General features: G+C 36.1%; 10 long non-coding RNA genes across 10 annotated transcripts; 7 read left to right on the forward strand and 3 right to left on the reverse strand.

Annotated features, from left to right (window-relative positions):
* Positions 1-16159: 16159 nt before the first annotated feature.
* On the reverse strand, positions 16160-18897 carry LOC115447457. Its single transcript, XR_003939015.2, has 3 exons — positions 18639-18897; positions 17423-17530; positions 16160-17299 (listed from the first exon to the last, which is right to left on the reverse strand). It is a non-coding gene; the product is annotated as an uncharacterized LOC115447457 (long non-coding RNA).
* Positions 18898-46653: 27756 nt separating this feature from the next.
* On the forward strand, positions 46654-48314 carry LOC115447458. Its single transcript, XR_003939016.2, has 2 exons — positions 46654-46893; positions 47322-48314. It is a non-coding gene; the product is annotated as an uncharacterized LOC115447458 (long non-coding RNA).
* Positions 48315-50908: 2594 nt separating this feature from the next.
* On the reverse strand, positions 50909-52628 carry LOC115447436. The gene is made up of 3 exons (XR_003939008.2): positions 52457-52628; positions 52016-52120; positions 50909-51602 (listed from the first exon to the last, which is right to left on the reverse strand). It is a non-coding gene; the product is annotated as an uncharacterized LOC115447436 (long non-coding RNA).
* A 2287-nt stretch (positions 52629-54915) lies between these two features.
* Positions 54916-58923, reverse strand: LOC115447453. The gene is made up of 2 exons (XR_003939012.2): positions 58802-58923; positions 54916-56839 (listed from the first exon to the last, which is right to left on the reverse strand). It is a non-coding gene; the product is annotated as an uncharacterized LOC115447453 (long non-coding RNA).
* Positions 58924-64678: 5755 nt separating this feature from the next.
* On the forward strand, positions 64679-66160 carry LOC115447455. Its single transcript, XR_003939014.2, has 2 exons — positions 64679-64952; positions 65229-66160. It is a non-coding gene; the product is annotated as an uncharacterized LOC115447455 (long non-coding RNA).
* Positions 66161-72731: 6571 nt separating this feature from the next.
* LOC115447451 lies at positions 72732-75746 on the forward strand. Its single transcript, XR_003939010.2, has 2 exons — positions 72732-72852; positions 73821-75746. It is a non-coding gene; the product is annotated as an uncharacterized LOC115447451 (long non-coding RNA).
* Positions 75747-77238: 1492 nt separating this feature from the next.
* LOC119190861 lies at positions 77239-81051 on the forward strand. Its single transcript, XR_005113236.1, has 2 exons — positions 77239-77393; positions 79161-81051. It is a non-coding gene; the product is annotated as an uncharacterized LOC119190861 (long non-coding RNA).
* Positions 81052-83735: 2684 nt separating this feature from the next.
* Positions 83736-87569, forward strand: LOC115447452. The gene is made up of 2 exons (XR_003939011.2): positions 83736-83882; positions 85642-87569. It is a non-coding gene; the product is annotated as an uncharacterized LOC115447452 (long non-coding RNA).
* Positions 87570-93017: 5448 nt separating this feature from the next.
* Positions 93018-96088, forward strand: LOC115447439. The gene is made up of 2 exons (XR_003939009.2): positions 93018-93186; positions 93496-96088. It is a non-coding gene; the product is annotated as an uncharacterized LOC115447439 (long non-coding RNA).
* Positions 96089-105737: 9649 nt separating this feature from the next.
* Positions 105738-107376, forward strand: LOC115451161. The gene is made up of 2 exons (XR_003939346.2): positions 105738-105905; positions 106318-107376. It is a non-coding gene; the product is annotated as an uncharacterized LOC115451161 (long non-coding RNA).
* The last annotated feature ends 36803 nt before the right edge of the window (positions 107377-144179 follow it).

A 144179-nucleotide genomic window follows, 5' to 3' on the forward strand; every position in this document is an offset into this window, starting at 1 on the left:
TAGAATTATTATTTAAATTTGAAAATCGTGTTATTAAGGTTGTATTTAAACTTTAGTTGATGTGGATATTATAAAAATCATGATTTTAATGGCTGTTTTCTTATTTTGCGACAAAAAATTAAATGACCCGGCATAATGTACTAAATGGCGTAGTGTACGTCTACCTTAAGACAAGAGTTTAAACATGGTGTTTAGAACTAAACACTATTTAGCTAAAAACGTGTTTAAACTATGTCTAAAGTATTTTTTGTAATAGCACGGTTTATGTCTAAATATAAAATTGATACAAAGATAAAAATGAGGGAAATAAAACTACGGTGTGGTCCACGACATTTATTACATAAAGACGATTGAATTCTTACATTTATACCTAATTCTTATTACGAGTAATTGAATTGTTTTTGAAACATTTATTAATATTGACAGAGAGACACACATTGTGAAATACAATTAAAATTAGTCATGATTTTCTTAATTCACCTAAAATGCCATAATCGTTAAACATAATGACATTTTCTGTTAGGTCGATATTTTAGTGCCTGGTATATGTTGGCCGCTATAGTACAATGTACTGCTTATACATAATTATTATCATATTATTATTAAAATCCATCACATAACATGTAGATTACATGTATTATTAAAATGTAATATTAAAATTAGTTTGACTTTCTGATGTAAATGTGCTGTTGGTTATCACACCATTTCGTATACTATAGTTTACATGTCGTCATTTTTGTCATCATCATTATTGTTGTTGTTGTTGTCAATGAAAGCCGACAAATCTGGAAACACCGGCATCGGGATGGGGTCGGGATGGCAAACTTGTATCTGGAAGTGACTGCCGGGACGGATCTTGCTGGCGACGAGTTCCAGGCTCATCAGGTCCATCAGGAGTTGTTCGTCAGAGTCTGAGGGCAAATCAATTTTAACATTTATTTGTCTGAGGGCAAATGACGATTTTTTTCATTTACATTTGTGTTGCCAACCGCTCTTTCAGTTAGCTCTGTTGTATTAAACAATTAAATCTGCAGTTCCCAATTTAAACTATTGAGATATTACTGCATTGTTTATGAGATATAAGAAGTCATCGAAAGACACTCATCTCTGCCTTATTAAAATTTAAAATTGGAAACAACAGCTACAGCATGTTTCAAATGCACAAGAAAATCTATTTCGTTGAAGAGCGGTTTGCAACTCTACGAGGCTAGTAACACAATCTTACCCATAGCGTCGTAACTGAACATGACATCATCTTCCTCGATACACGGAGGTCCAGATTTACTGCGATATGTCTCGGCAGACGGGCCGGCGGATGTGCTTGCAGATGTGCCTGCAGATGTGCCTGCAGATGTGCCCGGATGTATGTCGGCCGATGTGCTCGGATGTGCGTCGGCCGATGTGCTTGGGCGCATGTCGCCTGATGTGCTTGGGCGCATGTCGGCTGATGTGCTTGGGCGCATGTCGGTTGATGTGTTCGGGCGCATGTCGGCTGATGTGCACGGGCGCATGTCGGCCGATGTGCCTGGACGTACGTAGGCCGATGTGCTGACTGATTTGCTCGCATATGCTCCTCCAAACATGCTCGCATATACGTCTCCAAACGTGCCCTGAGGTACGCCTTCATACGTGCTCGGAGGAACGCCTCCAGCCGCGCTTGAATATATGCCGCCAGATGTACTCGGATATGCGTCGTCAGACGTGCCCAGATCCATGTCAGCTGATGTGCCAGGGCACGCGCTCTGATATATGCCAGAAGTAATTGTAGATGGTTTGCTAGTAGATGTGCCGGGCATCGCTGTGTTCACCAACTTAGCCATTTTCGCCGCCGGTGGGGCCCCTTCATCCACGCTTCCTGAAAAAGAAAATATTTCATTTACAAGGTGCCCTTCAAGAGCTTACTAAGCGGTCGTATGCTCACGTAATCCTTTTCTAACAGACATTAACTTTAAACAATTTTTTTTTCGTGCGAGGCAATTACGTGAGCCGGACCTGGGGATTCGTTTCATTTAGTTTGTATTATTCCATAGGCAGGTGGACCAGTAGTTCTATTACTTGCCGAATAATCGGCTTGGGGAAAGCTACCTCCTCGCATCGTTTTCATGTATCGCATATATTATAGTCCAACTTGTGGCCACCAGAAGTTGTAATTTCCTGAAAAAGTGACATTGTTTAGTAACTCCTGCAGCTTAAAGGATTACTTTTTGGGACGATACAACTTCTATTTCACCATACTTACCGTACATCCGGAAAGCATATGAAAGAAATACATAGTACAGTTTACAAAAAAATTATACAACATGCCGATTTACAATATATCGACTTACAATATCCTGTTTTAAAATATATCGACTTTTAACATGCCGATTTATAATATGTGGACTTATAAATGACGATTTACAAACCTATTTACTATACTAAGTTTAGTCTTAAATATTAAAGGAGATAAGACAAACACATTGGAGTATATATCTCTTTAATGGACACATTGGTACATTGTTTTGTAGGAATTGGGGTTTTGGGAACATCGAGATATTTGATATCCAGCGTTATTCTGTATAGTTACACACTCGGCCATAAGAGTATACTTACGAAGGGAAAATGTCAGCGTAGGCAGGCAGCGTCATGGCCTATCAATAGTTCATAATATGTCACCTACTCTTTTTGTATACTTACGATAAGGTCTGCTTTGATTGAATACTGTGCGTTCCGAGTATCTTTTCAACGTTACTTAGAATTAAAGGGAAAAGCACAACACCGATTGACAACAATATGAATCAGTTATCAAATTCAGATTAGACCAATGAATAAAAACAGACACAAAATAACGTAATATGTGAATATTTCTCAAGATGTACGTAACGCAATAGTTTTTAAGAAGTCTTATTACGATGTTTTCTCTCATCTGTTTTTTTTTTATTTGAGAAATACTCACATATATTAAGACCTTAATTATATCCGTTCGTAACCAATGGCAGCGTGGGCAGGCGTTTTATCGTCAGGGATGACTTACTGGTCTCTCTTAGTCGTGTTCAGTACGCAGTTACAGTTAATTATGAACCTTCCTTGCATCTGAAAGACAAACAGTGGAGCTATTTGGAGTTCATGATACATAGTACATATTTACGTGGTGTGTTGAAGGATGTTCGGCGGCTCGATGTCTGCGCTGATCTTTGTGCTGCTTTGCTCTTCTTCGCGTCTGGTTTCCGGATATACATCTTCGGCTCCCACTTCTGCCTGTCTCCTATGGATTGCAACAGATGACTTGTTGTGACGTTTTTCTCGTAAAAAAATCCTAATTCAATGAGTTGAATGTATGTAAATTCTATAAGCTTGTGACTAACCCCAAAAATATTTAAGACGGTAATCAGTAACTGGCAATCTTAATGGACATGTCAACTTAATTTTATGCGACAAATCATAAGCTTTTTGCTTATTGTATTAAATCGTGTAAAAACTGTTATTATAAAAGGAAATATACAAGTAGTTTACCTAAGCTTATGCTTACCTTTGGAATGTCTACGGGCGTTGCGCAGCGAGGGTAGTCTCGCTTCCCGCAGCTGACGCGCCTGTACCCTGCACGTCGCTTGAGTCCAGCAAGCCCGCGACCTTTGAAATTTTGAATACTGTAGATAGTCACCAATCAGTCCTAATGCAGCTACTGGTAACTTCGCGCAACACAAAAGGAACGATCAACAATAAAATCACAAAAAGCACATCTGTTGAATAAACACCGGTTTTAATTTTTCATGTCTATTTTGTTCTTTAGTTAGTGATACAGGTTGCATATTTTTAATCGCGAAAGGGAATACCACATATAACGAAAACCGCGCGAAGCCACGAGCAAATTATTGTTTATGATTTATTTATAAAGCGCGCGAAGTTTAAAATAAATATATTAAAAAATACAGAAAGCTTAGCTTGGCACCACTGTCACAAAACTCGATAAGAAAATTAACATGGGATAAAAAACTAAAACCTCATCATCAGTACTATCGACTTCAGTTTTTTCAAACCGATTTATACAAGTAAAACATTGCACTTGAAACTTTAAAACTCATCATAATTTCAAAATTAAATACAATTTTATTCACTGTCAAATTTCTGTCTGGCAAAACTCCGGATCAAAGAACTATGAAAACGAAATAAAAATTCAAACTGACTCACTTTTCTAACGAACTAGATGTAGTACTTGATGGAAATTTAGCAAACAGTTAATTAAGTAACTAAAGGTGGACCGACACGAGAGCACAGCGCGAGGCTACAGAGCGAATGCATAGGGAGCCTGGGCATTTACCCGCCTTTGATATATTGATCTAGGTTCCATTTGCTAGAGCGCCATCTGTGCCTAGGGTTTGCAGGCCGGCCACGCCCAATTCTCGGAACTCAACGTCGAGTTACTAATAGACATACAGTTGCTATTGCAGAATATAATAAACAATTAACATGATTTTTTAAAAATATAGAAATATAATGGTTAAAAGAACCTATAATAAGTAATTGTTTTTCATTTAATTCAGCGACGACATCAAACGCGACATCTTAATTCGTATTCGAATAATCGCTTGCTTCACCACGAATGTTGGCAACATTTTTCTCAATATAACTGAATAATGATATTGGAAATGTAATCTATACGGGAGGTAGGAGATAAGAGGTCCAATGTGGTCAACATTCTCCATGCCAAATGTCTCCAAGATGCGGGAATCAAACACGCACCTCGCCGTTTCTCCTCAACACTGTGACGGAGGTTGTGCGTAGTGGCTTTCCTTCGTGCAGTATAGCTGCCGTGCTGGATTTAACAAGGTTTCTTACACACTCGTTTCTGTGCAAGAGTATGAAATTGGTTTATAGCCATACTTATTATAAAAGCATACAAGCAAAAAAAACTTGCTTCTATTTAAGTAACGTTATCTACTTCCGTCAGTAATATATTTGTACGTTTAAATTAATAATATTAATCGGAAAAAGTAACATAACTCTAAGAAAATTAATATTTATATAATTTACTTACTCTAAATTCGACGACGAACCAAATCTACGTTACCTATCAAAGGTACAAAGCAATACTTGCTTAAAGTTTGAGCGTTACGATTCATATTCGCGTGAATTTAAAGTATGATACAATTGACGTCAACGTTTATAAGGCCAGAGTTTGATGCACATCAAACCGGAGCGATATCGCAGAGAAGATCAGTAGTTTCGTCCGATGCATTTATGAGCCATCTTCAATAACAAAAGCAATACATCTCTAAACATGCTTTCGGCTCAAAACCTTATAATTTTGTTAATCATTGACTCAACGTAAATTATGTTTCCCAATAATTATTTGATTAATCGAAGAGACAAAACGTTAAATATGATATGAATTTACATATTCAAAATATCTATGCGTTTGGTGTGAGTTATTAAATATCTTAGTTCGTAGGTAATACTTATGTGTACCAGACCCAAGGGCTATAATGCCATGTTTTCAGTAACTTTTATTTAACATCGTATTATATTAATAGGGCCGCAGAACCCTGTAACTTCGCTCCACAGATATGCTTTTATCCAACGCCGTATTATTAAGAAATCTAAAAAGGTAATATTATGTATATTTTCTTTATTATCAACTTAAGCTACAAAATCCGAATATATTTGTAGGTATAGTACATTATAAATATGCTATAATGTATTAGGCGCTTGCAATGGGCGTTCAAATTTGGTGATTTGATTTGCAAGCCAAAATTTGCGTGGAAAGACACACATACTTACGACAATTATCGAAGGAGCAAGCACAGGTGCATCCACATTTCTTCGTGAGTATCTCGTCCCATGACATGGCAAGGGGCGAGCCTATCGCCATATTGTATGAAAATTCCAAACTCCGAACTGAGTAAATGAACAGAGTATCATTTTGGTTTACACAGGGATCGAACCCGAGACTTCAACACTGCAATTGTACCGGGATACAACTACGCCACTGAGGAAGGCATAAAACAAATTTGCATTTCCAACCATACGAATCCATAACAATTTATATATTTCAAGTAGATTTCGTTATAGTAAAATAATTATTAAAAATTTTATTCATAAAACACAGATAATGTTTCATTTTTAAGCCAACATTTTTTTTTAAATGGCTTGGTGCATTTAAATTTTCTCTGGATAGCAGTAGGAAGTATATTGTTTATGGTCAAATGACGCACCATCTAAAAATTACCGAATTACTAATATTTTCTTGGACTGTTTTTGGGGAAAAGCTTACCCCTTAAACACTATGCAATATGCATACCTTAGTAAAATATGTTTGTTTTAATTACATACTCTTTTATCTTGATATTTCCCGAGACCCGACATTTAACGTCAAGGAACCAAATCAAAACCTAGACTGTTGCATACAGCATTAATTAGTACGCAGGCCCATTTATTTCTATGAGGGCAAAACAATACTTTACTGGTGGTAGGTTCTCATATGTGCGAGTCTGCCTGGGTAGGTACCACCGCAATGTCTATTTCTGCCGCCAAGCAGCAGTGTGTAATCACTGTTGTGTTCCGGTTTGAAGGACATTGTAGCTAGTGTAACTACTGGACATAATAAGACTTAACATCTCATGCCTTAGGATGGCGAGCGCAGTGGAATTAGTGTTGCCCAAATGCAAGAACAAGACGAGACTTAGCCAGTCTTGGTCTTGGTCTTGCGCCAATACACCTGATCTTGGTCTTGGTCTTGGTCTTGCGCTCCCAGTCTTGGTCTTGGTCTTGGTCTTGCAGCAAGAGTCTTGCAAGTCTTGCAATTACCTATTAGTCTATTACTATTTATTAAAGTTTACTTTAAATCTTAGAAAAACGTATTAGAATTGGAACATTGTGAGCTTGAATTAACATAGCCATAGTAAAGATCAAGCAGATTAATAAATAACTGAAGATTTGATAAGAAATTCGAAAAATCAACTGACCTATATGTCGTTTTCCATGGAAGTAACTGTTTCTTAATAAACATTTATGATTTATAAGCTTACATTTGCTAAAACATGTAAAAAAAACAAATTAATTACAATAACTTGACTGTATTTTAAAGAACAATACTTATCTGTCTAGAAAGAGATTGAACCTTCAACTTATAAGAAATTTAATAAAAGAGTTTTACGATTTATCATTTATTTGAATAAAAAATAAAATACAACACTAATCAACAGCTTTATCATTAGGTTATGATACTTTATATCAATTTTTTTGACCAAGAATTAATACAAAGTAACCATCTGGCTGACTCATCACTTAACCTATTTCTATGTTTTCTAATTACTAATGATGCTTTAGAAAATAACCTCTCAGCAGGTACTGAAGTTGCAGGTATTGAGAGAAAATCACGGGCCATTTTCGATAAAATCGGATACTCTGTCTCATGCGTCCTCCACCAATCTAAAATGTCTTCCGAGCTGGCCGTTCTTGGTTTTCTCAGGTACTCCTCCAACTCGTCTATCACTAAGCCTTGAAGACAAGATCCAGATGACGTCGAGGGACATTCATAGAGTTTATCAAAGTCTATTACGTCTTCATCTTCATCACATACTTGATTTTTCTTTTTCTGGTAATTCCAGAGATTTGTTCACTGAGTGTAGACTTTTATATTCTTCATAAAGTTCATTGAACTTGCGCAGACTTTCTGTTTTAAGTTGCTTCCCCCACATTGTCAGGTCAAAAGTCTGAGCCTTATGCCTTGGGTCTAAAATTAAAGAAGTATCAATAAAGTATCAAATAAAGCGACGAATGTAATATTCCCGCTTGGACCAGTGGTAACGTGAACGACTGATGATCAAGAGGACCCGAGTTCGAGCCCAACTGACGACAAGGATGCATTCAACCAATAGTTCACTTTCTAATCGAAATATAAAGTTATAGTACCATCAGAGTCCGTAATTCAAAATTATTTTTGATTTTTGAAATTTTAGATTTTTTATAAATTTAGATTGGGATCTGATGGGGATTTTCCCAATTGGGCCCCATTTGGGATTTCCCAATGGGGGCCCATTTGGGATTTCCCAATGGGGGCCCAAGAGGGCTTTGCGTGACATCCCAAAGTGGGCCCCAAGAGGGAAGCCCAAGAGGGGCCCCATTGGTCGCACTTTTAAATTTCTAGTCGGGCTATCCTTACCATTTTATCCCAATCATAATACTACTTGCGTGATCAGTATAATGTATTCATTTTCATTCTAAGCATTCTGAAACTTATTTATTCTTTGGAACACCTGTAGGTACTCTTAAAATTCGAAATTATTTTGCATGAGTATACCTACGCCCTATGGCGGCAATCAAATAGTGTCAAATGTTATGATTTCGGCGTGGCGGCAACGATTGTTTTAGATTTCAAAAGAAGCCGCCGGCGCGTGTATCATAACCATGTACTTCCGAAAAGCGGCAAATTTCTTTGAGAAGTAAGTACAAAACCTTTGATGCCGCATTATCAAAGTGCCGATGGTTAAAACATAGCTATGCATGCACTCAGTTTGATTGTAATAGATATTTTTTATTCGCTATGTTTATGGTATTAGTCGTAATGCGCATAGGTCCAGTTTTTCATATTCTTTGATACAGTTTTTGCGTCTCATAGAATTCCTAAGCGTACCTACCTATACACCGAACTGTTACACCTAACTACTCAGTGAAATAGCGCTAAGTCCTAGCTGCAAGACGCAAGAGTCTTGCAGGCTATGTCTTGTTCTTGCTCAAGTCTTGCACGGTCAGTCTTGGTCTTGGTCTTGCTAAAAATACGCGGTCTTGTTCTTGGTCTTGGTCTTGCAAAAACGCAAGAACAAGACCAAGACTGAATTTGGGCAACACTAAGTGGAATACCAAACAATACTTTATAATTCATGGTGTTGGATGGTGTTTCTGCTGTTTATGGGCGGTCGTATCGCTAACCATCAGGCGAACGGCAAGCTCGTCTCGTCATACAAAGAAATAAAAAAATAGAACCCCCAAGTACCATAGTTAAATTTGACTTAACATTCACATTGGCCGAAATCGATAAGGAGATATTATGGTTTAGTTCTTATTATTGTAGGAGGAAAATATATGTGGCTGGTTATACATCGCAACTGCTGCGAACCGTATCTCAAAATCAGTGTGCGCCATACCTTATTATTTATTATACGGATTTAGAATTCTCACACAGAAATTTTTATGTTGTTAAGACGAATCAAAATTTATTCTAGATGCTTCGCCACAGGTTTCTTTGCTTGCACTATAAATTTTATGCTACACTTAAAATCAGAAGTCTAGAAACCTAAATCGTGGTTTAGTATTCAGGGGATGAAATGCATACTTACCACATTTAATACTTACGTTTAAAGGGCAACCATCAAATAGTTAATAATCATAATATTTGTATAAAACGAGCCACAAAGCTACTCGCAAACCCATCGAAAATTTAAATTGTCGAAGGCTTAAAATGTTACATGGGGCACATCACCTCTACTCCGTCTCGATATTGCTAGATATCCGCCTCTATCAGATGCATCGGGAATGAAAAAGACAGTGTATCGGATGACCGATGCCGTATTGATTTATAGGATCCCTAGCAACCGCCCAGACTGCCTAGCAACCCTCACCTCGATCTAAAAATAGATTCCCTTCATGTACCTGCGTTTGTTTTGGTATTCACTTATTTATTTCTGTTATTTTGGTTTTGTCGGACCTTTTCTAATCTCAAGATGCCTAATTTGTAATATGCATACAATAACAAGTTAAGTAGTTTGTTTAACTAAGTTTTGAAAGGAGATTTTAGATGCATGTTAAAGGGTCAATTAAGATTACGTAATAGCGTAATAGAACCAAAGGGAATGGAATAGTTAAGGTACATAGCTTTACGAGAAATTTAAATGTTAAGTTTCTTAGCCTGTGTCACAGCCTGAAGGAAGATTTCGTTTTAAAAACTCTACGAAAATAAACCTGAATACGTTATGTTTTTTTAATAGACATCCGAGTTAGAATTCAAAATATGAGGGTAAATTATGAAATAAAAGATTGTTTGAAAAATTATAATTTTGAAGGTATCTAGTGGTTTACTCGCAGCGTACTTAGCTTGTTAATCGTAGCGTTCTACGTTCGATTCCCAGGCTGGCAATAAGATGTGTGAGATTTTGATTTCGTAAACTAATACATGTATTTGGAATTTTTTACGATTGCAATTTCTTTCTGATTTTATGACAGTCGTCTTCTATCATGCATTGGATATAAGATCGGCGAAAACGCGCTCGCTTACCTTTGTTCAGACAGCTACAAAACTCACTTAACATATTAAAACTTTAAAACTTTTCTACACATTAACTTTAATCAAATTATTTTTGATCTAAAATAAAGTAAACTCTAGGGAGTTTATTTTAGTGTAAACGATTGTTAATACGGAGACAAAAGGCTAAGCATATTTTATGGCTCAGATAAGATTACATTTTATTTTAAAATTATATAATGAAAATAGGGGTTGACTTTCGATATGATAATATTATAATGAAACTTATTTAATAAGTAATTTTCTGGAACAGTGGGAATTGTACAATCTAAGTACCTTATTTTATCTCAGTATGAAAAGGCGAATTGGATCACTCAAAATAACTTAAAATCTACCGTAAATTTCTTCCATATGGCTAGGTCAACTGTAAGCTAAGGAGACTAAGCCTCTAAGGAGGCGCCGGTTAGACGACCGACAACCGCCACGTGCTCTATAGCTCGAGAGTACCTAGTCTTGCCATAAATATTGTAATAAAGAAAAAAGAAAATTGTTAACTGCAAATAACATTTATTACTTTTACAGTGTGTCAGTTTAATACATAAATATAAAACAATTAAAAATATAAAAAGCTTATTCGAAGTGGTCTCCATTGGCTGCAATACAGTCCTTTAAACGATGAGGCCAGTTATCAATAGAAGCACGCACTCTTTCCATGGGAAAATTCTTCACTGCCAATCGTATAGATTGTTTTAGGGACTCCAAATTATCATGGCGTTTAGAGCAAGCTGTACTCTCTAAAACTGACCACAAATCATAATCCAGCGGATTAAGATCGGGACTAGACGACGGCCAGTCTTCAGCTCTGATGAAGTCCGAAACGTTCGATTCCAACCAAGACTGCGTGGACCGAGCTTTATGACCCGGCGCCGAGTCTTGCTGGAAGGACCATACTTGGTTATTGAACATGGTGATGTTAAGGGGCTTAACTACCTTCTCAAGAATGGTATCTTGATACACTTGTGCCGATGTTTTGATACCTTTTTCACAAAAATATGGCTCAGTCACTCCTTCATAGCTAACACCCCACCAAACCATCACTGAAGTCGGATAATGTCCACGTTGCACTCTGTCGACTAATTGGGAAGCTTCCTTAGAGCTTTGAGCATAAATACGGTCATTTTGTTTGTTAAAATGTTGCTCAATTGTAAAAATTTTCTCATCCGTAAACAAAATTTTTCTGTGACCTCCCTTTGCGTACCGCTTCAGTAGTTGTTTCGATTTTACCACCCTATTCTTCTTTAAATTATCAGTTAAGAAATGGCCAGTGCGTCTCTTATAGGCTGCAAGTCCTAAGTCATCTTTTAAAATACGCGACATGGTTCTAGGTGCTATCTTCATTTCCCGAGATAAAATCTTTTGCTTTCGGACAGGATTTCTTCGAATTCTTTCCCTTACTGCTTTGACCACCTTTTTCGTACGAACACTACGTGGACGGCCAGATCTTTTCTGTCACAAACAGAGGAGGTCTCATTGTACCTATTAATAGCCCGGTACACAAACATTTTACTAATACCAAGTGTATGGAGAGTTTTAAAAATTGCATTTGGCTCCATACCTACTTTGTGTAATGCTATCACAGCGATTCGGTTCTCTTTATCACCCCACACCATTTTAATATCGCAAAATATTTTACAATGTATTGGCGCCAAAATGAGAAAACACAATGAACAATCGTATAAAAATGACAGATTCGAAATTCAAATGTAATATTTTTTTATAATTAAGTGTAACAGTATTTATGGCCAGACTAAGTATTTAGAGAATTCCGTCACGGTAACCCCTGCTAGTCGTAAGACGTTTAACAGGTGGCTTGCCGGTCTCTTCATAAGGTGAAAAATATCACTAGAGAACCATCACACATTTTAAAAATAGAACAACTTATAAGTTATGATTAAAAAGGTTTAATGCCAAAATGCTTGATTGTTCCACGCTTGTACAAATTTATAATAAAATTTGTAAAAAACCTCCGAATGTATTTAGTAGAAAGACTAAGTCAGTAAGTATTTAATGCTTCAAACTAGGACTCCATACCTCGTGTACCTGTTAAACTCAAGGACATTATTAAAATAAAACAATTATTCAGATTTTATCAAAAAATACTTTTATTTTAATATCTAACAAACAATAGAAATCGTGGATGGAATTTATAATTATAATCGATGAAAGACTTTGTTCAAATTTTTGGACTTGTCATATTAAAAAACTCAAATTTGTCTGTGTACACTGTACCCGGGTCTAATGAAAGGGATCGGCACCCTAATATTCGACGGATTAAATCTCCCCAAATTGATTGTACGTACTATCTTCCCCTAAGGTCGTCAGTTTATGAAGTCCTTGAATGTTTTGATACTTTATTATAATCTAAATGGCAACAGCAAATTGCAGTAGAGTGTAAAAGTATTTGTTTTACCTAAATAATAAAAAAAATACTATCTGTATTATACACTGTCCCACTGCTGGATACTTCCTGCTGAGCCTTAATCCACCACGCCGGCCAGTGCATATTGTCACACTTCACATACATTTGTAATTCTTATGGAGAACTTCACAGATATGCAGGTTTTCCTGCAATGTCTTTCCTGCAGTTATAGCAAGCTATAATTCACAAAAAACACACATCAGTTTTTAGAAAAGCCAGAGGTGCGAGCCATTAGGTTTTGGACCTGCAGATATTTGTCTCGTAGGCCGTTCTACTCCCAACTAGGCTCCCAGCTAACTTAGATGTGGTAAAATCCACTGGGGTAATAATACAAATGAGACGGAAGTATTTGCTTCTCAAAACATGCGTGCTATATACTTACCTCCTAGAGATAGTTGTGAACGCTACCTCAAAACACTAAAACTTCTCTTCTCAGCTTTATATTTTTATGAGGTAGCAGCGTTATAAAACCCAACCCAATTTACTTGAAATGAGACTTCCAATTGATCCAAAGTTACGAGTGAGAGGTTCTACCTGTATAGGAAGGTGCTGTGGCGAAAATGACATCTTTCGAAAGAGAACTCGGTGCAAAATATAGGTATATACATAAACGCGATCTGTAAATCATTTCCTAATAATTAGATTCCACATAAATTCTACACAAAAGGAAGCCAGGAATCGAGTTATATAGACTCTTCGTCACTGGGAAGAAGTTATACAGCGCTCTAAGGAAAGCATTTATCGATACCAGCTATACAACAAACTTAGTTAAGATATTAAAGATGTAGATAATATTGAGTAAATGAATTAAGACGGGAAAGCAAAATGAATGTGTTGTAGTATTCATTCACGTTTTAATTATGCAAGGAAATATTGAAGAAATTAATGTTACTTACACTCCTTGTGTCTCAGGAATCACATGTGAAGTTAATAAAGCGATTTTTTTTCCTTATAATGTTATTTCTACGTAAAGTATAAAAATAAAAGTAGGTAACACAAAACAGACCGTCTTTCATTCGCCGAAAAAAAAGAAATATTTTTTTGCTAAAGGTTTTCCTTTTCAGTAGTATTCAATTTATGTTCTAATACGGGAACAACAGTTACACACTTAGGAGACAATCAGAAACACCAGAGACAAATTGAGTTAATACTGCCCAAAAATTTACAAATATGTGTTTATACCAGATAATACTATAAAATCACTCACTTTTCACAACTAGAATTAGCTTCTTTGATTTTTTTACAAAGACCCGATGTCCAGCCATTCGTCAACATAATTTTCCGCCAGTAACATACTTACCGTTTGAAGTTACACACGTGTTAATGCATTCGCATAATACGATGCAACTGTATTTTTCGCGTGACATACGCTTGTATTAGACCTTGTTTTTGATGATTGTCAAGTTGTTATTATATACACTCCTGGAGAATATGCAGAAATACATTTACAGCTCGGGTGACGAGAACCGTAAGCGAGCCCTTCGTACTCGAAGAGCGATAACGTAAACACTCTTGTTATGTTGATCACTTACCTGATACATAGTTACGTGTAATTAACGACTGATGAGAAAGCCGAGTTTGTAGGGCTGGAAATTATGAAATAAGACCTAGACAGTCGACCGCGTCAGGTACTGGCTGAAATCGCCAAAATGTTCCCACCAGAAGTGTTCGCCGTATTTCCATGTGCTGTACATATTAAAGGAAATTATTTATAGCCATATCTCGTACAAAGATCAAGATCAATTACATGACAATTATCATTGGCAGGTAGCGACCAAGATACATTATTTTTAAAGGGGTTGTAGCATTACTTAAGAATGGTGCGTGATTATTTGAATAAGACATTCATGAACTGCTGGATGCGATGCGGACTGACTAGGTTCATAAACCTTCCTAATAATTATTAATCTTCTTATTGATAATTTATCTTCTTTACTCTTTAACTTGATTTGGGTTACACCACACATTTTCTAACATTCGGCTTGGTTTCTGCAGATTGCCTGCCTGGCATCATGGTTTATATCCACATAACTCTTGTTTGCCTTATCTGCACATCACATTTGTCGTTAAAAATACTTACCAAAGATATAAGATAAAAATACAGGTCTTTTGAAAATCTATTTTATAATTTAATTTGACTTAGCAAGTCCATTTCGTTAACAATGCTATGCGACTCACTTAAAAAGATCGACTTGCATGTTTTTTCTTTTTTTAACGATCCATCGTAGCCCAATCCTTCGCATTTCTTTCAATTCTTGAATGACTTTATTATTTTAAGCATCTTGCGAATTCGCTTTTATTTTGTCACGGACAAAGGTCTCTTCATTAGTTAATGTTTGAAGGAGTAAAAGGTAAAGTGGGTCATTATAGGAATGCAGCATACTGCACCTCCTATGGTTGGGTATTTGCCCAAGACCTTGCGTGATGTTATTTCTTTATAACATTAAACAATAAAACGAAAGAGATAGTGAAAAAATGGGAATCTAAATATGAGATTGCAAAGGCCTTCAAAATTGGCCAGTATAATATGAACTCCGTAAAATTTTAAATAAAATGCTACGTTTATATTGTGTCATCCTTAGATCAAATACTTGCAATATTTGAGTTAGATGTAAAATGTAATAACATTTTGACTATACCATAGTACGGTGCAAGGGGCCATTACAATATTTGATAGGGTATTTGACTTATTTTTATTCATTAATTTCATAAAATCTATATATCGTATAAATTCTAAAACGGAAGGAATCATTGAAATCTGGTGAAAAATATCCAAGTTATAAGTCATTGACACTTTGTAGAAGAGGTGAGTGTCAAAAACCAGAAAAGGGACACAATACTTGCATGTGACGTCATCGGGAATTAGGATGCGCACGAAACGCCACTCCTACGCGTAGCAATATTTGAAATATTATTTCCTGATTTCTTATCGAATTTTAATGCTGTTTTCACAGGAGTTCTTTATTGTACTATTTGCTGTTACATATTAAAAAATGCATAAAATCAAACATAGACAAATACCCTATTATTCGGCAACGTTGTAATATTTATGGCTCACAGATGTGGTTGAAACTGATTTAAAGATATTGCACGGTGAGCTACATCTTCCTGACACACGTGTTGACGGAAGCCAATCGCCTGTTATTACTTATCTGGCGCAAATAATTTTGTATCAGCTCATTTTGGCATAGCGCGATTTGCGAGACGGTGTTACATGACGTTGGTTTGTTCATTTTGACAAGTATATGATCTAAGAAGACTAGATTCTCAGCAAACGTTTAGAATGTTAGACTTCAGTGATGAAAAACATGGTATGTTAAAGGTGTGATAAAAGTGGGAGCCAAGCGAGCAGGCTGTGATGAGCACTTGATCCTTACAAGCTCTTTAAGCATTTAAAAAAATAATTAGCGTCAGTAGGCGGCAGAGTGAACAACGTGGGAATGTTATGAAATAATAGTCACTGGTCATAAACGGTACCGCTTTTATTGATGCTTCTTTAAGTTGATTATATATTTCATTATAATAATATTGATATAGGTTCCATGATCGAGATAAACAGGTATTTTTATGTTGAGTAAATAGACACATAACATTTATATAGAAATATCTACTATCAAGACATGTGATTAATAAAAAGCCGGCATATTGCCAGGGCAAAATATGATAGAATAATTATTGTTGTTGTTGTTAGCTCGCTCCAACATGTCATCCTCAGGACTACGGTTACAATAACAAGATGCCCTAGTCTCTGGGGTATAAGCGCGGACCTCGGGGTGAGATCAGGGAGGAAATGACCTCCTCCCGTCGGCGGATCTTAACCTCATCCAGATCCCTTTTTGTCCTCTTTGGGGTCGTACGACGGTCGAGGGTGACCCTCGCCGAGCCCAAAGGTCCAAAATTGGCAGACGAATCAGGGCGATCTAGGGCGTCGCCTCAGTCATCGCCTGTCAGCGGGAAATCCTCCACAAGATCTGGCTCTGAAGCTCCCTTCCTGGCATATAGAGAAATCGAGGAAGAAGGCTACAGATCGCCAAGCCGATTCTTCCTTCAGCGTCATCACGTGATGCCGAAGGAGACAAGGTCCACTAGGCCTCGACCAAGGCCCGCCGCCTCACTCCCATGCAGAACATTTATTAAGAGTGAGCACTGCGAAGTCCTGGTCGCGCCGTTACAAACGTGACAGCTGGCTGCCGTGTCAAATCCGGTGGAACGCTCGTGATAACCTTACGATCCCATCAGTATCACGAGAGTTTTGTGTGCTAGCCATTTTAGTTCGCTGTGCTGATGATATGGTTGGATTAGCATCGACAAAATAGCGCACAAAAATGGAAATTCGTCACAATCGGGTACATAACAAGTTTGTTTTTATTGTTGGCACGTCACGAACAACGATAATACTCAAGATAAATAATGTCTGCATAGCAAGCACGAAAGCATTTGAACTGATTAGCGTTCCAGTTGTAATGCACGAGTTAATGATGACTGCGAACCGCTGAGGATGCTCACTCTGCAGAAACGGCGGAGACACCACTAGGAGGTAAGCATGGTGTCCGACGTCCTCTCTGCGAGGTCTTTGTGACCTCTGAGTTGATCGGTGTCGGCATCTGTAATTAAATAATTGTCATGATACTAAGTACTTGTTATGATGCAGACTAAATTATTTCTGTAATTTTTGCAAAATTGCATAGATTAACCAAAATGAAACGCTGTGAAAATAGATGCCATACCTGTAAAAGTGACTACACTATGCTTAGTGTGTTACAAGGTGCAGCAGAGCAGCGGTGACGTAGGTTCGTGCTGCTCACGTGTTCAGCGGCGGGGGTTGGGGGGCAAGTCTGAAACAAGAATACCTACCATGTAAACTCATTCATTTCCAACACTAGCATTTTATAAGTTTTGGTTATCGCATAATCACAATTTCTTTGCGAGGTCAGATCAGGCGTAATTCATTAATGCAAGTTAATAAATCCCTATAACATTTACGTAGAAATATAAAGCGTTATAAAGCACGATTATTAGTTGAGATAACTTATAAAATATTCGCCACGAAGATTTTGTGATTCTACCCATTTACCATCGGAATGTTTGCCGGCAAACATAACAGATACATGACAGTTACATGACATTACGCGTGTCACGAAAAAATAACCTTATTATAAAATAAATAATATTATATTCCCGTGATACGCGTAATGTCATGTAACTGTCCTGTTTGCCAGCCAACATTCCGATGGTAAATGGGTTAAATGTTAATAAATTCGCAGTTTGCCGTTGCATAGCGCACGTCATTCCGCGCAGGTTGCGTCATGCACGCTAGGCATGCGCACCAGGACCGTCGCGTTGTCCGATGTACTTTGTTTAAGTTAAAGACGCAATCACATTTATACCGAATTGTGGAGACTAAGAAACCAAGTAAATGTAAATCATAATTTAAAGGAATATGGAAAACTTAAGTTTGTTTGTTAATTTCTGTTCGCTGAGGTGCGATGCAAGCCATTTGGTACATGTTGCATCGTCCGCCATTTTGTAGTGCAGCGCATATAGTTTGGCCCTTTGACATTTAAACAGATATAACCCGGCTGTACCAATGGAAGTATTTAAAATAAAGGTAATTAATATTATTTGTTATATCTTATTTCTCTTCGCTTTAGCGCGGTGCAGGCTATTTTGTGCAAATTGCGCCGCTGCACTTGCACATGCGCAGAACGAGCGTCGCCCGCCATTTTGACACGTACCGAATATTGATCGACGCAATGACATTTAGAAACACCAAAATAATATTATTAATTTGGCAACGTAATAACGGAATAGTATACAAATATAACAAAACATTCGCAATATAAGTATGGAACTTAACAAAAAAAAAATATATAGAAAAAAAAAATACCAAAAATATTGCAATAAAAATGAAAACATAAAAATGACATGATGAACTTGTCTTACCTTCATTAACTCCATTCGGCTGCGTAGCTGCTTCAGTGTTATCGCTGTGGGTGACGGCCCCGCCGCCCTTACTTGGGCCTCATCTTGCCATCAGTTTCCACGCACACGATTTATCGCGTCAGTTCATTAATTGTTAAATTTTCGTCATGAACTGATTACAATTCATGGCGAAAATTTAACAATTTCTTCACAAATATTATCGTTAGTGAGACGACCGACTTTCGCGCGGGCTCCTGGGAAACAGATCGAGGGAGTCTGTGCATCACCGCGAATCGTGATTTTATTGATCTAGGTTTCAAGTGGAACTAGCGACATCTGCTTCTAGACCAATCGGTCCGGGGCCCGCCCTATCACTGTTCATGCGAATATCGACTTTATATCATTTAATATAAGTCTTACTTCGCTACTAGAACACAATTGGTTGATAGGTTTGTTCACACATATGTGTATGAAGGCCTACTCGTGACGCGGCAGTGCGCTCTCAGGGAGTTCGACGGATCATTTCAATTGACCAGAGATTTTCATCTTACATATAAATTTAAGAATTTAGATGAGGACCCAGTTTGGTTGTGTTGATATAAAACGCATGCAAGGGTCTATTTGTTTGTTTTCCTGACAGTGCACGTTACGGGCACCTCTCCATGTTTCCGTGTGTTTGTGACTCGACCTATTCTCCGTACCCAATTATTTTTGTGGTGTAGTGGGGTTTAGAGACGAGAAGTTAAAGGTTAAACGGAGGGGCTTGCATTTTTGGAGACATCAGAACATTATATAAGTATGGCGCGATTATATATTTTTTGGTTTTAATTGGTTATTGATAAAATCTTTTATTATTTGCAATATTTTGGTTTTCGGTGAGATAGGAAATTTTAAAAGTCGATAAATATTTTATGGAGGCTAGTACAAGGATGTATTCAACATTTCCCTCGTAAAAGTTTCGGATGTCAGTCACTTCAATATAAATTATTTATTTCAATGTACGGCTATCATATTCTAGAGTTTTCTAGTTGTGGTCCAGATAGCATAGCAAGTAATTTTATACCTTATCACAAAACAGTAAGGTTCATATTAGAATACTATTTTATATTATGTAAGACTGGGTGTGAGTTGACTGCCTCGGTGGCGTTATTGTACGCGGTACGAGAAGTGAGTACAAATACCGCGTTGTGGCTCTGGGATCGAATCGCGGGTCGGACCAAAATAAACATGACTGATTTTCCATCCTAAAAATTACTTAGTCGCAGCTCGGAGTCAGAAAATTGACTGTGTGAGGCCCCCGTTCCTCGAGAAGCACGTAAAGCCGTTGTCTTGCGCCTGATCTCTCTCCGGGCATGTCGGATCGCCGTCTCACTGGACTATGAGAGTGAAGGAACAGAGAGAACAACTATGTGTTGCGCACTATAATATCTCCTGCGTACTTGGCTGACCTCCTGTGAGATTGGTCGCCGTGGCCTAAATTCGGTTAGGAAGAAATCAATCAATCATATTATGTACAGTTCGTTTCTAAAATTGGTAAAATTTCTTTCCTAGTAGCTGCGGATAAAATATAACATCGCAGCTAAAATCAAACCTACGCTAACTTCGCGTTTATTAAAAACAAACTTGTTTTTAAACTCTCAATGCATAGCTCTAGCATCAACTTTAGTAAAAAGCTAATAATACTTTGATTAGAAATTATTATAGTATTTCTCAGTATTTTTGTATTTAGAACGGCGATTCGCAGGATTTTTTCCGGCTTTGACTATGTTTCTATCATCAGTGTTATGCTGGGCTATATAGGTATTTAATTAGCGGTTTCGCCTGCGTGGAGTTGTGTTCAGTTTCCAGTCGATAAGATTATATTACAATTGTAAGTTTAGGAAATGTTTATTGTTAAGTCTGTTAACAATAAACATTTAGAGTTATAACCGCAAGATTGAAAAAAAAAGTATTAAACAACAATATCATACAAACAAGTTCATAATATTATAATATTGTTCTTTTATTTTTATTGCGTATGTATATGTTCTTAATATCTACATACGGGATAAAAAGATCTTCACGTAAGTAGATCCGCATGCTTATCTGCGTGCGATCCATGTGTGCGGCCGCGCGTGCGTGCATATGTGTGTGTGTATGTGTGCATAGCGCAGACATTTCTTAAACACTGCTTTCACACTTTTACTTATATCAAATTCTGTTTTCATGCTATTTCAGAGCGCAACAGCCGCATCTCTCCCGTCAGTTTATGTAGGGGAGAAGCCGAATATTTGAACGTTGTATCTGTGTACATTCGAATAGGGGTCTCAATATCAGCACATTTTTTTTTCGTAAGGCATGCACTTTCGGGGGTATCCATGCTGTTTTGATCTCGCTGTTTACATTTCAGGTGTTGACACAGAGGGGATGATGTCTTTTGTTGCAGTTTGTCTTGATTGGCGTCATTATATTTGCACATGCCACGCATCCGTTATTTTGCTTTGAAGTTACTTCAAGTTAAATGTCAACATACCAAATAGCTAATAATTGACAACATTTCATTTTTTCAACCTACTCAAATGTTTATATTTAATGAAACTAGATCTAAAATTATGAGACCGATATTTTTTCTTTTATCAAAACACAGATATTTTCATTCACTTTGAATTTTGTTTTATTCTAAAACGACGTAAGCACAAAATGACGTCACATATACGACTCAAAACGCAATGACTTTTGCTTTACAGTAAAACTGAGCAGTAAAATAAAAGTGAAGTGACAGTTTTTTTGGTCTCTCTTTCTTTTTGAAAGTGACAGTTGTGACGTATTTATTGTAATATTGACATTTGACATTGACAAATGACGATGTCCTAGTTTTTTAAAATAAATAGTAAGGAGGACTAAGGAACTATTACATTCCACTGTATGTGTGATGTCATAAAGCATTTTCGGTTTCTAATTTTTTTCCTCGAAATTAAGTAAGTATTAAAAAATATTAAAAATTCATAATCGAACTCAGAGTAGAAAAATTAAGAAACGGAATTTTTGTTTTAGGCACGTTTACATTTTGAAATGTTGTCAATTCTCCAATAGCGTTAAGAAAGGCTCAATAAAATCTGGCAACGTCGCACAGAGAAGTTAAGGGCAGTTAGGCGATAGAAATGTACAGTTCGGCAACGTGGCATTGAATTTGGCAACACGCGCGACGCCTCGACAACACGAGTTGTCGTAGGTCAGGAAATTAATTATTTAGAACCTTTATTCTTTTGTATCAACGATATAGAAAACAGTGTTTTCACTACTAATTTTATATTTTTTTATTTAAAGTTTATAAGCTATGATTTAATAAGTATAAAAACTCAGGGTTATTGATTTTTTCCACTATTTTAACAATAAAATTACGAAGCGTTTGGAAATAGATGTGCTAGCTTTGATGGTTCACTTTCAATTTTGTATTATATAGACATTATAACTTGAGTTCTGAACCTTCAACAATTATGTTTAAACGAGTGTAAGGCGGTGAGTTTCCCTATATCGACGTATACTACGGAATGTAGAGACGGATACAGCCACTTACGACTCATATTCATTTATAACTGAAACCGCACGAAATCTGTATAAGGTGCGTTCTGGTAAGATCGGATATAGGGTAAGATCGTATAATAAAAATACTATGAAACTATGGTTATTTTTTAGTTTAAGCTACATAGGCGGCGACGCTGTTTCTCTTTGCCCCGCCCTATATACCAAAGTTGATGCTACGACCAAGAACAGGTGTGCTGTGTGCAGTGACCAAAAAAGGTGGACTTTGCTCTTCTTACACTGATCGGGAATTCTATTTGATTTTGTGGACCTTATCATACTAGCATTAGAAGCGTTATTTGAACAAAGTCCGAACTTACCCCGCGAACGTCCGGTCTTTTCTAAAGGTTTTAAATTTCTATACAGATATCACCTATTTTTAAGTTTACAAGGAGATAATTGGAAGATGATTATCACAAAAGTAACATATATCAACTCTCTATTTATATATATAAAAATGAATCCTTATTTCCCTTGGTCACGCCATCACGCGTGAACGGCTGGACCGGATTCACATTTTTTTGTTGTTATGTCTGTGTCAGGAAAAAGTTCTTATGAAAGAAAAAATTCAAAAAATTGCGCGGAAAATTAGAAAATTTAAGAGAACTTAACGACACTATTAACTCTACACAACTGTCAGTGGTTTGAAATAACTGTCAGCGATTGACAGAATGCGCGCTGCAAATTCATAGTTAAGACGGGACAACGTTTGTCGGGTCAACTAGTATGAATATAAGACTGACTGTTGTTGTACTGTTCTACATCTGGACACGGGCCTCTTCCACTGAGAATATTTGACAGTCCACCCTGACCCAGCGTGGATTTGCGGACTTGACATACCTTTAAAATTATTTATGGATATGGTTCTGAAGTTGCAAAAGTCTTGATCTCTGATTTTTTTCTGAAAAGTATTTAACGATGTAGAAATATTTATTTTGTAAGTAATTACCTCTTATAGTTATGTTTTTCTTGAAAAGTGTAATTTTTTGATAAAAACATATTTTTTGTTCATTACTTTGAAATATCCTAATAAAACGATGTCACGTGACTTTTTCAGCAATGACAACATATTCCAATCAACTTTTACTTTCCGGCTCAAAAAACATTAAAATAGACTTTATTTCATGCATATTAAGGTTGCAATTAACTATGACGTTTTAAAACTTAGGAACACATTTGAGAAATTATTATTATTTTTTTACTGGTATTGTAAAATGCCAACTTAAGACGTTTACCGCGCCTATGCGTGAACTATTCAGTATTCTAAAAAATGTTTATACAAGTTTATAAATGTGTAAAATGTCATAAGAAATAGGAGCAGTTTGCACGCCGAGACTCCGCGTGCAGTCGAGCGCCGGACGCTACCAATAGATTTGAAATAATCTATATTAAATGTATATTACACGCCAGTCGTCCCGTATTTCCCGGAGCGTCCCGTATTTTAGGCACAGTTTAAGATGTCCCAGCGGGACAGACTGTCCTGTAAATCGATCAGTCTACGATTGACAAGTACTCACGCACGCAATGTTCGGATTTTTGCATACAATATATCAATACGACTCGGTTTTATATATCAACACAACTCAGTTTTATGTATCAATACGACTCGGTTTTTATTAAATTTAATAAAAAGCGAGTTAATACCTGTTTTTAATTACCATTATAATTGTATTTATTGTTACAAATATGTTAAAACTGATTCGATCCTGGCAAAAATGTAAAAAAAATAAAAAAATGTCACAAAAAAATTTTGCTTCTTATTTGTCCCGGATAAAAATTGAAATCCCATATTTATTGCCCATTATAGGCTGAAAAAAGAATTTGGCAACCTTTAATTTGGCAATTACACGGAAGTTATGCATTTCGAAACTCGGCTGTGCAGTGCAAAATGTATGGATAAAGAAATTCTTGACCTTAAAAGTAATCAAACCTTTAATAGTCCCATAGACTTTCGATCCCTACAATCAACACGATCGATTGCCATATTTTTTTTTGCATAAATTGCCCATTTTCTAGCTGCTTTAATTTTTTTTCAAAATCTGTGATTGCAGATCTTGATGTTTTCAAAAATGTTAACAGCCTCTTAAGAAAGTTTTCTTGTACCTACAGCGGTTAAGGTAGCTGCCCTCGCTGCCTCATCTCACAAATCCGCTTGTATAAATACTGTTTATTTATTAATATGTTTTTGCAACATTTACATATTGGGAAATACAGACACGCTAGACAGCCACCGGCTCGCCGTGATCGATCGGCCAAACAAACCGCAGACTTATGAAGAAAAGCAGACCAGGCATTATTTTCACAAGATGAGAATTAATAAAATCTAAAAATCTTTCCATCCAACAAAAAAAAATCTTCTTGTCCCTTTTAATTTTATTATCAAGACACTAACACACACATGTAGTTAAAATGATTATAAAGCAAACCGACATAGCAACAACAGACGGATAAGCGACACATCGGACAAATTATAAGCGTGTTGAATATTTCTCTTTAGTCTTAAACATTTATTGGAGTCAAATTCGTTTCGAATTATAAAATAATATGGCCACTTGTATGTTCATCGATGTGTTTCATACATAAGAACGCCTGAAATAACTTTACAGGTTTATATGTGCCATACAAACTGATGTATTGGATTTTGGTTTTCTTGTGACATAGATGACCGTTTAGATTTCTGTATCAACAAATTTCATTAATATATAAAGAAAAAAAAATTGGTTGATGTTTGTTTAAAATATATATTGTTATTCAGTAATTCAAATCATGTTTGAGGTTGTTTTTAATGTGTGCCTGCGACTTGTATGTAGGTCTGACCGGCAAGCTTTTTAATATAGTGTTAGGTCTACTACTCTTCATAGGTCTGTGGTACCTGCACAGACACGGTATTAACTTTATAACGTCAGCGCCGAGCAGTAGGCAGTAACAGCAGAGACGAGAGATTAAATTAATTTGGACCCTATATCATTGTAACTGACTTGAGTTTCATTTTTTAGTATAAATAATTACATACCCGTATTCCTATTGTAGACCACATGAGTGAGGTAAAAAATGCTAATTGCAGGGAAAGCAATTAGCATTTTGAAAAAAATGTTCAAAAAAGAAAGAAGTGTTCCAATATATTCAAAAATAAACCAGGCACCACAATTTTTTGGAAATTAATTCTAAGAGTCCAGTTTTTTTTATTTAATGATAGATGAATCCGAATTATATTTTTTTTTCAGGATGGCGAGCGCCGTGGAGTATCAAACAATACTTTGTAATTTAAGATGTTGGATGGTTTTTCTTCTGTTTATGAGCGATTGTATCGTTTACCATCAGGCGAACGGCAAGCTCGTCTCGTTATTCAAAGCTACAAAAGAGAAACAACCAAAGTAAAGATAACACATTATAGGAATATAATGTGTATTTATGTCTCTATATTTATAACAAATTTTGAATATACAGCTTCTGAAAATACGGTAAGCTCATCGTTTTACCTGGAACCCTTAATGGGGATTCCAACGGATAATGATTCCATTGTGACGTGACTTTAAAAATTTTATAAAATAAAAAGAGATCTGTCGAATCTAATTCCAGTACGAGGTGTAAAATAATAATGGATCTAATGTGAAATAATCCACATATTCAATTCACTGTTTATTTAATAATGCATACATACATAGTATGACGCTTCTATCTCATAGGGTAGGCAGAGATCATTTAATAAATGAGTTTGTCAGTTGGGAGAGTTCATTTAATAAATGAGGTGAAATAATAGATTGCTGATTGTTATAGATAACAGATTGAGGTTATTGTTATAGAGGATTTTTCTCAGTACTTTTGGCATGTCTACCTGCGCAGTGCGTGGGCATATAATAGATTGGTTAGTGTCGAGATACGACTATACTTCACAGGCCGTAGCCAAGATCCTTCTCTTTTTTTATTGCTTTGAATGACGAGACGAGATTCCGTTCGATACAACCGCCCATAAACAGTAGAAACACCATCCAACACTTTAAATTACAGATTATTGTTTTGCGCTCGCCATCCTGAGACATGAGATGTTAAGTCTTATTATGTCCATTAGTTACACTTGCTACAATGTCCTTCAAACCAGAACACAACAGTGACTACACTGCTGCTTAACGGCAGATATAGACATTGGTGGCAACTGCCCAGGCGGACTCTCATATATGAGAGAGTTAACTTAAACTACTTAAAATCTTAAACCGTATTATTTAATTAACATGAAGCTATTACCATGTTTTAACTTTAAATGGATTATATTAAGTTACATTTTAGCCTGATAAAGGACTTTTGAAATGAAATGAAATCGTTTATTGAAAAAAAGACTTGCATAGACTTAATTCTACTTAAAATAAATTTATATAAACCTATAAGATTCTTAACACTAGAATTGTCTGGGGAACCCAAACCAGGCAAGGGTTTTATCTTGGGCTACGACAGAGTTTAACTAAACTGAGACTTAAGGAAGAAAGGAAATAAAAAAAACAACAGACTCTTAATACAATGTACGAACTTATTGTGCATACACTTAAACTGTAATCACTAAATAGAACAGAAATTTAAATCAGTTTCTAAATAGTAGGTATTTTTATAACCATGGAGCTCAGGAAATGTTAAAATAAAAGAAAAGAAAAAAAAAGAAAGAAAGTTACGTAATATATGAATCGTTCAAAATACCTTAACGTGAAACAAAGGAAAATATGATATTGGATATAAATAATTATAACCTGTAAAGATAATTATAATTTCATTTGCTTATTAGGTTATGTGGTTTTATGGATATTATCAACTGGTATCGCAAATTCTATGTCCAAGTAATTGACAAAGTAACCCGGAGTCAATGACAAAATGAAAACATAACAAATGTTTCAGTGACCTGACCTTTATATAAATTTATTTTATATAATGCTTTAAAAATTTGGATTAAAGTTAAGACTTCTTTCATACGCTATCGTTAAGGCCAAAGGTGATAAAATTTCAATATTTCAACACATTACACAACTCAATTTATATGTGAACTGGACATGCGCAGAACAACAAACTTATTGCATCCCTATATTCTATAAATAGAAACTGTGCAAAATCACAACCCGGAAAATTCCACAGTCTCGTCAAAATTTCAACCAATCACGAACGTTGCATCAGATCATTTTGCACAGTTTATCTGGGCAACGATTGTGATTGGTTTAATATTCCCCAGTTGTTTCATTGGTTATTCACGGACCAATCAGAAGCTTCGGTGCAAGTATTGATTTTGTCTCGAAATAGCCGGCGTCTGTGTAATTTGAGTGAATTAAGTTTTGAAATCAAATACTGTTATGAAAATACTAAAAAATATAAATATCCAGATATTGTAAAATTTATATTTATTATCGTTTCCTAATAGTTATGCATACATAGCGACTTTTATTCTCGAAGTATTAGGCCAAGTTGCACCCAGACCACCTACTTTTCGTCATATTTGTTTCGTCCCATGATGTGATAGCGGGAACAAATTTTGAGCCCCCAAAACCAACTCTGGTGATACAAACCCAGAATCTCAGAGCCGTGGTCATTACGCGTATGCAATAAATCTGCGTTACCGAAGCAGCCAAACTGGTCAGGTTTTCATCATATAAATACTACATATGATTGTACTACATATGTGACAAATTTACACCCCATCTATCGACCTTGCAGGGCCCACATGTCTACAATATTGAGCCCACATATTGACCATACAGAGCCCACATATCGACCATACAGAGCCCACATATCCACTATACAGAGCCCCCATATCGACCATACAGAGCCCACATATCCATTATACAGAGCCCACATATCGACCATACAGAGCCCACATATCCATTATACAGAGCCCACATATCGACCATACAGAGCCCACATATCGACCATACAGAGCCCACATATCAACTATACAGAGCCCACATATCCACTATACAGAGCCCACATATCCACTATACAGACCCCACATATCCACTATACAGAGCCCACATATCCACTATACTGACCCCACATATCGACCATACAGAGCCCACATATCCACTATACGGAGCCCACATATCCACTATAGAGAGCCCACATATCCACTATACAGAGCCCACATATCCACTATACAGAGCCCACATATCGACCATACAGAGCCCACATATCGACCATACAGAGCCCACATATCCACTATACAGAGCCCCCATATCGACCATACAGAGCCCACATATCCATTATACAGAGCCCACATATCGACCATACAGAGCCCACATATCCATTATACAGAGCCCACATATCGACCATACAGAGCCCACATATCGACCATACAGAGCCCACATATCAACTATACAGAGCCCACATATCCACTATACAGAGCCCACATATCCACTATACAGACCCCACATATCCACTATACAGAGCCCACATATCCACTATACTGACCCCACATATCGACCATACAGAGCCCACATATCCACTATACGGAGCCCACATATCCACTATAGAGAGTCCACATATCCACTATACAGAGCCCACATATCCACTATACAGAGCCCACATATCGACCATACAGAGCCCACATATCGACCATACAGAGCCCACATATCCACTATAGAGAGCCCACATATCCACTATACAGAGCCCACATATCCACTATACAGAGCCCACATGTCGACCATACAGAGCCCACATATCCACTATACAGAGCCCACATATCGACCATATAGAGCCCACATATCGACCATACAGAGCCCACATATCAACTATACAGAGCCCACATATCTACTATACAGAGCCCACATATACACTATACAGACCCCACATATCCACTATACAGAGCCCACATATCCACTATACAGAACCCACATATCCCCTATACAGAGCCCACATATCGACCATACAGAGCCCACATATCGACCATACAGAGTGCCCACATATCCACTATACAGAGCCCACATATCCACTATATAGAGCCCACATATCCACTATACAGAACCCACATATCCACTATTCAGAGCCCACATATCCACTATACAGAGCCCACATATCGACCATACCGAGCCCACATATCCACTATACAGAGCCCACATATCGATCATACAGGGCCCACATATCGACCATACAAAACCCACATATCGACCATACCGAGCCCACATATCCACTATACAGAGCCCACATATCGACCATACAGAGCCCACATATCCACTATACAGAGCCCACATATCGACTATACAGAGCCCACATATCGACCATACGGAGCCCACATATCGACCATACGAAGCCCACATATCCACTATACAGAGCCCACATATCCACTATACAGAGCCCACATATCCACTATACAGAGCTCACATATCCACTATACAGAGCTCACATATCTCGACCATACAGAGCCCACATATCCACTATACAGACCCCACATATCGACTATACAGAGCCCACATATCGACCATACAGAGCCCACTTATAGACCAAACGGTAGACATATATCTCTAATCATTCTTTTTACCATTTGTTTGGCTAATGATCTAGTTGTTCATGCACTGATCTTTTTCATCCCAAATCCACAATTACGTTATCTCCGACCACGAAATGGGCCCTTATTTTACTTACCACCATCTAAAACTAAGTCACCTCTTTACGGATCCTTTTTATATTTAAATGCCATAGCACTGAACCTGATTTCATTGCCTTGGCCGGCATTTGGAACACAAATCCACTCCCCGTTCTATACTGTAGTTAGTTATTGTCTGTACTATATTGATAAGTTATTGTTCATTAGTTAAGTAGTTTAAATGTTTGGTTTAACTGACAATGTAGGTGAATTTATAAATAAATAAATATAGGCCATACAGATACTACATTGGACATAATATATAGATATGAAGGTATGTATGTGGCTGATATGTAGTGTGCATTTCATTATTTGTTTCGGGTGTGCAATATCTTTTATGTCCATTGATTTCTGTTAAATATAATTGTAATCAGATTTTTTTTCTTAGGTACCAAAACCGTTAAATTAGGAAAATCGGTATTTTTTAGAAAGCTCTGAGCAATGTTTTCTTAAGCTTTAGTGAATAAAGTCACACTACAATTACATCGTTTATCCCTCAAGAACGGCTGAATAGATTTTAATGATCTTTAATTTGTTGGATTTGTTTCCGTCTCGAATAATACAATAACTATCAAAACATTGAAAAATTTAAATAAAATTATGAAGAAAATCCATATTCTCATATACAGCAAATTCATGTACAACGCCATCTCTGATAAACGACAAAAGCATAACATGGACAATTAAAAACACGTTGTATAGGGAATGTGAACGAATTATAGATGGCAGCACAAAACTGAGATAAACAGTGTTGAACAAATTTTTTGACGTTCGTGTATATCGTAGAGGGAGGAAAGGAAAATGTTTTTTTTAAAGCTACACATTTCATAAAATATAGCTTCCAGCCGATTACTATTGATAGACAACCTAGCCAGAATTTCTATACTTAAATGGCGGCCAGTTATTTGGATGTTATTACAACAAGAGTATGAGGTTATGCTCACTTCAATACAGATTTGTTTGTATTGAATATTAACCACAGAACACATGTTTTTAATAAAAATTGCTTTATGAGACATGTCTAAATGCTTTTGTAAGTTAGCATGTTATTTATAAAGTTGATTAATTTTTAGGACTTTTCATATAACCATGACATAAAAGAAGGTACTATTCTTGGGAACGTTATTGAATTTTTCACTATTTGATTTATTTATTTTTGTGTGTTTGATCATTCAGATTATAGTATATCTAACTTCATTTCTTTACTAACAAATTGAATATTATTAAACTTCTTTACGACAATGTCATGTATTGCAAGAGTAAAAGATTCAAATTGCGCCTCTTGATAGCATAGCTTTCGCCGTGCATTTTCTATGTACGGATAAAAAAAATTGCTAGTAGTATTTTCGAACGTATATGCGACTGAAGAACATGTATGGAATATGCAAACCTATTTAAGAAGAGCGGTGAGTTGCACAGATTAAACTATTGTTCAAATTATTCGTTCATTTGGCTAAGTCCAAAAATTCTTTTGCACCTTCGTGGACTTGGAAAAGGTTTATAATCAAGGCCCAAGGAGGCAACATGAACAATGGTTAATGTTGTTTTTAAAAATATGGGATTGAGGGCTGTGTGGTGTAATCTTCGTATGAGAACTCAAAAGCTTGTTCCAGGGTAAATGGAGTTTATTCAGACTGGTTTAACATTACGAGGGATGTTAGACAGGTATATGTGCTGAAGAAAGAAGAAAATCAATTTTCTCAAACACAAATTTGTATACAACGCCCTCTTTCTGATACACGACAAAAGCAAAACATGGGCAATAATGAACATGGCGTTGTATAGGGAACGGGCATGAATTATAGATGGTAGCACCAAACCGTCACAAGACCCACAGTGTGGAACAACAAAGAAAATTTTTCGACGTATAGTTAATATCGTAGAGGGTCGAAAAGTAGTTTATAATATATTTTTTTAATGCTACACAAATTATAAAATATAGGTACTAACTACCCAGCCGATTATTACGGGATATGAATGAACAGTACTCAATAATGTGTAGTCTTTTTCTTTTGCGTAGGTAGAGTATTAGATGGTGTCTGAAAGGGCAAGAATGGCTATACACAATGGTGGTGCGCCTATGCATAGAAGTGTTTGCGGCGTTTGGTAGAAGAAGCACGAAAGTAGAGTAAATGCGGTGGAGATGCGTCCCTACGGGGTACCTATATGTGGAGTCACCTTTACTGGGCCCTTATTCTCTATCCCGCACGTTATTTTGACAGTGTGTAACAAGCACGTAACACAACGCATCATGTTTAGGACTATAGAAATTTGGCTTACAGAATACCATTTCATGCACATTTCTCGAAGATAACATGACACGGCCGCGTTATGCGTTTACACTATCATACAGAATAAGGGCCCTGGTGTTATGGGGAATAGTAAGCTGTAAGATAAAAGATCATTGTAAGTTAAATAATGTTGGGGTGACTAAGTCTGAAAGAAGTATGCTACGATTATTTGGACACGTGGAGAGAATGGATGAAAGACCGGAACGAAAAGTATTTTAACGGCGATTGTAGATGGTACGGTTGTAAGGCGCTTTAAGAGAACGTATATCGTTCAAATAAATTATTTTTGAAGAAGGCAACTCAAGCTCATAGGACACTCATAGGAGTATCCTAAAGGGAAAGGTATAAAGGGCGAGAGTGTGTATGTGTAGTTTATTCATTTGAATTTCATACATTTATTGAAATTTATTCATTTTAAGTATTAATTTTGTCTAATAGAATACGTACTGAATTGAATTCAGCTTTAGTTACATACATACATAACATCACGCATTTATCCCCGAAGGGGTATGCAGAGGCGCAACTAAGGCACCCACTGTTCGCCAAGTATGTTCCGTCCCATGATGTGATAGGGGGCGAGCCTATCGCCATATCGGGCACAAATCCAGACTCCGGGCTGATACTGAGCCGAAAAACCCAAATATCACTTTGCCCGACCCGGGATTCGAACCCAGGACCTCAGAGCGCTATTGTACCGGGCATGAAATACAACTACGCCACCGAGGCAGTCTTTTAGTCTTAGCCTTAGTCTCAGCTTTAGTTAACACAACATTTATTGACTCAGAGCAGGCACGAAGTTCATCGGATCAGTTTGTATATAATAAGTTGATAGATCTTGCAGACCCGAAGAATTTCGAATTATATATTTCAAAATGTATTTCGTACTGTCAAAATCCTCTTTAAATAAAAAGTAGGTCCATCAAAGACTACGCAGCTGCTAAATACTTAAAATTTTGTTTACAGCTGCGCAATTACAAAAGAAATGAAAGGCAATTCGCAACGCCTACATAATAAGAAACAATATCAGAAGTGGCGCTGGAGCGTCTAGACGGAGAGGATGTTACGCCACCCACCGAGAGATAATTATAGAGTTTCTTTACGCCATTACCGTATTTTTTTTGTTAGTCTCTGTAGTTAGTTAGTCTAGTAGTTGTTATTGTTTCGTATGTACCTCGAATCGATTAGTCGATTTTCAATAAGGCGATCTGGAAATCTTTGGGGGAGGCCCATGTTCAGCAGTGAACATCCTGCAGCTGATGATGATGATGTACCTAAAGTTATTCTTATGTTACGGAGTGGATGTTTGTTACCATACTCCTCAATTAAGCTCTTCTATCCAACGTTAAAATATTAGATTATTTAATGCAAAGTATATGATGACTGGCATACGACCTGCGTAAAAATCTGAATCAAGAACAACAGTGAGTTTGTAATTATCAAATCAACCGTTATCTTGCTTTTCTCAAGTTTGGATTGAATATTCTATCATATAATCATTTGATGGAAGATTTTCTATAGAGGAAATGTTGTTCCGACTACTGAAATGATTCTAGCAGAATTACGCGATAGAATGAATTTCCCTTGTAGTGTAACCAGTTTTAAAGACATCTCCTTATAGTGGTATCATCATTATCATCATCATTTCAGGCAGGAATCGTCCACTGCTGGACATAGGCCTCCTCCATTGAGCGGACCATCCATCGGACTTCGGCTTATAGTGGTATAAGGGTCATAAATTTTGACAAACACAAAATATACTGTTATGGCTCATTGTTTAACTAGGCAAAACATGGATAGACAATTCAATTTATAAACATTGTAACTTCGAGTAGATTCATGTTAGTCAATGGGGGATTGTGAGGTCACTTTATGGACGGAGTGGAACTGATATTTCAGCTGGTACAGCCGCCGGAGCTATCGTAGGCAGATGGATAGCGGTAGTTTCGAGAAATGAACAAACAAAATATTATTTTCTGATCTACTTGTAAACAGGATTATCCGCATGGATAATTCCACCTACTCTCCACCTCCTACGCTCAAAACAATACTGCGCCTTTAAAATCTAAGAACGTTACGCTTTTAAACCAAAAGAGATGCAGGCAGAAGGCCGATGTACAATCGGGCTCCCATTTTGCGCCTGATTTCCGTCCCATAATGTTATAGGGGTCGAGCCTAACGCCATATCGGGTACAAATTCCTGACTTCGCAGATACTAACCAAACCATTATCACTGTCCGACCCAGCATTCGAACCCGGTACTTCAGAGCCGTGTCCGTCTGTATTCGTATAAACAACGTGTAGACGTAACACAATACATAACAGAGGCATTTCTTTCAAATCCAGTACAAAACAAAACTTTTTGATTTGGTTCACAAGAATAATGTACAGTCTAATATTAGCATGAAGAAAGTTGACTTACATAACTTAGTTCAGCTACATAAGGCTTCTGAAAAAATATTTAAAATTGACGAACTTGTATAAAGCTATGATCACAATATACTAATATTGCCGCTTCATATGTAGATGAAATCTAATATAGGACATTTTGAAAAAAATCAAAGGGATTGTAAAACAACTTAACATTAATTCTGACGTTTCGCTAGCCTTAGGGCCTCTTGCCAAGGTATGGTATAGAATACCCGATTGTACATATTGGTGATAACGATAAAAGCGATAGCTTGATGAAGCTAACAATTTTCACATTTTAACCAAGAGTTAGAGTTATAACACTCCAACTATGAGGGGTTTGATAAAAAAAAAATAACTTATGGTTCAGAGTAAGAAACAAATAATCACTTACCACTATGTTATAGAAATAATTCAGTAACTTACAAAGGGACTTAAAGAAATAACCGAACAAATTATGACTCAAGTCGTGGAAAACACTATCTAAGAATTAGAAGAAAGTTACTGGCAAAGAGACGGCCCTGTGGATACTGACTCCTTTATGGAATTACATAATGAGAATGACGGTGGTGCATCAAACTCATCTACTATAGATACTGCAAGATATTTTCTGGCCAAATGAGAATACCTATTTACGAGGACATCTCCCTAAAACTGTATGGAGCGTCATCTTAAAGAAACCCAATGAAGCATTTATGACCAATCGTGTCGTTACTGATTGGAACAAACTTCCAGAAACTTTTGTTACGGCACCTTCACTGAATTCTTTTAAAAATAGACTGGATATTAATATTAATCTGTAAGACACACATACATCAGTAATATAGCTGCCAGTGTGCTTACTTTATAATATCTCTGTTTGTGACAGTAAGTCGCTTAAGTACACATCTATACTATTATATAAAGCTGAAGAGTTTGTTTGTTTGTTTGTTTGTTTGTTTGTTTGTTTGTTTGTTTGTTTGTTTGTTTGTTTGAACGCGCTAATCTCAGGAACTACCGGTCCAAACTGAAAAATTCTTTTTGCGTTGGATAGCCCTTTGTTCGTGGAGTGCTATAGGCTATATATCATCACGCTATACCCAATAGGAGCGGGGCAGTAATGGCTAATCTCAGGAACTACCGGTCCAAACTGAAAAATTCTTTTTGCGTTGGATAGCCCTTTGTTCGTGGAGTGCTATAGGCTATATATCATCACGCTATACCCAATAGGAGCGGGGCAGTAATGGCTAATCTCAGGAACTACCGGTCCAAACTGAAAAATTCTTTTTACGTTGGATAGCCCTTTGTTCGTGGAGTGCTATAGGCTATATATCATCACGCTATACCCAATAGGAGCGGGGCAGTAATGGCTAATCTCAGGAACTACCGGTCCAAACTGAAAAATTCTTTTTACGTTGGATAGCCCTTTGTTCGTAGAGTGCTATAGGCTATATATCATCACGCTATATTCAATAGGAGCGGAGCAGTAATGTCTAATCTTAGGAACTACCGATTCAAACTGAAAAAATATTTTTGTGTTGAATAGTCCTTTGTTTGTGGAGTGGTTAAGTTATATATCATCACGCTATGACCAATAGGAACGGAGCAGTAATGAAACATGTTGCAAAAACGGGGAAAATTATGAGTTTTGAGAGCTTCCGTTGCCTGCGCTGCGTAAACGGTTAAAGTTATGCAACAATGATGTATGACGGGAATGTCTCACTTAAAAAGTTCTAAAAAATATATTATAAAACAAAAGTCCCCCGCTGCATCTGTCTGCCTGAACGTATTAAACTCCAAAACTACCCAACGTATTAAGATGAAATTTGGTATGGAGACAGTTTGAGACCCTGGGAAGAACATAGGCTCCCGGGAAAGTACTACTTTTATAACGGAAAACTTTAGCCTGAAAAACTTTATAACGCGGGCGGAGCCGCGGGCAAAAGCTAGTATATATATATAACGTCTATGAATCTAAGCAAATCATCATTCCCGTAGTTCAAAATAGAGGATGCCTGCAACTAGCAGTAGGATATAGGTAATACATAATTGACCACTATAATCTATACTATTATATAAAGCTGAAGAGTTTGTTTGTTTGTTTGTTTGTTTGTTTGTTTGTTTGTTTGAACGCGCTAATCTCAGGAACTACCGGGTCAATCTGAAAAATTCTTTTTGTGTTGGATAGCCCTTTGTTCGTGGAGTGCTATAGGCTATATATCATCACGCTATACCCAATAGGAGCAGAGCAGTAATGGCTAATCTCAGGAACTACCGGGTCAATCTGAAAAATTCTTTTTGTGTTGGATAGCCCTTTGTTCGTGGAGTGCTATAGGCTATATATCATCACGCTATACCCAATAGGAGCAGAGCAGTAATGGCTAATCTCAGGAACTACCGGGTCAATCTGAAAAAATATTTTTGTGTTGGATAGCCCTTTGTTCGTTGAGTGCTATAGATTATACTTAGTCTGGCCATAAATACTGTTACACTTAATTATAAAAAAATATTACATTTGAATTTCGAATCTGTCATTTTTATACGATTGTTCATTGTGTTTTCTCATTTTGGCGCCAATACATTGTAAAATATTTTGCGATATTAAAATGGTGTGGGGTGATAAAGAGAACCGAATCGCTGTGATAGCATTACACAAAGTAGGTATGGAGCCAAATGCAATTTTTAAAACTCTCCATACACTTGGTATTAGTAAAATGTTTGTGTACCGGGCTATTAATAGGTACAATGAGACCTCCTCTGTTTGTGACAGAAAAAGATCTGGCCGTCCACGTAGTGTTCGTACGAAAAAGGTGGTCAAAGCAGTAAGGGAAAGAATTCGAAGAAATCCTGTCCGAAAGCAAAAGATTTTATCTCGGGAAATGAAGATAGCACCTAGAACCATGTCGCGTATTTTAAAAGATGACTTAGGACTTGCAGCCTATAAGAGACGCACTGGCCATTTCTTAACTGATAATTTAAAGAAGAATAGGGTGGTAAAATCGAAACAACTACTGAAGCGGTACGCAAAGGGAGGTCACAGAAAAATTTTGTTTACGGATGAGAAAATTTTTACAATTGAGCAACATTTTAACAAACAAAATGACCGTATTTATGCTCAAAGCTCTAAGGAAGCTTCCCAATTAGTCGACAGAGTGCAACGTGGACATTATCCGACTTCAGTGATGGTTTGGTGGGGTGTTAGCTATGAAGGAGTGACTGAGCCATATTTTTGTGAAAAAGGTATCAAAACATCGGCACAAGTGTATCAAGATACCATTCTTGAGAAGGTAGTTAAGCCCCTTAACATCACCATGTTCAATAACCAAGTATGGTCCTTCCAGCAAGACTCGGCGCCGGGTCATAAAGCTCGGTCCACGCAGTCTTGGTTGGAATCGAACGTTTCGGACTTCATCAGAGCTGAAGACTGGCCGTCGTCTAGTCCCGATCTTAATCCGCTGGATTATGATTTGTGGTCAGTTTTAGAGAGTACAGCTTGCTCTAAACGCCATGATAATTTGGAGTCCCTAAAACAATCTATACGATTGGCAGTGAAGAATTTTCCCATGGAAAGAGTGCGTGCTTCTATTGATAACTGGCCTCATCGTTTAAAGGACTGTATTGCAGCCAATGGAGACCACTTCGAATAAGCTTTTTATATTTTTAATTGTTTTATATTTATGTATTAAACTGACACACTGTAAAAGTAATAAATGTTATTTGCAGTTAACAATTTTCTTTTTTCTTTATTACAATATTTATGGCAAGACTAGGTATATCATCACGCTATACCCAATAGGAGCGGAGCAGTAATAGCTAATCTCAGGAATTACCGGTTCAAACTAAAAAAATATTTTTGTGTTGGATAGCCCTTTGTTCGTGGAGTGCTGTAGACTATATATCATCACGCTATGACCAATAGGAGCGGAGCAGTAATGAAACATGTTACAAAAACGGGGAAAATTTATTAGTTATGAGAACTTCCGTTGCGTTCGCTGCGTAAACGGTCAAAGTTATACAACAATGATGAATGAGTATGACGGGATTGTTCCTCTTAAAAAGTTCTATAATAATATATTATAAAACAAAATCCCCGCTGCATCTGGCTGCCTGAACGTGTTAAACTCAAAAACTACCCAACGTATTCAGATGAAATTTGGTATGGAGACAGTTTGAGACCCAGGGAAGAATATAGGCTCCCGGGAAAATATAAGCGTGACTTTTATAACGGTAAACTTGAGCCCGAAAAACTTTATAACGCGGGCGGAGCCGCGAGCAAAAGCTAGTTTATAAATAATTACATTTAGATTATGATGCAAACTGTAACTTTATAACCGTCGTCAACTCTCTTCATATAATAATAGTTCGTCATCAGCTACACGTACTCCACTGTTGTACACAGGCGACCCCTGAAGATATTTCTTTTGTTCTAGGTATTTATAAATTTCGAATAAACAACTTTTAATACGGCTAGCGCGCCATTTATGTGGGTGTAACGGCGGAGCAAAGTTGTAGGAAAAACAACTTGTTTATCTAAAATTCAATATAAGCTTACAATGAAAATACGTAAAAGAGCTTTTAAGATGATAAAATTATTATTGCAATATGAATGGCGTATAACATTAAACCGTTGTAGGTACAGTCCACTATAGTTCGTATAATTCAGAAACAGGTACACAGTCGACATGTCGGCACCCAATCTGTTCTCTAACAATGAGTTTATCCAAGTGATTGCCTTAGCGGTTGGACTACTGGTGCTCGTGCCTTCACATGCAGGAATGTGAGGAGATGATGCCTCCTTCACCTCGTAGTCCGCATGTAATCTTCTGAAAGTACAAGCGTATGTCTTCTTGCACGGATAGACTTTTTGTTCACGGCAAGTAATGCATAATTAGGACTGATTTACACCTACGTTCCAAAGTATCATTATCAACTAATCGTGACAAAAACATCGGAGCTGTAATACTTACTACTGGTGGTAGGTCTTTCATATGTGAGAATCGGCCTGGGTAGGTACCACCGTAATGTCTATTTCTGCCGCCAAAGAACAGTGTGAAGTCACTGTTGTGTTCCGGTTTGAAGAACATTGTAACCAGTGTAACTGCTGGACATAAGAGGACATCTCATGTCTCAGGACGGCGAGCGCAGTGGAATACCAAACAAGGCTTTATATATAATTCAAGATTTTGGATGGTGTTTCTACTGTTTATGGGCGGTCGTATAGCTTATCATCAGACGAAAGGCAAGATCGTCTTGTCATTTAAAGCAATAAAAAAATTGCAAATAGCATTAGATTTTATAACAAAATTCCCTCCGAAATAATCAATCTGCCTGGAGAAAAATACTAGTGCTACGTAATATCTAACGGGTATTATAATGTAAAAGATTATCTCGACGGTTTGAAAAAACAGTCCTGCACACCCTGTCCAACCCTATGTTAATGCCAATATTAGAAATTAAATACATAAAACGTCTGACGTGTACCTTTCTACAATATTCATATTATAATGATTTTAAATCTTAATATGACATTTATATATTTATTTGCTTACTAAGCGTATAATGATTGCTGTTGTTATATTTTATGTTCTTATGGCTTCGTAGTCCTTTTCAGACATTTCAAATTACATTTATATTTTACAACCATTATCCGCTTATTGATTTATTAATTTGTTAAGGATGACTGGCCGATCATTTTATTGCACTAACCTGTAAATTTATATTTTAAATTACAGTGTCCGAGAATTATGACAAAATGTGAAAAAATAAAACAACAGTATTATGTTTGTGTATGTATACAGCAGGCGCATGCACGCTGTATGTTTTCACAGTTATTTATAGATGTTCTACTATTGTTATTATTATTTTTTCTTTTTTATTAATTGTTTAGTATTTGTTAAATCCTCTTAGTTGGATTTCTTCCCACTTTAACGGTGATGTGCATTAGCTTATATAAGTAATCTGACATTGTATACAAAAGACTTGGATTGTTTTTTACATCAGTTTCAATGGACAATTGATGATAAAACAAATGCCCGGAGTTTCTTTCTGATTTTCTTCTTCGGGTGATCATCGTTTAGGTAACTAGTGAAGGGCTGGTAGGTTAGCTAGGTTCTAACCTAGCTAACCTGTCTATGATAAAGGCTCTTCCCTTTATCGTCCTCACCGGTGAGAATTGCGACGCGTTTCTTCTATTATATACATCTTTTTTATTTCTTCTTTCCTGCCAGCCCGAGTTGGCTTCTTCGTCTACTTTGTACTCTCATCTGTTTTATGTCTAATATAAAATGTCTGTTGTTCGATATGCAATTTAATTGGAGGAATTATTATTATAAAATTATAATTAAATATTCTCATGTACTTTGACTTGTCTAGTATGTATGTATGCCTACGTGATGAATAAAGCTTTTTATTTTATTTTATAATACTAATAAAATGTCAATTAATATGAAAATAATACGTAATTTATGAGGCGAAAATTATATACTTTTAAATTATAAAAGCGGCGATAGCCTAGTTGGGTGTGGAACGGACTGCCGTGACGAATGTCCGCAGGTTCAAATCCCAAGGGCACACACCTCTGACTTTTCTAAAATCATGTGTGTATTCTTTGTAAATTTATCGTTCGCTTTAACGGTGAAGGAAAACATCGTGAGGAAACCTGCACATCTAAGAAGTTCTTTATAGGAATTTCGAAGGTGTGTGAAGTCGACCAATCCGCACTAGGCCAGCGTGGTGGACTAAGGGCTAATCCCTCTCAGTAGTAGAGGAGGCCCGTGCTCAGCAGTGGGCAAGTATATAATACAGGGCTGATTTATTGTTTATTATTTATAAATTATAACAACGCAATTTTAAACAATGTCTTGTTATTCAGAATAAAAAAAAATAGACAATTATAATATCACATTGTTAGTGCTTCAAACTTATATTGTTAGAAAAAATTTGTGGTGAAAATTTCTGTTTTGTTATTCATTATATAATCTACTAGCTTTTGCCCGCGGCTCCGCCCGCGTTATAAAGTTTTTCAGGCTAATGTTTTCCGTTATAAAAGTCACGCTATATATTTTCCCGGGAGCCTATGTTCTTCCCAGGGTCTCAAACTGTCTCCATACCAAATTTTATCCTAATACGTTGGTTAGTTTTTGAGTTTAACACGTTCGGGCAGACCGATGCAGCGGGGGACTTTGTTTTATGATATATTTTTGTAGAACTTTTTAAGAGGAACAATCCCGTCATACATTATTGTTGCATAACTTTAACCGTTTATGCAGCGCACGCAACAGAAGCTCTCAAAACTAATAAATTGTCCCCGTTTTTGCATCATGTTTCATTACTGCTCCGCTCCTATTGGTCATAGCGTGACGATATATAACCTATAGCACTCCAGGAACAAAGGGCTATCCAACACAAAAATATTTTTTCAGTTCGAACCGGTAGTTCCTGAGATTAGCCATTACTGCTCCGCTCCTATTGGGTATAGCGTGATGATATATATAGCCTATAGCGTTCCAGGAACAAAGGGCTATCCAACACAAAAAGAATTATTCAGTTCAAACTCCTAGTTTCTGAGATTAGCCATTACTGCTCTGCTCCTTTTGGTCATAGCGTGATGATATATAGCCTATAGCACTCCACGAACAAAGGGCTATCCACATACAAAATGATTTTTTTAGTTCGAACCGGTAGTTCCTGAGATTAGCCATTACTGCTCTGCTCCTATTGGGTATAGCGTGATGATATATAGCCTATAGCACCCCACGAACAAAAGGCTATCCAACGCAAAAAGAATTTTTCAGTTTGGACCGGTAGTTCCTGAGATTAGCTATTACTGCTCCGCTCCTATTGGGTATAGCGTGATGATATATAGCCTATAGCACTCCACGAACATAGGGCTATCCAACGCAAAAAGAATTTTTCAGTTCAGACCGGTAGTTCCTGAGATTAGGCATTACTGCTCCGCTCCTATTGGGTATAGCGTGATGATATATAACCTATAGCACTCCACGAACATAGGGCTATCCAATGCAAAAAGAATTTTTTAGTTCGTACCGGTAGTTCCTGAGATTAGGCATTACTGCTCCGCTCCTATTGGGTATAGCGTGATGATATATAGCCTATAGCACTCCACGAACATAGGGCTATCCAACGCAAAAAGAATTTTTCAGTTTGGACCGGTAGTTCCTGAGATTAGCGCGTTCAAACAAACAAACAAACAAACAAACTCTTCAGCTTTATATAATAGTATAGATGAAAGGAAAATAGTCAATGTAATATCACATTGTTAGTACTTCAACCTCATATCAAGGAAAATTGAGTTGTGATTTTTTTTTACTTACATTATACTTACGTTTAAGTGCCTCGGTGTCTTGGGCAATACAAGGGCGAATTGTCATCGCTCTGAAGTTATAGGTTCGAATACCGAGTTGGGTAGTGATATATTTTTCTACTCAAATGAGATCTATGATTAATTTATGAAATATATAATATGTAATGATTTTTTATTAAATATAAAACTATTAAATAATAACTTTCTAAATGAAAATAATTAAAAATGATTAGTTCAACTTTTACATGCTACTTGCTAGGTTACGTGTGTCCTTCGGTATATTTCGATATAAACCCTGTCCGTGAGAGATAATTGTACTATTGCGCCTTAGAAGAAGGCACCAAGAAACATTTATATCTTGCTTGTTCTGCAGTGTCTCTTCGTGCTTACCCTGAGCGCTTTTTTGTTATGGTATTACAACTCTTTGACACAAATATAAATGTTTTTGCAGGCTGTTCATTATTTCATTACTATATTTTAGCTCCTTTAATGCTGTATTTTATTCTTGTACGGTTTCGCCATTTGAATGATGTGGGAGTGCGTAAAAATCACCCAAGATGGAATATGTATATTTAGACTATCTAAACGTAAAAATATAATAAAATTGTAACAGGCCGATAAATATTGAAGCAAAACTAATACAAAGATATTTATCAGAGCAACAGAAACTAAAATAATAGTTTTTAGAATTTTGGTCATGCATTCCTCAATAACTATTGAATACTAATTTGCAGTTTTCCCCGATATTGCTAGAGGTCTAACCTAAAACAAAGGCCCCATTTTATCCTGGGAAAATATAAAGCGGGACTTTTATCCCGGAGTTTTTCGGCGGTCCGAAGCTAGTGATATTATATAGTTAATTAACAGGATTGCCCCTTACACGATACGTAGCTGAGGTGATGTGGAAGTGATAATTTTCCTACACATAAAAAAATAAATTGTGATGCTATCTAAAATGCAATTCTGACCGCGTAGCCGACGTTTTGTATCACATGTTTGAAGCAACAGGTTCTCAACGTCAGGACGATAGTTTAATGTTACGAAGAACAACTTACGTAACAAAGCTTTTATAACACTTGAAAATTTGAATTTTGTCTGGGCAGGCTAGGTTCAAGGGGTAATAAGCCCCAATCGATAGTGCGATGGCCCAGGGGGGCGCTCATCCTTCTCCACCCTTCCACCCGTGAATGCGCATGCGTCATCCTTGTAAGCAACAAGGCCACTAAGTTGTTACATCTTGGTATTAAATAATATTTTAAACGTCATCGCTAGACGTTTGTAGTGGCCGAATTCATTAACAAAACGGACAGTGAGCAGGTATTTGATGTGGTGGGAGTGGTAGTTTGGATGGTAGCGGAGGTAATCCACTTTGGAGCAGCTGGATATGATGACAAGCGTGAGTGCGGATATCTTGCTAAATATTGTACAATTAGTAATTATATCACTGGGCAACGAAACATTTGCCCAAATAATATACATTTGTGGTTTCCACATATAGTATTAAAGTATAGGTATCACATAGCGGCGATAGCCTAGTTGGGTGTGGCACGGACTGCCGAGACGAATGTCCGCAGGTTCAAATCCCAAGGGCACACACCTCTGACTTTTCTAAAATCATGTGTGTATTCTTTGTAAATTTATCTTTCGCTTTAACGGTGAAGGAAAACATCGTGAAGAAACCTGCACATCTGAGAAGTTCTCTATAGAAATTTCGAAGGTGTGCGAAGTCTACCAATCCGCACTAGGCCAGCGTGGTGGACTAAGGCCTAATCCCTCTCAGTAGTAGAGGAGGCCCGTGCTCAGCAGTGGGCAAGTATATAATACAGGGCTGATATTATTAACCTTTTTTCAAACTGTAATAGGAAAGTTCCAAAGAAATGGTCCTAAGGATATTATGATGAAGTTAAAACTGATTTATATTGCAAAGGGGCATTTTAGGCCTATTGCTATCAGCAGAAAATAAAATGCATCGATGGTTTGAGGAAGAGGCCTTCTGTGCGCATGTGCAATGTCCTATCACGCCACCCCAATACAGTGCGGAATTAGGATCGGTGAAAATATTATAATAAAGTGCCATAGAAATTTCAAAGGGCCATACAACTGAACTATAATGGGCGATTCTGATTGATGGACATAAGCTCGGTTGACATTATGGGACAAAACACATATGATGAAAAATTTGATGGTCTAGGTGCATTTCTGGCTACTCTTACAGGGAAAAAGATGTGTATGTAGAGGTAACTCGTAATGATCGCCAATCATACCGAACTTCTGCAAATTACACTTAAGGTTATACCTTAAGCTATAACCATAAAGGACCTAATATTTTTGGTAATATTGCGAAGAATCTCTTCTTATGAAATGAAATGAAATGATTTATTTGAATCTGTAAAATGTTAACATTATTTAGATTCCGTCAATATTAACTCTACCACCAGTTCGGAAAGCAGTTTTCACCAGAGAAGAATGGGCAAGAAACTCTGGTGTTGCTCTTTTCAATCAGTTTAGGGTAATTGGATTGGCTTATTGGACGGATATGTAATTTGGTAATTGTGATGAGATTTACCAAACGGTATTTTCAAAATTGTTGTATACACTTGAACTCCTAAGATGCAGCACATAACTCAAAATTGAAGAGGATGAAAATAATCCATTTTGTATTAGGTACAATTAGAACGATTTTTAGCTAAGAAAAAAAGTAAAAAATAAAACCTTTTTAACGTAAAATAGAAACGACTTCAGAAATCACTATAAAAGTGAAAAGCAAAATAGAATTTTACTTGATATGGACATATAAAAATAATTTATTAGTCAAAAAACCGTGTAGAGTACATTAAATAACTTGGCTTATGTGAATTTATGTACACTTAACGAATATTTAGAAGCAAGTATCATTGAATAATATAACGAAATCTATATCTTACACAATGGAGCCAGTGTTGTGGCTCTTAATGAATTGGAGTGGAAAGGTTGATTAGGATTAATTATCGCTGATCGAATTCCATAATCAAATAAATTGTAGGTACGTGATACGAAGTTCACATTAGAAGCCACACTAAACTGAAGCATAACCAGTGTCACCATATTTGATCAAACATTGGACTTATATTATACAAATATTATCGCAAATACGTAAATCACCGTAAATTCATTGAATAGACAACTTTGAAGTTACAGAACTTTAAATTAATCTAGGAAAAGCAACGTATCACCTAAATGAATAAGTTTTCCGGCGCGTTTCTGAGTTTGATATTATTCGAAGAGTGACGGTCAAAATTACTTTAGTAAAAAGCGACACAGAAATGTGTATGACGAGGCGGCCATGTTGATTAGACTCGATTATATTTTTGTGATTTTTTCCGACTTTTTAACGTTACTATGGTACTTGGAGCACTTCTAACAAAGTTGCATGTTTACACTAACATAATCGCGTTAAAATTTCCTCGAAATTGAATTAACATTTGGCACAACACATTATGTTTATTGTGATAACGCGTGTTGGTCGTGCCATTGAATATAGCTTAGTGTGGCCCCGGCATTACGTGTATAAAACAAAGCTATAACCATTTGTCACCGTCTTGACATACAATAAATAACAGCGCAGTTGCCTTTTTTATGCTCCCTTCGCTTGTGAATCCGCCCGTATTCAATCCTTAATAATAAATATTTCACTGTACTTTTCTAGGCTTAAAAGTGAGTCTATATTTCCATACAGCCTACCTGTGTGACAAATTTAATCCAAATTCATTCAACAATTGATGTGTTTACTTAGTTACAGCCAACCTTTTATCGTCACAGAATAATAATTATCTACTACATCTCGCCTCGATCCGGCCCGGTAATGCAGTACAAAATTCCGCGAAACAGGGCGTGGTTGGAGCAGGCAGCATACGCGCAGATGACGCTAGATAAAATAGGAGCCTAGATCAATACGGAACGGGAGGGAGGTACGTGTACCGCGGCCAGGACTCGCCGGCGTTTGCGTCGGGACTCCGTGGTGGACGCACCTCCGACATGTCCAGCGGGAATCCAGATTTTTGCTAGACATATCGGACGTACTTTTTTTGTCTTCTGGTGAAGAATCATGCTTCGTATTACTTAGCAATGGTTAGTCTGTTTCAAGTGAAGTTGTGTTAGTATTTCGCGTTAAATGATGTGTTAAGTGAATATAGTGTAGTAGTGTAATAGTGGTGCTGTAGGGTGCTCTTGATATAGCCCTCGTAGACAAAGGCATGGGATATATTTGGTTCTGGAATGTGGTCCGTCTGATGGTAAGCGATCACCAACGCCTAAACGTCTATGAACGCCAATAGGTGAAATGTGCAATGAAAATAAAGAAAGAATACTGCCAACAGTATACCAGACATACTTTGTGTTTAGAATAAACCTAAGAAATTTATAAATTTACCGTTTCCCAAGAATTTAGAATTGGAAATATTAATTTTAATAAGTTATAATAAAGATTGTGACCTCACCCACAACGAAGCTCAACATTCATGATCCAAATTCATATGTAAATTATAATATCTTTGCAGGTTTGGATCCACTGGACTGTATGTTTAGTTCAAGAAACCAGAAACCAGCGAATCAAGGCGGGCGAGAGTGACTTCTAGAAATATGTTCATCAGTTTAACACTACATCATCTCACTTATTTTGAATAAGAAGAGAAACTTCTCATGGCTTTGCCGGTTGTGGAGGTTGACTTCCTGTACAAGAGTGTTAGAGATGATTTTAAGCGCTACGTGAAAACGTAAGTGCATCGGACTTTGCAGAATATGGTCAGAAGCCACACCCAGTGGGGCACGCTAGCAGATAAGACTTTTGCACGGCGATCACCGGAGCGGCATATCCATCGGAGCATCTCTTCTGGCTTCATAATAAGTTCACTTCTGTATTTATAACATTCACCAACCATTTGTATACTTTGTTTTTGCAATTAGGCCAAAATTTGTGGAGAACAATAACTAGCTACGCACCCTGTTTGCTCAAGCGATCTTCGTCCTTTATTAAATCTATGCGTAGCGAATAATTGCCGTGTTCAATTTCTCAATGTACTATTTACATTTTGATACTGTTTTATACTATTAATTGGTCAATTTCTCTAAATTCTTCATCAAATTCGCGGTTGCAGCTTGTTGGTCTTCAGGGCATCAAAATTGTTACTCATCCCATCATATTTATCTCTCCTGTCCTGTATACTTTAACAGAATCCTTCTTCTTTTTTCCTTTCGTATCCTTACATTTAGAGTAGTCCAGATCCCGAACCTTGAATATAACCATCACTGCCACTGCGTATTTAAACATTTTTTATCTCCTTATCAGGGAGCTACCCCGGATCGCAGGGATTATTGTGTGAGTAACACTTGTCCTGGGGTTATTGTGGTGTGTACTAGTCAATGACTTGATAATACGCAGCTAGTTTTAATCTTATCATTTAATTAAATATAGTTGGCAAGGTTACGTAAATATATAATTTACTGAGAGTTGGTTTAACATCACGGTGGAAATAAATGGAATGTAGAAAAAATGGTGTTTTATTTACCCTTAAATATGAGTCTCGTGCCATGACTTGAACTTATTATAAACATATTTTTATCCATTCCTATCAGTTAGTTCCGAATCGATAAGGCTGGTATAAGATTGGCTCGAGACCTAAATCAAATATGGTTCTTAAAAAGTGATGATAGCCTAGTTGAGAATGGAACGGACTGGCGAGACGAATGTCTGTAGATTCAAAACCAAAGGGTACACACCTCTGACTTTTCTAAGGTTATGTGTGTATTCTTTATGAATTCTCGCTTGCTTTAACGGTGAAGGAAAACGTTGTGAGGAAACCAGCACATTTAAGAAGTTTTCTATAGGAATTTTGAGGGTATGTAAAGTCTATTAATCCACACTATGTCATATTGTGGTCTAATTAATCCCTTTTAGTAGTAAAAGAAGCCTGTACCCAGCAGTTGGACTGTATATAATACAGGGCAGATATTATATTTATTTATTGTATGGACCTTCCTAATAAAATCGATCCATACCTGAGTTATACTTATAACTATACCTGCATAATTAACATAGCAATTAGCCAAAGATTAGTCTAAATGAACCATAAACGCGTATAACGTTCAGAAATGAGTAGAAAGACCACTATAGTCCATTTAATGTAAAGTTTGATTAGATTTGAGTTTTAGGTGGACACATTTTTTTATTTATTTATTTAATATTTGAAACAAACAGAAAATATCAAATATAAATAATTAAAGAATCTGTTACAAAATGCAGTGAAGTCTCCAGTAATAAACAAAAAAAACACAGGTATAAAAAGAGTGAAAAAGAAGATTAATTTAAAAACAATGAAATAAAAATAGCAAAAATAAAATAAAATCATATTCTAAAGAAAACAAATTATTAAATAGAGTTTGGTATTCAACTACGCTTGCCATCATAAGACATGAGAAGTTAAGTCTTATTATATCCAGTTATACAGGCTATAATTTTCTTTAAACCGGAACATAACAGTGACTACTTACTGCTGCTTGCCGGCAGAAATAGACAACGCCTGAGTAGGTACCACCATACCTACTCAGGCGGACTCTGACATGTGAGAGACCTACCACCAGTAATATGTGTAATAATAAATAGTAATACCTTTCATTTTCGTTAAAACATTTCTTAGACGACGAGACACACTCCTATAATTTGACTGTTACTTGCTTGTTTAATTCGCGCCTTTGTACCTTACGTAGAGAAAATGTTAGCACATTATATTCATATTTTCGCGGACTTAAAAATAGTGTATGGAAGTTTTGATAGTCTGTGAAAATAAATTGAGTCAGTCCAGCCGCATTGAAAATGATTGGAAAGAAATAGTGACACAAAAATTTCCACGAACGATGGCTTTTGGATAAATAATTTATAAATTAATGATAAAGCATTACGTAATATTTTTTAATATATTTTTTGTTTGTGTTTGTTTTACCAAAACTTAATTCAATTAATTGGATTTTTTTTATTTCAAAACATATATTTACTTCCAGATTGGTCTCTTAGAAATACTTTAAAATCAGTTCAGAAGTTTTGATTTAAACCGAATTAGTTGGAATAAGTATGTCGTCCAAGAAAATGAATTTACGTAATTCGCTTTCCCATAACTTTATGTGGTGTTTTTGTCTTAGGTCCATTTCTTATTCTGAAAGAAAATTCAAATTTTATTTGTGTTAATTTGACAAGGAAGACAATAATAATAAATTAATGTACAAAAATAGATATTATTATCTATCTGGTTTTAACAGGCTACTTCATTGTTTTAAACACAATTTAATTACGTTTTATTACAATAAAAACAAAAACTTCCCTTTCTTCATCATCACAATGTGAGCTATATGTTAATAGTCTCTACTCGTAATGAGGTTCTCTAACCTTATTTATTCTCTTGAACAACAAATAATTTTACATATTTGACTAATATTTTTTATTCAAATCCAGGTTTTCACTTAGACTCGAGTTCTTATATGATGAGCACCAGTCCGTACACAACTACAAGCTGTCAATATTGACAATACTAGAGTCAGTTTGAATGGATATCAGTTCAAATCAGATGAACACAGTGAATGTTGGGAACTCCAATCTAATACGTAGTACATATATATCGACGGTGTTAGGACGTTTGATCTGTTTAATGAAATAGAACTGTCGCATGAACTATACCTTACCTCTAAGATGGCCTCTGTGTCGTTGGTATCGACTAGGCGACTTACTCCAGATTTAGACCTTTAATTATTTCTATTTTGTTAAGTAGACCAATATATATTTAATTCTTCGAATATATTTTTATTATCCAATATTTTAACTTTATGTTTGGTAATTTCAAATAAGGAGCATTATTAATCATGATTGAAAATATTACTAGAAATTTGATTAAATTACATTAAAGAAACCGCAGGAATATAATCTATTATAGGCATTTACAAGGAAGTTAAACATATAGAATCTCCTTTTGTAATAACTATGTAAGTATAGAAAAAGTTAGACATGGGTAGAAAAAAAATGTGTAAATCGCCGCTTTATTAAAGAGTAATTATGATTCTTCAGGTGAAACCATCATTTTAATAGATGTTTAAATAAAACTCAATGTACATTAACATTTATTGAAGAACGATTAATATGTTAAACTGAATACATTTACTACACAATACACTTTGACAAGAATTGAATACAATCACACGATACACTGAACATCACAACTACTAGACACCATAGGTATTGCTGAGACAACATTTAACCTTTCATTCAACATTTAGGAGAAGGTTGAAGATACAGATTACATGAAGAGGAACACACACAAACATCAAAAAGTTTAGAATGTGAGAAAGAGGACATTCAAGGAAATACACACGTTAGGGAAGAAGGACATATAAGATTTAAAAACACCGAGATTACAAATACCACGTTTAGGAAAACGACACGGAAGGACAGAGAAGGAAGGACAGTAAGCTACCACGAAAGCGAAGGACAACACCAAGGAGTTAACAGGGAACTGGAAATTACCATACACTCTCTTGTCCATACATTTAAGTACACTGAAGGTACACATCAAGAAATTGCAAATAGCAAGGGAACATTTAGTAGAAGGAAATCACGCACGACATAAAACAGGGGTAGAAGAAATGTCTATGCTAGGAAAGAGAAGAGAGGTCCTGGTGAGGGAAGGGAGCTTCAGAAGATGATTCATCGGCGTTGAGTTCTTTAGTTGTTCGTCGTGTTTGAACCGGAATCCATACCCAATCCTTGCACAGCGTCCCGCGTGTAGTTTAGCTCATGTCTGTAAAACAAAAGAGTTTAATTAATATAACAGACACTAGCCGTTTAAGAAGTTATTAATTCTAAAGATTTTTTTCATTGTCTTATCGCTAAACAAAAGACTCTCTTCACTGTGCCTTGTAATTTAAAGGAGGGGCGTAGCTACCGCTCTTTGGTTACTGGTGTAATTCGGGTTTGGGGGTAAACTATTGATTGCCATTTAAAGACATAAATGTAGTTGTGCTGGAGTAAAACAATTAATACTAATTTAATTTAGGTCTGTCAAATTATATTGACCTTTACTAATAAATGCTGGTACATCTTTCATAGTTATAAGACGTTTTGTATGTCTTCTGTCGTCATAACTACCTGATACATTTACAAAATTTAGTAAAAGGGATAGAATTAAATATCAGAATATCATTTTTCGCTTACCTAAACTCTATCTGCGCTTCCTTTTCAAATGATTTCTTTGGTGGACCCGGATATAGAAGACGGTTTTCCAGAAGATAGCAGGTCAGCAACTCAGCAACGATGAATCTGAAAACACGATACCCTTAATATAATCTCACATTCAAAATATTCTTACACCTTAGTTTGAAACAAATCTAACTGGAAGCTAACTAAGAAGTTGTTAGACCAAAATTCAAGAGATAGCTTCATAATTAAAACGGCCTTCTGGTTGCAATGAGTACTTGAAATCTTTCTACACCAACTTAATCTTTATAAATAGGATCTGACCCTTCTAAAGAAAGGAAATAGTATTGTAGAACACTGATAGCACAAATTTATTGCGGTTTCCTACGCGCATGCGTGGTTGAAATTTATCTCAAAAACGATTATATTCACAATAATTAGAATTAAAAGTGCACTCACCTCTTCCATAAAGGTTTGCTGCTACGGAAGAATTATAAACTTCATCCCAAACTGTACAACAGCCGTCAGTATTCACTGCCGTTGAACATTTTGGGAGGCGTCCGACAGCCGAGCGGGTCAGGCGACAAAGAACTGTGGAGCCGGTGCACTGCCGCTCCCTACAGTATTGATCTAGGTTCTAAGTGCAACTGGCGCCCTCTGCAATCCGTTTTCATTTGGGTGTGGCAAGGGTACTTCATGTGGACCAATGTTGGGACGTAGGGTTCCGTAGTTAATTCATTTATTTTAATGTCGGAAGTACACTTATAGTCGGAGGTTAATGGCAATGGCGTTAAAAGGAGCTAGACATTGATGACTTTTGGATTAAATATTCCCGAAAGTATTTCATTCAGATGAGAGAATAACGTTGGAGATTTAGAATAATAACTGCAGTTCAAAAAGAGAACGCAGTTCAAACGTAAAATATATCTTAAAATTACGTCTCCAATTATATGGAATCAGGGAAAATAGTAAAGGGTATATGTAACGTATATTCGACTTTCTACATTCACGAATGCGAATTTTTAATTGAGCACCAAAACATTATTAACTGAAATTTGCTGATAATATATATTTATTCATTTATTCTGAGATTTGTTGCTTAGCGATTATATTGCCTAATAAAATAACTCATATATACAAGGACCATTTTAAAACTACCTTATATATTGCATTAGCTCTATCGGGCAATAGATCCACGAGAATAGTATCACTTAGTTTCAGCTTAAGTATATAAACACATATTATTTGTTGAGCTACGTAAGTCGATTACAACAGAAACTTTTGTTTAGTTTTTATAAAGTGATATTACAATATGAATATTCACTATATAATAAAAAGTGTATAGATGAGTTAATGAATAAGCATATTAACAAGGCACTGTGAGCTCATGCTGCGTAGATCAGACCACCAACAGCTAAAATTTTAAGAGTTGTATAATTGTTGAATGTAGATAGGTACTTGTAATTTTGCCTTTGCGGATGACCAAACCTCAGTCCCGCCGTCGCCGAAACGTCGCGAGAAAAGTCAAATATTAAAACCGCGATAAAATCCGAAAAATAGTTTAATTGTAGTGTCTTACATTCGCGTAAACATGAGAATAATTATCCAATAAATGCTTATATTATCGTGAGTTATGAAATTGAAAGGGTTGGTCGTAGAGACTATGGAACCTTAAAAGGAGTCAAGCTGTCTCCTTCCGTTGCATGTGGCGCGAGCAGGGGGGCTCGTGTAATATAGCACTTATACTTCTCACCAGCATCCTATTACATGGTTTTATGTTATATGTGACGTTCAAATTGATATATTACTATCACATGATTATTAGTCTTTTTCAGTAAAAATTTCAAGTCTCGAAAGATGTAGTAAATTGGGAACAATCAATTGTCCTTACTAAATTTAATTTTTTTTTTAGTAATAAATATGAATTTACCCTGTAATAGTGAGCCATCAATATTGCAACGAAGTATCAGTTTTGTAATCGTTTTTTCCTCATACTCAGAAGTTTAAACGTAAGAGATTGCTTGATTCGGGAAATAAATAAATGCTCTATCTAAGAAATAATTAATCATAATTCTATAGCATCATGCACATGTGGATATTCCTTTGTCCCATATGCTTAATGGCTTGATGCTTTATGTGCTTGACTAAAGAGAGTAACACCATACGGGACACAAAGTAAAAACGCTATATTATTCAACCAGGTTACCTTTGCCAGATATATGCAGATATATTTTAAAAAAATTCAAAGAAAATGACCTCCTTTATTTTGCAGTATATCATTACTTTCCAGAATAAGATTTTTATTAGTGACACTATTGAATGGTGTAATGATACATTATGTTGCCATTTTAATGTAATACACATCGGATTCGATTCCTGGCTAGGAATGTTAGTTTCTTTTCATCCGAAAAATCTAGTAAATGCGGGGTGAAACCGTGAAATGCTAACTTTATAAGCAACACGTCATTATAGAGAAGATCGAATGCGTTTCTGAAATCGAAATATGCATGCGTATATGCGTCGGTTTGTCCATCACTGTCAACTACAGGTATTATCTCTGTCATATAATTTATATAATTATCCATCCTGGGCGACTGATAACAGCACTAAATTGTGTGAATTTGCAGATTTAAAAACCTTAAGCGAAATAGTTAACACAGGTTTCGCTCTATGTATGTGGTTTGTGGCTCGACAAAAATCACCGAGTACAATTGTAAATAACTTATTGATTTTACCAGATTTTATTAATTCTTTCCATGCTGGAGTTAATGTGACATTTTTTGATAAAAATATAAAAGCATTTGTTAAATAACTTATTGATTTCTATTCAATTTTATTGTGATGACCATTTTAGTGATTTTACTAAATAGAAACTGCAATCTCAGTTCGACGAAGGGATAGTAAAATAAAGCACAACATTAGGGTGATACCGATGTAATTACGTTCAGTTCAACATGTAGCACATTTTTAGAAGAACTGTTCACCAGATAATGTAAGGGATAAAATTAATACATCTAACACGAAAATAATTACAAATTATATGTACACAATACGTGGACGCTGAAATTAATAATTACAACAAGAAATGAATACAACCATTGAACTAAATACAGATTTACGCGAATAAACTGATGGAAATTAATATTCACATTAAACAAAATCAACACATTGATAAAAACTGAACACAACTTATACATGACACATACTGAAAATTAATAGTGAAAAAGTAAGTATATCGTAATTACAAAATTAATTAATGATCTTCACAGAGGGTCCGACTTCTCCGTGAAAATCAGAAATATAATTCACAATAAATCGATATAAATTACTAAATACAGGGCCCCCATAAAATAAAACATCTCTTAAACTAAATACAATCATACAGAATACAACAATAAATCAAAAATTTACACCATTAAAATTAAATACAGTTTAATACATCCACGAAAACTGAATACAAAATACAAAGTTTGAGAGCTGATTGACATTCTGGGGAAGTTGTTTGAAGCAACGTAGAACATTGTTAAATAGTTTTCTAGTTAAACCTGAATACCATAATGCAGAGAGTCAGGGAAATGCGACCTGACGTAAGGTAGCAGGCCTTAGGCGACTCATCAATTTAAAATAAGCTTTGTTTTTTGCTAAAATGTTCATGAAGCATTTTAAAATTTTAATATCATAGAATTTAGTATTTAAAATATTAAAAATAAAAGCGCCAGACCATTTATCCGGAGTCCCAAACTGTGTCAGATGTTTGCAAAGATATATTTTTAAAAAATCGAAGAAAAAGCCTTTTTTAGTCTGCCATATGTCTGGGAAGCGATGACATGTGACAAACTAAAAAAAGGGGATCTTCAATATTTAAACGATATGTCTTTGCAAATATCTCGCAATGTCTGAGATGCTGTTAAATGATCTGGCGTTTTTTTTGCTTCTAAATACTAAATTCTAAGATAACTATTAAAACATTCAAAATGCTTCACGATCATTTTTGGAAAAAAATTAGGTTTTTTTAATTTAATGGTCGCTTAAGACCTGCAACCCTTAGGAATGGTCTGCAATATCCTATTCAGGTTTAACTAGAATAATATTTTAACAATGTTCTACGCTGCCTCAGACATTGTACCCAAAATGTCCATCAGCTCTCGATCTAAAATGAAAAGCTCCGTCCGATACAAGATTCCCCAAATAAAATCAATAAAGCTGGGTACTCACTCAGTCCAGTATGTGTAAATAAAGCTAGTAAAAGTACATCATACCGGCCAAAAATTATTACAAATAAATACACCAAACCGCTAGAACATCGCAAAACAGATCATACTATACTATTGTTTCTTGTATAAAGCAGGCTCTTGTTATACAAATAACAATAATACTGAATGTCTGTTTATCCTATCCTCCCCCATATGACAATGCCACGACAACCTGTGGTATCATAGTGTCATCTAGCCTAGGACACCACATACCGCGTTACCCCCCTAAACAGGCCCACATATTCACGGCAACCACCTAGAGGCCGCCGCCTCTCGATGGCCACCATTTTCTGTGGTCTGTCTGTGCGTCATTCCTGTGCCAAATACACGATGAAATAAATAGGATTAGCAACCAAATATAAGTAGGGTTTCTTTGCCTCCGCATGTAGTGGTCGCGTTGAAACGAAGCACCCCTGATCCACGCGGCCAAGTCCATGCTCCGGCCAGGTTGCGTTAACGGAGCATGGTTTGGCTGCAGCGCGACCTGTCCGCTCTTATTGCTCTCCGTCTTCCTAGGTGTAATCGGAAGTCGGAAGCCCCCATTGGCACCATTCTTAAACACGGACAGCGTGTACTAGATGGTCTGCACCTGAAACAAGCATTTCAGAAATATAAATCAAAATATTGTGATCCATAAAATTAGTTGGTCTAAATCCTTCTTTACTAAAAAGGACATTTGATTGATGAGTACATAAAAAATCAAATAAGATGACTTTAGGTGCATCAGCGCCCTGTGTCCAGTTCTGCTTGGACCTCCGGAAATTCATACAAGACTATAATTGTTATCTCACGTCCGGTTTTGAGAGTTTACTACCGTTGGATTCAAGTCGGTATAAATATACGAGAGTCAAGTCATGGCTGCTGTACCGGTTGTTTGCGCAACAGGCGGTACCGCGCGGCGCAGGGCATCGGGCAGATGGCGCCTCTGTCCATTGCACATGCGCAATACTACGATCCGCCATTTTATGTGGGATGGAGTGTTATGAACTGGTAAAGTTATATTATACAAAATTCGAACATAACGAGTTACTATAGTCTGGTAATGTGTTTCGCTAATTTGTATACAGGTGGATTTTTGAGATGGAGGGGCAAGGTCAGATACCTTAACCGCTGTAGGTATAAGAAATAGAAAACTCTCCATCTCTTTTGAAGACATTAAGATTTACAATGCTTGAAATAATGTAGTCACCAAGAAAATGGGCCAAAGTTTGCAAAAACTTTTTGGATGTCTTTGCCATTAATTTATGGCAAGATGAAATGAGACGTGAGATGGTAATTGTTCTGATTTATTCTATGTACAAATGGTGCTTATATAATATACTAAAGTGGCACGTGACGTACTACGTGAGTTAACACTCATCCAAGCATCTACGTGATACTATGTGCGACGCTGTCGCAACAATGTCAATCAATCTTCTTGCCTATAAGGTTCAAAAGACTAAACGACCATTTGAGGTTTAAAGTTTAAACTGTAAAAAACTTTATGTAGGAAATGCGACGCCAATTCACTTTTGAATATTAGAAATTTGTATTAAGAGTCGTTTGATTTACAAGTACCAATGGAAAAGCATTCAGGAATTCTCTAGTTGCCCTTGGTGCCTCGTCTCAAAAATTAAATCTGTATAACTCGGTTATGAAGAATAGGATTTTAAATTAACAAAAAAAGTAGCAGCCCTGACTAATTCACATGGCACAAGGCATAGCACGCGGAGAGAATGTCAGCGGCTATTTTAAATTGCATCGCCGCCATTTTGGATTGAAATAAGCATTCATAGATGCGCACTAAGTGTCGAATATACCTGCGAGATGGGTACTGGGTAGGTACAGTAAAGCAATAACAATAATTATTGATCCAAGATTCTACAAGTTTATAATAATCCGAACACAATCATTAAAGAAAACAGTGAAAAGTGCGCTGCGCTGCGTATAGGTGCGCTACTAGTTCTTTGTTCTGTATCGCGCCCGGGCGTGGTAGGTACCTCGGGTGTCTCTGCACATGCGCAAAGTATCGATCCGCCATTTTATGTGAGAAATTATTACAACGACATATAATTTTGGCGAGAATATGATAAATTCGAAAACAGCAAGTTTATTAAGTAGTGGTAGTTACAATGTCATTTGTTATCTCACTATCCTTGGCATATCGTGAACTGATAAATTAAAAAGCCTTTATCATTAGTTGAACATCCGCCATTTTGAATTGGGCAAATATGGAAAAACGCACATTTTTAGTTTTAGCAATTGACATTTTATATACCTAAGAGCAAAATGTCGCAAAATGGGCATATTTACCGGGCAACGTTTAACCGAGCTATGATAACTTATTCATAATGATATTTCATAACGGTAATACATGGATGTGTTTAGTAAAGTATTTAACAAAAGATCGCCTTGCATAATCAAAACAAAATAAGCAGAAGAAATCATCAAGTGCTGCAACATCTCACATTACAATTCCCTATTTCTCTATCAGTACAATCGCTGCTAGTGGCTGTCCCTTATTTCTCAATACGCTGCGCGTAAACTAATTGAAACAAATGCTAAAACTGACCTGCGGCTGAGGATCACGCCCCAGTGGTCCGGCGCCTCCGTGTAGACCTTCACGGGTTACATCCTGCGACACGTCCGCTACACGCGCTGGCCTCGGAGCGAGAGACCGACGCAGCATCCGAACTTCCCATCTAGTGTGGCTAACAATCATTTTAAAATTCCGTCAGCTTAAATAAGAAATTCCGTCAAAAATATGTCGAGCAATCAAGTAATCAAAAAAATCCAGTATAACTATCAAAATACTACTTGTTTATATATTAAAACTGATCATTCTGTTTTTGTAATTCACACAGTTTACATTACATTGCGTATAAATTAATTCTAAAAGTACAATTTGATCAAATAAACGTTATTATATTATATAGATACTCAGATATTTTTTGCACCATAAATTTGTATTTATATCAATTGTAATATAAATCTGTCAGCCGTCAGTACATATTGTTTCCTATATTCCATATGTCCATCCCGCCATAACTTGCGGGAAATCTATTAAACTGGCAACGCAGCTCCGATCCCGCGAGAGCAGTGGTCGGCAACCTTTTCGCAGGCAGGTGCACATAGTGACGTGAAGTAGAGATGGTCCGCATTTTTTCTTAATGTTTGTAATAAGTACTTTATTTTGTTTCAAAGGGAAGTGCATCCACACGAAGGCGCAGGGGGAGGGGGCGGTCTGCTTGGACGTTTACATTCGCGTCATCGGTCTTACCTGGAGAGATGGAAAACATCGAGCTGAGTCCCAAACACTGTTATACAGTGCAAACGCGATATAACGAAACTGAAGGGATCTAGAAATTATTCATTACACCAAGTAATTCGTTACCATTAGGTTTGTTATATAGAGGTTAGGTTCCACTCCATTATGATTTATCAATGTAAGAAAACTTGTTTGGTAACTTCAACACTACGCATATACTTGTCTGTTTACCTTGTTTAAGCGGACGATTTCTACTAATGATAGAGAACACACTTTAATGATAACACAGTATTATTTATTTGAAAATTGTTTACACAAATTTCTGTGAAAATATAAATCACAATCAATAAACTATACTCGCATATTTAGAAAATCATAAATGTTATTAGTTTTGCGGTACATAAATTAGTCTCGATTTTTATTTACTTGAATAGAGAAAAAGTCGTAAATTCTAGTCTACTCACCAATAGTGTTAACTATTATATCCAAAGCATAATACAATTCCATGAAGGAATTCAGTACATCGCAATCTAACCAACTTTTTGAGACACATTTTCTTACAACTAGAGCTTTACGAGCATCTTTTATTTCGAAATCACTTTGAAATTTTTCGAAATCACGATGTGCCCGATATATGCCCGAGTCTATCACCAGATAGGCTCGCTCCGTACCATCATCCCATTGGGGAAAAAGATCTTTTATGATTAAAGTTTTAAGGGAATTTCTCATCTTATTGACTTCTATTACATTTTATTGTGATGAGTTTCTATATAGAAACTGCAATCTCAGTTCGACGAAGGGATAGTAAAATAAAGCACAATATTTGGGTGATACCGATTTAATAAAGTTCAGTTCAACATGTAGCACATTTTTAGAAGAACTGTTCACCAGATAATGTAAGGGATAAAATTATTACACCTAACACGAAAATAATTACAAATTATATGTAAACAATACGTGGACGCTGAAATTAATAATTACAACAAGAAATGAATACAACCGTTGAACTAAACACAGATTTACGCGAATAAACTTATAGAAAGTAATATTTACATTAAACAAAATCAACACATTGATAAAAACTGAACACAACTTATACATGACATATACTGAAAATCAATAGTGAAGAAGTAAGTATATCGTAATTATAAAATTAATTAATGATCTTCACAGAGGGTCCGACTTCTCCGTGAAAATCAGAAATATAATTCACATTAAATCGATATAAATTACTAAATACAGGGCCCCCATAAAATAAAACATCTTTTAAACTAAATACAATCATACAGAATACAACAATAAATCAATAATTTACACCATTAAAATTAAATACAGTTTAATACATCCACGAAAACTGAATACAAAATACATAGTCTGAGCGCTGATTGACATTCTCAGGAAGGTGTTGGAGGCAACGTAGAACATTGTTAAATTGTTTCTGGTTAAACCTGAATACCATAATGCAGAGAGTCAGGGAAATGCGACCTGACGTAAAGTAGCAGGCCTTAGGCGACTCATCAATTTAAAATAAGCTTTGTTTTTTGCTAAAATGTTCATGAAGCATTTTAAAATTTTAATATCATAGAATTTAGTATTTAAAATATTAAAAATAAAAGCGCCAGACCATTTATCCGGAGTTCGAAACTGTGTCAGATCTTTGCAAAGATATATTTTAAAAAATCGAAGTAAAGCTCCTTTTTAGTCCGCCATATGTCTGGGAAGCGATGACATGTGACAAACTAAAAAAAGGGGATCTTCAATATTTAAACGATATGTCTTTGCAAATATCTGGCAATGTCTGAGATGCTGTTAAATGATCTGGCGTTTGTTTTCGCCTCTAAATACTAAATTCTAAGATAACTATTAAAACATTCAAAATGCTTCGCGATCATTTTTGGAAAAAAATAAGGTTTTTTTAATTTAATGGTCGCTTAAGACCTGCAACCCTTAGGAATGGTCTGCAATATCTTATTCAGGTTTAACTAGAAAAATATTTTAACAATGTTCTACGTTGCCTCAGACATTGTACCCAAAATGTCCATCAGCTCTCGATCTAAAATGAAAAGCTCCGTCCGATACAAGATTCCCCAAATAAAATCAATAAAGCTGGGTACTCACTCAGTCCAGTACGTGTAAATAAAACTAGCAAAAGTACATCATACCGGCCAAAAATTATTACAAATAAATACATCAAACCTCTAAAACATCGCAAAACAGATCATACTATACTATTGTTTCTTGTATAAAGCAGGCTCTTGTTATACAAATAACAATAATACTGAATGTCTGTTTATCCTATCCTCCCCCATATGACAATGCCACGACAGCCTGTGGTATCATAGTGTCATCTAGCCTAGGACACCACATACCGCGTTACCCCCCTAAACAGGCCCACATATTCACGGCAACCAGCCAGAGGCCGCCGCCTCTCGATGGCCACCATTTTCTGTGGTCTGTCTTTGCGTCATTCCTGCACCAAATTCACGATGAAATAAATAGGATTAGCAACCAAATGTAAGTAGGGTTTCTTTGCCTCCGCATGTAGTGGTCGTGTTGAAGCGAGGGCACTCCCTGATCCATTCGCAGCCAAGTCCATGCTCCGGCCACGTTGCGTTAACGGAGCATGGTTTGGCTGCAGCGCGACGTGTCCGCTCTTATTGCTCTCCGCCTTCCTAGGTGTAATCGGAAGTCGGAAGCCCCCATTGGCACCATTCTTAAACACGGACAGCGTTTACTAGATGGTCTGCACCTGAAACAAGCATTTCAGGAATATAAAAATAAAATCAAAATATTCTGATCTACAAAAGTAGTTGATCTAATTCCTTCTTTAATTTAAAGGACATTTATTTAATAAGGAAATAATTGCAAGGCAAACACACCAGCAGGCGCTTGATTGATGAGTACATAAAAAAATCAAATAAGATGACTTTAGGTGCATCAGCGCCCTCTGAAGGCAGTTCTGCTTGGACCTCCGGAAATTCAAACAAGACTATAATTGTTATCTCACGTCCGGTTTTGAGAGTTTATTACCATTGGATTCAAGTCGGCATAAATATACGAGAGTCAAGTCATGGCTGCTGTACCGGTTGTTTGCGGAACAGGCGGTACCGCGCGGCGTAGGGCATCGGGCAGATGGCGCCTCTGTCCATTGCACATGCGCAATACCGCAGTTGCAAACCGCCATTTTGTTTCGCAACGAGTTTTACGCTAACCGACCTTTTAGGCGACATTATTTTTTTTGGGGTATTCAGGGAGCTTACAGAAAATTTTACAACATTCAGGCATAACAAGTTTCCATAACGTGGATTTTTTGGTTGATTTTTATGATGGAGTGGCTGCAGCTAGCTACCTAAATCGCTGTACTACGAAAAACTTTCTTAGTAGGCTGTCAACGTTTTTTGAAAAATTACTATATTTGAAAAAAAAATGTAGAGACCACAAAAGATGGTCAAAGTATGCATAATCTTTTTTGCATTGTGTTGCTTAGAAGGATCATAAGACTAAAGGATTACTAGAGGTTTAAGAACTTGTAAGAAGGTCATTTGATTTAAAAGTATACAAATGCATTCAGGAATTCTCTAGCTGCCTTCGCTGCCTCGTCTCCAAAATCCAACCTGTATAACTCGGCTACGAACAATAATATTTTAAGTAAACAAATTGAAAAAAAGAAACGTTGGCTAATTCACATGGCAAATGGCATGGCACGCGGAGAAAATGTCAGCGGTTATTATTGCATCGCCGCCATTTTGAATTGAAATGAGCATTAATAGATGCGCACTAAATGTTGAGTACCTACACGTGCGAGATGGATAGGTGTAGGACGATATTTATTGATCCAAGAATTTACAAGTTTATAATAATCTGAACTTCAATATTAAAGAAAACAGTGAAAAGTGTATAGCTGCGCTACTAGTTCTTTGTTCTGTATCCTCTGTACCTCGGGTGTCTCTGCACATGCGCAAAGTATCGATCCACCATTTTTTGTAAGAAATTATTACAACGACGTATAATTTTGGCGAAAATATGATAAATTCGGAAAAGACGAGTTTATTAAGTAGTCATTTGTAACCTCAGTATTCTGGGTATATCATGACCACAAATATTAAAAAGTCCCTGTCACGAGTTAAACATCCGCCATTTTGAATTGGGCAAATATGGAAAAATGCACAATATTAGGTTATAGCAATGCACATTTTATATGTAAAGTAGTTAATAAAAAATCGCATAATGTAATCACAATAACCAGAAGAAACTTTTGTGCTGCAAAATCTCACATTACAATTCCCTATTTCTCTATCAGTACAATCGCTGCTAGTGGCTGTCCCTTATATCTCAATACGCTGCGCGTAAACTAATTGAAACAAATGCTAAAACTGACCTGCGGCTGAGGATCACGCCCCAGTGGTCCGGCGCCTCCGTGTAGACCTTCACGGGTTACATCCTGCGACACGTCCGCTACACGCGCTGGCCTCGGAGCGAGAGACCGACGCAGCATCCGAACTTCCCATCCAGTATAGTATTGATCTAGGTTTCAAAATTATAATTGCGCCATCTAGGTGTAGATTTCTTGATTTGAGTTTGTCCCTAAATGTCTTTAATACGAACTTTTAAGAGCCTTATTTTCCATGAGCTATGCTTTTCTAATAGCCTGTAGTGTTTTAAAACTAACTCCTATAGTTTACAAATACGTCTCAAAAAGATAAGCGAATTGGGTGTGGTTCAATTTTACAATTACAGATTTAGATGGCGTTAGTGACGTTTAACTTGAAACCTAGATGTACAGTCAGCCAATAAAGTCGCTTAACAAAAAGTCACAGAAAAGGCAAACACCTTAAGCATCAAATGTCGTTGATCAGTTATCGTTAAATATTTTATTTAACACCACCAATCACAAATGTTACATAGCATGAAATAAAGGCTGAATCCGCTTATAGTTTAAATATAAGTGAACAGTATAGACACAGAATATCATACAATAAAATTCGACAAACTTTTGTAAAATATGAATTATAATCATTGCTGTCTAGGTTAATTACCGCAACCTAAAATAACCGAAAAATATAGTAATTTTAAGGTGTTCAGTAAAATATCTAGCGAAAACTGATCAACGACATTTAACACTTAAAATCTTTAGCTTGTGGTTGAGTTTTACTAAGCGACTTTCATGACCGACTGTACATGAAGGATCAGGGGGAGGGCACAGACTGGCCCGTCCTATTCCTAGAGGCAGCTCACCGAAGCCAGACGTGTCTCTGGAATGTCCAGCAACAATTTGTGTCCGCATGGATTGTTGCTGGACATTTCTTAATAAATACCCAAAAAATTAACCCACATGCCGCACTATAATTTAAAGTTGAGTTTGTGTGTTTATTTCAAGTAACAATAAACTCGAGGTGTGAGTGGTGGTGCAACCATCTGCAGGGGTGGGTCGAGTTAGCTGAATGTGGTGACGCAGGTGAGTGGTGGAAGTAGAAAAGTGGTTATATTACATTAGTTACTATTGTCGTGGCATTCAGAAGATGGTACGAGGCAGCCGTCATTGTCGTGGTCCCGCGATCGATACTGCGCCCTAAGAGAGCAGCGGATAATCATAGTGCGCATGTCCGCAGCCGCAGAAAATGAAAAACGACGCCTAGAGGGCTCCGGAGGCAAAAGTTCATATGGACACACCTTAGAAAATGGACTTATGTAATTATAATGTTTTCTTACGTGATTTTTGATATTGTTGCAGGTTACGATCAACGTTAACAGTACTCAGCATTCTTCAAGAATTCATGAACGCGATGTGATGACACCTGCAAAGAGATCAATCTAGCAGCAAAGCGCAAGTGATCCCAGTAGACCAGTGCAAAAATACTCGTCCTCGAGTAATCAACGCGTTCTACTAGGAAACGATCGGAACGCCTACTGCCGATTTATTGTTTAGAATCGGTTCAAAATACTTCTGATATTACGGATTTCTTTATATTATAATGATTCTTCATGAATTAATGTATTTGAGGAAATCTTGTATAGTTCATATTGTTATTATGTTAGACATAATTTGAACTTTATTGTTTCGTTCATTTTATATTTTAATTTGTGCCGCGTCAACACTATTGGCGTCGTGTACTCTTGTCATAGTTATTTTATTCCCCGGACTGCAGGAACATTCCGATGGTAACACTAGTTCTGGGAGTTGGCCTTTAGGAATGAGACACTAATGAATGCAAATTAAGTCACATTTTAATTATTGTGTATCGGTGTTTAGTGTTCGATGTATCGTGTTACTGTAGGGATTTATTGTAATTAGATATATCAATATGTACTCACGCTGTCTGTCGTGAACTAGCATTGTGGGGTGTTGGTCGGTACTACAACTTTATTTACAATTAATACTATTGCTGAATTGAGATTCAAAGCATTACACACATACTTACAATCTTAGGAATAGGGGGAATAAAATACAGAGGATTAAATATCTTATAGCCTGTCGTCTGGTTAATATTAACTTATGAGGTATCATAATCATTTTATTAACATATTAACCTTTTGAACTTCTCGATGTTTGTGTATTAGTATTTAATCATGTATTCACACGCCACTCTCAATTACAGATCAAAATATAAGATTACATAGGAATTTTAGCACGGTGTTTAATGGATTAAAATAGTAGAAGCGGAATTTGTTTCATTTTTAAAACCTCTTAAATTGGTTTAAGAAAAATAATAAAGAGCAAAAAACTGTATATAGATGAGCGTATAAGCGCCCTTAAATCTCTTTAAAAATAGTCAAACACGTCACATGGTCACAACATGCCCTTAAAATATATGTATTGATGATTTTGTAAAAAAAATAATTGCGCAATCTTTTATGTCAATATCAATAAACTTTAAAAAAATGACTTCATTACGTCCCTAAAGAAGATCTGGTTATCTTTTAAATTATTAGACTTGTACCTAGCCCTATTTTTTGATAACTTGAATGGTCTTACCAGTCAGGCTGTATGCACTGGCTCACAGAAACACGACGCGATAGCGTCCTGTCGTGTTTCTTATTTAGTTAAATTTTATCGAGAAGTCTGAAAAACTCCTCATAGTAATCAACAGTCCCAAGAAGTTTACTTTGCAGTACACCTATATAAGGTATAGTACACTAAACCGCTATTCTTAAACCATTTATTTCCCTTGAAGTTATTAGTGCATATGCACTATTCTTTTGGAAAATTCTGTTAATGAGCAGTGGTCTTCACCTTGTTTTTTTGTGTATCGGACCCCGCTGTCAACACTGGAGCAAAAGTGCGAATGGAATACTGGAATCCCCTGGCGTAGTAACTGCAGGGTCTTGCAGGAAAGTTGGGGGGATATCTGGGGAAGAAAGAGTGGGGGAAGGAGAAAGATCCCTCTTAGAATAGAAGGAAGGGTGAAGAAAGGCTAAGAAATGTTCTCGAGTCTTCATAGGCGTCAACACCCAAGGCCACAGCACCCAAGTTAGATACAACTCCCACATCGTTTGCCTTACCTAAGCCAATATATTTTATTATGAATATTTTTTGTAACTAAATGACATGTACGTGTCACCTAATTTGGATAAGTTGTATCCATTTCTATTTGGATTCTGACTAGTCATTTGATCCACTGTACTTTAGATTATTATTTTCAGTAATCTGTTTAGTGTGTCTTTATAAATAAATAAAAAATATAAATGTGAATTGGGAACCAAGCGGTATACATACTTACATAACTGTGTGCCTAGAGCCGCGACAAATGTCACGCATTGTACATTCGGTTTGGAAACTGAGCGCACAAGAATTACCTCGAAAATGGACGCTTTTATAATTTCTTCTTTTAAAGGTACTGAGAACCAAGATATTGATATTAAACTATTTTTTTGGATCTTATCGCGGTTATAATTATTTTAGTTTTCTCCCGACGTTTCGAATATAATTATTTTAGTTTTCTCCCGACGTTTCGAAGACTTTGCAGCTTTCATGGTAATGAGAATCATGTGAACCAAGATATTTTAGAACCAAAGGATAAGTATTTTAATATCCCGGATCACCATAAAAACGAAATTAAATTCGTACTCCTTGTTATGTCTAGGCGCTTATATAAATATATTCCGTTCACATTTAGTTTATGTGTAGCTGTAAAGTTGGCTAACCTGAGTTCTACGTAGCCGGGTAAAATTTTGTCTACTACCTTTATGTAGTATGGTATTTGCATTATAAAAAAATAGGTTTTCTTCACGATTCCTCGTTTAACCACAGATGTGATTGAGTCGGTCTTTTTCATAAAAAAGAACGATGTCCAACAGAATGTTTTATTTTGAAAAACAGTTCATTACAATACAATAATAAACACTATGGGTCTGTTAGTGGTACATTTCGTTGCCGACGAGTTCGTAACGAGTGGTGACGCTGCCGGCTTTTTGCAGATGTACCTGAAATTAAAAAAGACACTTTTACGATACATAATAAATAATAAGCTGTAATTATGAAAATTATAGCTTCCTCCGGAGAATTAAATTGAAATTACAACATATTTCGGCCAAGGGACTTAATAAGAGGAAATAATTATAAGCATAATAAAAAAAAACATGATTCCTGAGGGTTGTGCAGTGTGCACTCATATGAAAATTTTAATTGATTTATTCCTTATTTTACGAGCATATATACGAACTGCTCTAAACAATAATAAAAATCAATTGTATTTTTTTTTGCTCCTCTCTTTATCATGTACTGTAAGTCTTTATCTTAAACTGATTTTGAAAAGAGCAACACCAGAGTTACTTGCCCGTTCTTCTCTGGTGAGAACTGCTTTGCGAACTGGTGGTAGAGTTAATATTAATGGAATCTAAATAACGTATAGCATTTTATGGATCAAATGAAACATTTCATTTAAATACTACCCGTAACACCTACAACACCCGCAACAATGTAATCTCTTAATATTTACACGAACTGTGTAAATTTTAAGAGATTTTAATAATACCACTGAAGGAGGATCCGATATAGACTTATGTACGAACTATGACAAGACCTTTATCAGACGCAAAAATCAGAATATAAAAGCTTAGAATTTATGTCAAAACCGAGTCTATAAAAAAAAGATTGAACAGCTTTTGGATTTACTAAAGAATACATGCTCAGCCGTATGTTTGAGGACTGACATATTCATGGCATTACTTGGGTTTGATGAGCAATCTAGAAAAACAGCTCAGTCAGGAGGCTTCCTTCCCCTCTGTCAGAACTGTCTTCAGGTACTTATCTTTACTATAATAATGTAACAGCTAAAAAAATTTATAATTGTTAAATGTAGGTTGATATTGTACCTTTGACTTGCAGATGAACACAATCCGCCCGGAGACCATGAAGGCAGCAAAGTCTTCGAAATGTCGGGAGAAAATTATAATATAAAAACCGCGGAAAAATCTATTATTACAAACGAATTTACTATTACAAACTTATTTTTTGCGGTAATAGAGTAACCGTGTCTAGGGATCGAACGGCAAAGTAAAGTTAGTGGAGTTTGAACTTATGTATTTAAATACATTACCCACAAGTTTGTGCGGAACCGTTATCCAACTCGCTCTTGTCCTGTTTTTTAACCAACTTAAAAAAAAGAAGGTTCTTAATTTGATAGAATTTTTATGTTTGTTACCTCAGAACTTTTGCCTGGGAGAACCGATTTTGATGATTCTTTTTTTTATTTGATAGCTAGTGCTTTCTGTGGGGCCCATATACATTTCATTGTTGTTGGACCCTTGCTTCGGAGATACATCAGGAAACACTTAAAATGATGTCGTTAACTATGATGTTTTTTACGTATATGGATTTTTATTAACACAAAAAAGCAAAAAACAAAACCTTTTTAACAAAAATTATACCGCCTTCAAAAAAGTTACATTGTCGTAAATTTGTTCATGTATTTATCTAGCTTAACTACCAATTTTAATTAGTCACCGACTCCAGAATTGGTAACCAGTACATGGGTTATGTAAATTTTTTGGTTAAGTTGTTTTTGAAGGCGATATTTTTTTTAAGTTTTTATAGTTTTATAGCAAGACGTTGACGTTATATTTTATCTGTCTTAAAGCGCCTTTGGGTTACTTACTTCAGGTTGCAATTGTTTATGTCATATCTATACCATTTAAATAATCATTGAGCATGTAATAGAATCCATATACTTTAAGGCACCGACTTTTCAGAATTTAAAACGAAATGTATAAGGTGCTAAAGGCCATCCAAAACTATATATATTGTCACATCCCGATAATATCTGTAATCATTTGTAAATCTCAAATCTTATATTGAACTATAGTTAATATAACTTAAAAGCATATTTTGAAAATCTGGTTATTTTATTATTAAAAAAATATGCATATTCTGCAGGAAAACTGATATGTGGAAAATAACATTTGTGATTTGCAAACTATAATTACATACGCCATGGTTAACAAAATTCGAGACAGCTTTGACACAAATTTTGAACCATTTTAATTAATATTGACTTTGCGTTACTAAATGAAACCACATACTTACCTACTTCGAAATAACGCTTTATAATAAGTTATTTGAGCCATAGATGTAAAATAAAAAAGTGTAAGTTTCGAACAAAATAAATTTTAATAAAAAGTCATTTTCAATTTTCACGCCCTAATGCCAGTACTACTCCTCTAAGAGAATTCGTTGCAGTGGCAACAACATACTTTCAGTCAGAAATAAATTCACGCACACCGCCATATTCGCATTAAACTACAAAATGATAAAAAATCTGAAAACTAAAACCAGACTTTTTGATGAAAATATTTGTTATTAATGGATGAATTTTGGCACAATGTCAGCAAAGGTGAAGACGCGTATGTGGTTTTATTTTGTAACGCAATGTTAAAATGACCTTGTATATCATGAAAACACGTATTTTAAACTAAACAAATCATTACCGTCCGTAATACGTCAAACATTAGCAATGTAACTGAATTTAGTTCTTGTGACATATCGTACAATTTAATCATCTTTAAATGACGGATGTGAATAATTATAATTATTATAGGAGGGAGGTTTAAAACATTATTATTAGAAATTCATATCTAGAAAAACAAGGCTTTTAAAATATGTTAGTTTTATAGACATTAAGGTACAAACTCAAACGAAGTCTACACCTAGATGGCGCAATTATCATTTTGAAACCTAGATCAATACTCTATCTAACGCAGCAGTCACAAACACTCGGTCCGTCACTTTTATTACAAACTAGCTTTTGCAACATGTTTCATTACTGCTCCGCTCCTATTGGTCATAGCGTGATGATATATAGCCTATAGCACTCCAGGTTCAAAGGGCTATCCAACACAAAAATATTTCTTCAGTTCAAACCGGTAGATTCTGAGATTAGCCATTACTGCTCCGCTCCTATTGGCCATAGCGTGATGATATATAGCCTATAGCGCTCCACAAATAAAGGGCTATCCAACACAAAACGAATTTTTCAGTTCAAACTGGTAGTTCCTGAGATTATCCATTACTGCTCCGCTCCTAATGGTCATAGCGTGATGATATATAACTTTGAGCACTCCACAAACAAAGGACTATTCAACACAAAAATATTTTTTCAGTTTGGACCGGTAGTTCCTGAGATTTGCTATTACTGCTCCGCTCCTATTGGGTATAGCGTGATGATATATAGCCTATAGCACTCCACGAATAAAGGGCTATCCAACGCAAAAAAGATTTTTTAAATTTGGACCGGTAGTTCCTGAGATTAGTCATTACTGCTCCGCTCCTATTGGGTATATCGTGATGATATATAGCCTATAGTACTCCACGAACAAAGGGCTATCCAACGCAAAAAGAATTTTTCAGTTTGGACTGGTAGTTCCTGAGATTAGCGCGTTCAAACAAACAAACAAACTCTTCAGCTTTATATAATAGTATAGATAAAAGTTCCTATAATAGGTACCTACATTAATAAAATAATTACGCACTCACTGAATTTAAGCAAGCCAGCATTTAATGCGGCATTTTTTTTTAAGCTGGTTTGTGGCCCGGGTTGTGGCGGTTACAATGTTACCGCTGCCTAGAGCGCGGATTCGTCCATGACTAGTGTCATCGGTGCAGTAAGCCGAACTGAACGGACCCCGAACCGGGGGATGGCGTGTCCCGTCTCCCGCCGCACCCATCGACGCGTACGCGCATGTCCTTTCACCGCTGTAGCTACGACCCAGCCACATCAGACTGGCCCAGTATAGGGCGAGATAGAGACAGAGGTAATCGCCCAGCGATGATGGACTTCAAGCTCTCAAGGCGAACATCGACCAATGCTCTCGCGCCCTTGACCTATTGTCTCAAAGCCTGGCGCAGAGATCGCCACGCCGTTATTTGTCCCATCCAAATATAACATGACTCGGTTTTAGACCCTCTTCACTAGAACCTCGGGTTTGACTGTGACACTGACGACACGTTGGTGATCAAACGGACTTCCTTCCGTAGAACTGCCGAGCGGCATTTTGAGCTAGAGTCCTCGTCAGCAGGGCTCAGAGCTATGACGGCAGTGCATCTAGTTATATCTATTTAGTTAACGTTTCATTTAACACAGATGCTTATCTATTGGTTCGGTGACTACCTGTATAGGGTGTTGTGTAGTGTTAGGGATACGGTCCGACGTGTTTGATCTCTCCGGGCGTCTCAACGTCGGGTCGTAAGACCGATGATATCAACATAGCTGACCAGGCCACCCCCTCCTTCTTGAGGGTCCACTTCCCCGCGAAAACAAAAATAGGTACCATTATTCACATTAAGAAAAATGCGGCCCCCCGCCTTTAGTTCATTTTGGAAATTGTAGACTTGCCTATGAAAAGGTTGCTGACCTCTGTTCTTGCGGGATGAGAAGAGCGTTGCCAGCTTAACAAATTTCCCGCCAGTTATTGCGGGATGGAAAAATTGAATATGGAAGTCACTATGTATTATGACTGATATCAATAAAAAATTAAGTTGCAAAAAGAAATAAAGTATTACCTAAACAATATAATATTTATTTCATCTAATTGTACTTTTTAAATTAATTTATACGCAATGAAATGTAAACTGTGTGAATTACAAAAACAGAATGATCATTCTTAATATGTAAACAAGTAGTATTTTGATAGTTATACTGAATTTTTTTGATTACTTGATTGCTAGACAGATTTGTGACGAAATTTCTTATTTAAGCTGACGGAATTTTAAAATGATTGTTAGCCATACTAGATGGGAAGTTCGGACGCTGCGTCGGTCTCTCGCTCCGAGGCCAGCGCGTGTAGCGGACGTGTCGCAGGATGTAACCCGTGAAGGTCTACACGGAGGCGCCGGACCACTGGGGCGTGATCCTCAGCCGCAGGTCAGTTTTAGCATTTGTTCCAATTAGTTTACGCGCAGCGTATTGAGAAATATGGGACAGCCACTTCTAGTGATTATAATATTTACGCGATGATGGGGTCACGGTCTGACGACGATACAGCAATAGGTAGCTCTAATGCGAGATGTTGCAGAAAATCATTTCTTCTGCTAATTTTGATTTGATTGTGCACTGCGATTTTTGGTTAACTACTTTACTAAATATATCCATGTATTATCGTTGTTAGAATAAGTTATCATGGCAGGCTAAACCTTTTTAATTTGCCCTCCTTGCGATTTATTCCGTTTACTTTTATATAAAATGTGAATTACCAATAGCAGTACCATTTGCAACCATTTCATGTTCGCCCAACTCAAAATGGCGGATTATCGTCTCGCGGTAAAGTGGTTTTTAATATTTAAAATCACGATCGGCCCAGGATAATGACATGATAAATGACATTGTTACTTCCACCTTTTAATTATCTAGTCTCTTCCGAATTTATCACATTCTAGTGAAAATTATTAATACATTTCTTAAAATGGCGGATCGATATTTTGCGCATGTGCAATTAACAGTAGCGCTAACTGCCCGAAACACTGTGCCGCGCCGTGCTGACTGTTGCACTAAGTACCAATAGATCAGCCATGACTTGACTCCCGTGTATTTATGTCGGTTTGAAACCAATGGCAGTAAACTCTCAAAAACAGACTCGAGATAACAATTATAGACTTGTTTAAATTTTCGGTGGTTCAAGTAGAACTGCCCTCATGGGTCGCTAATACACCTAAAGTCATCTTATTTCATTTTTTTTATGTACTCATCAATCAAGCGCCTGCTGGTGTGTTTGCCTTGCAATTATTTCCTTATTAAATAAATGTCCTTTTTAGTAAAGAAGGAATTAGACCAACTACTTTTGTAGATCAGAATATTTTGATTTTATTTTTATATTCCTGAAATGCTTGTTTCAGGTGCAGACCATCTAGTACACGCTGTTCGTGTTTAAGAATGGTGCCAATGGGGGCTTCCGACTTCCGATTACACCTAGGAAGACGGAGAGCAATAAGAGCGGACACGTCGCGCTGCAGCCAAACCATGCTCCGTTAACGCAACGTGGCCGGAGCATGGATTTGGCCGCGTGGATCAGGGGTGCCTCGCTTCAACACGACCACTACATGCGGAGCCAAAAAAACCCTACTTATATTTGGTTGCTAATCCTATTTATTTTATCGTGTATTTGGCACGGGAATGACGCAAAGACAGACCACAGAAAATGGTGGCCATCGAGAGGCGGCGGCCTCTGGGTGGTTGCCGTGAATATGTAGGCCTGTTTAGGGGGGTAACGCGGTATGTGGTGTCCTAGGCTAGATGACACTATGATACCACAGGCTGTCGTGGCATTGTCATATGGGGGAGGATAGGATAAACAGACATTCAGTATTATTGTTATTTGTATAACAAGAGCCTGCTTTATACAAGTAACAATATTTATAGTATGATCTGTTTTGCGATGTTCTAGAGGTTTGATGTATTTATTTATAATATTTTTTGGCCGGTATGATGTACTTTTGCTAGTTTTATTTACACATACTGGACTGAGTGAGTACCTAGCTTTGTTTTTTTATATTTGGAGTCTTGTATCGGACGGAGCTTTTCATTTTAGATCGAGAGCTGATGGACATTTTGGGTACAATGTCTGGCAGCGTAGAACATTGTTAAAATACTTTTCTAGTTAAACCTGAATAAGATATTGCAGACCATTCCTAAGGGTTGCAGGTCTTAAGCGACCATTAAATTAAAAAAGTTATTTTTTTTTCAAAAATGATCCCAAAGCATTTTGAACATTTTAATAGTTATCTTAGAATTTAGTATTTAGAGGCGAAAACAAACGCCAGATCATTTAACAGCATCTCAGACATTGCCAGATATTTGCAAAGACATATCGTTTAAATATTGAAGATCCCCTTTTTTTAGTTTGTCACATGTCATCGCTTCCCAGACATATGGCGGACTAAAAAAAGGGCTTTTTTTTCTTCGATTTTTTAAAATATATCTTTGCAAAGATCTGACACAGTTTCGAACTCCGGATAAATGGTCTGGCGCTTTTATTTTTAATACTTTTAATACTAAATTCTATGATATTAAAATTTTAAAATGCTTCATGAACATTTTAGCAAAAAACAAAGCTTATTTTAAATTGATGAGTCGCCTAAGTCCTGCTACTTTACGTCAGGTCGCATTTCCCTGACTCTCTGCATTATGGTATTCAGGTTTAACCAGAAACAATTTAACAATGTTCTACGTTGCCTCCAACACCTTCCTCAGAATGTCAATCAGCGCTCAGACTATGTATTTTGTATTCAGTTTTCGTGGATGTATTAAAACTGTATTTAATTTTAATGTTGTATTTTTTTTATCTATTGGTGAATTCTGTATGATTGTATTTAGTTTAAAAGATGTATTATTTTATGGGGGCCCTGTATTTAGTAATTTATATCGATTTATTGTGAATTATATTTCTGATTTTCACGGAGAAGTCGGACCCTCTGTGAAGATCATTAATTAATTTTATAATTACGATATACTTACTTTTTCACTATTGGTTTTCAGTATATGTCATGTATAAGTTGTGTTCAGTTTTTATCAATGTGTTGATTTTGTTTAATGTAAATATTACTTTCTATAAGTTTATTCGCGTAAATCTGTGTTTAGTTCAACGGTTGTATTCATTTCTTGTTGTAATTATTAATTTCAGCGTCCACGTATTGTGTACATATAATTTGTATTTAGTTTCGTGTTAGATGTATTAATTTTATCCCTTACATTATCTGGTGAACAGTTCTTCTAAAAATGTGCTACATGTTGAACTGAACGTAATTACATCGGTATCACCCAAATATTGTGCTTTATTTTACTATCCCTTCGTCGAATTGAGATTGCAGTTTCTATTTAGTATCTCATCACAATAAAATCGAATAAAAGTCCATAAGATATTTGACAAATTCCTTTATAACTTTAATCATAAAAGATCTTTTTCCCCGATGGGATGATGGTACGGAGCACTCGGGCATATACCGGGCACATCATGGGACGGAACACACACTGCAGAAGTAAGGGAGCAACAGTTGGGCCTCTGTCTACCCCTTCCGGGATAAAAGGCATTTGTGTTTTGCTCTCTCTCTGCGTGTGTGTGTAGGTATATCATGAAAATAAGTATTTAAAAAAAATTATTAGCCCACAATGCGTCAGACACATTAGTAATCCAACAAAATTCTGTTATAAAAGTGAGATTTAAAACAATACATTGTGTTGCAAGGGCATATCTCTTGGAAACTAATACTCTTAAAAGTTAGTTTTGAAATGTTAAGGTAACAAAGTCAACCCAAGAAGTCTACACCTAGATGGCGCCATAATCATTTTGAAACCTAGATCAATACTCTAGCAGCACACAGCGGTCGCCAACACTCGGCTCATGGCCTTTTGATAAATTGAAGTCTAATATATGTGTCTAAATAAATGAAAAAGTTATGCACGCGCTGAATCCAAGCGAGTTTGCTTTTAATGCGGTATTTTTTGCCATGTTGGATTGTGGCGCCCTTGAGTTGCACACGTGTCACCGTTACCGACACATTGAACATATCGTACGTCATGTGACATCGCAATGCTTCAAGAAAAAACAAATTTTAAGTTCCGTGTGATGCTGTGAATGCTGACTTGCCACTCGCAGAACTTGCTTATACCTTGCAAAAATTTCAAGAAGTCCAGCTTTGAGAAATGAAGTTCGAAGAGTTTTTTTACCTTTGATGAAGATTGATGATGATTAAAACGAATCAGAGTTGAACCTAATCTTTATATCATAAACCTCATTGTAACGAATTACTTGGTGTCATAAATATTTATTAATTCCCTTCAGCTTACTTATAATATGAAGGGTGCACTATATATGTGTACATAGTTAGGAACTCAGCCCGACGTTTTGCACCTGCCTGCAAAAAGGTTGCCGACCACTGCTCTCGCGGGATAAGAGCTGCGTTGCCAGTTTCCCGCACAATAGATTTCCCGCATGTTATGGCGGGATAGACAAACAAAACATAGGAAACAATATGTTCTGACAATTGACAGATTTATATTATATTTGATGTAAATACAAAATTAAGTTGCAAAAAATAACTAAGTATGTACCTATATAATATACTAACATTAATCTAATCTAATTGTACTTGTCGAATTAATTTATACACAATGAAATGTAAACTGTGTGAATTAAAAAACAGAACGATCAGTTTTAATATTAGAACAAGTAGTATTTTGATAGTTATACTGGATTTTTTTGATTACTTATTATTTTGAGGATTTTTGACGGAAAATCTTATTTAAGCTGACGGAATTTTAAAATGATTGTTAGCCACACTAGATGGGAAGTTCGGATGCTGCGTCGGTCTCTCGCTCCGAGGCCAGCGCGTGTAGCGGACGTGTCGCAGGATGTAACCCGTGAAGGTCTACACGGAGGCGCCGGACCACTGGGGCGTGATCCTCAGCCGCAGGTCAGTTTTAGCATTTGTTTCAATTAGTTTACGCGCAGCGTATTGAGAAATATGGGACAGCCACTAGCAGCGATTGTACTGATAGAGAAATAGGGAATTGTAATGTGAGATGTTGCAGCACAAAAGTTTCTTCTGGTTATTGTGATTACATTATGCGATTTTTTATTAACTTCTTTACATATTAAATGTGCATTGCTAAAACCAATATTGTGCATTTTTCCATATTTGTCCATTTCAAAATGGCGGATGTCCAACTAATGATAGAGGCTTTTTAATTTTTAAGCTCACGATATGCCAAGGATAGTGAAATAACAAATGACATTGTAACTACCACCACTTAATAAACTCGCTGTTTTCGAATTTATCACATTCTCGCCAAAATTATACGTCGTTTTAATAATTTCTAACATAAAATGGCGGATCGATACTTTGCGCATGTGCAGTCACCCGAGGTACCTACCACGCCCGGGCGCGGTACAGAACAAAGATCTGGTAGCGCAGCTATACACTTTTCACTGTTTTCTTTAATGATAGAGTTCGGATTATTATAAACTTGTAGATTCTTGGATCAATAAATATCGTTGTTTCCTTACGTTATTGCTTTACTGCACCTCCCCATCTCGCACGTGTAGGTACTCAACATTTAGTGCGCATCTCTTAATGCTTATTTCAATTCAAAATGGCGGCGATGCAATAATAACCGCTGACATTCTCTCCGCGTGCTGTGGCATGTGCCATGGGATATTTCCCCATGACTAATGTCAGCGCTGTTTGTTTTTATTTGTTTATTTAAAATGCTATTGTTCACAACCGAGTGATACAGGTTTAATTTTCGAGATGAGGCACCAAAGGCAGCTATAGAAATCCAGATATAGAATGTAAAATAAATTCATTTGATTTGAATGCATTTCCATTGGTACCTGTAAATCAAATAACCCTTAGTACAAATTTTAATATGTTTAAAAGTGAATTGGCGTCGCGTTTCCTACATGAAGTTTTTTGTAATTTGGTATTCAAAGTTCTTAAACCTCAAGTAGTCGTTTAGAATCTTTAATCACCATTAGCGACAGAATTGATTGCCACAAAAAAGTTTTTGCAAACTTTGCCCATTTTCTTGGTGACTACATTTTTTTCAAGCATTGTAAATCTTAATGTCTTCAATAAAGATGGACATTCTACTAAGAAAGTTTTCTTGTACCTACAGCGGTTAAGGTATCTGACCTTGCTCCTCCATCTCAAAAATCCGTCCTGTATATAAATGAGCGAAATACATTACCAGACTATAGTAACTCGTTATGTCCGAATTTTGTATAATATAACTTCAGTCCGTAACACTCCTTACCAAATAAAATGGCGGATCGTGATATTGCGCATGTGCAATGGACAAAGGCGCCATCTGCCCGATGCCCTGCGCCGCACGGTACCGCATGTTGCGCAAACAACCGGTACAGCAGCCATGACTTGACTCTCGTATATTTATGTCAGTTTGAATCCAATGCTATTAACTCTGCAAAAAAAACGTGAGATAACAATTATAGTCTTGTGTGAATTTACGGCAGTTCAAGTAGAACTGCCCTCAAAGGTCGCTAATCCACCTAGTCATATTATTTGTTTTTTTATGTACTCATCAGTCAAGCGCGTGGTGGTGTGTTTGCAATTATTTTTTTATTAAATACATTTTCTTTTTAGAAAAGGAATTAGACCATTTACTTTTGCAGATCAGAATATTTCGATTTTATTTTTATTTTTATGAAATCCTTGTTTCAGGTGCAGACCATCTAGAAAACGCTGTCCGTGTTTAAGAATGGTGCCAATGGGGGCTTCCGACTTCCGATTACACCTAGGAAGGCGGAGAGCAATAAGAGCAGACACGTCGCGCTGCAGCCAAACCATGCTCCGTTAACGCAACGTGGCCGGAGCATGGACTTGGTCGCGTGGATCAGGGGTGCCTCGCTTCAACACGACCACTACATGCGGAGCCAAAAAAACCCTACTTATATTTGGTTGCTAATCCTATTTATTTCATCGTGTATTTGGCACAGGAATGACGCACAGACAGACCACAGAAAATGGTGGCCATCGAGAGGCGGCGGCCTCTGGGTGGTTGCCGTGAATATGTGGGCCTGTTTAGGGGGGTAACGCGGTATGTGGTGTCCTAGGCTAGATGACACTATGATACCACAGGCTGTCGTGGCATTGTCATATGGGGGAGGATAGGATAAACAGACATTCAGTATTATTGTCATTTGTATAACAAGAGCCTGCTTTATACAAGAAACAATAGTGTAGTATGATCTGTTTTGCGATGTTCTAGAGGTTTGATGTATTTATTTGTAATAATTTTTGGCCGGTATGATGTACTTTTGCTAGTTTTATTTACACCTACTGGACTGAGTGAGTACCCAGCTTTATTGATTTTATTTGGGAAATCTCGTATCGGGCGGAGCTTTTCATTTTAGATCGAGAGCTGATGGACATTTTGGGTACAATGTCTGAGGCAGCGTAGAACATTGTTAAAATATTTTTCTAGTTAAACCTAAGGTCTTAAGCGACCATTAAATTAAAAACAACTATTTTTTTTCAAGAATGATCTCGAAGCATTTTGAACGTTTTAATAGTTATCTTAGAATTTAGTATTTAGAGGCGAAAACAAACGCCAGATCATTTAACAGCATCTCAGACATTGCCAGATATTTGCAAAGACATATCGTTTAAATATTGAAGATCCCCTTTTTTTAGTTTGTCACATGTCATCGCTTCCCAGACATATGGCGGACTAAAAAAAGGGCTTTTTTCTTCGATTTTTTAAAATATATCTTTGCAAACATCTGACACAGTTTCGGACTCCGGTTAAATGGTCTGGCGCTTTTATTTTTAATACTTTAAATACTAAATTCTATGATATTAAAATTTTAAAATACTTCATAAACATTTTAGCAAAAAACAAAGCTTATTTTAAATTAATGAGTCTCCTAAGGCCTGCTACCTTACGTCAGGTCGCATTTCCCTGACTCTCTGCAATATGGTATTCAGGTTTAACTAGAAACTATTTAACAATGTTCTACGTTGCTTCAAACAACTTCCCCAGAATGTCAATCAGCTCTCAGACTATGTATTTTGTATTCAGTTTTCGTGGATGTATTAAATGTATTTAATTTTAATGGTGTAAATTTTTGATTTATTGTTGTATTCTGTATGATTGTATTTAGTTTTAAAGATGTTTTATTTTATGGGGGCCCTGTATTTAGTAATTTATATCGATTTATTGTGAATTATATTTCTGATTTTCACGGAGAAGTCGGACCCTCTGTGAAGATCATTAATTAATTTTATAATTACGATATACTTACTTTTTCACTATTAATTTTCAGTATGTGTCATGTATAAGTTGTGTTCAGTTTTTATCAATGTGTTGATTTTGTTTAATGTGAATATTAATTTCTATCATTTTATTCGCGTAAATCTGTATTTAGTTCAATGGTTGTATTCATTTCTTGTTGTAATTATTAATTTCAGCGTCCACGTATTGTGTACATATAATTTGTATTTAGTTTCGTGTTAGATGTATTAATTTTATCCCTTACATTATCTGGTGAACAGTTCTTCTAAAAATGTGCTACATGTTGAACTGAACGTAATTACATCGGTATCACCCAAATATTGTGCTTTATTTTACTATCCCTTCGTCGAATTGAGATTGCAGTTTCTATTTAGTATCTCATCACAATAAAATCGAATAGAAGTCCATAAGATATTTGACAAATTTCTTTATAACTTTTATGAAAATACGTCACATTATATCTATTATCTAACATGGAAAGAATTAACACGTTAGGTAAAATCAATAAATTATTTACAATTGTTCTACTAGGCTCGGTGGTTTTTGTGGTGCCACAAACCACACAACGGGTGTTTTTTTAGGGGTTTGGTTTTTAAATTGGCTAAAACAATGGCTAGCGATATTTTTTTGACAGACTTGACACAGATTTGTGATTAATATATTTTTCCTTAACGGATAGACTTATTCGAGACAACGCTTGCAAATCGTGCAACATGATTTTTTATGTTTACGCGAATGTTAAACATTAAATTAAACAATTTTTCGGATTTTATTGCGGTTTTAATAATTTACATTTCTCCCAACGTTTCAAAGACTTTGTAGCCTTCATGATCACGCGGGGGGGGGGGGGGGGTTGGGTTGAGGTCTTGCTCACCCGAAAAGTCAAGTTTAATTTTAGCTGTTGGTGGTCCGATCTACGCAGAATGCGCTCACAGTATCTTCAAGTCTGGCAGCCCGTCGTTTGGGTTCCGATTTAATTAAATATAGAACTAGATCCCAGGCTTGTGTAACCTTCCAACCATCCACCCTATTGAAATTAGGATGTTTTTCATTTCAATAGCCTCGCGAATCATTCTAGGTAAGAATCGGTGTTTTTGGCAAGGATTTGTGGCTATTCTAGTCGCAGATAATGGTTGGCACCTCCTTCAGAATGTTCAGCGACTGCAGACTTCGTAGAGCATCGGTGTTTCACGTCAGCTATATATTCTTTTACGCGGGTCTTTGGGTTTTATAAGGAGATTAAATTATTTTATGCCACCTAAGAAAATTCATATTTTACCACACATCAAGTGTCATAAACCTCTACAAGAACCGGCAGTATACAAAATAGATTGCAACGGTGACCTGAGAAAGGTAAATAAAACGATCATGGCTTGCATCAACACACATAATTAACATATTTCTATCACGAAATATCTGAATTTAAATGAGACTGAAAGAAATAATATTACTGTATTATTATTTTTTATATTATAAGACTTATTAGGCCAAATATTTCTTGCCTCACCAAGAGAAAGGGAGTATTTTTAACCAAATAAATCATTTGCCCGCCATGCGTCAGATACATTAGCAATCCACAAAATTTTACTTATAGGAGATAAGTAGCTTTAAATTATTAGGTTACGTAAAGACATATCTCTTGGAAAATAATACTCTTAAAAGTTAGTTTTAAGACGTTAAGGTACAAAGTCAACCCAAGAAGTCTACATCTAGATGGCGCAATAATCATTTTGAAACCTAGATCAATACTCTAGCAGGCACACCGCGGTCACCAACACTCGGCTTGTAGCGTTTTGATAAATAAAAGTCTAACATATGTGTCTCAATAAATAAAAATGTTATGCACGCGCTGAATCCAAGCGCGCGTGCATTTAATGCGGTATTTTTTGTACCATGTTGGATTGTGGCTCATGTGTGTACTTGTGTTACACACGTGACACCGTCACAGACGCCTTCAACGTATCCACGTGCGTCATGTGTCACCGCAATGCTCTAAGAAAAATGTAATTTTAAGTTCCACGTGAGGCAGCGTAGGCAGGCCCCCCACGAGATGGACCGACGACCTAGTGAGGGTCACCGGAGTCCGATAGATGAGGGCGACCCAGAACCGGTTCCTACGGTGCTCATGGAGGGAGGCCTCTGTCCAACAGTGGACGATTCCTGGCTGAAATGATGATGAAGTTCCGTGTGATGACGTGAATGATGACTTGCCAGTCGCAGACCTTGTTACTGCCTTGAAAAAGAAAGAGAGAGAGAGAGAGATTGTTACCTTTAATGATTATTGATGATGACTAAAACGAATCGTAGTCCAACCTAACTTCTATATAACAAAAGTCATTGTAACGAATAAATTGGTGTAAAGAATATTTTCTAATTAGTTAGCTTCGCTATATGGAGTTTGCACTATATATGTGTACAGTGGACTCGGCCCGACGTTTTGCATCCGGGTAAGATCGGTGACCCGAATATAACCGTCCTGTCAGGGCTACCCTTCCTTCGGATGCACTGCCCTTTGAAACAAAATGAGGTACTTATTATTAACATTAAGAAAAAAACGCGGACCGCCTCTATTTAATTTTGCCACTATGTCCACCTGACTGCGAAAAGGTTGCCGACCACTGCTCTCGCAGGATGGGAGCTGCGTTGCCAGCTTAACGGATTTCCCGCCAATTTTAGTGGGATGTACAAATTGAATATGGGAAACAATATTTTCTGACGGCTGGCAGATTTATAATATAATTAATAACAATAAATAAATTATGTGGCAAAACATAACAAAGTATGTACCTATATAATATAATAACATTAATCTGACCTAATTGTATTTTTCGAATTAATTTATATACAATGAAATGTAAACTGTGTGAATTAAAAAACAGAACGATCAGTTTTAATATTAAAACAATTAGTATTTTGATAGTTATACTGGATTTTTTTGATTACTTATTATTTTACGGATTTTTGAAGGAAAATCTTAATTAAGCTGACGGATTTTTAAAATGATTGTTAGCCACACTAGATTGGAAGTACGGATGCTGCGTCGGTCTCTCGCTCCGAGGCCAGCGCGTGTAGCGGACGTGTCGCAGGATGTAACCCGTGAAGGTCTAAACGGAGGCGCCGGACCACTGGGGCGTGATCCTCAGCCGCAGGTCAGTTTTAGCATTTGTTTTAATTAGTTTAAGCGCAGCGTATTGAGAAATATGAGACAGCCACTAGCAGCGATTGTACTGATAGAGAAATAGGGAATTGTAATGCGAGATGTCGCAGTACAATCATTTCTTCTGCTTATTGTGATTACATTATGCACTGCGATTTTTTATTAACTACTTTACTAAATATGTATTAACATTATGAATCAGTTATCATAGTTCGGTAAAACGTTTTAATATGCCCATTTTACGACATTTTTCGTTTACTTGCATATAAAAAGTGCGTTGCTAAAACCAAAGTTGTGCATTTTCCATATTTGCCCAATTCAAAATGGCGGATAGTTAGCTCGTGACAAGGACTTTTTAATATTTGAGGTCCCGATATGCCAAGAATAGTGAGTTAACAAATAACATTGTAACAACTACAACTTAATAAACTCACTGTTTTCGAATTTATCACATTCTCGCCATAATTATACGTCGTTTTAATAATTTCTAACATAAAATGGTGGATCGATATTTTGCGCATGTGCAGTCACCACTACCATGCCCGGGCGCGATACAGAACAAAGAACTAGTAGCGCAGCTATACACTTTTCACTGTTTTCTTTAATGATAGAGTTCGGATTATTATAAACTTGTAGATTCTTGGATCAATAAATATTGTTATTGCTTTACTGTACCTATCCATCTCGCACGTGTAGGTACTCAACATTTAGTGCGCATCTATTAATGCGCATTTCAATTCAAAATGGCGGCGATGCAATAATAACCGCTGACATTTTCTCCACGTGCCATGCCATGTGCCATGTGAATTAGCCAGCGCTTCTTTTTTTTCAATTTGTTTACTTAAAATATTATTGTTCGTAGCCGAGTTATACAGGTTGGATTTTGAAGACGAGGCAACAAGGGTAGTTAGAGAACTCCTGAATGCATTTGTATATTTGTAAATCAAACGACCCTTTTAAAAGTTCTCAAAGCTCTAGTAATCTTTTAGAGTCTTTTGATTCTTCTAGGCAACATAATGTTTTTTGATGCCAATCAATTGATTGGCATGAAAAATGATTTCGCGTACTTTGATCATTTTTGTGGGCTGTACTTTTTTTTTAATATTATAAATTTTCAAAATTAGTGGACAGCCTACTAAGAAAGTATTAAAGCCACACCATCATAAAAATCCGTCAAACAATCCACGTTATGGAAATTTGTTATACCTAAATGTTGTAAAATTATCCCCCCAAATACCCTAAAAAAATAATGTCGCCTAAAAGGTCGGTTAGCGTAACACTCGTTGCGAAACAAAATGGCGGCTTGCAATTGAAATTGCGGTATTGCGCATGTGCAATAGACAGAGGCGCCATCTGCCCGATACCCTGCGCCGCGCGGTACCGCCTGTTGCCCAAACAACCAGTACAGCAGCCATGACTTGACTCTCGTATATTTATGCCGGTTTGAACCCAACGGTATTAAACTCTTCAAAACCGACGCGAGATATTAATATAAGATAATAATTACAGTCTCGTTTGGATTTATCGAGGTCCAAGTAGAACTGACCTCACGTCGCTAATGTAGGTCGCTAATGCGCCTAAAGTCATTTTATTTGTTTTTTTATTTAGTCGAGCGCCTGCTAGTGTGTTTGCCTTGCAAATATTTTCGTATTAAAAAAAAACCTTGTTTATAAAGAAGGAATTGGACCATTTACTTTCGGAGATCAAAATATTTTGATTTTATTTTTATTTTAATGTAATGCTTGTTTCAGGTGCAGACCATCTAGTACACGCTGTCCGTGTTTAAGAATGGTGCCAATGGGGGCTTCCGACTTCCGATTACACCTAGGAAGGCGGAGAGCAATAAGAGCGGACACGTCGCGCTGCAGCCAAACCATGCTCCGTTAACGCAACGTGGCCGGAGCATGGACTTGGCCGCGTGGATCAGGGGTGCCTCGCTTCAACACGACCACTACATGCGGAGGCAAAGAAACCCTACTTACATTTGGTTGCTAATCCTATTTATTTCATCGTGAATTTGGTGCAGGAATGACGCAAAGACAGACCACAGAAAATGGTGGCCATCGAGAGGCGGCGGCCTCTGGCTGGTTGCCGTGAATATGTGGGCCTGTTTAGGGGGGTAACGCGGTATGTGGTGTCCTAGGCTAGATGAGACTATGATACCACAGGCTGTCGTGGCATTGTCATATGGGGGAGGATAGGATAAACAGACATTCAGTATTATTGTTATTTGTATAAACAAGAGCCTGCTTTATACAAGAAACAATAGTATAGTATAATCTGTTTTGCGATGTTCTAGAGGTTTGATGTATTTATTTGTAATAATTTTTTGCCGGTATGATGTACTTTTGCTAGTTTTATTTACACATACTGGACTGAGTGAGTACCCAGCTTTATTGATTTTATTTGGGGAATCTCGTATCGGGCGGAGCTTTTCATTTTAGATCGAGAGCTGATGGACATTTTGGGTACAATGTCTGAGGCAGCGTAGAACATTGTTAAAATACTTTTCTAGTTAAACCTGAATAGGATATTGCAGACCATTCCTAAGGGTTGCAGGTCTTAAGCGACCATTAAATTAAATAAAGCTTATTTTTTTCCAAAAATGATCGCGAAGCATTTTGAATGTTTTAATAGTTATCTTAGAATTTAGTATTTAGAGGCGAAAACAAATGCCAGATCATTTAACAGCATCTCAGACATTGCGAGATATTTGCAAAGACATATCGTTTAAATATTGAAGATCCCCCTTTTTTTAGTTTGTCACATGTCATCGCTTCCCAGACATATGGCGGACTAAAAAAGGGCTTTTTTTTCTTCGATTTTTTAAAAATATATCTTTGCAAACACCTGACACAGTTTGGGACTCCGGGTAAATGGTCTGGCGCTTTTATTTTTAATACTTTAAATACTAAATTCTATGATATTAAAATTTTAAAATACTTCATAAACATTTTAGCAAAAAACAAAGCTTATTTTAAATTAATGAGTCTCCTAAGGCTTGCTACCTTACGTCAGGTCGCATTTCCCTGACTCTCTGCAATATGGTATTCAGGTTTAACTAGAAACTATTTAACAATGTTCTACGTTGCTTCAAACAACTTCCCCAGAATGTCAATCAGCTCTCAGACTATGTATTTTGTATTCAGTTTTCGTGGATGTATTAAATGTATTTAATTTTAATGGTGTAAATTTTTGATTTATTGTTGTATTCTGTATGATTGTATTTAGTTTATAAGATGTTTTATTTTATGGGGGCCCTGTATTTAGTAATTTATATCGATTTATTGTGAATTATATTTCTGATTTTCACGGAGAAGTCGGACCCTCTGTGAAGATCATTAATTAATTTTATAATTACGATATACTTACTTTTCACTATTAATTTTCAGTATGTGTCATGTATAAGTTGTGTTCAGTTTTTATCAATGTGTTGATTTTGTTTAATGTGAATATTAATTTCTATCATTTTATTCGCGTAAATCTGTATTTAGTTCAACGGTTGTATTCATTTCTTGTTGTAATTATTAATTTCAGCGTCCACGTATTGTGTACATATAATTTGTATTTATTTTCGTGTTAGATGTATTAATTTTATCCCTTACATTATCTGGTGAACAGTTCATCTAAAAATGTGCTACATGTTGAACTGAACGTAATTACATCGGTATCACCCAAATATTGTGCTTTATTTTACTATCCCTTCGTCGAACTGAGATTGCAGTTTCTATTTAGTATCTCATCACAATAAAATCGAATAGAAGTCAATAAGATATTTGACAAATTTCTTTATAACTTTTATGATAAAACGGTCACATTATATCTATTATCTAACATGTCAAGAATTAAGAAAATCTGGTAAAATCAATAACTTATTTACAATTATACTACTGGGCGCGGTGGTTTTTGTAGTGCCACATTACATACGGCAAATTTTATGTTAACTATTTTACTTTTTTTTAAATTTCGACAACAGCACCGCCTATCGGGTTTAAGATTTAATTAATCTTATGAATATTTATCACGTAGGCGAGCAAAATTGCACTTATGATTCGTCAAAACATTGTATAATAATAATTATTCTTATTTTTAAATAGCAATTAAAATCACTTAGATAGCCATGGATAACTTAAATTAAGGATAAAATTTATAAGGAATACAAGTTACAAACCAAAATAGCCTGCTCGGGCTAGCAAGTTGGGGGCATAAGGATAACGTGTTGCGATCTGAACCGGCGAGGACTTGAGCCCTAGCTTAGCTAACCTACAACAGCCTCTCCCTAGTTACCTAAGTGATGACTTCCCGAAGAAGGAAGGCGGAAAGAAAATCCTGGTTATATTGTGTCATAAATTGTCCATTGAATCAAAACCTTTTGTAATTTTAATCTAAGTTTTATACTGCGATAATGGCGCCATACTAAGCAGGACGAATATTAATAAAAATTCACGCACCATTCAACCTGAGCCGTTACAATCTCCAAGGATTACTGATTGTGCTTTGAGCAGACAAGAGCTAGTGGCAGTAATGAGGCTCCGCTCTGGGCACATCCCAACAAATATGTTTAAGCAACTTATGCGGGCTTCAGGCTCACCAAACTGCCCTGACTGTGGAGTAAAAGATGACGTAAATCATGTTTTGTCGGAGTGCGTGCGGAGTGGGCCTCATACTTGGAGCTATAATGTGAGCAGCATAAATAGTTTATTGTCGGATCTGTATCAGAAGAGGCTAAGGCTTTATCAAAAAAATATTTTGATTTCATCAAAAGTTAGTAGGCACGGGTAAAAGTGGAGGTACGGAGCGACATAGTCGTGAAATAACTAACGGCCAAGCTCATTAAATAAAGATTTAAAAAAAATGGGATAACATCAGTAAAGACACAGCTCGTCATTACAAAATGACACATAGAATGGAATAATTACGGCATAGCGACAATAGGTTTTCAGATTAGAACATAAAAACGCAGTACATGTCGCAGATTTTTAAATTCTGGAACCATCGTAAATTTATTTTCATGCAGAGGAGTGTAGCACTAAATTTTGATAGGGTTTGAGGCAACGTCATATGTGTAGTTGGGAAAAAAAATACCAAGACTCCATAACTATCAAAGAGAGAAAACGTAGATCGGTATGTACTGCGCATGTCCAAATGGGCTAGTTAACATTGCGAGGCAACGCCCTTGTGCGCAGTTGGAAAATTCTGTACCAGGACTCCATTACTATTAAAGGGTGCAAATATGCAATGCGCATGTGAAAGGAAATTTCTTTACAGCGCGGGGCTGAGGCAAGCTTTTGACATTTACTGTCAGTTGAGACTCAACTCCTCAGAACAAGTCACAAGACTCAACTCATATAACTAGAGACGTGACATATGATAATATTAAATCTCCATTTTTTTTTTAAATATTAACCTTTTAGGATATTTTAGTATAGATAAAATTAAATTAAGGTTGTCACGGAGATGTAAGCTTGCATACAGCGATGCAAACCTGCCTGTGCCACTCCTTCGTCAGACCCTCATAGTTTTTGTATGTATTTACGATTACACGTCATGAATCTACTCGCCCGTGGACAGTATAGTAGGCCTAAATTTAACCCGAAGCGTTTTTGTATTGGCTTATTACAAAAGATAAAAAGAAATTATATATGACATTAAAAAAAATATATATAATATTTGTGAACGCGAAAGTGAAAAAATATCGAACTTTTTCAAAACAGGAAATATTTAAAAAACTAGCATTCTTTGACAAAATAAGACTTTTTCTTTATAGTGAGTTTTTTTTTGTTTAGCATACAGAAATAAATGGTCTAAAAATAAAATCAGTACGCGTTCATTAATACTTATGTAGATACCTACTAGATTGTTATTAGCACCAATTTTAATCAAAATATATTGATACGCATTTGCAGTTCTGAATTTGTATCTTGGCAATTTTTAATTCTGACATCCTCATGGTTCTGCGCATGCTTAAAATTATTTCTGACATTATTTGACATTACCAGGCAACGCCCGTGAGTGAGGTCTGAAAAATCTGTACCAGGACACCATAACTACCTTGGAGTAAAAATATGAAAGGCGCGCATTGCGCATGCTTGAGTTTTCGCCACTCTTTTATGGATAGTATAGTACAGACAATGTACATTAAAATACACACGGACTTCAAAATAAAGAAACGACGTTTCGTTTTATCTTCTTGACATGGACACCTATCTGGTAAATCTGGTAACCAGACCTTTGTGGAACTTTTTCTCTTTGGTATTGTGCAATAGAATTTTTCGTAGTAAGAATTTCTCTTACTTTTCATTTCTTTTATTCTATCGCACTTCTGATATATATACTATTATGTAAAGCTGAAGAGTTTGTTTCTTTGTTTGAACGCGCTAATCTCAGGAATTGTAGGTTCGAAATAAAATGTTGCAAAAACGGGGAAAATGTATTCCTCTTGAGAGCCTTATGCGTGTCTGATGCGTTAAACTAAAAACTACTAAATCAATGGATTTAGATGAAATTTGGTAAGGATATAGTTTAAGACCCTGAGAAAAATATTGACAACTTTCTATCCCGGGAAACATGTAGCGTGACGTTTATAAAAGAAAAGTTTAGTTCGGAATATCTTTATCGCGCAGGTGGAGCCACGGGCAAAACCTAGTGTACATAAGTTCGCAATGAAACAGGCAAATACGGAGCCCTACATACACTTGATCGATTTTTCATTTTGTTTTCATTATTATTACTAATTCGAACATGCAAACGACTTACCCCCTTATTCATAAACGTTTTTTATCTAAGGACGGAGTAAAGCTGTGATAACAAGTCTGTTTTTCAGTGCCCAACGGCACTAAGAAACAGACATAGGGCCTTTGTGATTGGCTAATATTGTTGTATCTCAATATTAGCCAATCACAACGGCCCTATGTCTACGCACTGAGAAGACTGCCATGCCGTCAGCACTGAGAAACAGACTTGTTATCACTGCTTTACTTGGTCGTTCGATAAAAAACGTCTATGAATAAGGGGGTTTGTTGAAACATATAGAATTTTAACCAGGCATATTATGATAGATGTAAAATCGTTAACGTGTAACAAATAATAATCATTATTGTATTATTATACAAACATTTGGTAGGGCTGGACCACATACGTGGCTTCGTGACTAAGGTAGGAAAATTTTGTACCAAGATATAATAACTACAAGGAGATAAAGTGCATGCGCTTGATATATGGGGAGAGTCTCTAGGAATTGTGCAAGTTCGTGGCAACGCCTAATAGTGCGGTGTGCAAAATCTGTACCAAGACATCATAACGACAAGGAGATAAAGCGCATGCGCTTTATGTATGTAGAGTCCAGAAATCGTTCGAGTTTGTGGCAACGCCTAATAGTGCGGTGTGCAAAATCTGTACCAAGACATCATAACGACAAGGAGATAAAGCGCATGCGCTAATAATGTATGAGAGAAGACCAGGAGGTAATGAGAACATTCAATAAGTCCGAAGCAATGCCCGTGAGTACGGTAGGATAATCTGTACCAACACATCATAAGTGTAAGGAGATAAAGCGCATGCGCTAATGTATTCGACTGGAATAGCGTATTTGAATGGAAAACTTGAGGCAACGCCCGTGAGTGAGGCTGGAAAAATTTGTACCAAGACATTATAACTTCAAGGAGATACAGCGCATGCGCTAATGTAACTGAAATGGCGTATGTATGAAAAGTCTTGAGGCAACGCCCGTGAGTGAGGATGGAAAAATCTGTACCAAGAGATCATAACTACAACGAGATATAGCGCATGCGTTAAAAAGTAAATTTGGCATTAATATTCGGTAACGGCCATACATGAGCTCGGAAAATTCTTACCAAGACATCATAACTATCATCATGAGGGTTCGATATTATGCATAATGTGCAAAAAATAAACTTAGTTAACATTACAACTAGCTTTTGCTCGCGGTTCCTTTCGCGTGGTAAAGTGTATACCGAAATTAAAGTTGCACTAAATATTTTGTCGGCGTAAATACATATATGTCCTTCCCAGGGACTCAAACTAACACTATTTAAATTTCATCGAAATCGGTTTAGTGCTTCAACCGTAAAAGTGAAATAGACGGATAGAGTTATTATAGTATTTAAATATTATAAAACTATGAATATCTTTTTTACACCGATTGATTTGATATTTGTGGGCCGATTTCCATAATTACCTTTTTATTTGAGAAGTAGTTTCGCGAAATGGTAATAATAATAATAATATCTTTGTATTGGGCTCATCATTATTATTATCAGGAAGTATAAAAATTTGCAAGGTTGTTTGGGACTAATACTGGATAATAAAGAGTAAAAAGGTTTAACGAAGAATCTATTTATATTAAAAACTCATAAATCTTGGGACACAGTTTTGTGTCATATTACTAGTACAAATTAATCAGACAATTTATTTATTTATTCTTTAGACTATTAAACTCGAAATACGGTAAATATGATCTTTTGAGCCTGCAGACTGAACGTATCAAGATAAGCATGGGCCAGGATTTTAACATGTACATATATGTGTTCTAGACATCCATACAAGTATTATATTTTACTAAAGGAATTTAATCTTGTCAATGTAATATAATAAATATAATGTAATTATATAATAACTCATGTAATGTAATACTTCTGTCCTTATATTTGATAATTATTCTCGGCGAGAAAATAAAATGCACACCCAGTTAGGGTAGAATATGGCGCGACTTTTCATTTTTATATAACACCTATAAATGTATGTACATGTACTGTATTCAGCAAATCAATTATTTGAATTTGAATTTGAAGGTAAGGAATGTCCAACTCCTGATTTAATAGAGCATTAATCACTGTAACATAATGGAGCGTTTAGAGATCTTAGGAAAGGATTGTACTCGTGGGAAGTTTTCATTACAAGCTCTAAAGTATTTATAGAATAAAAAATATTTCAAAATAATTATACAATGGCTTATTTGTTTATAATATGTTACGTTTTTGAAAATTAGATTGTAATACTCTTTAAAGAAACCATAGTTCTATATATGGTGGGTACTTGTTTGCGCATATATCACGTCCAAACTGCGCAGCTACGCCTTAAGTCTAGATCAATAGTTTAACGCATCAAGACTCTCTCGATCTTTCTCTCGGAGCCGCGCGCCTGAATCAGACGTGTCGCCGGAATGTTCAGCAACAATTTGTGCAAGTCTGCATAAATTGTTGCTGAACACTTCCTATTAATTGAGATTACTCTAAAATATCCTCCAATTGCCGCGCTTTCATTACAACGTTCAGTTCGTAAGTTTATTTCAATTAACAGTGAACAAGATACGTGTTGTAGGAGTGCTGGGATAGCCGCCTCCAGCGGTGGGACTTGAGTATTTATTTATAGTGTCAGATGTGCGTAAAAAGTGCCGTGACGTACGGATAATGCCAGATTAGTCGTACACTTACTAGATAGGTATAGAAGGCGGACAAATATGTCGAGTCCCATCGATCGATACAACGCCTCAACATGGCGGCAAACACCAGTGATGTAAATGTGCGACGTGCAGCCACGCCTGGTGTAGGCACAACAAGCTCATTAAGTTCGTGATATTGTTACAGGTTATTTTCAACCTTACAAGCTGTACCCAACTTTCGCCTGGAACACACAAGTTCTTCCAGCAGCCAGTAGAGACGCAGTGAAGAAATACTCGTCTTCGAGTAACCAACGCACTCTACTGGGAAATGATCTGGCGAGAGGAATATCAGCTGTTGAGGATCTACTGCTGATTTATTATAGTTTTTTTAATCGGTTCTCTACATGTTGTGGAAATTTTAGTTAATTTTAGAATCATTCTAATTAATTTTTAATAGTTTTGAGCTATGTTTCTATATTCTATTCATATTGTGATTGTACTAAGAGAGCAAACCTACCACTGAAACTTATGACCTGTATTCTATAATTTAATATTTTCATTTATATTTGTGACTCGTAAATATTATTCGTGTACTTTCTATTATAATTTGGTTTGTGCCCCGGATTGCAGGAATATTCTGCTGAAAATACTAATCCTGGGACTTGGGCTAAAGGAATGGGAGACCACTTAATGCGAATGTAGTCACATTTTAATCATTGTATATCGATGTTAGTGTTTTAGTGATTATGTATTTGTGTCTAGTATATTGTTATGTGGTGACTGGTCGCTGCCTGCGCCGCTACCATCGAGGCGGTCAGAACTGCAAGGTTACTTTATGTTAGTGTGTGGACAGGATTATTCTAATATTACAAGCAGGTATACTCATCTCTATATAGTGTTTTTCGGCTTCTATACTTAATAATAGCCTAATAATAGTAATGTAATCGATTTATATACTACTTTCTGCCAACATTGTACAGGTCGTGGCGCGGCGAAAACAGCATTGTGGTGGAGGCTGAAGACCTCCCCTACGGTGGTAACGTCGAGTTTGAAGCAAATATTTGCACGACCTTTTAAAGGTGTACCCCAGTATGTTGCGAGGGTCCACTTTATAAATCGATATCACAGAATTGCGTCTGTCCAACATTAACAAATGCAATTTGATCATTTTCTCATTTTTATAAAGGTAATTTGTCTAAGACTGTCATTCAGTTGATGAGATGCAGTGGGTCGTTTTTACAATTCGATATCAGTTTCTGTATAGTTAATTTGTTTTATATTCTTTATGTATAAAATACTATTCTTATTATTTTGTTATCCATTATTAAAGTTTCTTCGAAATATTGTCATTATACTGTTAAGTAGTTGATGTTATAATTGGATACAAATTAGATCAGGCGAACTTTCATAGGAACATAAATTTAAAATACTTACTGTTCTTTAAATGATTTATATAATTATTAAATTATTCGACTTTAGTGTTGATGTGTTTGAGAGTGATGCTTCTAGATTATTTTCAGATTGTTATTCTGTTTAGGGAGCCAACTTACAAAAACAATAGAAGCATCGCGTGACCTTTATACGTTACAGATAATTTAATGCGCTATATTCTTTATTAATTTTAAATTTTTATTTGTGTTTGTGATGAGTTAGCAACTGTATTCTTGTATTCTATTCGTCTTGTTATTCAGTTCATTCCCCGGACTGCAGGAAAATTCCGATGATAACACTAGTCCTGGGAGTTTGCCTATTGGAATGAGACAACGCTGAATGCAAAAGGAGGCATATTTTAACTGTTTTGTATCGGTGTTAGTATTTTAAATATCATGAATGTCTATATATTCATTTATATGTTCCCACACCATCTGTCACGAAATAGCGTACATGGGTGTTGAAAGGAACTTTAGGACTCTATGTCAGTCATTGGAAAATAGTATAATAATATGTATTAATCTTATTTAACTAGCCTCTGATGAAGAGGTCCGGACAGTAATTTTACCACAGGAGGCTGCTGCAGCGTGATCGGTCGCCATCGCCTCATCAGATGTTCAGCAGGGTGCACCACGCGCCGGTGAAGTCGGCTTAGCATTCAAAATAGTAATACAGACTGCCCATACCTTATAAAATTTGTGGAATTTAAAATTAGCAAAACATGCGAACTATGTGTCTGTATTTTCAATAGTGTCTGTCGGACTGTTGTGGTTTGAGTAGTATCATGATTAATGTATGCGCAAAGTGCGAGATTTTTTTGTACTCGCTACTTATCTATCTTGTTAGTGTGTAAGCAATGTAACAATGTAACAGTAACATGTTTAGTGGTGTATTGTAGCAAACGCGAAAACGCGAACATTGTGGATTATTTCTCATCCAGATAATCTCTTTAAATTACACATTTTTTGAATATTAGATACATAAACTAATTATGTATCATAAGTGAAATAATCATGTCTTAAGGATTGGATCTTGGCCCACCCCGCAAGGTTCGTGGTCGGTGGGTCGCCACGCCTCGCATACGGATCGGCAGGGTGCACCACGCGGCGCTGAGGGTGGCTTGGCTTTGGAAACATATTTAGAGGAACTTTTTAACCCATAATGGATGTAATTTCATATTAGCAAATCATGCGATCTTTGTGTCTGTACTTTTGATGTTTAAGTGTCTGACTATCAATATTTCAGTAGTAATTTAATCATTCATATCCGCGCAAAGGACGAGGCTCTTCTGTATTGTAATCTAACTTGTTAGTTTGTAAGCAGTGTAACAATATTTAAAGGATTAAAAAATAAAGGCTCCAAGCGAATTTTCTCGTATCATTTTCACCATAATTATGTACATACTCACGTCATTAAATAAATTACTTCAAAATAGGTTATAAATACATTCATTCATCCTCCAGCCTGGTTCACAAGTTCAAAAAGGCATTAATTATCGCTACTGCGAATGCAACTATGTGCTATATTATATCATAAAACAAATTCATATACTACACGTACACTTGAATAATTGCAAAAGTTATAAACAATGAAAAAATAGAAAGGTCGTCTATTTTCCTTCACGTTGCTCAAAACCTATTAACGTTAGAGTTTTAATTTTTCATTAACGAGCTGTGTATAATTTGTGCCATAGATATTGCATTTTTGTCACAAAATAACCGATTAATTTATTCATAACTTTTTGTTTTGGTGGACGTAGCCTATTTTAAACCCTCCGGTAAACCTCCTCATAACACAGGAAAGACGCGCCGTGGCGGTGCAGATTTGTATTTAGTAACAGCTTGGTAACTATAAAAAAAAGATCTTTTGTTTGGATATATTTGATGGGATAAACACTATATGTTACTCATAATATGCCTTCATATTTTTGAGTAAATTGATTTTGAATACAATGAGTGGCTTAGATACAAAAATGTCATAAATTGTCGTTCTAAGTTATATTACGTATACCTTGCGCCTCCCAATTATTATTATTTTAATAACAAGCTGAACCCGGCTTGCGTTGCATGCCACTTAAAGTATAAAGAAATATACAGTGTAAAATGCAAAGTATTATAAATGAATACTATCAAAGCATACTGCAAACTGCAAAGTGTGTCATTAAAAAAATCATTTACTTGTAGATTTTTGAGCCAGGAGCGCGTGTGGGTGTCCAAAGGGTACCTTACCAAAGTTACATTATAGTCTAATCAATGGTTTTGGAATGCCTAGAGGACAAACATGCAAACATTGTTTTTTATTTACATAGATTAATGTATTAGATAGGAAAATTACGGTATCATTCTATATTTGGATAATGTAAAATATTATGTGATTCTCCTTTATATTCAAAAGCTTTACTTTTACGTTTTATGGACGCTTCATGACAACTATCCCAATTCCTGATTCCTATACCTATTATGTTTGTATTATAAATGCAAGAGTTAGTGACGTTTAGATGTTTCAATCTTATCAGAAGTAAGACTAGATACCGGAGAAAAAAAAAATTGGCATGAACACAGACTAAAAGCCGTATTAAGACGTGCAACTCAATTGCCCACTGAAGTGGTATACCCGCGGAGACGTTGTCTAGTTAAAGTCAGCATCTTGAGATTGTTGCTATTAAGTATCGAGGCAAAAGCCGGAAGAACCTTTATTTATTTGAAAGCTAGTGTTCGACTTGGTTCGCAGCTTTAATTTATGATATTCAAGCGTTTGAAGATCATCAGCTCATTTTCTACATTTACAGGTCCTATTGATTTGAAATATGTACTGTTACATCGGTGGTATTTCTAAGACACCACAAGCTTGAGCTGATGCTGTACCAAGTAGCCAACCCTTCAGTAACTTATAGTAGATATAGTATGTTTGGGCTCATGAAACTGGGCTCAATGAGTAGGTTTTAGAAAGATGATGTCCGAGAGTCGATGTAGAAAATAGTAGCTAAGTACCTAATTTAAAACATAGGAAATAAAAACTAAATAAAAAATTTACTTAATGACTTACCTCTGACACAAAAAAAAAACCCTCTAAAAAGTAAATACATAATATTTTATTAGATCTCACTATATTTTATTTGCCCATTAACCTTATTTTACAACTACTAACAATTTGATCCATGGCTCGCCGCGTCAAGGGACCGCTAAAGAAGTACTTTATGACCCGGTATATTTGTCTTGGAGGTTATGTGTTTTTTTTAATAAACATATTTTAACAGTATCTCAAATGATATCTTAAGTCACAGCATATGACAAATATTAATAACTAAGTTAAATATTTACTTGTTATTTAAGGTGAGACTGCTATATTAATACGGCCCTTAGTCTTTTTACTTGTAGGTATCTTAAGCTGAATCAAATAAGGTTTCATACGTATTTTCATCGCCAGTAGCAATAAATATATTTGAACTTGTGAACTTGTTAGACTCATGTGTAATCTCAACTAATAATATATAAATTCAAATTGACGGCTTATTAACATGAAGCACTAATTTCTTTAATTATTCTTTTTATAGTTCAAAATATTACATTAAATATATTTTTGTATTTGTCGGTGTGTATATATGTACTCATTTTCCTTCCCATATCTGTGTATACATAACGCGAGGTAATTAAAGGCATTAATCGCATTGTTCAACTGTAGATATTGATATGTGTTATGTTTTACATAATGTTTATACAAAAAATTTACGATTTCACTACATCACAAGTCCGATTGTCTAAGATTGTTTACGATAGACTCATAGCCGATCTATCTTATCATTTTGTTCAATGCGTTCGTCTGAGGGTTGAACCGTGTTATGATTACTCAGACATAAAAAAAAAATATTATGTAGAATTTTCATTTATAATGTTGCCGTTCCAGGAAAATGTATAGAAATAGGACTTTAAAATACACAAATAGCATTTTATTAGGGAGTTAATTATATATAGAAAATTAACCTAAATAACAATATAACAAGCAATTAAAACAAATACTCTGGTTCTCAATATGATTACCAATAATGCCTCTTTTCCTTTAGAAAAAACATAAGATAAATTAAATTTTCAAAAAATATCTTGTTAATATTTTTCAAATAAGTTCCACCACATTTTTTTACTATTTGTGCGGGTGCTATTCAATTTGATGAAAATAGATGAAAATGTTGGTAATTATATATCTCAAATTATTATTTAATTTCAATGTGAGATAATATTTATATTATGCTCGCGGCTTCACCCGCGTTAAGGAGTTTTCCGGGATAAAAGTCCCACTATATATTTTCCCGAAATAGCCTATAACATTCCCAGGGTCTTATACTCTCTCCATACGAAATTTTGTCTTCTTGTACTACGTCTATGTCACGTTTCGTTCCCGTGGTAACGGGATAAAAAGTACCCTATGTCCGTCTCCTGGTTCTAAGCTACCTCGCCACCAATATTCAGCTAAATCGGTTCATCCGTTCTTGAGTTATAAATAGTGTAAACTAACACCACTTTCTTTTATATATATATAGATTATACAGAATCTTAAGCTACAAATGGACCAAATGATGGCCCAGTGCGTTAATTGCTTCGTGCTGTTAATTTATTTAGTTTCTTATTGCATACGATTTGATTGGGTTTACTTTGTTTATTACCAGACTAAGCAACGCCTATGAGCAGTGAAAATTTGTTACCAGGATACCATAGCTCACAAGGGGTAACATATTAAAATGAAGCGTATTGCGCATGTCTGAGTCGCACAGTAAAGAACAAAGAAGAGGCGTGGGGCGCATGCTCCATTTTAATGACACGGCGGTGGCCAGCGCCCGTTCGAAGTGAAAAATTAACACCAGGACATCATAATCACAAAGAGAAACAACTAAAACGATGAGCGCCACACATTGTAAAACTTGTAACTTGCAAATTCGACGGCTGCAAATTATAAAAAGTTATCTGCAATATAGCTAGTTTGCACTTTATAGAAGAGCGCATAGATAGAAAAATCTTTCTTTTTATTTGGCAGTCAAATTTGTTGCAAATGTTTTGCGTATACATATATATGTGTACGCAACGCATGTTTCTATTTTACGAAATTTTATAATTATTCTCAAAATTTGATAATTGGTTTTATATATAATATAATTGAATGAATTGAAATAAAATTGAAAAAATTTAAACCATGGAATTAAACATTTTAATACAACCGAAAACGGATTTCGGTTTCTTGTTAAATTTCGGCCAAAACCGAAACTTCATATTGTGACATTTCTTAGTGACATTTGTAAATACGTGAGTGGATAGCTTTACGTACAAAAATTAATAGAAATGCTAAAATTAACAAAAAAATAATTTAACATTACCATAGCCAGTCCATATAGGTCCTACGAATTTTGAGCCTGGGCCTAATTAAAATTGAATAATATTTTTGTACATTTGTTCATATATTTATCTAGCTTAGCGAGCAATTTTAGACCAATATACTGGTTAGGTTAAGGCGATACCTCAAGGTCCATTTTCATACATTTTGTTTCGCCTTTAATCTGGGTAACTAAACAAGTATTGGCAAGTAAAGAATTTAAATTCACGTCTAGTTAGTGATTAGTTCTCGCAGTTGAAAGAAAAATGTAAAAATAATTAATAATCATGGATATTTCTGCCTTTAAAATTTCGTCATATTAAATTAAAGCCGAAACAAAATGTATGAAAATGGACCTTGAGGTATCGCCTTAATATAAAATTATTTGGGTTTTATTTTTAAAATATTTTTATGTGACCAATGAGGAAGTATATCCATTCAAATAAAAAAAAAGATTTTTTGAATCGTTGTAATATCCTCATTATCCTAATCCCTTCTCAAACATTTTACTTTCTCTCGCCGTTCCACACACCTTATTCTGTACCATCGCCCATGTACGGTAACCGGAGTACCCTGGCGCCATAAAAATCACAAAAATAAAAGGGACAAACACCACGAGATACCCATATTTTTATGTAAGTTGCATATATATAATATCAGCCCTGTATTATATACTGTCCCACTGTTGGGCACGGGCCTCCTCTACTACTGAGAGGGATTAGGCCTTAGTCCACCACCCTGGCCTAGTACGAGTTGGTAGACTTCACACACCCTCGAAAATTCCTACATAACATCACGCATTTATCCCCGAAGGGGTATGCAGAGGCGCAACTAGGGCACCCACTTTTCGCCAAGTATGTTCCGTCCCATGATGTGATAGGGGGTGAGCCTATCGCCATATCGGGCACAAATTCCAGACTCCGGGCTGATACTGAGCAGAAAAACCCAAATATCACTTTGCCCGACCCGGGATTTGAACCCAGGACCTCAGAGCGCTATTGTACCGGACATGCAATACAACTACGCCACCGAGGCAGTCAGTCGAAAATTCCTAATAGAGAATTTCTCAGGTATGCGGGTTTCCTCACGATGTTTTCCTTCACAGTTAAAGCAAGTGATAATTCACAAAGAATACAGACTTTTTTTAGAAAAGTCAGAGTTGTGAGCCCTTGGGATTTGAACCTGCGGACATTTGTCTCGGCAGTCCGTTCCACAACCAACTAGGCTATTGCGACTTGCTAATTTCCATATAAGAAAACCTGTTTCATTCAATTTACTCGTAAACTATAAGTCCAATTTCAAAAGCGTCAATACAATTTTATTTCTATTTAGTGTGCACATTGAATGGTGTCATCAGTTTTGTGAATGTTGGCAACACACCGATTCCCGTTAGCTGCGTGCCGACCCCTCAAATTGCCGATAAGTGAAAGAATAATAGTGCAAGTATGTGTTGGGCCGATCTTTTGTACTATTAGGAACATAATACGGACGATACGGACATTGTGGTTAAATGAATAGAGTTAGTGATATTTATAGGTAGTAAAAATTTATCGTTCGCTTTAACGGTGAAGGAAAACATCGTGAGGAAACCTGCACATCTGAGAAGTTCTCTATAGGAATTTCGAAGGTGTGTGAAGTCTACCAATCCGCACTAGGCCAGCGTGGTGGACTAAGGCCTTAACCCTCTCAGTAGTAGAGGAGGCCCGTGCTCAGCAGTGGGCAATTATATAATACAGGGCTGATATTATTATTATTATTATTATATAGCAAGTAAAGTTTGTTGCATACTTTGGCACTATTTTTTCTGTAACTCGTTTAAGTATTTATGTGTATTAGAAATATTGTATATTTGGATAGCGTTTTATATTGGCTTCAATCTGATATATAACTTGCCTGTGTGTTGAATAATTAATTAAATAAAAAGAGAAAAATATAAATTGTTTTTGAAATTGTGCCATCTCTTTATTTGAGAGATATTACTTTCTTTAATAATAAAGACGCGAGCTAGGTAAGCTAACGCGCGACGGCGTGTTGGCATGGGTTTCTGAAGAAACCAGAAAGCAAATAACATTGAAGACGGAAAACTCCTCAACGCAAGAGCCTGCTCAAGGCGGAAGCCTCCTTAAGATGGAATACTACTCAAGACGAAAGACTCCTCAAGACAGAATACTACTCAAGACAGAAGATTCCTCAAGTCGGTGGAAGGGTGCGGTGAATAGGGACGATAGGGCTTAGCCAAAGCATTTGGCACGGCTAGTCAAAACCTTATGATATCTTATTCGCCATTTCCCTACACTCCACCTTTACTTCATATCTGTCGCTGCTCCGGTGAGAGATTTACACTCTACGCCCTGTCACGCCTTCTCGGCATCCCGTAATCTGAAAAAAATCACGATATGGGTACCGGCGCCTGAGTTTTTCAACTCGCTTATACACCCAGCAGCTGAGAGAACCAGTAGGTCTCTCGACATCCTAATACTACACCATAATAATAAAATGACGTTTTTGTGTAATCGAAGTACTATGGCATCGGTACTCGGTAGAACTATTTCTGAAACATATGTACTTAAAATAAATTTTCGTAAAAACTATTAAAACTCTTGTATGGAAACTTTTGGGGTAAAATTAATACAGTTTAAGCTATATCTTGTAATTAAAATGCACAAATATCTAATCGACGAAGGAGTTAAAATTGTCGTTCAAAATATTTATTACCGGATATTAGTACAAGAAAAAGAATCCAATTGGAATCTGCTTTTAAAATTTAAAAAGCAAAATAGTAACTTTGCGACAAAAATTATTGTGATTTTACTGTAAATTGGTTGATTTCAAATTAAGGCCTCTTTAAATCGCTTTTACCTATAAGGTCAATTCTTGTGAAAAATAATCTTAAATAAAAACAATAGTTTATGCTCACGTCCATTAGAACTACAGATAAGCTAAATTTGAACGAATTCCAAAACCTCACATTTCTCTCGCTGTCCGCTTCACGTGAAATTATCCCCCTTACATAATTATTATAGCAACGCTGTGTGTGTGTAAAACGAAGCATCCTCATACAGACTATGAATATAAAATATGACTACCAAAACATTCTAACTGCCGAACATAAGATTCTCTTTGAACCGTTTGGCACAGTAAATCTTTTTCCTTGTTTATCTTTTGGCCCTTACATGACCAGTCTTAATATCAGGAGGCTTTGTCAATGATTTATTTATTTGACTTATTATTTTATTTGTTCCACCAACAGATGATATAATAGTTAGCTCACACATACAGTGTACGTGTACAAACAAGACTTATGATATTATTCACCTAATTATAGGCGGACACAACTACGCTATAATATAACTAAGAAAGCATAACGATAAGTAATATTATCAAAGAATCTTTATTTCGTTGTGAGTAAGCATCGGGACGAGTTAATATTAAATAGCTATGGTAAGTGAAGCTATTCTGGCAGACGAGAATGCCTTGTATCTGTATTAATCATCTGTAATAACGAAGAACCTATCGCCATATCGGCATAAAGTCCGGACATCAGGAGTCAAAACCGAGATATCGGAGCGGTGATCCTAAGGTTGACGAATACGGCACCGAGGTGGCAAACACTTTCTAGGTAGTTGAAAAAAAATCGACGATTAATGGCCATTTTCAACAAACAATCCCAATAATATTTTTCGATCTATCTCAAGAATGGCTTATCAGTACACATTTTTTTGACATGCTTATAAATGAGTTATTTCGATTGGTTTATTCTCGGAATCGGATTGAAGTTTGGGATAGGGATCGTTTATTGAATACCGCTGTTGAATACAACGTCATATGACGTGGAAGAATTCAGTATTCTAGCTGATTATGAATATGTATCACATGTAATCAACAAAACTGTTCTATAGAGACAGTCGATTTACTTTGAATTAGGTATATCGGACGCTACACTAATGGACAAATTTAGAGGAACGCGATAACAATGGTGATTACTATTGAATATTATTACTAGAGTTATTTACTATCCACTCTATCTATGGAATGAAAAAACATAAAGCTTTTACATTTTTAAATACCGTATTTCATTCGTTTTTTTTGCAGCTATGTGCATGGGTTTTTATCATAAGGATTGCAGACATTTGCCGATTTTTGGAGACTCCAGTGCAGTTTCTAATTTTAACATCAATAATTAATTGTTCTCGTGTTATATTAATTTGATTTGATAAATAAAGTGATATTGGCAGACCTCAGGATAGCCAAAATCCCGGTAGACAGACAATTTTATTTTATTTTACAATTGGTTAAATTAAATTGTGCGGAATACCTAATTTAATATTTTTGACATACATACATACATACATAACATCACGCATTTTTATCCCCGAAGGGGTATGCAGAGGCGCAACTAGGGCACCCACTTTTCGCCAAGTATGTTCCGTCCCATGATGTGATAGGGGGCGAGCCTATCGCCATATCGGGCAAAAATTCCAGACTACGGGCTGTTACTGAGCAGAAAAACCCAAATATCACTTTGCCCGACCCGGGATTCGAACCCAGGACCTCAGAGCGCTATTGTACCGGACGTGCAATACAACTACGCCACCGAGGCAGTCAGTATTTTTGACAGCAGTAAACAATTTCGCCAGACTGATCAGTACACGTGAATCTTAACCTGCAACATCGCAAAGAATAACGACGGTTAGGGAAAATACTATTATTGCCATTATAATGCTTTGAAATCATATTACCACTTCTTGAATAAGTACAAAGCTTTTACCAGAAAATAAACCCAATTCTAAAGGCAGATGTGTGACTTGATTCATAGATATGGTTTGTATAGTCGTGAATCGCACTCTAGCAAAGACAAGATTTGTTACTTCATTTATACGATGTTTTTGAAGTCATTAAAAGACATGTGGGAATTAGATTCGATAGCATCATGATATGTACGCAATTTTAAGATGAAAGTGGCATCGAGTTGCATGTGAGATTGATTGCACTTAAGATTGGTTTGCCATTATGATAGTAAATACACACATACACACCATATTATGTGTTACAGAGGCCCCAAGAAGTGCCACGATGGTCTTAAAGTAAAAAAGTTTAGTTAATCTACCTGAACGGTCGGATGTCCAGCTTAAACTTTTGATAATATTCATCGACGTTGGCCATCAGATGTTGTTAAATATATAAGTGTATTTTGCCATTCCTCAAATCAAACGATATAATTTTTTTATCTGGCCTAAAAACGGTCAATATCTACTTAATATTACGCTTGTCGCTCTACTTCTTATACGCTTAAGATAAAATTAATTTATAAGATTTCATGTGTCTACTGGTAGTCTACGGCCACTGGGTGGATTTAAACACATCAAATAAGAAATGGATTTACTAGTTGCATAGCCTTTCTTGCTCATCGTTTGGATGTTTTTTCGCTGATTGCTCCACTTAAACTGTTCTTTATGTTTCAAGGCTGAGATGCATTAACGCATTTTTACTTTGTCAGTATTGGTTTAGCGTTCCTCGATATTTATCCATGAGTGTATTTGATACTGGGTGTGGCTCTTCCCTTGCAGCATAGGTTCGGAGCGTGCCACCCGCGTTTGAAACCTAGATCAATACATTAGCGAGCGAGATGCCTGTATCTCCCAACCCTATCGGGCACGCGTCCAGGCTCCCTCGATCTTTCCCTCGAGGCCGCTCAACTGTGCCGGACGTGTGTCTGGGATGTCCAGCAACAATTTGCACATTCATGTATAAATTGTTGCTGGACATTTTTTATTATTTGAGTTTACTCCAAAACCTCACCCCATGTGCAGCGCTATTATAAAAAAGGTCAGTTTGTGAGTTTATTTCAACTAATAGTGAACACGTAGCGTGAGTGGTGGAAGTGGAGGGGCAACCACCAGCAGCGGCGCGATGGAGGCAGACGGATGTGGTGACACGCGTGAGTGGAGGGAATAGTGGAGTGCTGGTTGTGTTATTAGTCAATCATCCTGGTTTATTGTATAGAGAGCAAAGTGAATATGCAACGAGGCAGCCATGTTTGTATTGCTCGATCGATACTGCACTTACATTGCGACGAACGTTAGTGCGCCGTGTGAGACCAGTTATGCGCATGTGCAACGCTGCAGCGACACCCGGACATGCGCTTTAACAAGTTGAGGTGTTACCTCATGAGGTATTTGATACGGGAAACGGGATGGTAAATAAATAATTTCTAACATAATTCCTTATATTGTTGCAGGTTACTCTCAACCTTACACGCAGTACACAACATTCGCCTGAAATAAAGATGTCGCTCCGGCAGCCAGTAGAGACGCAGTGAAAAATACTTGTCCTCGAGTAACCAACGCGTTCTACTGGGAACGACCCAGCGGCGAACACCCGGCGAAAGAAATACCAGCTGCTGTGAACATACTGCTGATTTATAATTTGGATACTTTGTTTTAAAACGGCCCAAAATACTGTTGACATTTCAGTATTTTTATCATTTGATATATGAATGTTTAGTGATGCTTCTTAATATTATTTTTGATATTGTGTTCAATTTGTATACTTTAGATATAATTTCATCCGGCACTTTATTGATTTGATTTTTTTTTCTTGTGAATGATGTGTCAACAGTATTTTTATTCTCTACCCTTGTATAATTAAGTTTAGTCCCCGGACGGCAGAGGCGGTCTGATTGTAACACTAGTCCTGGGAGCTGGCCTAAAGGAAAGAGATCTGCTATACATGAATGTAATGGCTTTGAAGCCAGAACTAACCACTGAGTCATCCTTTACCCGCAACAAAACTTATTTTCGTTATTTTAAGGTAATGCTTGTTATATTATAATTTATGTTGACAATCACAAATGCATGCATCACAACGAGCGTATATGTATCTGTACTAGTAAGTAAAAAAATATTATAAGTAATGCCAGTTATATTCCAATCGACAAGATATCAATGAGAGAATATGTAAATCTATACTTTAAGGTAATAAAATAACTGTAAGGCAAATGGAAGTAGTGACGCAATATTATAATCGTACTATTCATGTATTAGGATATATTCATTGAATCAAATCTCGATGTCAGTAGCATTAAATATATGGTATTTAATCTCAAGTAGTATTGAATGTATCGTATTTAATCTGTAGTAGAATTCTATGTATCGTATTTATCCATAGTAGTAGTTAAGAAGAGGTTAATTAATTAAGAGCAACATCAAGAAGTATTCACAAGCAGCAGTTAGTATATATGTCTTAGCGTTTATGAACGTAATATTCTTATTAATATAATTAAATAGGTAAGGCAAGACATTGTGTTTCATTTCATTATTCGATCCTAAACTTCCATGCGAGATGTGGAAGATATACAAATATATTTATTCCTTTAAGATTAAAGAGCACGAGATTTCATAAATTTTTTACACTTGATTAAAATTGACAAAATATTTAACCTTTAAACTGCTATCAAAATATTTTTGAAGTTTTTACATCCCTTTCAATATACAATAAACGGTAAATAATTATAAAGGTAATAATATTCTAAAAACTTCAATTATCCTATTTTTATCCTATGATAAATGAAACCTCCGATTTTGGAATGAACGTTTTCCTGTACGTTCAACTAGTCTGCACCCTTCCAGGGGCCATAATCAACCCCTTTCTACAATCGTTAACGCCAATAGAAAACAAAAATATCTGTAGCAAGCAATGGCGAAGTGTCCATATAACGTGATACCTGTCTCCTTCCCTTTATATAGAATTTAGGTAGAATCTAATTATCACTAGATCGATTTGCAGCTACATGTCATGTCGGGTTCTCTTTAGAAAAATTTCACCTTCGCCACTAATAGGAATTACATCATATCCAAACAATAGACTTATCGCTAGTTTGTCAATTCTTCGACAATTGTAGAAAGGAGTTCAGGTGACGGCCTCTGAATCATGTGCTCCAACAAAAACTGCTTGTTACGGAAAATAAGGTTCTTTAAATCTATAAATAAAACTGACGAGTTTGTCCATGATGAGTCAGGAACTACTAAACTGATTTTGATTGCAAACGCTACATTGCTCCTGAGTGCTATCGGCTATTTTTTATCCGTGAAAAATATATAATGTATAGACTTTTATCCCAAAAAAAATCTTACACGCTGGCGGAGTCGCTATTAATAAATTGCGTTGGGGCTGGTGTATTATCAAAAAAAGCTATTCAAAGGATTAAATAAAAAACAAATAAGTTATATTACAGTTGTATCGATCAATTACGTTAAATGTTTGATTTCTCTATGAGGTTGGGTTGTTATTGCGGAGTGTTTGTTTAAAAGGGACTAAAGTCATACTGATATAAATATTATTGGCTTGTATGGTATTTGCTGGATAACTTTTGTCTGATAGGCGTTGGTCACATACTATTAGCTATTCTGGTGGTTTGTCCAAAGAGAACAATAGAGTTTTCCATTTCTCATGTAATATTGATAGCCCAATCTAAGTAGACTATAGCGACTATTTACTAATAATGGCAAACGATTATATAGGTTTCATTGTAAAGGTAAGATATTAGGTCTAAGAAATATGCTCCGCTTGCGTGTTAGTTTTTCCGCGATAATAGTCCATATACTTTCCCGGTACAAAAAGTAGCATATAACAACACTCAGGAGTAATTTATCCCTATATTACTGAAAAATCAAACAAGAACAATTTATAGTGTTTGAGATTAGGGCGTTCAAACAAACAAACTCTTCAGCTTTACATCTTTGTATAGATTTAAACAAACTGCCCCTTTTCTAGCACCAGATAAAAATATTTATTGGAGGTTAATTTTTAGCATTAAACTTTATGTGTCTGATAATGCAGATATAGGATCGTTTGGCATGAAAAAAGATTTAAAGAATGTAGATTTTGAATATCTAAAATAATGGGCACTATCCTAGAAACCGTTTCTTTAGTTACAACGACAAAGCCTATCTTTATTGCCCCGTCTCAAATTCCTCCCTATATTTTAATATAAAATACCTAGTATTTCCAAGTTACGGGCTCCTTCGGCTAGTTTTTTCTATTCAAAGTTATGCTCCTACGCTGTTCTGGAGTTCCTATCTCAAGATGCGTTTGATAAAAACAATACATATACGCCCGCATCTCCAAACCACTACTTTAGTTAATAATTACGTTACCTGTAAAACAACGAAATTTATTTCTGCATAATGGATATTCTCTATATATATTCTGATTTTTGTGACGCAAATCTATTTGTTATTACACAATTTATGGAGTGGTTATGAGGTGTCGCGTACGTAGGTCATCTTGAGGGCATTGTGTTTAAGCATGCGCCGACCTGCAATTGCAGTGGGATGAGGAAGGGGATGCAGTGGCCTAGTTGCAGTTCAACTCCTCAATTATCGGATACAGCCAGCAAACTTCCATGCACTTGGCTGCACACATACACTAACAGTACAGTTATGAATTCCTGGTAGTCGGTGCATTTGCCGTTGCAGTTATCTATAATATTAAAAAGATTTTTCATGTCATTTCAATGAAATTATTTGATTAAATAACTATTAAATCACGTTAATTACATATAATTAATGGCATTATAATGAGTTGATTGGTAAGTGTTGGAGTTAGCGGTCCGTTCGTTTCGTTTCCGTTTCCGCGGTGCGGCCGATGCATTATGAGACGCGGGTACATCTTATAAGATAAATTATCTGTCTAAAATAACCGCCAAACTACTTTATATTACGGATCCAGATATATCGGTTTGAAGTACCAGATCCATACAACTTTATGAGTGAGGGATAATAACTATGTATTTTGCATTTTATGAAGAACGATGCGATTTCAATATTTATATAGATTGGGTTTTGCTTACAACTCTGTTCGCGCTAAAGTCTATTCCCATGATAAAAAGTACTTATAGCACTCAGGCATTTTAGAGTTTTATTTATGAAAGATTTTTAAAATACGGGTAGTAATTCTATAATCCAGTAATTAGTAGATTCAGGCAATTAAAAATATCTTTGCAGCTTTATTAATAATTATAATATGTTACAATCAATGTGTGAGTAAGTTGCGAAACGGAAGAGGCTGTAAAATTTCACGATATTTTTGGTAGAAATTAAATCTGTTCAAAATTCGTAGTAGAGAAGTTAGATATGAACATAAATATGACTGTGGTACTACAATTATGTGATGTGTGCTCAAGACAAGATGAATGCAGTTTTTATTTTCATATTGTACTGAGCTCTGTTATGAAAAATTTACGATTTTCTTCTTTTTCGATATACTTAGTAGGCCCTCTAAGTCAATATGTCAATCAAAACAGGACAGGAGAAGGTAAAAATTTTTTTTTTAAATTTTATTGATGACTACACGATGCTGTGAATTTTCTTTTTATTATCTCAAACAAAAACTTTAGATGCGTTTAAAATATATAAAAGTAGTGTTGAAAAATTTACATAATATAAAAATAAATATTTTCGACTTTGGTGGTGTATAAGAATATAATAAAAGATAAGAATTAATCAAATTCTCTGTAACAGAGAATTTGATTAATTCTTGTATTAAGAAGGAATATCGAGAAGGTTTCCAGTTGCCTATACACCACAGTAAAATGAGTTTGCGAAAAATGAATAGAAGGCTGGTGGAGATGGTCAGATTTTATTAAATAAACTTTCCAAATACTTCTAGGCAGAATGTACCCGACTATTCACAGGCTGCCAAAAAAATTTATAAGGGATACCGAGTGTGGATATCAGAGAGTTCTATGAAGAGCTAAAGAATTTATAGAGGCTATATTCCTAAAGGAAAAAAACGTGGCGAATCATATAGAAAATATGAGGTGCTATCCAGTACATTTATCAGTCGTCCAAAACAGTTTATAAACCGGTTGAAGTGGATCAACCGCGACAATTCCAATTTATCGGGAGAAAAGTATAGTTGATTCTGAAAATTCTGGAGACTTTTTTAAGATTGTACTTCTTTTTCAGCGAAATTTCTCTGAATAAATGACCGTTTTCCTTGCATAGTATGCAAGGAAAACGGTCAATTAGCAAAATACTATCAGAGGTAGAGCAGCTCGATAAAAAAAGGTATATTTGAATAGACCGAAGTATAAAAATGTCATAGTTTATCGATAAATTTAACAAATAAACTACAGATCGATAAAACTTAAAGAAATCAGCCAGATTAGTAGCGCAAGGTCTTCGTCAGCGATTGGTAAAAAATTTTGCATCAGTCGTAAGAGTATAATTAGATTGATGTTGAGGTTAGTTTAACGTTTGAGTTACAAATGGGAATAGTCTAATTGGGCATAAGTACGACGTATTTGAATGATTCCTTGGATGAGGAAATGTACATAGAAATTCCAAAACTGCTAAGTTATGCCTAATAAATCTAGAGCAGAGGACGCGTTTATGGTATCATTTTAAAAATGTCATTTTCATGGCTAACTGGGTTAAGGTTTAAGAATTCCACGGTTGCTTATATATTTGGTTTAAAGAAATGCTTTGGGCTGTTAGGTGCCGTGTTTATACTTAGGAGCTGGTCGCGTGGCGTAAGTTCTTTTCCATTGATTTTAATAGAGGTATGAGCTCTGAGCATCTCCCCAACGCAGGGAGCTCAGGACCCCGAATCCAATAATTTTATCTGAATTGCTCTCTATGCAATTCAAAAACGAATATAAATAATGCAATATATTCTAATCTATCTAGGACAATCCTGAAACACTCTGCTAATAATTTGCTCCCTTGTGAACAATAAAAATGGTCTCCGTCTGACTCAATTGAATCAGTCTTTTCGAAACCTGGTTTTAACAACAATTTAAAACTTATATATTCTTCCGCTGATAAAGGGCTTCATTTTAAGTTTGTCGAATCCTTCTTAAGCGATATTACTCAAATCCTTTTAATTTGTTGAGTCATGTACAGACATGCTATCGAAGGTAATACGGATGGAAATGTACGAGTAGTTAACGATAATAGTAGAATTCTAGGAAAAGAGTCGACGAAGATGCTAAATGGATTCTCTATGCAGTAATTGAGTGCAACTTATAATGAAACTTAATATGGATACGGGCCTTTTTAATCTTCATACTATTTGAGTTATGATGTCTTAGTACCCACATTTTCTTATCCATGGTTCAATCAATACCTTAGAGACCTGCGCAAAGCACAATTTATTTACGATCTCAGCTCTCAACAGTTATGATGCCTTAGTATGATTTTAACACTATGGTGCATGAATTTTAAATTTCTGTATATTGTTGCAAAACAACACCTGGGTAGTAAATATGGTAGTAAATAATCGATGTTTATTTTTTTTTTTATATTTGTTTTCATTCATTTTATTGTTATAAGTTCTGTCTAGACCTCGAACAGTCGGCATTCTTTATCACTAAAATTGTACATAATAATATTGTAGCCGTCTCATTGTAGCTACTACAGTGATTTCCAAAACCAGGTCTAGAATTTCGTCTTGCGCCCTCTTCATCCTACAACTAGTCCCAGCGACAGTAGTACCAAACACCCGAGATCTGACAAAACCTCTTCGATAGTCATGCATTCCTAGTGTTTCGCTCCGAATTTCCACTATGTACTTATGTATGGTTTGATCTGTCTACAAATAGAATTTTATAAAGTTAGTAAGAATCGTACTATTGTAATAAAAGAAACACTCAATAGTTCCACTATAACAGATCACTTTTTACCGTCGCTTATTAGGGAGAGAATATCATCTATCGGTATCGTCAAAAAAAGCCCATATAGGGAGGACCCTTGATTTCAACCGCTAAAAACAAATTACTCATAAAATTTTAAACTCTATTTACTACATTTTTACTCTAAGCATCGTCTTACGTCTATAGGAATATTTTTGCGTATGAAAATTCAAGCCGGTCGTAAGAGACTACTAATGGGGACCAGTGATGAGACGTGGGGTCGTCATCCTATTGTATTTTTTTTTATTGCTCTTAATGACGAGACGAGCTTGCCGTTTGCCTGATGGTAAGCGATATACCCATAAACACTAGAAGCACCATTTAACACCTTCAATTGCAACATATTGTTTGGTATTCCACTGCGCTCGCCATCCTGAGACATGAGATGTTAAGTCTCATTATGTCCAGGAGTTATACTGGCTACAATGTCCTTCAAACTGGACCACATATTTATATTTCAAATACACTGCGTTCCATGGGGCGGAGGAAAGCGTGAATGGTAAGGCTTCATATAATCGGTTAGTGCCCGGGGTTTGTTAAGATCCTGCATCGGTTAAATAAGCAGCGAGGTAGCCAAGTAGTATGGCGTACGGACGTTTACGTCAATTAGGCGTATGCCAGAGGAACCTAGAGTCTTTTTAAAGTACCAAATAGATTCATAAAAATAGTTAAAGCGAAATTCGTGCAAAGTAGCAATTTATTCAGCAGTCTCCGAACGCTATGACGCTTGTGTCAAAATATTACTGTCGTACTTGTTTTATAAATGCGGAAGATTGTGAGGATGGATGTCTGGATGTATGTATGTTTGTTCCTCTTTCACGAAAAAGCTACGGAACTGATTTGGATGAAACTTTACAGTAATGTTGGTTATACATCTAATAGCACATAGGCTACAATTTATAATGATTTTGTGTAATTTGGTCATAATATAACGATATATAAAAGTAAGTCGGAAAAAAATACTATCTTGGCGTGCGCCGCGTAAACCGTTATGGGTTAGATAAAGCCGATGTACTGTAGAATTGTTTGTCCTAAATTGTTCTAAATGAAAGTCTGCGACAGCATATATCTACCTATTATGTGGAAGCCACTGTGACCGAAATAGTGCGCCATAAATAAAATTAAATCGGATACTTTTTTATAATTCACATTTTAGAATATTTATCAAATAAATACATTTATCGTTTTAAGTATTTAATGTAGATTAACTTTGTCTATTGCACTAAGTAATTTGACCGAATAGTTTAAAAGCTATCACGATATAATTGACTTGAATGGACCGCCGTAAAGATTACGATTTTCTCAAAATCTTCTGAACGGATTTTTATGAAGTTTTGTATGGAGATAGTTTACCCTGGGAAGGTTATAAATAGGTTTTTTTTTATCCCGGGAAAATATGTATCGCGGACTTTTATCCCCGAAAATAAAAGGGGGCGAAGCCGCGAGTATAAGCTAGTATATTTATAAATATTAAAGGATGAACATATTTTATTTTGTACTTTATATATATTTTTTTTGTTGGGGGTCATGTAAGTAACGATTCCAAAATTGGTAACCAGTATATAGGTAATGTCAAATATTTTTTTTGGATTTTAGTGGTTTTTGAAGGCGGTATATATTTTTATTATTATTAAATGAAGAATAAACCTATTTATTTAAGTTTTATTCCAACCTTTTTAAATTGCTATTTTGTCCATCGTGGGCCACGATCCTCTTTTTCTAACCTACACATTGTGACCATACTAATGAGCCAAAACACACTATATCTACTGTAAGTTCCTAACGAGTTGGATGTCCCACAGATTACATGATACCGCGAATTCAAATCAAGATTGCCGTCTTATAAATATCATCGAGTTAATAGTATACCGAATTTCAAGTCAGTCGAAGTTTGGACCTGTGAAATAAGAAAAGAGCTAATGATCTTCAAACGTCTGAATGGATGTTACTAAATTATGTTCCAGACCCAGTGGCGGCACTAAGCGACGCGAGGCCCCATGCAAAAGTAAAAAGAATTAGACGCGAGCCCCGGGCAGAGTACAAAAACGTTCCCCTGTTTTAACAGTATTGTCGGTAAGAACGTAAAAAAAAGGTCCTGCGATACGCCGCGCGAGGCCTCTGTAAGTGCGAGGCCCCGAGCGGTTGCCCGGTTCGCCTCCCCAAAGGCTGCCTCTGTCCAGAACTATAGCGATCACATTAGCTATCTAAAAAAAAATAGCATCAAAATCTGATCATTCGTTTGGGAGCTACGACGCCACACACCGACATATAGGTGCACGAATATTTTCGTAGCATTATTTGATTTCAATCATATTGCAACGAACAAGCCGGCTTGTCTGAGACAAAATCAATACTTGCACCGAAGGCTGTCATTGGTTAATGAATGGCCAATGAAACAACTGGGCAAACACGAACCTATTACAAGCTTTCCCCGTACAAACTGTGCAAAACCTTATGTCGTGATTGGTGAAATTCCCAGACGGCTCAATAATTCCTGTTATTGCACTGGGGTATTTTCCGAGTCCCTGAACCTGTGTCGGCAAAATTTATGCAAGTTGCGCTTTCCCGACACTGCGGAAATTATGTCGCTAGTCTCGCTCGAAAACGACTTGACTAACAAAGTAAATCATTAGAAAAACGTAACAGATCGGCTTAAAAGTAGAAAACCAAAATTGGTAATTTTGATTGGAAATCACCACTGCGAATTAATTTTTAACCGACTCAAACAAAATGATTTAAATGAATATTTTTGCATTAAACTTCAAAATCATTCTATTCTGTAGGGCCTTGAATTTCTTATATGGAGAGGTCCTCAAAATAAAATTAGATGAGAATAATTGTTATGGTATAACATTTAATTGGACCTGTTTTTTATTTTTACTAATAAAAAAGAAAATAATTAAAACGTATCAACGAAAAATAAAATTGACTTCAAAAACCACTACAAACCAAAAAATACTTTATACGAAGTCGGTGCTTTATTAAAACGTGTCTTTAAGAAAATACGTTGTGGAAAACATAAACACATCAGGCCTTTTTTCCGAAGGGATAGGCAGAGGTTTAACTGGGGCATGCCCTTTCCGCCATGTGTGTTCTGCCCCATAACATGATAGTCTATTGCCATATTGGGCACAGATTCCAGACTGCGGGTTAATTCTGTGCTGAAAAACCCAATATCACATTGCCCGACCCGAGATTCGAACCCAGACCACAGAGTACAGTGTACCGTGTATTCAATACAACTAAGCCACCGAGGCCATTTTAAAAATTGATAAATTGTAGGTAAGTAATATTATTTTCCCAGACCTATCTAGTATATAGAAGAATACATTACAATTTGTCAACAATGTACGGCCTAAACCGTTGGAGTACATCCAATATTGTTTAAAAATTTGGTATGTGTATTCCGACAATACCGGGGGTAGCTGCTAAAGAGATTATGGAAAATTCAACCCGTAAGGGGGATCGAAAGATCCATCAAAGTTTAAAAACTATCAGTATCTAGGAATTTGGCCATGGTACTAAAATGTTATGGTTAGGTTATTACTACCGATAACCAAGAGGCAGTTCGAAATTAAACGCTCTATTTTTATTCTAAGTACTGAAAATATAAGGACCTTTGTATGAATGATCAAAACTTTGAATGGGGATGTGTGAGACTTTTTATGGACAAAGACTTGAAAATTTCCTTGCATGCTCTTGCTAATAAGTACATAATAATTGCATTTCCCGCTCGTAACTCGAGCGCCGTTAATGTATGAAGGAAGACTAAAGGCCATTTGCTTTGGGAGGGCCTTAAATTTTGCAATAGTATACATAATAATAATAATTCGTTCCATACAATTGGCATTTTTACCTCATTCATGTGGTCTACCATAGGAATACTGGTATGTAATCATTTTTATTAAAAAATGAAATTCAATTCAGTTACAAAGGAATAGCATCTATTTTTATTTAATTTCTCGTCTCCGCTGTTAATACTGTATGGTGTTCGCAGACATAATAACGTTAATACCATGTCTGCGCCGGTACCACAGACCTATAAAGAGAAATAGATCTAACACTTATAAAAAGTTTGCCAATTATACCAACATTCAAGACAAACGCACACATTGAAAAGAAAATGAAGTAAGTTTTTAAATATTGAAGAATATTTTTAACATTAACAGTAATAAAAATCTATTTTACTTCATGTATTAATGAGATTTGTCAATACAGAAAGTAGTAATTGCTTCTGAAATGTTGAGGTTTGCATAGACAAATACAAAGCCTTTTTTATAATGTAATGTAAACTGGCCGCGTAATAGTATGTATCTTTTTGAATTATTGTATTTGGAATAAAATAACAATGTACTGTTACTAAGCAATGTGTGCTAGTTTAATACAGTTGTCTAATGTGTTAACTCTATTAAAAATATAACATAGAATATAAGTTCCTATTCGACGGAAAACCTTGTTTAATTTTCACACTTACTCTGCAAGGGCGACTCGAAGCCCAAGAATGGTTATAGGCCCAGTTCACCCAGAAAACCAGTAACTAGGGAGTGAAAATTTTGTCTGACATTTCAAGTGTCATACGAATTATTCAAGTAAAATAAAAATGAATAATGTCTCGGCAATCCGCATCGAGCCCTTAAACAAGGACAATTATGAGAGTTGGCGAATTCAGGCTGAAGCTATTTTGATAAAGAGTGACGGATGAAAATTCTTAAGCGGTAAGCTCACAAAGCCCACTGGTGAGGCTGACTTATTAAAATGGGAGGCCGAAGACGCAAGGGCGAAGGCAGACATCATTCTTGCAATAAGCGCATCAGAATTGCGACATATTCGAGGTTGCAATACTTCTAGAGAAGTATGGATACAACTAGAGTCGGTTTATGCGTCGCGCGGTCCTGCCAAAAAGGCGACACTATTTAAAAGACTCTTAACTCAAAAGATGAGTGAGTCGGGAGATATCCGAGAAGAAATGGGCAAATTTGTTGTTATCGTTGTAATCGTCCAGGGCATAAAGCTTCGGAATGTCAATCAAAACCACAACATTTTAGTTATAATGTAGATGAGAAACTAACATCTTTGAATGTTTCAGATTTAGATGAATGTAATGTTTTGATTCTCAAAAGCAGCGATGGGTATTGGACTCTGGGTGCACGTCCCACTTATGCAATGATGTACACAAATTTGATTCAAACTTACTAGAAAGCAGAGGTAAATTGAAGCTAGCTACTAACATGAGCGCAGAAGTCCAAGGTAAGGGCGTAGTTAGACTATGGGCATTAAGTGACAATTCCGTAGGCACAATCGAGTTTAAGGACACACTCTATGTTCTGGATTTAAGAACCAATTTGGTTTCTGTAGCCAAAATTACTGATAATGGTTACGATGTCAAATTCACTCGCGACTTAGCGTGGGTAATTGATAAAAATGGTCAAGTTAAGTTGACGGCATACCGTCAGGGTAACTTATATTGTCTTGAAGAATTTGAAGCTGCTAATGCCATACTCAAACAAGAGGTGTAGTACTGAACAGAGGTCCCGGGAGACCCAAAGTGCTACGTACGACTTTTAGAGACTGCATGGATTTTGCAGGTTCTGTGGAAATATCGCTAAAAGAGGCGATTCGATTTGAAATAAGGAGTCTGATACAAAAAGACACCTGGGATGTCGTTAGTAGACCGTCAAATAGAAATATTGTTGGTTGTAGATACGTTTCGACAACCAAGACAATTGTGGATAAATCAACTGTGAAAAAGGCAAGACTAGTAGCTTAAGGATTCAGTCAACGATTCGGCGTTGATTACGATAAAACGTTTGCGCCCGTAGCAAGGCTGGATACCGTTAGACTATTGATGGCTCTATCTGTTGAGATGAATCTGGAGATTCATCAGGTAGACATTAATATGGCTTACTTAAATGGATATCTAGACGAAGAAATTTATATGCAAGTTCCAAAATTGTTGAAGGAATCGTTAATAAAATTGATATACACTGAGAGCGAGAAACCCTTTGGTAATTAAACGAGCTAAAGAAATGCTTGAAAATTTGAACACTGGTGGCGACGTGTGTTTGCTAAAAAATATCCTTATACGGATTAAAACAAGCTGGTCGGCAATGGAATATAAGACTCGATAAGAAGTTAAAGGAAATGGGTTTAACACAAAGTCTAAATGAACCCTGTTTATATTTTAGAAAACAAGGTAACGAACATTTATTTGTACTTGTGTTTACAGATGATATTCTTATAGCGTCGGAAAAAGGAGAGCGCATAACTCTTTTTAAAAATGAACTAAGCAAGGAGTTTGACTTAAAAGATTATGGTCAAGCAAAATATTTTTTACGAATTGACATCCGACGAACTGACAATTTCATTACATTGTCGCAAGAAGAATATTGTAAACAATTATTAACAAAATATAACATGCAAGATGCGAATAATATTTAAACACCTATGGAAATTAGTAATGGTAGTAAAATATAACGATGTGATGATGAAAAGGCTAAGAATTGGCCATATCGAGAATTGATAGGCTCATTGATGTACCTAAGTGTTGCAACGAGGCCTGATATCACAAACTCTGTGGTAAAACTGGCACAATTCTGTAACAATCCTAAGAAAGAAGACTGGAAAGAAGCAATACGGATTTTACGCTATTTGAAAGGAACAATAAACTACGGACTGGTGTAAAAAAAAACTGGTGAGTTCGTGAAAGGATACTGCGATGCAGATTGGGGGAGTTGTTCTATAGACAGATGGTCATTTTCGGGATATGTTTTTCCTTTAGCTGGTGCTGGCATCGCGTGGATGTCGCGTAAACAATGAACTGTTGCAACATCCAGCTGCGAGGCGGAGTATGTCAGTCTTGCGGAAGCTGTTAAGGAAGGATTGTACCTACAAAGTTTACTCAACTAATTGGGGCTTAAAAGGTATGCGTCCATATCCCTTAATGCCGATAGTAGATCTGCGATTTTCCTTGCCCGAGATCCTGTGTTTCATGCTAGGAGCAAACATATCGATATTAAATATCATTTTGTTAGGAGGGTTCTAAAAGATAATAAAAGTATAAGTTTGGGACATGTAGCCACTACCGATATGATAGCAGATGTACTGACAAAACCGCTGCCTAGCATTAAGCTTTATAAATGTATAGACGGTATAGGTCTTAAACCTTCTTAAGGTTTTTATACTTGCAGGATTTATTTATTTGTTTCATTTAATTTTGCTTGAAGACTTTGTATTTGAGGGGGCGTATTGAGGTTTGCATAGGCAAATACAAAGCCTTTTTTATAATGTAATGTAAACTGGCCGCGTAATAGTATGTATCTTTTTGAATTATTGTATTTGGAATAAAATAACAATGTACTGTTACTAAGCAATGTGTGCTAGTTTAATACAGTTGTCTAATGTGTTAACTCTATTAAAAATATAACTAAATAGACGGAAAACCTTGTTTATTTTTCACACTTACTCTGCAAGGGCGACTCGAAGCCCAAGATGAAAACCTAAACGGTCTATGTGGGAATGGAATGTGCGTGAGCGAGATAAAAGAGAGATGTGTGAATTACAGATAAAGTTTGGGAACGACGGACAAAAGATGTCAGATCGAAAAATTATTAAAGAAGCAATTTACTTGAAAAATACTTTTTTATTTTGAACAATTTCCGCAAATTTAGGCGTTAGTTTGGGATAGTTAAACATCATCAAACATATAAAAACAGACAACGTAAACGACGAAAAAATAGAAGACGAAGATTACAAAAGGCTCAGTCTACACAATACCGCTTATTACTCTAGAAGGCACCATGTTAGAACCAAGAAACGAATCCAGCACGTCATCTAAGTCAAGAAGATCCTGCCTGCACTATTGCGATAAAATGCTTCAGATTCATGCAACTAATTTGGTCATATTTGTCAGCACTGTTCCCAAAATGGTGAACAAAATGTTAAAAAACCTTTCGTAATTCGTGGATCATCGGATGCTATCGGTAGACACGTACATTGTAATATTGCATCATTACCGAACAACAATGGAAAACGTAGAATGTGGCCTGAAGACGCAATAAAGATAAGTTTAGTACAATTCGGCTCCAGACGCTGCTACCAGCAACTGACTGAAGAAAGAATTTACGTTTCTACGGTAAACAACACGAAGACAGCGCGGTGATCTGATGTTGATAGCATAGACAAGTTAGAATGGAGAACGTTGCTACTACAGTTAGAACAAGATTAGTTAGAAAGATGACACGATGTCAAACAATAAAAATGACGGCATACTATTTAATGAGTTGGGCGTTTACGATGTAAACAAACAATGCGGTGAATCCTTTTTTTAAAACAGTGTTATGTTTATGAAAGATTGTTCTGTGTGGTTGATTCCCAAAGATAGAAGAAGAGAGAGATAATTAGTGGAGTAGTGTAATATCTAACCTCGAAGTAATAAATGATTTTCTGAGTTTGGGGCACATACAGAAACCCATAAGAGTAAAAATTAAGAATAGTAATATAGAAATTTATGATCTTATACAGAAAGGAAAGATGAATGGTTTTGTATCCAAAAGAAGTTTCATAATTGATATTATGGCATGTAAAAAACTGTAAAGTAATTTCAGGGGTTTTCTTATAAGAAGCACACAAACATGTAGGTAATCATATTATTTTATTATTCTACGCGCTTTTATACTCATAAAATAATATTTATATAATAATCAAGTCAAATAATTGATGTCAAAATCTATCGCTTCTCCGTCTCTTGTTGCTATGTCGGTTTGCTTCATGACAATTTTAACTACATGTCTGTGTTAGTGTCGCGATAATGAAATGAAAAGAGAGAGGAAGGTTTATTGTTATTGGATGGAAGGATTGTCAGATATTGTCAACTCTCATTTATGTAGTTATGAAAATGATGCCTGGTCAGCTTCTCTTTATACGTCTGTGGTCTATGTGGCCGATCGATCACGGGGAGCCGGCGGCTGTCTAGCATTTCCCGGTTTTCCATAGCCTGTAGACTATCTATTCCGTTCTAACATAGGTATTGCAATTATTAGCTAATGTATGACTAGTATTCATACAGGCGGATTTTTTAAATGAGGCAGCAAGAGCAGCTATTTTCACCGTTGTAACTACAAGAAAACTTTCTTAGGAGGCTTTAAAAATTATTGAAAACATTAAGATCTGCATGTACAGATTTTAAAGAAATAACTAGTTTGCAATAAAATGGGCATTTAATGCAAAAAGCTTTTATGATGCCAATGGGCAATTCTCCGAAAAAGAAGGTTTTGGCATAATTAACCTGGCTCAATTTTTTTTTCAATATTTGAATGATTTGCTTCGTTTATATCAAAAACATAACTTAAAGAAATATAATAAGGGTAAAGGCACTTAAATTGATCCATTAGACGAAGACATATAGCTCATTGAAAATTTAAATAATCAGATAAATGAGATCAAGACATGTGAATGAGAATGGTAGCATATACTTATACATTTGTAAAACCATGAAAAAAACTATAATGTCATATTTTTGTCACCTTCAATAAATCACAATAAGTCATAAATAACTATAAATATTTTAGTTATTAATAACTTGGTTAAACTTTAAAATTAACATGAAATGAAAATCTGCAATTGTATCAGTATCTTTAACATACATTTTCTCTCTGTTCCATAAAATAACTAAATAAATCAATAAATTAATAATAATCATAAATTTATCATAAACATAATCAATTGAACTTTAATTTTTTATAAAAAATAATGACATTCTTTTGAGCATTATATTATAGATCTACTATATTATATTTCTGAGACTGACTCACGCTAATTTCTTAATTAATGTTTAAGAAAATTAGGTTCTCTCAAATGTTATCATCACAATTATTAAATAAGATCGATTTCACTTTGGGTTTATTAGGTAACTTTTTGGTAGAAATATAAAAATATATTGAAATGATCATTAATCAGTTAGCAACTCTATTTGAAATTTAAATATATGTTATACTCAACCAATTAAAAATTGTTCAAAGCATGATTATCAAGGACGTCTCCCCATTAGCCAATATTCGCAAAAATTTCAAATGTTTCATTATTATATTTTGGCAAATCCAAGTCCTCTGTCGTAGCATTCTCTTCTCCATTTTTTTGCATGGCCTCTTTTCCTAATTTTCAATTTTTTAATGTATTATATGTATAAGCAGGCTTAACTACAATATCAGTTAATATTGTAACACAGTTTTAATTTGATTCTTATGGTAAGGATTCATCATCACCGTTTTCTTTAAGAATATTCGACCAATCTAAGTTCGACTGATCTAATAAGCTTAGTTCAGTTAGTGTGGTAGATTCAGCTAATGGTACCACATACACGCTAATATTATGAGGGGCAGTATATAAAAACCTAGATGATTATCATGAGGACATTAAATAGCTTCGTCTATACAGGAATTCTCGCAACAGCTCTACTTGCGAACAGTAAATAGACGCTGCGCTAAATTTGAACAAGATGAATCAAATTTAATATTGTCTATTTTGATGAACGAGTGACCAAAGTTTGGGAATATATGTCTTGTCAGATATAATTAAAGGTGATGGCAAGAAAACATCATCCTTATTTTCTTGGAAGCGTTCAACATCAGATCCACATGTGCTTTCAAGAGTAGTATTACTAGCTAGCAATTGAGCCGTTTTCTTCTGTTCCCTTTTCCCTTAAATAATAAGCCTTGGAATTGTGTCTCTATCATATTCTTTAAATTCTCTATTCTCTTGATGACATTTTAAAAATACTGAGTGGCTTTTTATTTGCCTTCTGCCTAAGATATCTAAGTCGCTCTTTTTCTTGGTTTTCTTTCCATAAAATTTCGTCAGTCTTTATTCAATTATATTTTCTTTTTCTGCTAACCGTTTCTTGTTACATGAAATGATAATATTAAATTTTTATAAAGTGAAAAACCTAATCCTGTTTAAAATTCTAATTTACCTGGCCCATGTCTAATTAATCTGACGTAAAATCGCCAGCGAAATCCAGAATAATTAGACCCAGCTAAATGTGATTTAAACACTAAAATTCATTTCCTTCTAATTTTATCAGAATTCACAAGTAACAAATACATCAAAGAATTTTAAAACTGTTTCGATTTTCGGTGGTATGTTATAAAAATATTGTGTTAATATAAATTAAATAAAATACGATCATATAAAATTAGACAACTTGCCTTACAAAAGCCAGAATCGATGATATTATCGTGTTTAATTCTCTATTTACGCTACATAGGAACGTTCTTACTTCACGCTAGCACGGGGGCGTCTATCACTAAAGATATGCCGAAACATTTCGGCCGATATGTCGTCACAGTTATTGCAGGTACTTGGCGAAAGCATGAGCCATAGAAATTATGCATATACGTCTGGACATTTTTAAAACTTCTGTAAATACGATTGGTTTTACCGATTAATACACTATAAATGGTAAATCACGGGCGTATAGTTTAAGTATCGATTCAGCTACTTTGAATTAATTAAAAGATTGCATATATTTTTTATAAAAGATTAAAATCGTAAGTTGGACGTGCGGACGCGCCATATGAATGAGATTTTGCATGTTTAATTTTTTTACTGGATTATTATAATATTATACAAAAAATATGAATAGGCCTTGGTAGAAAACTAGTTTAAGTACAGTATAAAATATAGATATAATTAAAAATGACCGAAAAACATACATTATCTGACGAAAAACCTGTTTTTTTGTAGTTCAGAGAATTGCCCCATTCGATGGTGTTAAGGTCACAAATTCCAAAAACTTTATACAAAATATTTTGTTAGAACGTAATCCGTTTTTAAAATACTTGTTGTAATATTACACCTTTCGCAAATGTCGCTCATAAGGATCAAATTTTGGGCAGTAATGACATACGGTAAACATAAGGAAAGGGTTTATTATCTTATTTTTTTTTTAATATCTTCGCACCTGGTATAGTTTGGGATCCGGTTAAATGATCGGGCAATCAATTCTTTATATATAAAATTGTAAGATGTTAAAAGTCCTGTAGCTAGACGTGAATTTCAATCTGACCCCATTAATGGACATAATATAATTAAATAACGCGCAAAAGGTATAAAATGAGATACTAAAAGACTACGACTACGGAATACTCAGTTTCGATATAAAACTTACGTCATATGGTGTCACAGCGTTACAAGAAAAGTAAAATGTTTGGGTAATAAGTTTTACCATAATCCTTCAAATTATTTCTGTAGTTTACGCGAACGATATGGCGGGCAACCGCTAATTATAAACAAATAAATTTTAGGTTATTTGAAGTTCATCGGGTCATCAAGTATTGCAGTATCTTCCTAATTTGTTCGCGTATAACTTAAAGGCACTTATTGAATATAAAATCTTATTACGAGATAATATTGTGAAGTAGTTATTTTGAATACATAATATTTAGCGCTTATTCTATCGAAATAGATCCACAGAATAAAACACATTTTTTAAGTTTAGTCAAAAAATGAAGAAATGCTGTTGTAACAATGACGTCTAAAATACAAGCGAAATCTTCTTTTAGTTATGCGTTCCTAGTAATCAAAGCGCGTATTCGGGCTCCTGATTGGTTTGGATAGCTATCTACTACTACTATGCATACATCTCGTATAGTGTTGCTAGGCAACCATTACGGTGGTGGAACACGATGGGTGAAATTTTCTCATTCCTCATACCACAAAACCACCCGCTGTGGGGGTTTGGGTGGCTCTAACAGATTATGTACACAAAGTATAGTTTCCAGAAAACCTCCACCGTAGCTATGCATTTCCAGTCGATTTGTTGCGAATTCGTATACATTAAATAAAAGGGCAATCGTTTGCCAAATGATATTTAAGATGCCATCATAATATATGAGTATAACTGAACCTCCATACTCATGTGTGTGATTTTGTAGCGCCAACGCACACAGAGCCTTTCCACCTTTCCTCTACAGACTAAATCATATCATCACAATATATCATCATGTGTGAATATCATCTATTCTTGTCATCACCTGCGGTTACTAGGTAACCATCGAAATGGCCACGGAACCGTCCATTCATTTTCCATATTCCGTGCTGGTTGGCACTAACGCACACAAAGACTTAGTCAGAAAACCTCCTACATAGTCCTGCATTCCGGATACATTATATCGGATTTTAGCCATTTGTGTGGTTCGACCCCTTCGTTCTTATGTCGCTGTACAGCTTCATTCGGAAATTTCAAGTGTTTCGTCATAGGTCTTCAGAAAAGACCGGGATTTGATCGTTCTTCAGAGTTATAGTCTAATCGGAAAACCTCTTACGTAGTCATACATTCCGGATATATTTTATCAGATTTTAACCATTTATGTGGCTCTACCCCTTCGCTCTTATGTCGCTGTACCGCTTAGAAAACCTCCTACGTAGTCATGCATTCCGGATATATTTTATCAGATTTTAACCATTTACGTGGCTCTACCCCTTCGCTCTTATGTCGCTGTACCGCTTAGAAAACCTCCTACGTAGTCATGCATTCCGGATATATTTTATCAGATTTTAACCATTTATGTGGCTCTACCCCTTCGCTCTTATGTCGCTGTACCGCTTAGAAAACCTCCTACGTAGTCATGCATTCTGGATATATTTTAACAGATTTTAACTATTTATGTGGCTCTACCCCTTCGCTCTTATGTCGCTGTACCGCTTAAAAAACCTCTTAGTAGTCATGCATTCCGGATATATTTTATCGGACTTTATCCATTTATGTGGCTCTACCCCTTCGCTCTTATGTCGCTGTACCGCTTAGAAAACCTCCCACGTAGTCATGTATTCCGGATATACACTATGGGATTTTAACTATGTTATGTGGCTCTACCCCTTCGCTCTTATGTCGCTGTACCGCTTAGAAAACCTCCCACGTAGTCATGCATTCCGGATATACACTATCGGATTTTAACTATGTTATGTGGCTCTACCCCTTCGCTTTATGTGGCTCTACCCCTTCGCTTTTATGTCCCTTTATCGGGTTTAACCATTTATGTGGCTTTACCCCTTCGCTCTTATGTCGCTGTACCGCTTAGAAAACCTCCTACGTAGTCATGCATTCTGGATATATTTTAACAGATTTTAACTATTTATGTGGCTCTACCCCTTCGCTCTTATGTCGCTGTACCGCTTAAAAAACCTCTTAGTAGTCATGCATTCCGGATATATTTTATCGGACTTTATCCATTTATGTGGCTCTACCCCTTCGCTCTTATGTCGCTGTACCGCTCAGAAAACCTACGTAGTCATGCATTCCGGATATACACTATCGGCTTTTAACTATGTTATGTGGCTCTACCCCTTCATGCTTATGTCGCTGTACCCGCTACATTCGGAAATTGCAAGTGTTCTCTTTTATAGATCTTCAGAAAATTCCGGAATTCAATCCTCTTTTGGTGTTAGTTATTTTCTTAATCTCCTATACATTTTCTCGAATTCTTTTGTAACTTTTCGTGCAATTTTTATATATCATACTTATCGAGACAACCAGTAAACAACGTAGTATATAATATCTTTGCTTAATAAGCTTTTGCTTAAATAGTAGTAGTATCCAAAATCTTGCTATGTTTAAAGGCGCATTAGAGGTGGATTTCCTATAAAATGTTTAATGCAATATACTTTGTATTATTTAAAAAAAATATTTCAGGAGTTTTATAAAAAAGTGATCATATTAAACGTCACATTTGTTCCTACGATACAAGTGAATTGGAGAAGCTTCCATTAGAATTTACGTTATTGCCTTCTTCAAGTGATGGAAAATCAAACAGCTGTTCAATAACTATGATTGCGACAGTCGATAATAAGATATATACACCCTACAGAATCTCTACAGTCTGTCGATCATAATGAACATGGCTGTGAATATTTATGCTAAGATAATAAATAGTTTATCGAAAAGATATCAAATGAGAATTAGGATTAAAATGACCTTAAGACCCTAAAAAAATCAATTTTGGATGACAATGGCAATTTAAAATTTAGTGGTCAATTTCTTAAGGAATTGGTTTAGGAACCACTTGTTGCAGCTCATAAAAAGGAGATTACTACTCTAGAAATAATTTTATCTAAACCACTAATATTAATAACTGATCTTATAATTTACGCTACTAATAAATCTCGGTTGGTATATTATTCGAGAAATCTTTTACAACAAACCAGGCAGAGGAATTTAAAGCGAAAGTAAATTTTTCTTTAAAGAATTACTGTGAGCAGTGTGTTGCAGCTGTCGTGAGCTAGTATGCAGGAAAACTCAACTACCTTATAATATAAAATTATGCATTAGCTTATAGGTTGTCTGACTCGCTACGCATTCGATATCTTGTGAGTAGACTTACTGACAATGCCATGAGGATCACGGCGGAAATTATGCCTACCGGAGCGACTTATGAAATAATCTGGAAGAGGTTAATAAAAAAAACTCAGGATGTCCGTTCGCTAGGTATTCATTATTTAAATTCCATTTTTGATATAAAAAGTGGTAGCAATATTGTCAGCAGTTTAGAGCAGTAAAAAGTATTCAGCATCGATAGCCGCTTTGAAACAGTTAGCTATTGAGACTGATTTTGTATTTTTGATTGTGGTTTCTGTTACTTAGACAATCAAGTTATTCAAACATTTGAATTGACCGAACGCGGAAAAGAAATTTCTTCTTTTTTAGAATTGTTGACAATTGTCCAAGACCAAGCCAAAAGTCTGCATGAATAACAGCTTGCTTCTGTTCAGCTGGCCTTTTGGACATTGTGGTAACCCCCGGGTGGATTGTAACGTGGGAGGTAGGCCTAATGCTTCCGTTGATGCCAAGAGCGTCAATCGGTTACGCGGGGGCTTCTAGATTTATTTTTACTGGTATTAAATTTTCGATTATTTCCGATCTCTATCTCAGCAGACATCAAGCAAATGTATTTGCAAATCGGTGATATGTCTGAAGGATTTTTTATCGTCCTATCGATAATTTGGTACGATTGTAACATTTCAATTCAATCGACTACCTTTTGGTTTAAAGCCAAATCCATATTTAGCTATGCGTACTGTTCGCAAGTTAGCTGAGGATATAGGTAATACTTATCCGGAAGCATGTTTAGCAGCAGCATCCAAAATGCACAAGGGTGATTTATTGCATTCGGTGCCTGATACGGTCATTGCAATTAGCCTCGCTAATCAATTAATAAGTTTGTTTAAAAGCGGTGCTTTTAATTTAGTAAAATCTGCTGTTATAAAAAGTTTATCGGTATCTCATTGTAGCATCGTAGACTTTTCTGGAGATATATGTAATTCGCTCAAAGTTCTTGATTTATGTCTAAACCAAGGACTTCCTAGCCATAGTCATAGCGGCGATAGCCTATTTGGGTGTGGAACGGACTACCAAGACGAATGTCCGCAGGTTCAAATCTCAAGGACACACACCTCTGACTTTTCTAAAATCATGTGTGTATTCTTTGTGAATTTATCGTTCGCTTTAACGGTGAAGGAAAACATCGTGAGGAAACCTGCACATCTGAGAAGTTCTCTATAGGAATTTCGAAGGTGTGTGAAGTCTACCAATCCGCACTAGGCCAGCGTGGTGGACTAAGGCCTAGTCCCTCTCAGTAGTAGAGGAGGCCCGTGCTCAGCAGTGGGCAAGTATATAATACAGGGCTGATATTATTATTATATTATTCAGGACTTCCAGATAATATTTTAAGCCAAGCACCCTTGCGTCTGGGGACGGAAACTCGGACCGGGGCTATGAAGATATTTCTTTAGAGGTCCCCTGATTCCGGTTGTATTTTCAAATTTTAGTATGCCTTCATATTTTTCATAAGTGGCCGCCCGCGACATAACTCGCTACTAGAAAAATCGATAGTATGTCATATTGCATCTACGTGTGATACGTTGGGACCCCTCCTTTATACTTGTGTGAGGTTGCAGCACTGACTCTCACTACAGGCTTTCCCCTCTTTCTTACTATAATAGAATGAGCTAGTATATACAGTTTCCAGTCTAGTTTTCTCTTTCCCACACTAGTATTTCACGTATTTCTGACTCTAACTATCGTTGCTAGGCAACAATCGCCATAGTTGCATATACCGCCATTACCTTCGTAAAAGTAATGCTAGTGTGTAAGTCAGTATTACGCACACAAAGAATTTTCATAGACAGCCTCCACAGCAGTCATGCATTCTTGGTGTATTTTATCGGAATTTATTGATTCCCTTAAAATAGCGAAGAGGACATGATCGCCCATTTTTCATACTGAATTGTAATAGTTATAATTTCTTTTTGGACTTTCCGTGGTTACTTTATTTTAATTGACTAATTAATATTTATCGATAACGTACCAGGACAGCAACTGTTATCTCCTATTTATTAGCTTATTTTATATTTTATATGTGTGTTTGCATTGTCTGGTTCAATCATTTGTGGGATTTGTACATATCCAGTTTTGTAATAAGAAAAATATTGTTATTTTTGGTTCCGGTGAAAGTAAATTTTTTAGATTTCTTTCAATTTATTAAATTCCAAAATAGAGACAATTTTACATTATATTATTTACAGGGATTTAAAAAAAATGTGTGTAAAAGTCTAAAACCTAATTATGTTTAATATGCATACATCATGATTTGCAAGATTAATTTTTAATATTTATTATGTCGGAGATTCAAGTAATTATTGCCTTCTTAATATGTGATATTGTTTATTATGTTGTAAGAAAGCCGAGGATGCGCCAGGGGCGAGGTCTAAACTCCAAGGATATGGATGTGCTTCTTCATTGAGAGCGGCTTATAAATGTGCAAAAAATATTCATGTGTTGATTTGTAACTTCTGAACCTTCTGTTGTTTGTTTTAATGGCAGTTTGAATGTGTCATGTCTTTGTAAAATAATATGGCGAGACTATTGAAACGACAAGGACGTAATTACTTGTATTGTGAAATTAACATTGTTAATGCTTGTAATAAAAATATAGTGAAAATATATGAACAGGAATCTTGAAATCGTTCTGTTATTGTTTTATATAAGTACTAGCTTTTGCCCGCGACTCCGCCAGCGTGGATCAGTTTTTCCGGGCTAAATGTTTAATAATAGGTACACTATTTATTTCCTCGGGATAGAAAGTTGTCTATGTTCTTCCCAGGGTCTCAAACTAATTCCATACCAAATTTCGTCTACATCCGTTGGTAGTTATTCAGTTTAACGCGCTCAGACAGGCAGACAGATGCGGCGAGGGACTTTAATTATCTTTTTTCGAAGTTATTACAGAAACAATTTCGCCACATATTTCTTTCGTTATTTTAACCGTTTACTCAGTGCACGCGACGGAAGCTTTCAAGAGAAATAAACTTTCCCCGCTTTTTTTTCATTACTATTCCGCTCTTGTTGGTCATAGTCTTAAGTGATAAGTGAGCAATCCAATACAAAACAAAATCATTTCGAACCATTAGTTCCTGAGATTAGAGCGTTCAAACGAACAGACTCTGCAGCTTTATATAATAGTATAGATATAGATTAGCGGGATGATTAAATTGTACATCTAAAGAAAGTCTTAAGATGACTGCATGAATCCACTGATGATTTTCATTTCCGTCCCGACATATATTTAGAATACTACGTTGTGCCTGCGACTCTGCCCGCGTAAAAAACTTTTCGATGACAATATTTTGCCGGAATAAAATTGTTTACAGCACTCATGAGAAATAAAGCTTTCTGTAAGTGATTTTTTTACAATATAGTTTACTAGTTCCTGTGATTAGCGCGTTCAAACTAACAAACTTACCCTTCAGATTAGTGATATTAATGTAGATATTTATAGGACCAAAGCATAATATTAGATATGGATACAAAAAGTTTATTATATAGGTTTTTTAAAGGCTTGGAAACACTGGATGTCTGTGATCGATTTCTATCCTCACTCGCCGTTGCTAGGCAACTATCAACATGGCCGCGCACCCTTCGTTCCTCACCCCTTGCATTCTGCATTAGTGTGCCGTATCAATTGCACACAAATAATTTTCCGAGAAAGGCTCTTCAGTAGTCATGCTTTCCCAATGTATTTTATCGGAATTTTGCCTTTTACCGAGACCTTTTCATATTTTCAAACATATTTTTATCTAATAAATTTTATTCCTTCATTTTTTAGATTTTTTTAGCAATATAAGCTTTGCTATGTTTGTATTGTGTTTTATTCATAAAACCAAATCAACCCTAATTTAAGAATTGGGTTAGAAAAACAAAAGCCATCATTTTTTTCCACACAAGATTCGAACCCAGGACCACGGAGCGGTGTCGTTCCGCGCACACAATATAAAACTACGCCACTGAGATAATCTTTAGCATTCAAAAGTCTTAGAAAGCGCCTGTAACTTGGAATTATATATTGCTAATAACTCCATCACCTTATATCTCACGATGCAGAACGGAGTAGGAAACAAGAAAACACCTTCATCACATTTTATTATAGGATCTGGAATTCAAAATAATTAATTAATCTTTATCTTATATATTATAAATTATTCTTTTAATACGTAATACTTCGGCATCAATATGCTGCGATGCTGACTATCATATGAATTACACACACAGAAAATTGTCCCAGAATCATAAAATCCTGAAATCGGTGGAAATACCTCCTCTGATTTCATGTGTTCCTAGTGCATTTCTCGGATTTTAGTACTTATACATATTTTTAACGACTTCGATTGCAACATTATTATGCTAACTACATTGCTAAATAGAAATATAGCGTTTTATATAATGCTAGTGAATTTAGAAGCGTATCCTATTCACTTTAAAATGTTGATTGCGTGACATAGAATTGACAATATGCACAAAGAATTGTCACATAAAATCTCCTCGGTAGTCATGTTTGCCCAGTACATTTTGTGGAATTATTGTTCGGAATTTGGTTGCTGAAAAACTTTTCCCAGACTTCTCGCTAAATATATTTTAATCTTATTTATTTATTTATATTGACTACCACTTATCTATATGTCAACTCCTAATAGATGGCAAAGAATTATTGTATTTAGCGCTAAACATAATTTAGTATCAACTTGTGCAAGCCAGGTAAAAATATAGTATAAATTTGGCATTTATTTTGTAAATTATAGTGAGTCCTGCCTTTAGTCGTGCTTAACAAAGAGGGAATGTTTAAATATTGCATGTTTGTCTGGATATGACTGTATTTTATTAGAAGACTATTTGGTATCCTGCCTCTGGTCTATATTTGGAATAAGTACTGAGCGTTATATGTCACTTAGAAAAAATAAAAATACTTCACGAAATGAAAAGTATGACTGAGGCTAAATATATATTTATACCACCGATAAGGATTTCATTGAAAAGTTAATCATAAACCATGATAAAGTATATTTCATGTTCATCTTAAATATTGGATTCGTAAAAGATACTTCGGTGAGATTTCCGATAAGAAAATCAAAACTTGGTATGAGAATTTCGAAATAGTTAAAACAGAGAAAGCGGCCCCTCTCCCTAATAATTATATGCCAAAGAAAGAAAAAAAACATCTTTTTTCCAGACTCCTTACAATAAATACATCTTAACACAAAATTGGTCAGGGAAACCAACTCATCTCCAGCTTGTAAAATAAAGATGCAAATTTATGTATGTATTATGCAATTTGTGTTTTAAATGTAATCAATTTTATTATTAATTATTTTTTTATTAATTGTTGATTGATGTTTTCCATTAAAATTTTCAAATAATTGATTTTTCACACTCATAAAAATTACGCGATGGCGTAGCATACATGCTACAAAAATGCTACGATAGCACGCTATAAAAGCATACTTCTTTGTTTACTTTTGGAATGCAAACAGGTTGCAGCCACGTGGATAAACACCGCTACTGTACCAGGACAGCATAACAAGTGGAGAGTTAAACAGCGGTGCGAAACGCATATTTGTTGTTCGGTTAATACTTATAAGGGCTTGTGTTAGAACCTCTGTAGAATTAGAAAAAGAAATTTAGAATGTGTTACAGCCTAATTTGGAATTATTGGTTTGCCATATTACTATTGGACTACGCTTTCTAGCCTTTCAATCATATATTTATTTATTTAAACATAAGCCTGGCTTTGTTTTTATTTCTATAAAACCTAACAATAAATACATGGTCCAGCAATGGTTTATAAAAATATTTATTATTAATAATTAATATTTTTATTAGTTGCACAACAAAATAGCAAAATTAAATATTTATTTTTCTACAATAGTAAAAATCAATTCCAATCGCCTATTTTTAATATTTGTACAGGTGGTCTCAACCAGACATTTTATCCAATACGAAGGAGTTCTTGTAAAACACGCATGCGTATTGGCGTAGTGAAGATGTTTTTTTTCAGACATGGGGTCGCATCAAGTATTGATCGCATCTGAGCCGTACGTTACAAGGAATTCATAACCTTAAGAAGTTGGATGTGGAGACTACACTCCGAAATTTCAACGTGCGACATTTGTCGTACTATCCAATGATTTATTGAAATTTCATGACGTCGAATGTATTTGTGACATTGTTAATTGCTCGAATGGATCCTTCAATTGTATATTAGTATTAATAGAAATATATTAAATACAATTGTCTAGTTATAATGCTCGTTAACGAGTAAGTAGAAACAATTATAGCTCTAATTAATTAAGTATAGCGTATTAAGTAATATCTCAACACTAATTCAACGAAGCTGCACATGCATTGATGTGCAAACACACTTCTCGTGCATTTATGTGCACTATGAAGACCGAAGTAAAAATCATTATATTATTATTTTATTTTATTTGATTTACTTACTTACTTTATATACTACTTTTATACATGTTGTGCGTAGCAAGAAAAATTCAGAGGTCATGCCTTAAATGAATTATGAATAATATCAATTTTCAATTAAACGTAATAAATAAATTATAATTTAGGTTGTCGAAACAAATGGCAGCCATTTCACGTTATGACATAATTTTTTTTCAACTTAAAAGTGCATGGTTTAACATTTATAAATGATTGTTATTATTTATCATTAAGATTCTATTTCTTTGTGCTTATTGGTGGTGTTACAAAAATCTGTCTGTATTTCCTATGTGTAGCGCCACAAATGCTACAACACTCTTTTTTTGTTTTGTGACCGATAAAAGAGATTGTTTACAGTGCGTTTCCTTGGCTTTATGAAAATGTTCATGTTTTGTTTACATCGAAGATGCAACAGGTGCCAGCCACGTGGATAAACTCTACCATAGTACCAGGAAAGCATAATAAACAGAGAGCTAGGTCTTGTTTCAAAACGCGAGTTAGGGCATATTCAGTTTTGTATATCCGTATCACATTATAATTATCATACCCGCTACGCTCTATATTATCTTGTTTATAATATATTATTTTAGTAATAATAAATAACAGTCGGAACTGAAAAACGATGTGGATATTTTATTATTCAATAAGTACTTTCGAAATCCGCTTGGGGCGGTGATAATTTCTCATACTCATTCATACGCATAAAATTTTAGCATTGTAAGCGTTGTTATAATAAACAGCAATTATTTAGTCCATTGAGTAAACTATTTGGATTAAAAAAATGTTTCAGACAGCAATCTATGTAATAGATTCTCACAAATTCTGTCGCGTTGGGATCTGCCCGCCACCCAATAGAGGGCACCACGGCTGAATTACATCGCGCTATCATTATTTGCAACGCTGGATACTACTCATCTGAAGAACACACGAATGTTACGGGGTAGAGTAAGTACTAAGCACATATTCTTGGTGAATTTTTGTAGATGCTCTGTGGAAGAGCGTCATATTATATTGAAAATTAACAACAATATGCGAAATGATGGATCATAAGCAGACTGCTCGGCCGTTAGGAAACTGATCTAGGTGTTATAACTAAAGAGTAACAACTACAATAATAAGTTATTTGAAAAAAACATCTAACATAATAAAGCTCGCTTTCCTGTGACGAAATCGTTTTGCAACGAAAGCCATGGCTTGTTTTGGGAACGCTTTTAATATAATGGTCCCGTGATGTAATACGGATAGCACACTAGACCAGTCTCTGGCTGGCTAGAGGGCCGAGTTCAAGTCTCGGTGGGACAACCACATTTTTGCTATTAATTTTTAATAAAGTAATCCTTCATTTTTAATATGTTTTAATTTTGTTTTAAAAATTTCTACATAAAAAACTATATATATGTACAAAAATAAATCAAATAGGCTAACCATATTAGAGCATGACCCAGCAACGATCAAGTTAATGAACTTATTCGCAATATTACAACAGATTGATTAAATAATTATTATATTCAGTTATTTTCTGGTGGCTGTTATTTTTGTGTTCCTTTTATAGGTATTTAGGTATTTATTGTTTTTTTTTGCATAGTTACCTCACTACGAAATAAACTCTCGTGTCAGTAAAACATCTTTTACTTAACTTTATTCATTACTTAGGTCAGTTTTGATGAAAGTAGCGAGACTTAAGGGCCAGAAGCGAAACAGCAGATCCCAAAAGTTCAGAATCAAAATAAGAAAGCATATTATAAAAAGAGAAGGCCTAGTTTATATTAGGAGCTAGATGGTCTAGAGGCTATTAAATGAACGCAATTCGAAACCCTAAGGTATTGGGGCGATACAGATTTGTCAAAGTAAAAAGAAACTGCAGGTATAATAAAAACCAAGGAACAAGAAAAGAAAAAAAGACAAGACTTTCTAGTTCTGCTGATCTGATGAGGAAATGACTTAGTATAAACGACTTCTTAGATTAGGGCAATGCATTATAACACCTACTTCATTTTAGGAAGTATTACCAAATATTTTCGTCGGATATATCTCTGAAGATGAAAGTGTTCACCGAGTGCGTCCTCTACGTAATAACGGAGACGAGACGTGGACACCGACTGTGGCGCTAATTCACAAGCTTAAAGTCGCTCAACGTGCGAGAAAGAGCTATGCTCGGAGACTCTCTGAAGGACAAAATTCGGAACGAAATGATCCAAGGCTAACGACATAGCTATGAAAGTTAGTAAGTTTAAGTTGCAATGGGCTGGCCACATATGTCGCAGAAATCAGAATAGATAACCGCTGCAGTAAGCGTGTTCTGGAGTGGAGACCGCGTCTTGGCAAACGTAGCGTGGGACGCCCTCTGGCCAGATGGTGGTACGATTAGCACAAGAAGGCCGGTAGCAAATAGACGCATAAAGCAACAGACCGGGCTCCGTGGCATACTTTGGGAAAGGCTTATGTCCAGCAGTGGACTGCAACGGGTTGATGATGATGATGATGACCTACTTTAAGATGAGTATCATTAAAAGATGCGACATTGTTCTTTATTCTCATTGAGTTTTGATTTTCTTTTTGTATAAAATGGGCTTGTTACTTTATACTTGGTGTTGTTTTTCATAGAAGTTAAGATGTGTTACAGTATGTTTAAAATATAAGAAGGGAGTGTTGACAAATTATATAGAGACTGGAGAGATGAGTGCAAGCTATCTGAGGGCAGATGTGAGAACAGTGGCCGAATGAAGGATGATCGAAACGCACCATAACTAGTGCATAAAACGGAGTGTGTGTGTAATGATTGAGCGATAAAGACGAAATTTGAATGATTCAAAAATAAAAAAGTAGGTTTATTGTGACTTTTAAAAATATAAAAAATATAAAAAATACAATTGCCAGATTGTATAAAAAAAAAACATAAGGTGAAAGAATTACACAATTGAAACACAACGTAATGAACTTACAAGGGACTGTAAAACTAGAATCGAGGAATAGAACAAAAAGACTGCACATGCACGCACAACGACCCGTCTTGGTACGGGCTAATTGCGGAAAAGGAGCCCCTCAACAGGCCTGACATAACTATTGTCAAAAACGCTGTAGAATAGTGTATCTCGTAGATATAGCCATTAATAACACTCGCAACATCCCATCAAAACACAAAGAAAAAATAGCAAAGTATACGGACCTAACAATAGAACTCAAGACGCAATGGAACGCAACAACTTTTATAAATAGTTATAGGGTATAGACTCATCGTAATTTCTTCCACCGGCGTCACACCCAAGTCACTCCACGGTATTCTCAGCACAATAAATATCCACCCTCACCTTCATCCTTCTACAGAAAACCGTTATTCTAAATACTTTTCGCATTGTCCAAAAATTTCTTTTTCATAATATTTTCGTAATATGCATTTAGTTTAGGCTTGTACTAACCATACATCCAGATAGGAGGATGAAAAAATGGGGTTTAATTCAAAACAGATTTCGGGTCAATAACATTGTCGTGTCGAGAGAGACAGGTGGTAATATGTACCGTGAAAATAATGTTAAACATTATGAAAATTTCACAAATAATATTGAAGAAGATATTTTAAAAATAAAAACGCACCTAAGATTGAACTAAACGAGGAGGACCACGTTTTGTCCACTCGAATTTCGACGACGTTATTACTTTCTATCAACGAGCGAGTAATTTAAAATTTGATAATATAAAAAAAATTAATACCTCCATATGTAAAGTCTTATGAAGCAGAATAAAAAAAAATGTTATAATGTGACTATGACATCATGAAAGAATATTTTGAATATAGGGGCCACTCATACCAGTTCAGCTATAACGCAAGATTATGGGACCATTGTAAATACAAGAAAGATCTGTGTTGGGATTTCACAACAAGTTTCTGTAAGCTTTATTTTCCAGAATATGAGAGAGTGGATAAACAGTGCACATTAATAGTGTTAATTGTCACTAGACTTGGTAGAAACGAAAAAATCAACAATAAAATAATAAATATTTATCATGTCCTCCACACATTCTAGCAATGAATATCAGTCATATGTACCAACTTTGAATTGATACTCAAAAATTACACTTAAATAACGAATTTAATATTAAATTAATTCAATATAAAGATATTAAATTTTCAACATATATAACAATAAAGAATATATCAGTATGTTTATAGAAAGCTTTACACGATGAAGGTAATAGTAGTACAACAATTATATGAATATAGACGAATTTTATGGAGCTGATCACACGTTGTGCCTTGTCCGTTTTAATTGTGTATGGAAACAATATGGTCGACGAGGGAGTTATTGCGGCTACTGCTATTTATTTAATGGCGTATTATGTGAACAAAGATATCAACATCATAGCGCAGCCAAGCACTTTAGATTTGTGCAGAAAAACCGACAACGCTCCGAAATAAAACAATCCCAGAGACTGCGAGTTGTGACAAGCTGCGCCAAATGAGTTCTTTACACGTGGGCACTTGCCGTTACTCAGCTCACTCAGCAATCGACACCAAGTGATGGCAAGGCAAATATGCGGCAAACTGGCTCGCCAAGACCTTTTACCCAGACGACCTCCCGGAAGAGGATAACGAAGACCACCGCCGCACCAAAGAAACGGCAGAGAAAGTGAATGAATGGAGAAATGATGAAAATCATGATCCTCCATTCACTAAGCACGAACTGCAGGTCGCGCTGGCGGGCTTTCATCCAAAGAAGGCGCCCGGGTCTGATGGACTGACGTCCGATATCTGTGAGCGGGCGATCGCCCAGGACCAGGATTCTTTCCTATCACTGGCAAACAAGTGCCTAGAGTTGGCCTGCTTCCCGGAAATCTGGAAGCAGGCCGCGATGACTACACAACAGCCAATAGGGCGGTGTCCCTCAATTCGGCCCTGACGCTCGCGGGAATATTGCCCCTTTATATAAGGGTGCGAGAAGCTGCACTCTTATATGAGACCAAAAGGGGATATTCCCAGCGCGTGATAGGAGACATGGAGATGGAGCGTCCTGAGGCCTTCTCCAGCCTCAAACATCCGGCGAGTCGAGAAAGCTGGCGCTTCCAGTCTGGTGGAGGGTGCAGAAGTGGCACAGTACACACAAGGCTGCATAAATATCTATACAGACGGCAGCAGAATAGATGGCAAAGTTGGGGCCGCACTGTCCGTATGGGGGCCGCAGGTTTAACATCCTCAGCGACTCTAGAGCGGCCCTAGAGACGGTCTCCAGAGGAGACTTCCTCCATCCCCTAGCGTTCAATATTAACAAAAAATTAGACCAAATTAAGGAATGCGGCAAAATACTTAGCATATTTTGGATAAAAGCACACGCAGGGATGGAGGGAAACGAGAGGGCCGACGAGCTCGCCAAAGATGCGGCCCTTAAGCTAAAAGTCCGACCGCACTATGCCAGCGGCCCGTTCTTGTTCGCAAAGCGACTCATATACGTCAGGAGTCGCTCTGCGAATGGGGTGAACGTTAAGCGCAAGAAGACACAGCCTCAACTACAAAGATGCTTTTCCCAGACGCGGTGGCTGCGTACAGTGTCGTGAGGAAAATCCCTATAGATTCAACCCTCACCAAAATATTCACGGGACACGGCGGGTTCTCCGCGTACCTAAACCGATTTAAGTGCAAGGAGAGCCCGGCGTGTCCGTGCGACAATGAAACCCCAGAGACAGTCCAACACATAATCGTAGAATGTCCAATGTTTGGAAAAGAGAGGTATACAACCGAGTGTGAGATAGAGACTAAAGCAGATATAGATAATATACCGATGATATTAATAGACAAGCACAAGAGACCAAAACTACTAGAATTTATGAATAGAGTAAGCAAAATAGTTATAACTAGAAATAAGCAATAACAAAACTTGTGTTAAATTTTAAGATTATATTTTAGTTTTAAATACAGTAGGAAAATAAACCAAAAGCAATAACATGTAAAATAGTTGTAAGGTATAATAAAAAATAAAGATAAAAAACAGGCCTTATTCTAGAAATAGGGGAACATAAGGAAAAAAAATATTCTGTCCATCAGTTACTGTTAGCCTTTAGTTTGCAACCCTCGGTCAACGTATATTGTCGGCTTAATTAGTGTCTTAACATACATGTGGCTGGGGTGTTTGAATGATATAAAAGGTAAATATTGTAGAAAATGTAAAATTTGCAAAAAAATCGTATCAAGTGCTTCCACATTACTAAAGAAGCGCCGAAGACCTTAGTGGATATTTACGAAATGCAACAATAAACGACTGCAAGGCGACTCACTAAACGTTATTGGACTATTTGTCGTTCTCTTTATGAAGTGGACCACAATACCAATCTTCGGTCTGAGTGGATGATCTATGCACACAATTTAATGAAGATCTTTTATTCATAAAGGTGCATTTTGTAAAGTAAATCTTTGTTAATAAAGATGCGAGGGCAAGCTCGATGGCTTGATGTCAAAAATTGTAATTTACAAAAACCTTCTGGAACCACCACAAAAAAGTTACATAAATTCTGTACTTGAAAACCATTGCCAACCTTCAGGGTCAGCTTAACAATCACTCACTATCGTATTAAATAAATGCTGTAAAACTGAGCACAGATGCATTTAACAAGAGAAACATATTAAATGTAATATTATTTGTTATTTAGCATTTCAGGTGATTGGCGTTTGAGAGACATATTTTATTAGTTAACGTCATTCACATTATATATTTTAAACGATTAAATCCACCCCGCACAAAGGAGTTCGTAAAGTATAAAAGGAGTTCGCTATTATTGCTTAGTTAAAGGTCATCATGAATGCTGTGATATTGTTATAGCGGTCTTAGTATTTTGATGCTCGTTGGCTCAGTTGTCACGTGTCAGAGTACTAGAGTTGGAACCCGTGAGGTTTAAATCCGATAAATATTTAATAAATATATTAAGTTTTGTCATATACACAACTGTGTTGCACCGCATGCACGCGTGCGTCCGAAATGGCGAGAGCCTGGTGAGATGTGGAGAGGAGTTAGAATTTTTTGGGGATAAACATATGACCTTATATACAGTCAACCACATAAGTGGCTGAACAAATTCAAAACTTAAAATCGCCTATACATTTCGTGTTCTTACTGTAACGGTTAATCCATTACTGATTACTTATTTATTTTATTATTTTATATTAGGTATATACATTACTTTATAATTATATATTTTTTTATTAACTAAAAATGAATGTCACGCGCATCGGCTAAAAGGTCTGGGAGCATGCGCCGAAGAGCATTTCAACCCGCACCCGGGACGAGGGGAATGCGTCCGGGCAAGCGTCATTAGGACGAATCCAATTAAACACTACCGAACTATATTTGCAAATTATAAATTTACGGAACATATCTAAAGACTACAGCCTTGTGTACCCCGAATTAGGTGAGTGTTTATACTGTTTAATAAGCAATGTAAATGTCTAGTTTTTATGTCGTGCAACTGTAATAATATCAGCCCTGTATTATATACTTGCCCACTGCTGAGCACGGGCCTCCTCTACTACTGAGAGGGATTAGGCCTTAGTCCACTACGCTGGCCTAGTGCGGATTGGTAGACTTCACACACCTTCGAAATTCTTACAGAGGACTTCTCAGATGTGCAGGTTTCCTCACGATGTTTTCCTTCACTGTTAAAGCGAACGATACATTCACAAAGAATACACACATGATTTTTTAGAAAAGTCAGAGGTGTGTGCCCTTGGGATTTGAACCTGCGGACATTCGTCTTGGCAGTCCGTTCCACACCCAACTAGGCTGTCGCCGTGCAACTGTGATGTGAGCAAATGTGAATACTTTAATATCGTCTATGATTAAATATTATTTGGAATTAGCTACTACCTTTATTTACACGGGCTTGATTGGTATACGCTCACTGCATGTAAAGGATTGGGTTCTCTTGTGGAAATAAACGAATGAGTGTACATACATAGCCTTAGTCTGTCTGTAACTGTCTTATTTAATTAACAATTCGAAAAATTTTATGTTAAACTAATCGTTTGTATGTTGACTGCCTCATCTCAGATACTATTAATTGCATGAACACCACCAGTTTCTTGGGTTCCCTTTATGCAACTGTTTTTGTTGAAAAAACTTAATGGCCCTTTTTCAGTATACAAACATACACTTAAGATGATACTACGCTGTTATGAAGCTAACGAACCAAACTATAGGTTTTAATTTAAATTTATATGAAAAGATTGAATACTTAATTAAAATGTTTATTTCAAAGGCGTCTTGAACATTGATGCAGTTTACGAGTCTGTCAGTGTATACATATATGTGCCGTTTTGAATTTGTACTTATGTGGCTGTCTATACGTACACAAAATAAATGTATAAACAATATAATATTATTCATGTGATTCATAAATTGTAATATAATTTTTATCGGGGTGCCGACAGCCTTATTGGTACTGCAGACTGTTGGGCGTGAAACCTAGTTGAAAACTCAGGCGCAGGCACCTAACCAATTGTTCTTACCTGAACAGTGGCAGATACGAAGTAAGAGTATAGTGCAAGGAAATGACAAATAAGAACAACAAGTGTTAGTAACTAACAGTTATTTTCCCCCACCCGGGCCAAATACCAAAGTCCTATCATGCACTATCCACCCCACCCGATGTCGTATTGAAGCCACCGTACATGTTGGATCTCCAACCGTTTTGAACATACTATCCCATAGGGGTAGGCAGAGACTATGGATTGCCACTTTGCACAATTCTGGCATACTTCTCGCGCTTCCTCCACCTTCATTAATCTTTTCATGCATTCCCGCCGGTTCCGGGTACTTTTGACCTGGCTTTTACTGAGAATGTCAGATATCTGACATTCGAAGGTTCGGTGCGGTCGATCCCTACCGGCTCTTACATCCACATTCGCCTTATTATTTATATTAACCGTTTCGAAGTCTTCAGTTATTTGAAATTTCAAGAAAAAACTGTAGACTTAATGCCAACACGTCGTTTTGTGTTACTTGTCTAGACCGCGGTTATACTGTAAAAACAGCCGCGACCTATTGACTCAATTTCTAAATTAATTTATCTTTGGCAATCGAAGTTTGCGGCGATTATTTAATTAATTATTTATCACACATATAAAAGTAATATAAATAACCTAAAGCTCGTAAAAATGCTACCTAAATATACAATTATTACCAATACACATTAATACTGAGACGAGTTACAAATAAAAATAATGATAAAGTATACAAAAAACTTCATTACGTATAAATATCACAATTCAATTAAACACAATGTCCGTACTCCGTATCATCAGTATCATGTTCCTAATAGGTACTATTAAAGAGTCGGCATATCACATACACGCACTTTTTACTCCTTCATACACTTATCCGTGATTTGAGGCGTTGGCACCCAGTTGCCAAGTCATGGCATCGACAACACTCTAATTTCTTCCCTCAACGATCAAATGTTCTTTGCAATTTTTTTTTATTACTCTCTTCACATATATTAATTATTCTACATGACGCAGTATAGCCGTATATTAATGTAACGATAACTAATATGTACGTATGTCTACATAATAATAAGCGCGTGTGTTTTCAACACATAACTACTTCTTTGG

This window comes from Manduca sexta, chromosome 27, assembly GCF_014839805.1.
Source record: "Manduca sexta isolate Smith_Timp_Sample1 chromosome 27, JHU_Msex_v1.0, whole genome shotgun sequence".
NCBI lineage: Eukaryota > Metazoa > Arthropoda > Insecta > Lepidoptera > Sphingidae > Manduca > Manduca sexta.